This window comes from Trachurus trachurus (genome assembly GCF_905171665.1).
Source record: "Trachurus trachurus genome assembly, chromosome: 8".
Taxonomy (NCBI): domain Eukaryota; kingdom Metazoa; phylum Chordata; class Actinopteri; order Carangiformes; family Carangidae; genus Trachurus; species Trachurus trachurus.
Genome location: NC_139905.1, coordinates 13,361,834 through 13,504,252, shown reverse-complemented (window position 1 = coordinate 13,504,252; position 142,419 = coordinate 13,361,834). Strand labels below are relative to the sequence as shown.

Below are 142,419 nucleotides of genomic sequence, written 5' to 3'. Positions count from 1 at the left end.
ATTTATGTCGGTTATTTGCACTTAAAAAGTTGGGAAACCATTAAAGTTGAAAAAGTAGAGCCCAAATGAACTTTGTAGCAGCCAAGTTGTGGCGCCCCCCATTTTTGCCTGAGCGCCCCCCTCTCAGCCCTCACGCTCCCAGCGCCCCCCACAAAGTTCAGAACGCCCCCCAGGGGGCGGTACCGCCCCCGTTGAGAAACCCTAAATTAGCCGATATCCGAGTAACACTCGAGTACTTGCTCGGTTTGGGCGCCAGCGGGAGAGAGAATGGCGGCCGCCAAAGACTCGTTTATTGATGGGAAACGCTGTAATGTTGTGTGGTGGTTGATAAGTTTCCTTTTTTTACACACACACACACACACACACACACACACACACACACACACACACACACACACACACACACACACACACACACATCTCATACAGTTGTTGTGTTTCTTACATAATTTATACAGTGTTAAGAGATTGCAGCAGAGTTTTGAAGGCTGATTGTAATACATTTTGCACACAGGCTAGCACATGCACACACTATTGTTATTTTAAAAAAGTTTTTGTTATTTGTCCCTGTGTTATTCTGTCATGTTATTCTGTTATTCTAAATTATTCTGAGAGATTTTTTTTTTTTTTTGCATTATTTCATTCATGCATGCCAGAGTAGTAGGAGGCTGGTCCTAAATTTCGTTGGACGTGGTCTTAAAAAGTCTTAAATTAGAGTTGAAAAGTTTTGGGGGTACCCTGGTAATTCTTACACAAATTATGACTCCAAATAACTTGTGTGTAAGAGGGAAAAATTCAGGTGATGACATGTTATATGATTTTAAAGGTCAGCTTCACTCTGACCTCTTGCTGTTGGGTAAAAATATTTTTGGTCATTACTCAATGCTGTCACTCAGGAAGGAGCGATTGTTGCCATATTTCCTGCAACATGGCTGGTTGGCGGAAGCGTACAACTGTAAGGTGCTGATCCTAGTCTTTATTATGACCCACAGTATAGTTTATCATAACAGTTTTTTTTTTTTTTAATCACCAGCACATGCCCACTTGTTCCATTTGATGACAAATGAGCGAGGGGGGAGGTGGGGGGTTAAAATGCAAATATCAACTTTAAGTAAAGTGTTAGATCTTTAGGCGAACGTGTACACCTACCAGGGAAAAAGATCATCCCTCTCCATGCTGAGGATTATGTTTTCATCTGGGATTACAGATGGTAATATTAAGAACGGTGCACTGGCTGGGGTCTTAATGGCAATGGGTTAATACTCAGGACTTAACTCTATTTAAAAGCCTTCCGGCAAGCCATGTCCAGTACACATTTGGACTGGCATCACTTAACACTACAGCTTGCATTGCTTATACAAAATTACACGGATTCTCCACAATTACAGGAGGGAATTCTAAGTAACTTTCTGGGTTTCTATATTTCTGATTTATCTTTTTTCATTTGGGGACATTTTAATAATGGCTGCTGCTGAAGTGGACTCAAAAGCAGAAGCTACCAACACTGTGGAGGTAGGTCCTTTGTAGCATTACATTCATCTTCAGCTTTGATGTTTGGTTTATATTTTTCATTCCTCTCATATAGAATGAAGTGATGTGTATTTCTCTATATTTTTTTGTACAGTATTTTGTCCAGTTTCTAGAGAGTGACCAAAAGAAGACATTTTTTTTATATGCTTCTCCATGTTACACATTTTGTCACAATTCTTTTAATATTGATATATATTTGAATTGGCGTTTTGGTGTTACATTCACAATTGCAATCTAGGCTCAGCAACTTTTGCTGTGAAAAGAAAAGTAAAAAAAAAGAAAAAGAATTCCTCTTAAAATTTGATTTGTTCCAAGGTCAAAACAAAGTATCCATAACCTCTCATAACTAGCATATTATTGTAGTATTTGCTCAGCTTTTGTCAAATGTTCAACAGGAATCTCCTGAACCGGAGCAGATTTTCGACATGTTGACTTTGTCACAGCGTGGGAGAATGGATGAACAGCGTTGCACCTTGAGTCCCATTAAAAGTGCACAAATTAAAACAACAGGTTGGGACAAAAACCCATACGTAGCCTACATAACATCTGCATAATATAGTGTATGTCCGTTTGTAGATTGATAGCTGATCCCTTGTTTCTCACAGGCTCAAACAATGCGTTGTTGTCCCATAACAAGAAGGGAGAGCACCTTGATGACCTGAAGGTTCCATTGCCAGGCTACAAGGTACAGAATCATAATCAGCCTTTATTGTCACTATACAGAAGTACAGAGAAAATACAGCAATCACCCTGTCGGTACATATACAGCATACAGTACAATAAGACAGACATAACAGGATGACTGGGCAGTATAAAAGGGGGGAGGAAAGGGAAGAAACGAAAGGAGAGAGGAGGGGGAAAAAAGCAGCTCTCAGACTATGCTCTGTGTGGGAGTATAAGGCTGTATGTTGTAAAGAGATGTGTGTGTAATAAAATTACTCTACTCCAAATGACTGTACTCACAAATGTGACTTTTTTTCCTTAGGAACCTAGGAGTGATAACCTTCACGGTTCTGCACCTCAGATTTCTGTCACTGAGAGCACCCCAGATAGAAACAGAAAAGTTATCACCCAATTACAGGTTCCCGCTCAGCGTGAGCGCTCCAATTCTATACAGGTCTGCTCTAGTCTATTATGTCATTCTGATCTGTACAGATTCTTCTAACTTGTGCAATTAAATGTTAGTCAGTTACATTTGGTCCACTCACTCTGTTATTGTTCAATAGACAGGATCACCTGAAGAACAACTACAGCTCATCAACATGATCAGTCATGGACAGCGTGGGCGCATGGACGACCAGAGCTGTTCCTTGGATCCTAGCAAGAGTGCTCCTTGCACGCCCAGACACACAGACAGAAAAGTTGCTGCAGGTACATTAAAAGCCATTTTATTGAATTTGCTGACTTTTTCAGAGGTGTTTTGCAATTTTCTGTTGCAGTGTCATTTTTTAGGTTCATCATCTTTACAGTGTCTTTACAGTTTTACCGGTTGTCATGTTTCATCGACATCTTCCCAGGTCCAGATGCTGAAATGCTGTTCAACCTCTTGGCCAACACCAGCCAAAGGCTGGATGACCAGAGAGTTTCTCTTCCAACATTACCAGGATTACAGAAAGAGAGTAACACATCTACTACAGACAGAGATTCAAAAGAGTTGTGTTTCATGGTCTCTAAAGTCCAGGTTGGTACTTTTAAAAGAACACAAAATTTCCCATTTTTCACAGCAGCTGATGAAAGTACCAGAACACTGTAATGATGTTGGTAGTTACTTTAAACTTTGCATAAATATGATGCCACAACTAGCCATATTTATTTATGTGGTGCATGTCGTTTTGATGTATAATGATTTCATATCAAAGCTTATTATCTTAAAAACGTAAGAATCTTATAATCACACTGGGGAATCCCAAATAATTAATTTTTTAGGGTTCCAGAATGGACGACCAGAGGTGCACACTATCTCCAATTCGAACTCCACAGAGCCAGTCACCGAAGAAAGATGGGTCTGGTTCAGGGCCTCCACGCTCAGCCTCATTCACCCCCAGTTCAGACATAGAACGACCAAAGAAAAAAGAGAGCAGCCCAGTTCAGAAACAGGTATGTTGTTCATTCATGCAAATTTTCATTTTTGTTTGAATATAATTTATATAATACCATTTCATACACTGATGTAATCTACCCTTTCTACACATCTAGGCATTGACTGCAGATGACCAGGCAGATTTTTTAAACTTAGTGAGTAATTCCCAACGTGGGCGATTGGATGAACAGCGATGTGTGTTAAATGTTACCCCCAAGTCCACACCAAAGCACAAGCCCAGTCAGGACACCACGGCTAAAGGTTCAAATCCAAACATGTTTGCCCTCCTTTTTTTCTTGCACATAATGTTTTTACAATGACATTTTCATTGAAACTCATTGTTCTCATGCACTGATGTGTCTCCTGCTAGGTCCAGATTCTGAAAAGTTTCTCAACCTGCTAGCCAATTCACAAGGCCGGCGGCTCGATGACCAGCGAGTGTCTCTTGCTTCACTGCCAGGGATCCAGAATGGCGGTGCCACATCCACATCAACTGTGGAAGAGAAGGATGCAAGCTTCCTGTGTTACATGGTCTCCAAAGTCCAGGTTGGCCCCATATGTGGCATGGTGTAAAAACTGTAACTGTAATTTAATTTTTTAATTCTGTCCCAGAACGTCTTTACGTGTTTTTGTCAGATATAGATTGTTTTAACAATATATCCAGCTGCTTTGATTCAAAATTACAACATTGAATCTCATTTCATCCTACAGGGGTCTAGGATGGATGAACAGAGATATTCTGGTCCCCAAATCTTCCACAATTCCAATTCAGACACATCTGACAAAGCTCTCCAGAGATCTGCCTCTTTAACCCGTGCTAAAGCTGGCCAACTTCAGCAGGTGAAATGTTGTGGACTACTGTCATGATGCAGTTAAAATTTGTTCTTTCATTTTCTCCTCTGGATAATTTTGAGTTTGGGTAGCTTCTGTTGTCCGCATTGTTTCCAAATTGTCTTGTTCATTGTTTTTCTTTCTTTAAATTCTTGTCTCTCAGGAGGCATTCCCAGCTGAGCAGGAGGAGTTTTTCAAAATGATAAGTAATGCACAAAGTGGACGTATGGACGAGCAACGATGTTCTTTAGAACCAAGCAGAAGTACACCTACCAGCCCCACACACTGTGGAAATGATATATCAGCAGGTCAGAAAACCACACAAGGCATGAAAAGGTCAAGTATGTGTTTTCTGCCTGTCAAACATCACATAAATAACATTTGACTCTCCATAACAGGTGCAGAAGCTGATGCATTCTTCAAAATCATTGCATCCAGTCAGGGACAACGGCTGGATGATCAGCGTGTTACACTTCCTATCATGCCAGGGATAAAGGGGAATTCTGAACGGAAAGAAAATACAAAGTCTGGAAACCCAGTGAGTAACACAGCATTTAATTATTGGTAGAATGGAGATACATTTATATTGCCAAACCTTGCTGAATGTATTTCCTTGTTATTTGTCAACACTCGTGTGAAGTGAATGGCATACAGATCATGATTTGTGTTGTGTCAGTGTGCTGACACTTTCTTGTGATGACAGTACTATAACTCTTGGCAGAAACATCATACTGCATACCACAAGGCCGCCCCTTTAAAATAACTCTCAAGAATAGACCTTTTCAGAGCACCCTTAAAGCTATAAATTAATATTTGTACTTCAACTCAAGAAGAAAACATCTTGGCAAAATAATCTTAGCATAATAAATATTTGGCTTCTAAACAGCTTTATTCCCACAATAACTATGGAATAGTTATGAACTCAGCTTCCTTTTCTTTTCTTTTTTCTTCTTTAGATCTACCCACCACACATCACTGTGGCTGAAAGTACACCAACCACACCAAGGAGAGACTTTTTCAGGCCTAATGTAGCACCTGGCTCCCCCAGTGGCCTGCCTAAATCTGCTTCATTTACACCTGAAACTGAATATCAGAAGAATCTGAGATCCCCTGCACAGGTAAATATAGTAAAGTAAAATATAACAGTGTTTTAAAAAGTCTGGTTGCTGGGAGAGGAGCCTCTATTGCCTATATGGTTTGTGAATTTATTAGTATTCTATTCTAAGAGTTCAAAATGTGGGGTCTCATTTATAACCGTTGCGTACGCACAAAACAGGGCTGAAAGTGGCATACGTGACTTTTCACGCCAAGGTTGTGATCTATAAAAAACAAACTTGACGGGAGAATGTGCGCAGCCCTAAGCAAACTCTGAGCCATGCGTACGCATGGTTTGGAGGAAAAGGGGAATTGGCGACACAGACGGTGTGGTGGTGAACTGAAGTCAGACTCAGGAAATGATGATTGAGAAGAACGATTATGTTTTTATTATCGGCCGTCACACATTTAATTTCTAATTATTCAAAGTTTTATCGATCAGTCTAATTACTGTAAATGTATGAATACAGCGGTGAGCCCCGTGCGTAATTCTGCACCACGGCACCGCTGGAGGAGAAAGGAGGGAGAGGGAGACCATGATGAATGGTTAATAACTCGTTTCAGATTAGAACTGTTGTCATTGTTGTAACTATGTGCCGAACCAGGTCCAGCATTTGAGAGGCAGCGCACCAAAACAACACAGCGTGCGCTCTGAGCCGCTGACGCCGTTAACAGCTGCGGCAACATGTCACGTCGCCACTTTCACACCTGCAGCTAATTCACAACACAGACAGAACAAGAGCACGTCAGGCTCATTGACATGCAGATCGCATTCATGTGGTGGTTTGCATTGACCATCTAGGGTTAAAACAGGGCGTGTACAGGGCGGAACGTGAAGCTGATTCAGCTGCGCACACTTGTAGGAACTCTGTGATTTATAAAGGGAAGTTTGCTTGCAAGTGTGCGTACGCAGGGTTTTATAAGTCTGAATATTTACTGGCGCACCCAAAACTTACGTACACTTTTAGTAATGATCCCACGCACAGTTTTATAAATGAGACCGGCCTTTTTCTTTGTATGAAACACCTTGTTTGGGGTACAGACTCTATTCACAATTCACCATGCACTAAAGTTAGGCTGTTAGTCTTTCAACTGCCCTTAATAAATGAAAGGCTAAACAGACATCACTGAAACACTGTGTAATAAACTATAGTTGTTTTGTTTTTTACAGGTCACTGTAAGGGTGTCCATGAGTTTCACACCACACCAGGTAAGATGGATAAAAAATACTTTTTCAATCTCCCAACAAAATATATTGAATATATCATCAGGGATGCAAACAGAGCGCCGAAAAGCGAAACTCGCTTTTTTCATGACCAATTAGGTGACTTGTGTGAATCGTTCAGATCCGAAGAGTTTTTGTTTTGAGAGGGGGGGGGGGGGGGGGTCTCAGCGTCTCAGCTGGGGTCAGTAAAATGTTTTTCTAACAGGCTGACAGTGATAATCACGTGAAACTGAGGCGAACTCATTCATGGTTGTCTCTGATTATACTGATAACAGCCGACCTCCAATGTAGACGCGCGACATGCGCTCTGCCCTGTTGCAGAGGTGAAGGAAGCCCTAAGTGGAAAGACGTCGCCTCCGCGATGTAGAATGTGTTCAATTCAAAAAGTGAAACTAACACATTATATAGGCCTATATGTCCATTACACACTGAATGAAACACCCCATGTCTTTATTTATTCAGTTTATTTTAATAGTAATAATTATGACTAACATTCAGTGAAGACCTAAAAATCCTTCTGAAAACTATGTCCATCTATATGCACTCAATACTTGGTTGGGGTTGAACTACTGGGAATTGACTTTTCCGTGATATTGTAATGTACTTATTTGTTAATGGTGAGCACCCCCCCCCCCCGGGGAAATTCCTCTCTTTTTTGGTCCTGACCCGTTTGCATCCCTGATCATATAAACACAAAAATGGCATTTAATTACATTGCATTGAAGTGCAATAAAAACTGCAAAATGACAGTGTAAAATAAATGCAGGAAAACTGTGATACAGAGTAATAGTACAGAAGTGTCTTCACCTGTCATACTGAGATGGGCTGTTGTATAGTGTTATGTAGAACAGTAGGAATTATTTTGTGTGTCGATGTGTGGCTTCATCAATGCTTATGTGACTCTTTTATCTCTTAAAGGGACTGGAGAATGCTGATCAGCACTGTACATTCCCAGAGGTCTTTCTCACTCTAGGAGCCCCAGGAGATAACCTTGTGATTCCTCTGAGCCCAGGACCAGGCAGACCTCTGTCCTTCAACTTAAACCTTGTCCCAAAAGAGGATGGCATGTCCAGACATGGTTCTCCAAGCCATGCAAGTCCCAGGAAAGCCCGATCAAGACCATCATCTCCGAACCTATGTGCAACTATTAGTCCAGATGACGACTGCTTCTCTCTGATAGAGAAGATTCATACAACCCAATTGCAGAAAGGAGGGCAGAAAAATAAAGGAGATCCTGGAAAGGGGAGGGAAAAGGCAGATCCAGGAAAAGGAAAGGGGGGCGGAAAGAAAGATAAGAAGGATGGTGGTAATAAACAATAGTCACTTGTACATCACTGTAAGGTTTCTATTGAGGAAAATTATAGAGATCAAAGGTGTGGTGCCTGTAATTGGCTTGGAAAGTAACTCATGCAACAATGTGTTGTGGTTTTCCTATACCCACACTACAAATTCATGCTGGAGTAAATCAAGTCAAGTTTATTTTTGGTTTTATTATTTATGTTGCTGGGAACATCATTTATTGTATATGTGCACACTCACACATACCAGTATGTAAAATAATACTGCTATAGAATCTGCTTATTCAAATAGAGAAACCCTAGCTTGGGCTGCAATCAAACCCACAACTCTGGCAAACTGTGTAAAAAAAAAAAAGTATGAAAATAAAAAACAGAAATACCTTCAACCTGAATGACATGTTCTTTATTACTTGACTTCCATAAGTGATAAAAGATCTAAAGCCTACTTGTTGCATTTTACTAGGAGAAGGGTGAGGGGGCAGCAACTGCAGGAGAAGGAGGAGAGCAGGCATCACTCTGCAGAGTAAGACTCCTACTTGTTGTTGTATTTTAGTTTTTTTTTTTTTTTTTGTACATTGAAAAAACATGTGAAATTTAATTTTCAGATGTCTTACATGTTTTTGAAGCCAAAATTAAAACGGATAAATCACAGTTTTTCTTGAGAGACTCTCTTTCACAAAAATGCATTTTTCTCAGCTTTCTAGAAAAAAAGTGGTCTTTTTGGTGCAACCAGGCTCTATTCAGCTTACGATAAATCAAGAATGGAACAAGGTACAAACAAATGTTTTTTTTCCCTAGTTAAATAGAGAGTCTCCTCTTTCCTTTGAGCTATTTTGTGTTTTCAGAGTCATAGTACAAAATATTCTCTTGGTCTTAAAATATTACTCAAAATGCCCCGAAACGCTGGCACATGGCACTGACCATTTTATAAAAGGGCTGGCACTCAAAGAGTTAACTGGTATATCAAGTTCATTCAACATTTTGTCTGTTTGGTCTTCAATTTGACACATGCTATTCTAGAGTTTCATCCAAATGTTACCCAAGTAAACTCGGTTTAATATGACAGATGGCAAAGAAGAGGGAACACTTGTGAATTTTATTAATACATTTATTGAAGATTTACAGAATGCATTCTCAGGGGCTCATATTGTATGAGCCTCTTCAGCTGGACCTTGAACTGTACCTCATTCAGCAGATTCACTTCCCTGAAAGTAAAACAGATAATTAGCATTTGTAAATGGTCGTGTTTGCAGTGATGCACAATAGAACGAAGACAGTAACATCCACTTGGTACTGATGGCAACAGCTAAAGCTTGGATATTTTACACAGAGATCTGCTATCTGCTTCTTAAAAAGAATGAAAAAGTTACCTTTCCAGTATCACGGCTCTTTGCTCTCAGCTTGTTGATCTGGGTCTCAGCGATGTCGGCGCGCTCCTGAGCTTCCTCCAGCTCGTGCTGAACCTTTCTATGCCTTGACATGTGAGTGTTGGCCTGCTCCTCCTGTGTGGCGTTTAGAGTTATGTTAAGGTCTTAATGGTGACATCATTTTTGATTTTTTACTATAAATTACTGGTTATTATAACAAAGTAGTCGACTTACAGCCTCCTCTGCCTGTCTCTTGTAAGCCTTGACTTTGAGCTGCAGTTTGTCCACCAGATCCTGAAGTCTGACCACATTCTTCTTGTCCTCCTCAGTCTACACAGATAAAGGATTGTAAGTGAAAGAGAACAGGAATTTGAAAGTTTTATGTGTGTGTTTACTGAGATTCATTACCTGGTAGGTCAGCTCCTTCACTCTCCTCTCATATTTGCGCACTCCCTTGACAGCATCAGCTCCACGTCGCTGCTCAGTCTCAACTTCACACTCCAGCTCACGCACCTAATGATAGTAAATGATCCATCGAAATGATCAGAAAACATTTATGTATTGCATGAGATACAGCAGAATTTATTTTACTCATGGGGGGTCGGATGTACATCACTAAACAAGAACTTATACACAGATCATACCCTGGACTCCAGTTTCTGGAGCTGCTTCTTGCCACCTTTCATGGCGAGGTTCTCAGCTTCATCCAGACGATGCTGCAGGTCCTTGACTGTGACCTCCAGGTTCTTTTTCATCCTCTCTAGGTGAGCACTGGTGTCCTGTTCCTTCTTCAGCTCCTCAGCCATCATGGCAGCCTGAAATTGTTCAATTTTGACTTGTGAATACATTTATAACTTTGATCATATGGAATTAGATTGCAAATGTAAAATTATTTAGCAGTGTTAAGGTTCTAAACTCACATCAGTGATGGCCTTCTTGGCCTTCTCCTCAGCATTTCTTGCTTCCTGAACAGCATCATCCACCTCACTCTGAATCTGCACAAAGTCAGTCTCCAGCTTCTTCTTGGTGTTCAGAAGACTGGTGTTCTAATTGTTAAAGACAAGTCACGATTAACATCATAATGATAGTGTATTTTCTGTAAAGGAAGTTCAATTACATTTTTGGATAAATTAATGTAAACAAACCTGAGAGTGGAGCAGTCCAACACGCTCACTAGCATCAATCAGCTCCTGCTCAGCCACTTTGCGGCCTCTCTCTGTTTGCTCTAGAGCAACTCTCAGCTCCTCAATCTCAGCCACCATCAGGCCATTTCTGCGCTCAACCATGACAACCTGCTCCTTCATGTCTTCTTGTCCTCTGATAGCATCATCAAGGTGCAGTTGGGCATCCTGACAATTAGAGAAAAAGCAATGAGCTATCTGTGGTTTCTGTACTTGTTTGTTTTAATTAGATGATAAAACCTTTACCTTGAGTTGTCCCTGGACATTCCTCAGTTGTTTCTGGGATTCAGCAGCCTGCCTGTTGGCGTGGCTCAGCTGAATCTCCATCTCATTCAGGTCTCCCTCCATCTTCTTCTTGACTCTCAGGGCGTCATTTCTGCTCCTGACTTCACTATCAAGAGTGCTCTGCATGGAGTCGATCACCCTCTGGCTGTTCCTCTTGATCTGCTCCATCTCCTCATCCTTCTCTGCCAGCTTCCTGTCAACCTCACCCTTGATCTGGTTGAGCTCAAGCTGAACACGGAGAATCTTGGATTCCTCGTGCTCCAGTGTGCCCTGCAAAAAAAAGTATAACTAATTTCCATAATGACTATTCTGCAATTATACCAAAACATATTTAAAATTAGTTGAAAGATTAATGCCATAGGGTGCCTTTAGGCCAATGGTAAATTGATTCAAAACCAAAAAGTAAATATAAGATGTACCTCAGCTTCCTCGAGTGCTGTCTGAATTTCAGCTTTCTCACTTTCTACAGTCTTCTTGGCTTTTTCAAGCTCATGGATGCTCTTTCCAGTGTCACCAATCTGTTCAGTCAGATCTGAAATTTCCTCTGTGGAGCAAATATAAGAAAGATAACAACTGTTAGACACTTAACAGCTTGTAATAATTTCCTTTTTTCATTTAATACAGATAACACTTGACATACGCTGCAGGTTCTTGTTCTCTCTCTTCATGGTCTCCAGCTGATCCAGAGCCTCCTCATAAGAGTTCTTCATCTTGAACAGCTCAGTGCTGAGAGAGCGAGCCTCCTTCTGGGCTCCTTCCAGCTCTGCCTGGCCCTCTTCATACTTCTGCTTCCATTCTGCCAGGACCTACGTTTGTATAGGTTATATAATTGATTGGTTACATTTTCAGGTATATGTTTATCTGATAAAATTGGTTTTAATTTCCAGTTTTCATTGTTCACTAAACGATTAACCTTGTCAAAGTTCCTCTGCTTCTTGTCAAGGTTGGCTGCCAGAGAATTAGCCCTCTCCACATCAATCATGAGGTCCTCCACCTCACCCTGCAGCCTCTGCTTGGTCTTCTCCAAGGAGGCACACTTAGAGTTCACAGCCTCAATGGATTCCTCAGCATCCTGCAGACGCTGGGCAAGCTTTTTCCTGAAGTGCAGAAGAATTTGCACATTTATTAATTTGCCCAACAAATTATAGGAAAAGTATTTGATACTAAACAAGTTACATACTTGGCCTCCTCCAGCTCCTCAGTGCGCTGGATAGCATCAGTCTCGTATTTGGTCCTCCATTGAGCCACCTCACTGTTGGCCTTGGACATTGCTCGCTGCAGCTCAGCCTTGGCCTCCTGCTCCTCCTCAAACTGCTCTCTGAGTAGATCACAGTCATGGCGAGCTGACTGAACAGCGTGGGCCAGGGCGTTCTTAGCCTATGAAGTCATTGTAAAATCATGATAGTGTTAACATACTGTTTTACATACCCAACATAGAACAGTGTCTAATGTGTATAATGCAGTTTACAATAAGAAAGTGGCATTCACTTCACTTGTGCCTTCTAACATTAGTTTACACTATATTCATTGGTCCTTTATCCAGCTTTTGCTCAAACTTCAACCAGCCCTGCTTGAGATGTGATATTAACAGAATAATAGCTGGACACCCTCAGTACTTATTGCAGTATAAGTGGACAATACAAAAATAAGGTGTTGTACCTTCACTTCCTCCTCAATGTGTCTCTTAAGCTCTTCAATCTGCTGAGTATAAGCCTGTTTGCCTCTGGTGAGCTGGGAAATAAGTGCTTCCTTCTCCTCAAGCTGACGAGAGAACTCACCTAAGGGAACAGAAGTAGAGTTTTTTCAAAACATAATTTCAGGTGCTTTCAATTATTATACAACATTGTCTGTTTGCTTTAAATAAGAAACAGAGAAACAAAACATTGTAACCTGTAAGGGATTTCATCAGTTAAACATTACTAGAATACCAAGTAAGTATTCTAGTAATTTACAAGTAATTAGCTTACATACAAGTAAATATTATAGTAAAATCCCTTATTAGATGTTTTTTTTTTTTTTGTCTCTACATAGATCAAAGTACACTAATATGAATACGCAAACTACTCATTCATTTGGAGCATTGCAATAATTAATATCTGGACTAATAATAATAATAATAATAAATGTATTATTTTACATTTTGATACATACCGTTCTCTGTTTGCAGTCTTGCCCTCTGTGCACTCATGTCATTGAGCTGACGGACATTTTCGTCATTTTTGGATTTAATTTCACTCAATTGATCTTCGAGGGTTCTGCACATTTTCTCCAAATTAGCCTGTAATTGACATGTGATTCATCCTATCATTATTTGGATATTCTGAAATCTGAAATTCCATGTGATTGTAGCTTCTTTCCCTTGATGTAAACTATTAAAAAAATACAGCATACCTTTGCTTTGGCAACAGCCTCCATGTTGCTTGAGAGGTCATCAATCTCCATCTTGTACTCGCTCTTCTCTTTCTCCAGCTTCTGCTTGACACGCTGCAGGTTGTCAATCTGCTCTCCCAGCTCAGCAACACTGTCAGCCTGCTTCTTGCGAAGAGCTGCTGCAGTAGCTTCATGCTGCAGTGTTGACTCTTCTAGGTCACGACGCAGCTTCTGGAACTCAGCCTCGCGTTTCTTGTTCATCTCAATCTGAGCAGCTGTTGCTCCACCAGCTTCCTCAAGCCTCTCACTGATCTCCTCCAGCTCCCTGGAGAGGTCAGCCCTCTGCTTCTCAACCTTAGCCCGAGCAGCCCTCTCAGCCTCAATCTCCTCCTCCAGCTCCTCAATGCGAGCCTAGATTTTGAAGGTAGTAACATCAGGGAGCGTTATTGACCAGAACATTTATATGTTGATGATCCACTGAGTTATCAATTTATATAAAATAATGTTACCTGGAGTTCCTTGATCTTCTTCTGAAGCTGAGCACCCAGGGACTGTTCATCCTCAATCTTGCTGAGAAGCTGGCTTATCTCAAAGTCTTTCCTTGATGGGCAGACCAAGAAAGCTGTCACTGTAGTTTTTACTTTTTTTTTTTTTTTTTTTTTTACTGTTGTTGCTGTGTAATAATGTGGGTTGCTGAAAAGACAATTGATTAGCTAAATCAGAGAAAAACCTACTTCTTGATTTTCTCATCAGACTGCTGCTTGTCATTCTCCAGATCCATGATGGATTCCTGGGCCAGTTTCAGATCTCCCTCAAGCTTCCTCTTGGCTCTCTCAAGGTCCATGCGGAGCTTCTTCTCTTGCTCCAGTGATCCCTCAAGCTGTGAAATAGTGGCTATTAATCAGTTGTTGATTTGAGATATTTTAGGTTTAGAATATCAAAATGAACAATCCTTCATGTTGTCAGAAGACAGAACCACAAGGTTAAAACCATTGTTTTCTTACATCATCCACTTGCTGTTCCAGCTTTGTCTTGGCCTTGGTCAGAGTGTTGACTTTATCTTCCTCTGCCTGGAGATCATCAAGTGTTTGCTGGTGAGCCTCTTGGAGTGCTTTCTTCTCCTTGGACAACTTGGCAATGGACTCATCTTGAGATGCCATCTCCTCTGTGAGGTTTTTCACCTGAAAATGGTGTGAATGATTTACATGATAGATTAAAAGGCAAGGCATCAACATTCATTTTTTGTCTGTAGGATACTCAAAACAAAGTGAACCTTGTTCTCTGTGGCATGTTTCTCCTTCTCCACTTTAGCCAAGGTGAGCTCCAAGTCATCAATGTCCTTCTTCAGCTCAGAGCACTCATCTTCCAGCTTCCTCTTCTTGGCAGTCAGCTCAGCATTGATTTCCTCTTCATCCTCCAGTCTCTCAGTTGTCTCTTTGAGTTTGGCCTCAAGCTGGATTTTGCTCTTAATCAGGCCTTCACATCTTTCCTCAGCATCAGAGAGGTTCTCACCTTCCTATAGTTTGGCATATATGGTGTATTATTTTTTACTGAAACAACATTCACAAAAAGATTAAACATCAAATGTATTCCTGTTATGTACTTACAGAAGCCACTTGCAGTTGCAGATCATTCTTCTCCTGCAGCAGGGAAACCATCTTCTCCTCCAGTTCCTTCTTCTTGGCCAGGGCAGTATTCAGGTCTGATTGCATTTTCCCATAGTTCTCCTTCATTTGAACCAGCTCCTTCTCAGTCTCAGCACTCTTCAAAAGAGGCTTGATCTTGAAGTAGAGATGCATCCATGGCCAGTTTTTCACATTCATGAATGAACGGATGTTGTACTGGATGGTGAAGATTGCATCTCTGCAAAAATGACATTAAACAGTTGTCATATATATAAAAAATGATTTGTTTCACATCACAGATTAGACTACAAATCCATAGTTTATATAAGCCCACCTCCTCTCCATCATCTTAACAAACTCCTTCCTCATGAGGTATCCTCTGCAGAGAGCCTGAGTCATGGTCACCAACGCAGCCAGTTTCTCATCTCTCATCTCCTCCAGGGTACCCAGCAGACCAGCTTTGAAGAACACCTATGGTGTAAGTGTAAGTATATGTATGTTAATGAAAGAAACATACATACTGGAGAACACAATGATGAATGTCTCAGAATGAACCTTTGTGTGTCCAAACTTGTACTGAGTGTGGTCCACATCAATGGAGCCCAGCAGCTTCTCTGAAGCTTTCTTGTTATCAATGAACTGTCCCTCAGGGATGACGCTGGCATTCAATACTTTGTATCTACAAAAGGAAATTGTTTTATTATTCATATTAATGTTTTGTTAATATTAATTTCACATTTTGCTCTGTGTTTCATGATAACTTTGACAAACTGCTTATACTGAAGTCACCTCTGCTTGAAGTCAGCGTAGAGGATTCTGCTGGGGAAGCCCTTTCTGCAGATTCTGATGCCTTCTAGCACACCATTACACCGTAGCTGGTGGATGACCAAGAAGTTCTCCATAAGACCTGAAAATGTCAAAGTGACATTTATATATATATATGTTACACTGTGTAACATGCAAATCATAAAGCAGGACTTTGGGCTTTTTACCTGGGGTCTTTGTTTCATTGGGAATCAGGCAACGTACAAAGTGAGGATGAGTGCTCCTCAAGTTGGTCATCAGCTTGCCCAAGTTTTCCTGGTGGTAACATTTAGGCAAAGGTTGACTACAAAAGTGAACTATTTACTAGCTGGATCTTGAGCTTTTGTGGATGTTAATCATACCCTGAAAAGAGCAGACACAGTTTGGAAGGATCCACCCTTTTTCTTTCCGCCACCCTTCTTGCCACCACCAGCAGCATCTGTCAAAATAAATGCCATCAAATATTTAAGTCTCTATTTACTGTTCAGGTTTTTTTTCTAAAGGAAAGGAAGGACTGTATTGGTAAGTAAAATTGCCATATTGCTTAAGTATTAGTTTCTTACCGTCAGATGATGCATGAGCTGCATACAGGAGGGCTAGCAGTTTGTTTGAAGACTTTTGATAGAGCTGCACAACTGAGTCATTCAGGGGGTCCTTGTTCTTGTCCAGCCAGCCACTGATATTGTAGTCTACTGTACCAGCATAGTGCACCAGGGAGAAGTGAGCCTCAGCCTTGCCCTTTGCAGGCTTTGGTTTCTCAAAGGCCTTGGTCTTGCCAAGATGCTGATCATGCAGCTTGTTCTTGAAAGAGGTGTCTGTAGCCTTGGGGAACATGCACTCCTCTTCAAGGATGGAGAAGATGCCCATTGGCTGAGAAGAATTTACATTTCTTGGTGAAATTAATCTGGTAGCAGTAGCAACCATTTGTCCATGAAAAAAGCAGTATGGGTGGCCACTTACCTTCTCAATCAGCTCAATGCATGCAGCCAGGTCCATACCAAAGTCAATAAATTCCCAATGAATACCCTCTTTCTTGTACTCCTCTTGCTCCAGGACAAACATGTGGTGGTTGAAAAACTGTTGCAGTTTCTCATTGGTGAAGTTGATGCAGAGTTGCTCCAAGCTGTTGAACTATAATTTTGAAAACATCATCAGTTCCATAGGAAGATACTGTTGACATGTGATGCAACATAACCAGTCTTCATTTTACTCACATCAAAGATCTCAAATCCAGCGATATCCAATACTCCAATGAAGAATGATCTGGCCTGCCTTGTGTCCAGCATCTCATTGATACGAACAACCATCCACAAGAACATTTTCTCATAGACTGACTTGCACAGAGCCGATACGGAATTGTTGACCTTAAAGGGGGGACAAAAAGCAGTATGTCAATTCTTTTGTTGATGCACATTACTTTAGTTTCCAACATTTTAATTTTTGTGTCTCATTTTACCTGTGGAACAGTCTGACCTTTGGTCACAAACTCATTTCCGACCTTGACTCTTGGGTAGCACAGAGCTTTCAGCATATCAGCTGAGTTCAGGCCCAGGAGGTAGGCGATTTTATCAGCCTCTAATTGAAAGAAAAAAATGTTTCCATGATTAGTTGGTTATGGTTTCTCTTTCCACAGTGCGGCATATTGATAATTCTTGTTGTATAGGTTTTAGTAAGGGCAACATATGAAAATCTGGGAACTAAATCCTTACCAAGAAATTTCTTCACAATTGTCTTTAGGAACGTGCGTAGTATCATGTCTTAAAATGTTGAAATTCAACTCCCGTGGGAAACCCCCTAAAAAACGACTCAAAGTTGGGGTACCCGTAACTGGATTTTTGAACATTCCGAAATGTTAAATTTGGCCTTAAATAACTTGTGAGGGGTCAAACTAGGGGTTTTTCATGATTCTGAGTTGATCGCAAACATTAGTTTTACACCCAAAACACTCCTTGGTGGAGAAAAAAACAGCCACACCCACTTTTCTTGTTCATCGGAAACCCTACTACCACCAATAGAATGTTGGTGCAGAGAAGCCATTCCATTCATTATCATTGCAGAGGTTGTGTTACATAATACTACTAAATACTCAATATAATATAACTTTTATTCTACCCTTTTTTCTATAGGACATTATACAGACCCTCCAGGATTTTATGATGTCACGATTGCAACTATTAATGCAAATTCAATCATGAATTCTTTGGCCTTGCCACTGCAACTTTTCAGCAAATTTGCTATCATAGACCGCTGTGGCTAGCTGTTTTCAGCTGTGGCCACAGTGTTTCCATTTTCCATTTCCATTTTATTTGCATGTCTGTTTTTTATTAATTATTATAGATAGATATTATATATTACTAGTTATTGTTTTCATATAACATTACGTTTTATGTGGATCGGGAGCGAGAGAGAAGGAAAGAAATCAGATGCACACCAGATTTCACATACCAGTAAAAACGGAAACATAGCCTGCGCGCGCACACACACACACACACACACACACACACACACACACACACACACACACACACACACACACACACACACACACACACACACACACACACACACACACACACACACACACACACACACACACACCTGCCTATCTCTATAATGCATTATTATCATACTTATAATGACTTATAATGCAGTTATAGCACTGTATAACTATAGTTATAAACACTCATAAATGATCATAATGCTTTATAACAACAATAATCATAACACACTATAAAGCATTTTATCATGACTTATAAGGTCAGGTATTATAATACGTTATAATTGTTAGTAACTCGTTGACAATGACCACATCGATAATGCATTATAAATATAGTTATAATGTGTTACAATTGGCTTATAAACATGTATAACTATCATAATAAACACTCATAAATGATCATAAGGCTTTATAACAATAAGCATAACACTTCATAGAGCATTATAACTCTATTATAATACTTGACCTTAAGCCATTATAAAATGCTCTATAATGTGTTATGCTAAATGTTATAAAGCCTTATGATCATTTATGAGTATTTATAATGATGGTTATACACTTTTATAAGACAATTATAACACATCATAACTATATTTATAATGTATTATCGATATGGGCATTGTCAGCCAGTTACTAACAATTATAACGTATTATACCTCAGTCACAATAAAATGCTTTATAGTGTGTTATGATTATTGTTATAAAGTATTATGATCATTTATGAATGTTTATAATTGTAGTTATACAGTGCTATAACCACATTATAACTCATTATAAGTATGGTTATAATGCATTATAGAGATAGGCATCAAAGTCTTACCAAAATGGTTATTAGTTGGCTAACAGTAATTGATATGGTTAGTAAGCCAACTCCAATGTGCGACTGAATCTGATGACCATCTGACCATTTTATTTTCCTAAATGCTAGCTGACTGCTCCATTAGCTATCAAACTAGGATAACATGGTGTAGGCCTATAGTCTTCACGAGGATTTTTGCAGTTACGTTTAGGCGGTGATCTACTATACTCAATAGAATACATTAGAGATACAGTAAGCTATTCCTGTGCATGACAGAGGTTTTCTTTAATGTCACAAAAAAACTTCGACTATTACTACTGAATACTTAATATAACTATATTCTACCTTTTTCCATTGTTGGACATTAATCTAGCACACACGTCAATCTCATGTCAAAAACCTGGGGGCCAGATCTGTCCTGCGATACACTTTTATATGGCCTTCAAGAAAAATATTATGTTAATAATGGCCCACCAATATAGCATTCACATTACTCACATTACAAATCCCATAATACACTACCAGCTAACAGCTACCATACGGTCATGACCAAGCAATAGGCCCAAGCTGGAATGAACAAGTTTGTGACACACTGCAACATCTTTTTCCATTCTTCAAAAACGACCTCTTAGAGCCTGGATGCCCTATGGAGATTGATGCTCAGTGTGTGTGCAGATTAACATTACCATGTTTGCAATCAATGTAGCACCACTGTGTATTTTTTGTGCTTTTCCTATCTTCATTTCGAACAAACTTGTTTCAGTTGTTGCTGGTATGTGAAATCTGGTGCATGTCCACTCTGTCTTTTCTCTCTCGCCGCTTGCTACCGATCTGCATAATAAATGACAATTATAATAACTTTTTAAATAAATTTAGCAACACCACAAAATCCTGGAGGGTCTGTATAATGTCCTATAGAAAAAAGGGTAGAATAAAAGTTATATTATATTGAGTATTTAGTAGTATTATGTAACACAACCTCTGCAATGATAATGAATGGAATGGCTTCTCTGCACCAACATTCTATTGGTGGTAGTAGGGTTTCCGATGAACAAGAAAAGTGGGTGTGGCTGTTTTTTTCTCCACCAAGGAGTGTTTTGGCCGTAAAACTAATGTTTGCGATCAACTCAGAATCATGAAAAACCCCTAGTTTGACCCCTCACAAGTTATTTAAGGCCAAATTTAACATTTCGGAATGTTCAAAAATCCAGTTACGGGTACCCCAACTTTGAGTCGTTTTTTAGGGGGTTTCCCACGGGAGTTGAATTTCAACATTTTGAGACATGATACTACGCACGTTCCTAAAGACAATTGTGAAGAAATTTCTTGGTAAGGATTTAGTTCCCAGATTGGTCAAATATCTGCTAAAATGCCCTTACTATTTTGTCAGTTTCCTTTTTAATTGATTTTTTTTATGGCAAGGTTTAAAAGGTTGGGTTTGGAGTTTTGTGCCCAAAAATAAACATTAGACTTATATGTTTTGTTATGCACGTGGACAATGAGTGCGAGAGAGTCGGTGTTTTCTCTCCAGTCAATGATGGAGCTCAGGTGAAGCTACGTGCAGCAGAGTCTGGGGGGGGGGGGGGGCACGGCAACGGACACTCGGACTAAAACAACTTTTTTTCAGCGCATCACGGCACTGGAGTCTGTAAACACACAAGCGGTAAGAAGTGCACTGGACCTCTGAAAAACTTTGTGTCACGTAACATTTAAGCCATCACCTAACCTCCCTTCACTGATCAACTACCAGGCTGTGGCAGAGTCACTGGCTGTAACGTTACGCTGCGGTCACAGCGGGTCCCTCTTTTCTTTTTCTTTTATCGCCGACGAGTGTTATTAACCGTCCTCCGCTTCGCGTCGGACGGTTCACGCCTCTGCGTCGTCCATTAATTTCTGATAATGGACACCTCGTCGGGCATTATCCCTTACATATTTTCTTTCCTTTGAGGTCTTGATAACTGCTGCTGTCAGGTGCAGTAGGCTACACAGTTGAGCCCAAGAGGAGGGGCGCAGTTGGAATGTTTTGTTTACAAACTGCAACAAACAAAACTCCAGACTCTACCTTTAAGTTTACCCCTATAATATTATTTGGTGCAATCTGATTAAGTAATATGACATCATTAACACAGTACCCTCATTGCCGTCAGGTTCTGCTTGCTCCTCACGCTGCTTCTGCTTGAATTTCATGTTACCATGATGCATCACAGCACCAGTGAGTTTGTAGATGCCTACTTTCTCCTCCCCAGTGAAGCCCAAGATGTCAATAGCAGTCTGAAATTATACACAGCAAATCATTTTAGAGAATCAGTTATTCTAACATTCATCTGTTTTTACTCCAAAAACCAACTTACATCTGTTGCAATGAACTCATCCACATCATTGATGCTTTTGACAGTGATTTCACCATGACTGATCATTGGATAGTCATAGGGGTTGGTGGTGATCAGAAGAGCCTCTGGATGAAAGGAGAAGAAATGTATAAGCTTGCACTTCCTGACAGTTTTTTGTGTTTTCATATGTGTGTTATGTGTCATGTATACATGACATACCCAGGAGCTCAGGCTTGTGGCCAGTCATCAGCTGATAGAAGATATGGTAGCTCCTCTCAGCAGACAACTGAAAGGTGACACGAGACTTCTCCAGCAGGTCTGTGAGAAATTGTTTGATGACTTTTTTTAAGACTTAATGAGGAATGTGCATCGAGCAATGTAATACACTGCATTTGTATGCTACAAATGTTGCCAAAATGAAAGAAATCAGTACATACATGTTTCAATGTCAGCTGAAGACAACTTTCCAGTAGAGCCAAAGTGAATTCTGATGAATTTACCCTGAGCATATATATATATAAATGTCAGTTTGACTCACAATATTGAAAATACATTATGTGAGGGCTTATAAAAGTACTTACAAAACGAGAAGAGTTGTCATTCCTCACAGTTTTAGCATTACCATAGGCCTCCAGGAGAGGGTTGGCTGCAATGATTTGATCTTCCAGCGAGCCCTACAAATAGTTATCATGAGGCTGTATAAGAAAATTTCACTAAGCAGCAATCACCCGTGGCAACGATTTTTGGAGGACTAACAATTTTACCTGTATTTTGCCAACTTCTGCTTTTTTAGCTCCAGCCACTGCGATTGTTGCAAAGTACTGGATGACACGCTTGGTGTTGACAGTCTTTCCTGCACCAGATTCTCCACTGGGTAACAGAAGGATGAGCCACACTTAGCTATTACGGTTTTTTTTTTCTTAATTGTCTTGATGAGTGTTATACTCACGTGATAAGGACAGACTGGTTCTCACGATCTGGAATACAAACAAGTACACTCAAGTTAAAACTAGTGTTGAGATTCTTTTCATGTCCACTTAAATTCTGTTGTGACTTTGACCTTACCAGTGAGCATGAACTGATAGGCATTATCAGAGATGGAGAAGATGTGGGGTGGAGCTTCAATTCTTTTCTTCCCTCTGTATGCGTTAACAACCTTAGAGTCGTACACTGGAAGCCACTTGTAGGGGTTCACGACAACGCAGAACAGGCCAGAGTAGGTCTGTTTGCACAAAAGAGAGAAACATAATTATGTTTAATTCTCCTGCTTTACAGATTCAACCACATTACATTTTAAGATTGAAGCCTTACGTAGATCATCCATGATGCAAAACGCTCTTTGAGGTTATACAGCACAGCAGGCTCATTGAGGTGGGTCATCATGGCCATATCCTCAATTTTATCGTACTTGGGAGGATTCATGGGATGGATTTCATCCTCCTTTACAGTGAGTGTCTGAATAGGAAGGGCAATAAAGCAAATATAAATGAACAAATTCAGTATTTACAGAAATGGTAATAAATGGATGGTAAATGGACTTGCACTTATATAGCGCTTTTCTAGTCACTCAGACTACTCAAAGCGCTTTACACTGTAATGGTCGCATTCACCCTTTCACACACATTCATACAGCTCTGTTCGCAGACAGGCTTTTTGGGAGCTAATCATTCACACACATTCACACAGGGCAGGTGTGGGTTCAGTGTCTTGCCCAAGGACACTTCGACATGCAGACAGGAGGACCCGGGAATCGAACCACCAATCCCCCGGTTAGTGAACAACCCACTCTACCACCTGAGCCATTTCATTTAAGGCACCTACCTTTCCTGTAAATGTCTCAACTGTGGCTTTGCCCCCCTCCTTTTTGGTGAGTTTACCCTTGAGGTACATCTCTGCAGGTTCAGTTACAAAGTAGGCTGTTTTGGCATCAAAGGGAGTGTTCTGAGCTTCAATCCTCTCCTTCTCAGGCTTGCGGAGGTAAATAGATGCAGGGCCATACTGCTCCATTTCTGCGTCTGTGCTCATGATGGCACCTTAAATGACTGAAAATAAGAAGCGTTTAAACACGTATTTCTCTTGTATTTAGTTTAATAATAATATGTTCTCAGTAGACTTGTTATGTGTTTTATTATCCTGTGGATACCATCAAAAGCAAAGTACCTCCTTTGGTCCACAGAAGATTGAATATTGCCCAGCTCCTCTTTTCACCCTGTTGTAATTTGACAAGATATTAATCAGTAGAGGTTCATACTGATTTCAAATTACATATATCAAATACATAGAAAAGCTACCATGACATTTGTATTTAGATTGCCCTGAACATGAATAAACAATAAGCGTTTAAATTAAAAAACTTTGCAAATTCCTACCAAACCAATGGCAAATGCTACAGTTTTGAAACGTTTGTCCACTTGTCATCACAAATTATGAAATCCATCAGTTTTTTTCAAAAACTGTAACTGTAACTTCATAAACCTATCTCTCCTCCCACAAAATCTTTGCTCAATTGACACCAAACTTGCTAGAGAGCATCTTCAGACTGTCCTTCACAAACAATCCACACAGTTTTTTGATGTATTCAAAATTGAGCCTACAGTGCATGAAAACGTTTGTACGACTGTAAACAGTACTGTTAACATATACCATCCAATTCTTGCTAAATACATGTCCAATCTTCCTGAAAAAAAACTGACAATATTTTGGAGTCGTGGTTGATGACATTTGGCAAATATCAGAATGTTATCTCAAAAACTGAATTTTTGAAAACATTTTGAATTCTGCTCTCATGAGAACAACTGCAGTCGAGTGGCATTTTAAAACATCATATTTTCTCTTATGAAGCAAAACACTTATCGTTAAAAACAAATCACCATCATTTCCATGCTGTCAAGATGCAATTTATGTATTATCAGATTTTTGTATAGATAACAGAGTTTCTGACATTTTGACAATTTTTGAAATTTGCCTGGACAACTACTGCCTGGCTGGTGACTCCAAGTCCATTTGTGAGGCCACCCACCGGTCTCTCTTCCAGCCAATTAGCTAAATGAGTTAGGTGCTGGTTCTTAAGTGTGGATGTGGGTTCAGTACCCAGCAAGGGTGATGATGATGACACATCAAAATGCCAGATGACCTCAACTGGAAACACAAGACAATAGTCCTGATGGTGGCGTCACAGCACGTCTCTACATTTTGAAAATTCATAACAAATCAACAATATGTGCTACAGCTTTGAAACCTTTGCTTTCAAATTGCCAAATTTTTCCTAAAATTGCCCGGCCCCAACCATTGCTGCACAGCAGCTAAAATTATCATTGAGCCACTCACCTGAGTTGGAAGCCTACCAGTTATCACCAGAGTCCTAAGCTGCTTCTTTTATAGAGGAGGGACTGTCTTCTCAGTAGGTGTGCCTTTCTCAATTTGGTCATGTATTCTTGTCATGTTGCCGCTAATCCTGTGACATTGACATTTAGAGTGATTATATTGCCTTGTATGCACAGTTGTAGCTGTAGGTGTTTGTTCCCTGTGGCAAAACTGAGAGCTCTAAAGAAATATTAAAGTTAGGGGAGGGTTGTTAAGATTTTCTTGAAAATTAATTGTGTATTTCCATAAATAATTACCTTAATGTGTAATGTTGTATGCATTCATTGTATATGATCACCACCACTACCGCTGTTATGATACCACTGTTTCTCACATATGGCATAAAGGTTTTTTTTTTTTTTTTTTTGCATTTCACATCTGTTAACACAAGTACAATACATTTATACATTAATTCACAGGAGTAGGATAGATGTTGGAGTTGAAATCCTATAGAGTATTATATTCATAAAGACATTACATTCTCTTTAACTAAAAGGTCTTGTTTATTTTTTAGGATTGTACTAATTATACCTGAACTACTTTATTATTATTATTGGTTTTATGTATTTATTTTTTGTAATATATAGTTTGGATACATTTTTTGAGTCTTTTGTTCCATCAGTTCTGGAGAAGCAAACAAATGTCACTGGTGTACAGTTACAGGGCATTGACACGTGTCACATTTGGTGGTCCAATAAAACAGGGTCAAGTATTTTGTAAAATAGGGTCAGAGCTGTTCCTTTCAAGGGCAGATACAAAAACATTTTAATATCCTAAGATTATATTTGACTCATAATGTTTTGTTCTAAAATGTATGATTATTATTGCATATCATTTGTTTATTGTATTTGTGTTATTTCATAATTTTATAGTATGTGTGTCATGAAATATCACTCATTAATCAGTACAACATTGTTGGGGTGTAGGAGCTCAGATTTTAAGCCTTGTTAGACGAGAAGAAAATGCTTTCATTAACAAATCAATCAGTCAGCAACTAGTTTCAATAACAAAATCATCTTCAGTGTTGGTAATAATACTCGTATTGGAGTATGTCATAGCAGGCACAGGCTGTGGTTTTGGAGGAGCATGTAAATGTCACTGGCAGGACAACCACACATCTCAGATGTCTGAAATAAAATTGAGGCTGAGCGCCATTCCATAAAAGCTGCAGAGGGATTACATTTCTCCTTGGAATGGAGTGGATGAACAGTTGCCATCTAGGCAGGGATAAGACCCAAAATAAGTCCTGCGCAAATAAACAAGATGTTAAAGATGCCAGACCTGTAATAGTACCATAAATGAAAAGCATATCCAGGATTGGTGGATGGTAGAATTAAATGTATAACAAATGTAGGGAAATAGAAATGTCCCCAGTGACTGTGATGTATTTTAAAATCTGGATTATTGAGTGAAATATGTTTTGTCTTCACCTTCTTTCTTAAAAAAGGGAGATGACCTTGAGGAATGTCACCCACATGACCTCAATAGGTAAGTAGGCTATTGTGTAAACATGTGTTGCACATATGCTATTCAAGCAAGGTCAAAGGTCTTCATTTTTTCTGCCAGCCTGAATAGCATGTGTCCAATGTGTTATTCATGCAAGGTCAAAGGCCCTCAGACAACTAGTCAACTTGTTTGAAGGAAGCCTTGGTGGGCTTAGCTTTAAATTAGATGCTATTTTTGCACAACAAAGGAAGAGGATTTGATATCTCAGTCTGCATACGCTTACAAATATGAATCTATACATCCATCTGGAAATTTGCACGTGTATGCTGTGTCACCTTTAACTTCAGAGCTTTTTCTATACACTGTGTTTTTTTGTCCATTATAAGACAAAGTGCACCATCTGATCTGAATTCAATAAACTAACTGTGTCTTAGAAAATGTGTACCATTCCAGACCTAAAATAATATGTATATGTTGTGATCATGTTCTTACAACATGGGTGCTATTGGTTTGGTCTAGTTTGGTGGTTAACTTCACTTAATGGTCTATTCGCAGTTTACTTTCTGGTGATACATAAGCTTGAACATTTTGTGTTATATACGTGCCAAACAGCATTTTATTTTCCAGGTAAGAATTATTGTTTGATTTTTTTTGTCTCATTTCTGTTAGTTTAAACTGTAACTGTAACTCAGTTAGTTTATTAATAGGACTATAGTGCAAGTGAATGGACAAGGATTTCTTTCCAGATGGTGAAAAGGGATACAAGTGAGGACAAGCAATCCTGACAAACGTCAACTTTGTATGTCCTTGACTCTGTAGATACTTATAGATGAGCCACTGCACTAAGCCTGTGAACTGAAATAAAACATACCAAATGTTTCAGGCGAGGAGGGGCCTAGTGAGGTATAAAAGAAAGACAGACTCTTCAGTGACATACTATGTGGTAAATCCGAGAGAAGCAGAGGAGGTGTCAGAATAAGAGGCACAGATAGGTCAGGGGAAGATTTGGTGTGTGCTGACTTTTTAAGGCTGAGTTTTTATCAGTAGTAGTTGATGACCTATCTCAACAGTCTAACGTGAAGTGCAGTTGTGAAGTGATAAGGAAATTCAAGGAGAAACAAAAAAAGTTGGCAGAGGTGAGCCAAACAGTAAACCTTATTGTAAATTCCTCAGCAAAATACTCTATATTACACAAGACCATGAGCACAAATGACTATGCAGTCACCAATTCTTATTGTTGTGAACCGCACAACTGTTCATCATCATCAACATCTCCTAAAGCACCCATAAATCAGATTTTTTTTTTTTTGCTATAAATTGAAGCAGCTTTAGCAAACACCTGTTAATACCTGTGTCATGAGTAAGACATGCAATGTTTAACTGCTGTGATATCCTTTACAGTTTAAGCATATCCCTATCACATGCCGAAACAATCAGTCATTTTGTTAAGGACAGCCTGTTATTTGACAGCTGTGTTCAAAGGGAACACTGTGGCTTCGGTCTGTCATATGATATAATCTTTGCCATTCTAAACAAAGAAAATTGTCTTAACATCACTTGCCTTGGTAGTCACTTCCCTGCAGTTGTCTACGGGCATAACAAAGCCCAAGTTAAGTCCAAAAATACGCAGTATGTGCACATAAATTCACAACCAGTTAGTGTGGAGGGTCCACATAAATGGCATCTGCCCCAGGGTCTTATAACACCTGTGCCTCTGTGAGAGTTTGGTGCCACAAAGGCAACACCACCTTTGAAGGCGGTTAATTAATAGTTCCTGGCTGTAACATCAGTGTATTATATACAGTATATTATTACACCCGTGTCCTTCAAATTTTGATTTTCTTATTACATGGGTCACCTTAGTTTTCCCAAATAAATAAACAACAACCTCCACTAATGCCACATGCCTGCTGTGCTATAATACAGGTTATTTTAATAACCTGTATTTGTTTCAATGATAAATCCTTATAAAGCATTTTTAATGAAATTCTTTTTTCATGAAAACCTTACATTGTGAAAAGAACCCTTAGACCTGGTCCTAATGTTTTTTTTCCTCCTGTATATCTACGTATTCACTGTGTTGTATTATGTATATTATAATATAATATGTGTAATAATTGTGTGTGCATTTTTGGGGAGAGAAAAAAAGGAAAACAGTACAATTTAGAACATCTTATTTAATTTGTATGTCACAGTAGGTTGTTCATATTTCATGAACTTGGGTTATCAAGCAGATGCTTTCTAACTCGGCATTCTCAGACTGAAACAGAAGAAAAGAGACAGAAAATTATTAACACTGTTAGTCACAGATCATTTATAATTCACACTGCAACAGTGAGTTGCTGCTACTGGCTAATGTGACTTTTATTGTGAGCCTGGGTTCTTTTCAAATACGCCAGTCAGCACTGTGTTAATGAATGGGCTGTGTTGGCAACCAGAACTACAATCATAAATTTAGAATGCTATTAGGATTCCCATTCATTTATACTGACTGTCACCTCTCTGAACACTCAAAGAACTGGGCACACTAGCCAGTGCATAGCCACAGGAGAGTTGCCTACGAATTCCTACAATGGTTTTGAGCTTACATTAAAGCCAATTGTCATTCCCTGACTGTGACTGTCTTACTGTGGTAGTGCCACTGGCTCACTGTTAAATCCTAATATAATATCAGACATCAGTTTGTCAGTGGTTTCAGTTTTACAGTCTCTTAATAGATTTATGTTATCTTAATTTATAGCCTCTTTTATACAGGCTTATTCTTGACTTAGGGGTAAAATGACAAACTGTCTATTAGCCTACCACAACCACCATCAATCAACTTCTGTTATAATAGGCTAATACTACTACTACTACCCTGCTAATTGGGTGTTGACAGGAGTTAGTAAGAGAGAACACATCTCTCCTACTTTAGCTTATCTCCATTGGCTTCCTGTAGGATTTAGAATAGACTTCAAAATCCTTCTGCTGACTTATGACAAAGCTACATCCTATCTGAAAGACCTCATCATTCCCTACTGTCCCACCAAAGCACTCAGCTCCCAGACTGCAGGTCTGTTAGTGACTCCCAGTATCTCTAAAAACAGACTGGGAGGTAGAGCCTTCAGTTACCGGGCACCTTGACTGTGGTCGTCCCATATTTGAGCATTAGCTACTGTAAATGGTGTGTCCCATTTTGAATCAATAAGGAACAGGGTTTGTTCCATATTTTCGAATGGTTTTGAATGCAACATCATTCCACTGCATTCTGTGAAGAGCCGTTCCATGGGCTTGTGATCAGGTAAAACTCGCTGGTGGTTTCATCACGGATGAGAGTGTCATTGCACATTGCATTTTTGCTGATATCGTGCAGTCCTCGTTGTAGTTGTATGACACCACAAAACATTCAATCAAATCACTTATGTAGATTATCCATGATGCAAACACTCTTTGAGGTTATATAGCAGAGATGGCTCATTCAGGTGGGTCATCATGGCTATGTCCTCCATCTTATCAAACTTAGGAGGATTCCTGGGATGGATGAGTGAAACAGTAATTGAATCAGGAAGGTAATAATTACCAAGATGTCTTAAATAAAGTTATACAACAAGTAGTTCCGACCAAGCAATCTGATTGGTCAATAAGACATTTAGAACGTGCTCAAATCAGCATTACAGCACGGCTGACTCATCACTGAAAATATTACTTCGCCATTTCATGTTGTTTACACATCTCCATGGCAACATGGATTTTTCCCCCTTTTATTTTAAAAAACGTCATTTATTACTCGTGAAAATAAATCACAAACTACATTGACCTCCTGTAGGGTGTTCCTGTCAGCTGCAAAAGTCACATTTATATTACAATTATTATTATGAATTTTTGTTAATATATTGTACAGCCGAGAGGATTGTCTCCCTCCCATGTGTGTAACGTTACAAAGTCGGAGAGACACTCGTGATCGTGGTGAATATGTTTTTTAAAATATAGCCTGGAGCTGAATATTTCATTAGATAAAACGTAAGTGATTACCTGTATGTTTCTCTCTCTCTCCCTCTCTCTCGCTTGCGCCTTTTGGGCTTTTAAATAATCTGGAGTAATCATTTGGCTTTCTCTATCAGCTGTGTTGGCGACACGGCGCTATAACTTCATTTACATGCAGAGTTTGTGGTTGTAGAAGCTACATCTGTGAAAAGGAAAAAAACGGCATTTTTGTTATAACTTGGGCCGAGACCGCGTTAAAACATGAACGTCAGCTCAGAGTTCACACATCTGGGACTAGAAAAGCATTTCTGTTGCTAGGTCGTTACCTATGGTCGTTACCAAGGTTCGGACTATTTGCTGTAGAGGTGAACTAGGTTCCATTACACATAGGAATCTACTGACGTGACTGATTGTGTTTCAGTTATTAGTCAGACCCCATTTATTTCCATGGAAACGGGAAGCACACCCTCTCGGGTAATATTGCTTAAATAAAGCGTGGGTATTAATAAGAAAATTAAACATATTTTCACTGACATTTCTGCTTCGACTGTGTCTTTGCCACCCTCTTTCTTGATGAGTTTTTCTGGACAGCACTAAGAATGTAACAAATAGAATCTAGAAACCACAATAGCAAAAGCACAATACCAATACTTTTACTGCCCTCAACTGTATCAGATGCTCAGCTCAGCTCAAGTGTGTTAACTCAACTTGGTCAAGTACAGTGTTCTTGTCACCTTATTGCTCGGTGGTAATATGTTCATCACTTGTTCAATGATAACCATGATTATTTTCTTATGATATGGCAAAGTCCAGCAGGTAAAACTTAAAGGGATATTCCGGCGTAAGTTTAACCCATGGTCCAACGCACCGTAACACCGAGTTAGACCCCCCCTGGAGAGATGAAGTCTGCTAACCGCTAGCTTCTCCAGTTGTAGCAACGTTAGCAATAACCGCACTATAACAAACAGCGCAGTATACGGATCCACTATCCACCGATCAAAAAGCCACTTATAGCCACAAATAATGCTCAGAACAGCACCAAACATTATCAACAGTACAAACAGGGTCCCAGCACATAATACGAGGCATCAAACATCTGTTAGCTTAGCCTGGTTTCTATTGAAAAGAGACGAAAACAACTCACTCTGCTCCAGTTTTACGCTATGCAGCAACTTTCCGCGTCCAGCATAGAGTCCAGCACTGACAACACACACCGAGGCCGACTGGCAGCATAAACATCTGGTTTCAGTGGCCACCGACAGGCATTGACCACCACACTGACCACTTGATTCCCCCATATCCTATCTGTGATGTCTGCTTGTAGGCTACAGGTAGTCAGCTGGCATGGAGGCGATTACCGAGTGAAGCAGAGTCCCGCAGTTAGGATGAATGTGTGTGTATTGGGAGAGAGCTGGGGGTGTCTTTGTGCTGGACCTGGGGGAATCAAGTGGTCAGTGTGGTGGTCAATGCCTGTCGGTGGCCGCTGAAACCAGATGTCTGTGCTGCCAGTCGGTGAGTTGTTTTCGTCTCTTTTCAATAGAAACCAGGCTAAGCTAACAGATGTTTGATGCCTCGTATTATGTGCTGGGACCCTGTTTGTACTGTTGATGACGTTTGGTGCTGTTCTGAGCATTATTTGTGGCTGTAAGTGGCTTTTTGATCGGTGGATAGTGGATCCGTATACTGCGCTGCTGTTTGTTATAGTGCGGTCATTGCTAAAGTTGCTACAATTGGAGAAGCTAGCGGTTAGCAGACTTCATCTCTCGAGGGGGGGTCTAACTCGGTGTTACGGTGCGTTGGACCATGGGTTAAACTTACGCCGGAATATCCCTTTAAAGATACTAATCTCATCTGATTATTTACAAAAATGAATGAATGAATTAGTTAGTTAAATTTAAATTTAATGCTAACAGGAAAGACTGCAAAATACATACATATTAGTCCAGCTACACTATGAATGCTTTGAATTACAATTTACTATATATTGTTTAAAAGTGATATAAAATATAGTGTAGGTAATGTTTTCCTAATTTTGTTGTTTCGTTGTAAATGATGGACCTTAAAATGACTCATAAATTAAATATGGCTGTTACGTTCACAGTTTACTTGATAATAAATAGCAAGAGTGCACAGCATGATTTGTGAAGCAATTGTTCCAATAAATACAGTGATTTATTTAAAGATTACCTATCATTTGACACTCTGTTTGATAGACAGTTGTGTCCATCTCAATTAGATATCACAGCCAAGTCCTAATGTTGGAGAAGCGTCAGAATGTCACTGGTGTACAGTTGCAGGATACACGTCTCAGACATCTAATACAAATCACACCACTGCCCTTTCCATTAATGTTAGAGGATTTGCCTTATGCCTCTTGGAAATGTAACATAAGGAGAGATGCACCAACACAGATAAAACCAAAAATAACAACTACACAACTTGTAAAGGGTTTGTTTTTTCACTTAATTCTTGCAATGAAGAATGTTAAAACTGCAGATGCAAAGAATGGGCTGACTCATGATCAAAGCAATTGTTCATGTAAAGTTTGGGGTCATTGCCAGCATCTTGTTGAATGACACACTCGTTGACAGAAGAAGATTATTATTTACCATCTTACCAACAGATCACAAGGTATTGCTGTGGTCAAAAATAAAAAAGCAATGTGAGAGAGTGGTGATTAATGTTTAGCAGAGAGGGAGGATTTGTGTATCAGACACATCCAAATACTGTAATGCTGGCATCATTGGGAATGTATTTAGAAACATATTCCTAATGTACAATATTTTCTCATGAACTTAATTTTCTAATGAAAACAGGCGTGCTTATTAGATTTGTTTTGTGTAAGAGTAAGACTGTCAGGGCTCACATACATTTTCTAGTAGTATGCTTCTCAGGGCAACTTCTTGTTCAGTCGTGTTACAGAACACAATTTGGATTGTTTGAATTTGTTGCAGGGATGTCATGTCACACATAATACTCATATATATATATATATATATATATATATATATATATATATATATATATATATATATATATATATATATATATATATATATATATATACAATTCACTTCAAAATCCCCCAATTTAGGACCAGTGTTCTGTGAAGGCAGTTGCCAGTGACTCACTACTTATACTATTTAAACCAGAGGTCTTCAACAGGGGGTCCGCGGAGGTACTGCAGGGGGGTCGCGAAAGTTTTGGTTGAGGGGAGAAAAAAAATGAAAAAAGATATGGAAGTTATGAAAAAAAGATCCATTGTGAATATAGTAGTGGTGTTCCCTGCTGCTGAATATCAGATTTTTACATACAAGTCCTTTGTTTTTGTGAGCCTTTGTATTGTATCCGATACAAACACTGCGCACCGTCTCTCTCTCACCCCCTCTAAAATCAGCCCGATCGTGGGCGCGCGCACACACACACACGCGCACACACACACACGCACACACACCGCTGTCAGTGGTGCTGTGACACTCGGCCTCTGAACCGTCGGCTACACAACACAACGATGGGACTTCAGTTTTCATTCTCCATACACACTCGTTAATTCACAGCACACACTCATATGACGGTGACTCACTGTGAATTTGCATAAAGTTCGAGAGATTGAACTCTCCTGAACTCTCCTCTCGCGCGGCGCTCCACTCACACACAGTGAGCTTCAGGCCTCTCTCCCAGTTCAACTTCAGCGGGAGCCCCATCCACTGCGCTTCCTGAGCCCCTTCCCCAGCTGACGTCGCCACAAGCGGACCTGTTTGTCTGACTAGTCCAAAACAGTTGGAGCCCTCCACCCGAAGCACCCAGTGAGCTGCAGACCGGTCGACCATGTGCGCTATTCTCCCTCTGCCAGCTGACTTTTAAATACGATAAGCCTACGTCTACATAAGGTTGTTTGGAGCCTAAATCGAAATTACGCTTGCCCCCCCCCCCCCCCAAAAAAAAAAGATAGGGGAAACACTGCAAGCTAAATCGTATTGTTAATGCTGCTAATTAGACCTAGTCCCTAGACCTAACATAACATGAACTGAATGGTGGCTTATTTTATTGACAGAAAGCAAGCTTTTTGAAATCAGCTGCCTCTGTGAAATGTGCCACCTATGCTGGCCACCATCTTGGAGTTGAGTTTATATTTAAAGTCCCACTCCCGCGACCCTTTTCGGTCATTTTAAAACCAGCTCATTAGCAATGCACCTCTGGAGGGTGGGCGGAGACTGCGCTGCTCTGCACCATAGACTGTAAAAAGAATGGACGTAGCGTCCGTGACGTCACCCATTGGTTTTGGGGAGTCGTTTTTGTGACTCAAATATGGCGGCCTGAACAGCGCCATGTTGGATTGGCCGGCCGAGAACCCGCCCACTGGCCTCGAAGCAGCTGTCCACGGAGCTGCTCGGACCTGTCACTCAACGTTTCCGCGCCCTAATTTTTGGAATCTGTGGAGTGTCTGCTATCGTGTGGCTACCATTAGCTCCTGGTCAGAACAAAGAAGGCTGTTTGCTGGCTCGGTTTCTCTGTCTAGCTCGTTTTTCGGTGTTTGTTCGTGTTTTTGCGACAAATTGTTTGATCGCTCGGTGTTGTAACTGTGTTTGTTGGTCCTACGAATGGTTTATATGAGCGTTTAGCAGAGATTCTCAGCTTTCTGTTGATATGTAGCATGTCTGTGTGTGTGCTACGGGCTTGTTGCTCGTGCGGACGTTGTTGTTGTGTTGTCGGATAGCCCCCGGATACGGGGGCTTCAGGGAAGAACATGTTCTTCCCTCTCGGATTATTGGTCAGCGGTCTTCAGAATTCTTTCACAAGCACTATCCTTAAATCTGCAACCTAACGCCTACCCTGCCATCTTCGGTATAGTGCCAGCTGACCAACAGATTGTCAATAAGCATAAGGACATTATGCAGCAGCATTTGCTACTCTGCTTGCCCACCGAAGGATTGTGTTGCACTGGAAATCCCCCAAACCACCCAGCACCTCCTTATGGATGAGTGACCTTATGCTCCATTTAAGTCTTGAAAAGATCAAATGCACACTTAGAGGGTCGAAAGATGTCTTCTATTCCACCTGGAACCCAGTAATGTCTTTCATAAACAAACTTAAAACCCTCCCTGATAACTCATGAATTGTATTGAGTTGTATTATGTGTTCTGTGAAAAATCTAAAAGTATTGTCTTTTTGTCTTATAAATAAAAAAGATAGTTGAAAAAAAAAGGATGTCAGTAATATAGGGACAAAGCTTTAAAATGCACTTGCTTTCTCATCCCAATGTGCAGCTAAATACTTATTGTACTGAACATGGACGATGAAAGAGTGCTTCTGAACTGTACTGTAATTGGGTGGCTATGAAGCCACTTTGTTTTGGACTAGTTAATTTTCCTGAGAAACCAAATTAATTTATCGTAAACAGATGAGAGGATTCAGGATGGTGATGACAGTCATCATTTTATTTGGAAAGTTAAAGAGACCCCAGCCAGTGGTTCATATTTTATGAACTCTTGAAAATGGCATCTGCATGATGACTCTTACTCAGCAGCATCGGACTAAAAAAAAAAAAAAGAGAGAAAAATCAATTAGCAAATTATTCAGTATTTTTATATTGCTTTCTTATATGGCTGTGTTTCAACATGGTACACCAGTGAGTACTAACTTCTGGCATAATAATGTATAAATAACTAGCTACTGGGTACACATATAGTAATATAGTAATGATTACTGACTACTCATAGGTTGGAATGCCAGCAAGATCAGTGGCATCACTGTTGATGCCAATGTTTGTTTATTTCCTTCATTCCCCAAATGTAGAAGGTGCCAGTCAAGAATTTCTTGAACATATGATCACATGACTTACTTTTCCAGCATCACGGCTCTTGACTCTCAGCTTGTTAACTTGGGACTCAGCAATGTCAGCACGCTCCTGAGCTTCTTCCATCTCATGCTGAACCTTTCTCAGTCTGGACAAGTGGGTGTTTGCCTGCTCCTCCTGTGAAAGGTTTAGAGTCACAGTATGTTGCATTGCATTTAATGAACGATGAAAGATCTTGTATATTATTCATTCGTGCAACTTTCCCATATCTAATAGCACAAAATATTTGACTCACAGCCTCTTCAGCCTGTCTCTTGTAACCCTTGACTTTAAGCTGCAGCTTGTCCACCAGATCCTGAAGTCTATGGACATTCTTCTTGTCCTCCTCAGTCTATACAAATTAAGAATTGTCACCAAGGAAGTACAGATACAGAGGAAAGAAATTAAGAACTTACATCTTTAGGTTTCAGACATTACCTGGTAGGTCAGCTCCTTGACTCTCCTCTCATATTTGCGGACTCCTTTCACAGCATCAGCCCCACGTCTCTGTTCACCCTCTACCTCAGTTTCCAGTTCACGGACCTGTAACATGATGGTAAATTATGGGTCAATGAGATGAGCCCTCAAATTCATATGTAATGAACATTTATACCATGTATAGTTCATACCCTGGACTCCAGTTTCTGGAGCTGCTTCTTGCCACCCTTCATGGCAAGGTTCTCAGCTTCATCCAGACGATGCTGCAGGTCCTTGACTGTGACCTCCAGGTTCTTCTTCATCCTCTCCAGATGAGCGCTGGTGTCCTGCTCCTTCTTCAGCTCCTCAGCCATCATGGCAGCCTGAAATTGTTCAAATTTGAATACATTTATAATCATGCGCAAAGAATTACAAATATGAATCACAATCACAAATTATTTACTAGTGGTAGGGTTGTAAACTCACATCAGTGATGGCTTTCTTAGCCTTGTCCTCAGCATTTCTTGCCTCTTGAACAGCATCATCCACCTCACCCTGGACTTGCACAAGGTCAGTCTCCAGCTTCTTCTTGGTGTTCAGAAGACTGGTGTTCTGAATGTGAAAGACAAATCATGTTCAAGATAATATATGCATAATGTGTTTTCAATAACACTAGTTCCTCTTGAATGAATGGAATCAAACCTGAGAGTGCAGCAGTCCAACACGCTCACTAGCATCAACCAGCTCCTGCTCAGCCACTTTGCGGCCTCTCTCTGTCTGGTCCAGAGCAGCTCTCAGCTCCTCAATCTCAGCCACCATCAGGCCATTTCTGCGCTCAACCATGACAACCTGCTCCTTCATGTCTTCCTGTCCTCTGAGAGCATCATCAAGGTGCAGTTGGGCATCCTGACAATTACAAAGAACAATGAGGAATCTGGGATTTTTGCATGTTTATTTTAATTGAAGGATGAAAACACCCTTACCTTGAGCTGTCCCTGGACATTCCTCAGTTGTTTCTGGGATTCAGAAGCCTGCCTGTTGGCATGGCTCAGCTGAATCTCCATCTCATTCAGGTCTCCCTCCATCTTCTTCTTGACTCTCAGGGCGTCATTTCTGCTCCTGACTTCACTATCAAGAGTGCTCTGCATGGAGTCGATCACCCTCTGGCTGTTCCTCTTGATCTGCTCCATCTCCTCATCCTTCTCTGCCAGCTTCCTGTCAACCTCACCCTTGATCTGGTTGAGCTCAAGCTGAACACGGAGAATCTTGGCTTCTTCATGCTCCAGTGTACCCTTTAAAATTCACAGACATACCAGAAGTTGCTTTTTGTAGAGATATAACCAAAATCAAAGAAAGGTTATATACAATAGGGTCCACAAGACAGAACTCACTTTCTTCTTTCAATTTTGTTTTATCAAATTACCTCAGCTTCCTCCAGTGCTGACTGAATTTCAGTCTTCTCAGTCTCCACAGTCTTCTTAGCTTTCTCCAGCTCATGGATGCTCTTTCCAGTCTCACCAATCTGTTCAGTCAGGTCTGAGATCTCCTCTATAGAGCAACCAAGACAAGACACAGTTAGCATCACTCAGACCCCCTGTATGCAGTATACACTGTATCAAAGAAATGTGTGTGCATGTTTGTGAAGGTTTTTATCCCACAAGTAAAAGAAAACAACACACAAAATGAAATAATTATTATGACGGTTCAATTTTGAAATTTAATTTAATTAACATACGCTGCAGGTTCTTGTTCTCTCTCTTTATGGTCTCCAGGTGATCCAAAGCCTCCTCATATGAGTTCTTCATCTTGAACAGCTCAGTGCTGAGAGAGCGAGCCTCCTTCTGGGCTCCTTCCAGCTCTGCCTGGCTCTCCTCATACTTCTGCTTCCATTCTGCCAGGACCTACACAGTTATATAATTGGTTGGTTACTTTTTCATGTATGTGTTCATCTGATAAAATTTGTTTTGATTTCCATTTTTTATTATTTAACCTATTATTTAACTATCAACCTTGTCAAAGTTCCTCTGCTTCTTGTCAAGGTTGGCTGCCAGAGAATTAGCTCTCTCCACATCAATCATGAGGTCCTCCACCTCACCCTGCAGCCTCTGCTTGGTCTTCTCCAAGGAGGCACACTTAGAGTTCACAGCCTCAATGGATTCCTCAGCATCCTGCAGACGCTGGGCAAGCTTTTTCCTGAAGTGCAGAAGAATTTGTTAATTTCAACCATTAGTTTTGAACATACAATTGAAGGAACATATTAAATACTGAATGGGTAATTACATACTTTGCCTCCTCCAGCTCCTCAGTGCGCTGGATAGCATCAGTCTCGTATTTGGTTCTCCATTGAGCCACCTCACTGTTGGCCTTGGACATTCCTCGCTGCAGCTCAGCCTTGGCCTCCTGCTCCTCCTCAAACTGCTCTCTGAGCAGATCACAGTCATGGCGAGCTGATTGAACACCGTGAGCCAGGGCGTTCTTTGCCTGTTAACATGACAAAACAGTCTAACTTACGAATGAAGCAGAAAAATATTGTTTCAACAAGTACTTCACCAATTCAAAATGTGTAAATTAAATTATTTAGATGCATTTCCTTTCCTGGTATCTTCCAAGGGCACTTGTTAAATCATTAATGTTAAGCATTTTATGGAGTGACTGAATATTGTTTTACCTTCACTTCCTCCTCAACGTGTCTCTTGAGCTCCTCAATCTGCTGAGTGAAAGCCTGCTTGCCCCTGGTCAGCTGGGAAACAAGAGCTTCTTTCTCCTCAAGCTGGCGAGAAAACTCACCTGAAGAAAAGCATATGAATTACCTTATATAATCTGATAAATTCACCAACAGACCAGTTTCAAATGAAGGTGACTCACCATTCTCTGTCTGCAGTCTTGCCCTCTGTGCATTCATGTCATTCAGCTGGCGAACATTCTCATCATTTTTGGCTTTGAGTTCACTCAGCTGGTCCTCAAGAGTTCTGCACAATTTCTCCAAGTTGCCCTACAACAACAAAACATTGATGCTGTCCACTTCTCCCACAGGACATATTATGAAGCCTGTAAACAAAACACTCACCTTTGATTTGGCAACAGCCTCCATGTTGCTGGAGAGGTCATCAATTTCCATCTTGTACTCGCTCTTCTCCTTCTCCAGCTTCTGCTTGACACGCTGCAGGTTGTCAATCTGCTCTCCCAGCTCAGCAACACTGTCAGCCTGCTTCTTGCGAAGAGCTGCTGCAGTAGCCTCATGCTGCAGTGTTGACTCTTCTAGGTCACGACGCAGCTTCTGGAACTCAGCCTCACGCTTCTTGTTCATCTCAATCTGAGCAGCTGTTGCTCCACCAGCTTCCTCAAGCCTCTCACTGATCTCCTCCAGCTCCCTGGAGAGGTCAGCCCTCTGCTTCTCAACCTTAGCCCGAGCAGCCCTCTCAGCCTCAATCTCCTCCTCCAGCTCCTCAATGCGAGCCTAGATTTTGATTGTAGTAACATGAGGGAGTCTTATTGACCAGAACAACTTGTTGATGATCCACTGAGTTGACAGTTCATGGAAAATAATGTTACCTGGAGTTCCTTGATCTTCTTCTGAAGCTGAGCACCCAGGGATTGTTCATCCTCAATCTTGCTGAGAAGCTGGCTTATCTCAAAGTCTTTCCTTGATGAGGAGACCAAGAAAGTTGTCACTATCATAGTTTTTACTGTTGCAGTGTAATGTATGAGATACTGAAAAGATAATTGATAAGCTGAAATAGAGAAAACCTACTTCTTGATTTTCTCATCAGACTGCTGCTTGTCATTCTCCAGATCCATGATGGATTCCTGGGCCAGTTTCAGATCTCCCTCAAGCTTCCTCTTGGCTCTCTCAAGGTCCATGCGGAGCTTCTTCTCTTGCTCCAGTGATCCCTCGAGCTGTGAAATTATGGTTTTTAATCAGCTGTTGATTTGAGATATTTTAGGTTTAGAATAGAAGGAAGGAAGAACCACAAGGTTAAAGCCACTGTTTTCTTACATCATCCACTTGCTGTTCCAGCTTTGTCTTGGCCTTGGTCAGAGTGTTGACTTTGTCTTCCTCTGCCTGGAGATCATCAAGTGTTTGCTGGTGAGCCTCTTGGAGTGCTTTCTTCTCCTTGGTCAACTTGGCAACAGCCTCATCTTGAGATGCCATCTCCTCTGTGAGGTTTTTCACCTGAAAATGGTGTGAAAGATTAAACATATAATAAATTAAAAGGCATAGGGCATCATCATCAAATCCATTTTAGGTATGTATAGGATACTCAAAACAAAGTGAACCTTGTTCTCTGTGGCATGTTTCTCCTTTTCCACTTTAGCCAAGGTGAGCTCCAAGTCATCAATGTCCTTCTTCAGCTCAGAGCATTCATCCTCCAGCTTCCTCTTCTTGCCAGTCAGCTCAGCATTGATTTCCTCTTCATCCTCCAGTCTTTCAGTTGTCTCTTTGAGTTTGGCCTCAAGCTGGATTTTGCTCTTAATGAGGCCTTCACACCTTTCCTCAGCATCCCCCAAGTTCTCTGATTCCTATATTTTGGACATAAAATAGGATAATTTACTTGTTTGTTTTTATGCTAGAAACTTTGGTATTAATTGTTTTTTGCTATTTATTCACAGATTTCTCACAGTTAATGTATATTTTCAGAATGTAAGGACTGTTTTATCTACTGTCCGTATCTCCATAGATCTATATCTATGTATATATTCCTGGCATGTCACTTACAGAAGCTACTTGCAGTTGCAGATCATTCTTCTCCTGCAGCAGGGAAACCATCTTCTCCTCCAGTTCCTTCTTCTTGGCCAGGGCAGTAGCCAGGTCTACCTTCATCTTCTCATAGTTGTCCTTCATATTCATCAACTCCTTCTCAGTCTCAGCACTCTTCAAAAGAGGCTTGATCTTGAAGTACAGATTCATCCATGGCCAATTTTTCACATTCATGAATGAACGGATATTGTACTGGATTGAGAAGATGGATTCCCTGGAAAAAATATTTACAGTTAATGTGTGATTGCAACTGCAGTGGGGTCAGTGTAATTGCTGAGTATGACACCTTTAAGAAACAAGCCATATAACTGAACAGTACAATCTTCAATATTGCTTACCTCCTCTCCATCATTTTAACAAACTCCTTCCTCATGAGGTACCCTCTGGCAAGAGCCTGGGTCATGGTCACCAGCGTAGCCAGTTTGTCATCTCTCATCTCCTCCAGGGTACCCAGTAGACCAGCTTTGAAAAACACCTATCATGCCAAATCAAGGAAATACGTGATAAACATACATGGATACAATAAGATAGCTCCATAAGCAAAACTGTGGATATTTTCTGAATGTACCTTTGTGTGTCCAAACTTGTATTGAGTGTGGTCCACATCAATGGAGCCCAGCAGCTTCTCTGAAGCTTTCTTGTTATCAATGAACTGTCCCTCAGGGATGACGCTGGCATTCAATACTTTGTATCTACAATACAAAATTGTGTTGTTATTCATATTTACTATGCATTGTGGCTTGGTGTTTCTAACTCGTACTTGACTTTTTCAAATTACTTATACCAAAAAGTCACCTCTGCTTGAAGTCACCGTAGAGGATTCTGCTGGGGAAGCCCTTTCTGCAGATTCTGATGCCTTCCAGTACACCATTACACCTCAGCTGGTGGATGACCAAGTGGTTCTCCATAAGACCTGGAAGTTTCAAATTAATAGGATTTGAAATCCCTTTGTGACACTTTGTAATATTAAATTCACAAAGCAGGTCTTTGAGCTTCTTACCTGGGGTCTTTGTTTCATTGGGAATCAGGCAACGCACAAAGTGAGGGTGAGTGCTCCTCAAGTTGGTCATCAGCTTGCCCAAGTTCTCCTGTGGGTGACCATTTTGAAAAAGTATATCAAATGTGATATAAATATTAGGTTTTGAATTGAGATCTAAAACCATGAAAGAGTACATACTCTGAAAAGGGCAGACACAGTCTGGAAGGAACCACCCTTCTTCTTACCACCTTTCTTGGCACCAGCAGCCTCTGTTTTTCAAAACATTGCATTTTCATAAAGATATTAAACAAATGTTATGTATATCTTAAGTTGTCTTATTATTATTATTATTATTATTATTATTATTATTATTATTATTATTATTATTATTATTATTATTATTATTATTATTATTATTATTAAAATCCATTCTTACCTTCACCTCCTGCATGAGCTGCATACAGGAGGGCCAGCAGTTTGTTGGAAGACTTCTGGTAGAGCTGCACAACTGAGTCATTCAGGGGGTCCTTGTTCTTGTCCAGCCAGCCACTGATATTGTAGTCCACTGTACCAGCATAGTGCACCAGGGAGAAGTGAGCCTCGGCCTTGCCCTTTGCAGGTTTGGGCTTCTCAAAGGCTTTGGTCTTGCCAAGATGCTGATCATGCAGCTTGTTCTTGAAAGTTGTATCAGAAGCCTTGGGGAACATGCACTCCTCTTCAAGGATGGAGAAGATGCCCATTGGCTGAGAACAATTTACATTTTATGTAAACAATTAACCTGTGGAAGCACTCATCATTTCCATGTGGAAAAAATGAATCATGTTTAACTAGGTGGCCAATTACCTTCTCAATCAGCTCAATGCAGGCAGCCAAGTCCATACCAAAGTCAATGAACTCCCAATCAATGCCTTCCTTCTTGTACTCCTCTTGCTCCAGAACAAACATGTGGTGGTTGAAAAACTGTTGCAGTTTCTCATTGGTGAAGTTGATGCAGAGCTGCTCCAAGCTGTTGAACTGCAATTACAGCAAGGAATTTCATTCCACTGAAAAACTGTGTAAGACTTTCAGATTGCTCACTGTGTAAGACTTTCAGATTGTTCACTTACATCAAAGATCTCAAATCCAGCAATATCAAGCACTCCAATAAAGTATGATCTGGCCTGCTTTGTGTCCAGCATCTCATTGATACGGACAACCATCCACAAGAACATTTTCTCATAGATAGACTTGCACAAAGCCGATACGGAGTTGCTGACCTAGAAGTAGAGAATCTAGTATTTAAATGTTCCATTGAATGATTCAACAACATACAAAATTTTAATCATTGTCATCAACTCACAAACAATTTCTTTTTTCATTACCTGTGGAACAGTCTGACCCTTGGTCACCATCTCATTTCCGACCTTGACTCTTGGGTAGCACAGAGCTTTCAGCATATCAGCTGAGTTCAGGCCCAGGAGGTAGCCGATTTTATCAGCAACTGATGGAAAGAAAGACAAAGACTGCTAAGTACACATGGACTTAGGAAGGAATTCCACATTAGAAAACTTACATGGGAGTGATATCATTTTGATAATTACTTTCAGTGCCATCAGGTTCTGCCTGCTCCTCACGCTGCTTCTGCTTAAATTTCATGTTACCATGATGCATCACAGCACCAGTGAGCTTGTAGATGCCCAGTTTCTCCTCAGCATTGAAGCCCAAGATGTCAATAGCTGTCTGCAAGGGAAAATAAGGGAATCAATATTTGCAACATTCCCTCAGTATACTGACTTTTCAACTAATGCTATGTCTTACATCAGTTGCAATGAACTCCTCTATATCGTCGATGCTTTTGACGGTGATTTCACCCTGACTGATCATTGGATAGTCATAGGGGTTGGTGGTGATCAAAAGAGCCTCTGAATGAAAGTAGAAGAAATGTATATGCTTGCACTTACTTATACACGTGTTTTCATATGTGTGTAATGTATCTGTCATGTATACATTACATACCCAAGAGCTCAGGCTTGTGGCCAGTCATCAGCTGATAGAAGATATGGTAGCTCCTCTCAGCAGACAACTGGAAGGTGACACGAGACTTCTCCAACAAATCTATGTTCAACAAATTAATAGTAGACAACACAATGTTTGATGTATTACATCATTCAACAAATGTCTTTAAAATCTTCCAAATTATTATATAATTATATTAATGCAAAATGTGGAAAAAATGACTCACATGTTTCAATATCAGCTGAGGCCAGTTTGCCACTCCCTCCGAAGTGAATTCTGATGAATTTACCCTAAATGTATTAGATTTTGGTTAGCATCATTCTCTATGCAACTAAAAAGTAATGTTGTCTATTCATTTACTGTATCTTGACTCACAAAACGAGAGGAGTTGTCATTCCTAATGGTCTTGGCATTACCATAAGCCTCTAGCAGAGGGTTTGCTGCAATGATTTGATCTTCCAGAGAGCCCTACAAAAAGATAATAGAATAAAGCTTGCATATTGTTTATTGGATATCAACAGACAAGTTTCTGACCATTTCTCCAGCAAACTATTTTACCTGAATCTTGCCTGGTGCTGGGTCCTTCTTGCCTCCAACCACTGCAATTGTTGCAAAGTACTGGATGACACGCTTGGTGTTGACAGTCTTTCCTGCACCGGATTCTCCACTGGGGATAGAGAGAGATATCTTAATTTCTTATGACTTTTTTTCTCTCTTTTTTGTGTCTCTAACATAATGTCATTGTGTGATTTTTTTTTATTACTCACGTGATAAGGATAGACTGGTTCTCACGATCTGAAATGAAGAAAATGTATTAGATAATATTTTATACATTTATACTATCATATACCATGTATGGTTGTAATGTAGACATGTCATGTCATATCTGCATCATATCTTTGAGTGTTTTGTGTCCTCCTTAAATAAAACATCAATAAAACATGAAATTGGTTCTCATGATCTGAAATTAAAACAAACCTCATGAGTTCCTCTGAAGTTAAATTTGATCCTCTATACATACACATTTAAACATTTTAAACTTTGGCCTTACCAGTGAGCATGGCCTGATAGGCATTGTCAGAGATAGAGAAGATGTGGGGTGGTGCCTCAATCCTCTTCTTGCCTCTGTATGCATTCACAACAAAAGAATCATACACTGGAAGCCATTTGTATGGATTCACGACAACGCAGAACAACCCAGAGTAGGTCTGTAAAAATGCATAGAAATAGAGCATAGAAACCGTATTAGGTACACACACGCACACACATAAGTAAATAATACGTAAGTCGGTACATACAGTAAGTAAGTTGGCTTACAATTTTACACACATAGTGATTGATGTGAATTTGAAAAAGTACAAAACTTCCACCATGGAAAGAGGAGAATAACAAGCAATAGAATGAAATGAAGCAGATATTCAGACAAGCTAATGAAAACCCTGTCAGTAGGAAAATGTTTTTAGCTGCTTGGTGAAAATGTCCCATGAGATTAGGGATCACAGCAAAAAGGAGACAGCATTGAAAAATTTGGTAGAAATATCTTGAAAAGTGTAGTATCATGCAAACTCACGTAGAGCATCCATGATGCATAACGGTCTTTGAGGTTATACAGAACACAGGGCTCATTGAGGTGGGTCATCATGGCCATGTCCTCAATCTTGTCAAACTTTGGAGGATTCCTGGGATGGATGTCATCCTCTTTTACAGTGACAGTCTGAAATTGGAATACAGAATTATATTTTAAATGTTAATGATATGGATGCAATTGCATTTGACTGGAATTTAAATACACAGAGGTGAAAAAGATCCTACAGCTTTACTAAGCTCTTGTTTCAAATGAATGAAAATAAGGACTCGGATGGAAGTAATAATAATAATAATACATTTATTTATAGAGCACTTTCCGTCAAAGTGCTTTACAGGAGTTAAAAACATCAATATGCTTCAGATAATAAAGTCACTTACCTTTCCCCCCTCTGTGTCAACTGTGGCTTTGCCACCCTCCCTTTTGGTGAGTTTCCCCTTGACATACATTTCATCAGTATCAATTACAAAGAAGGCTGTTTTGGCATCAAAAGGAGTGGTTTGTGCCTCAATCCTCTCCCTCTCTGGCTTCCGGAGGTAAATGGCCGCCGGGCCATACTGCTCCATCTCCGCGTCTGTGCTCATGGTTGCGTTTTAGGTGAGCCTGGAAGGGTGAAAGCACGAGAGACCACAATATTTATGATTGATTTTGGTAGCATTTGTCCATTATGGAGGTTGTTCTGCACACATGACTTACCTCGCTATCTCAACTGTGGCTCAGATCTGTTGTTGCCCAAGGATGCTTTTAAAGATAGACTGAGATGGTCATTGAACAGTACACAAATTTAAGTCACTACTTAAACATCAATACAGTTATGGAAGATTGTACAGTTCAATAAGCCTTTGCAGTTAACTCACTTATACAAGATAAGATAAGAATAGATAAGATAAGAAGTGTGTTTTTTTTAATAATCATTCATAGAATATACAACTACACATTGAGAAGAAAGCTTTCCTACAGTAACTATTAAGAGTAATTGCCACATATATTTACTTTTCATCTTTGTGAATAACATCGACTATTTGATGATTTTTTTTTTGTATTAATGATGTATTACTTGACATTAAACACGTATTAGATCACTTAGAGTCATGTGACATTAATGAAATTATAAGTAAAAGGAGATTATGTAAGGGTAAACATACACAAAGCACTAACCTGTGTGGGATGCCTTTCAGTTCTCAGAGAAGTCTGAGACTCCTTCTTATATAGGCGTTGGAACTGCCTGGTCAGCAGCAGCCTGCCTCTCAATTTGGTCAAGCATTCCCTGCCATCTCCAGACTCATCCTTTGACATTGCAGGCCTTTTCTATTTCTATTAAAATATAAGATTGCTTAACGTTTAGCTACTTTAAAGTAGCAATAAAAAAAGAAGAAGAAAAAATGTTAACTGACTGCAGCAAGCTCGTTCAGAAATTTTAGTCCAATTTTTATAAGACCAAAAGTTAGAATGTTGAAACAGCTCCAGATTTAATTATGCATGAGGCATAAACTTGTTGCTCTAGTAAGATACATTTAAATGTCACTGGTATTGAATGTCAGAGTGTCAGCTTATCCACATTTCAGAAGTTTGAAATATAGTAAAACTAAGAACCATGGATATTTTTATTATTATTATTAAGTTATTATCAGTATAATAACACTTACGATTGTTTTTGTGAATACTATGTATCATTATCATGTAGTGAGTTTTATAGAGAAGGATTGCAGTTAACTGCTCACAAAAAGAAAGAGGGATGTCCAAAATTAATCTCCATGCAATATATGACCAACACTCTTTTCTCCAATAAATAATTTGATCATGTAAAGTTAGATTCTGGCTAATTTGGGAGGACTTTCATCATTTCATAATGCAATGTTGTCTCTATTTACCCTTGCAATTAAACATGCTCATAGATATGGTTGGAACTTAATTTTGGAGAAGCACGCAAGTGGTGCTGGTATTCAGTTGCAGACCATTGGCACATCTCCTCTAATAAAACTGAATGTAACTTTCAATAAAGTTCAAGCTGTATTACACCTTGCCCTAAAAGGACAAGAATGTTTTCCACCAGGCTGAGATAAGACCTATATTAAGTCCTACTTGAATATCAAAGCTCTTTATCCTCATGCCACATAAGGATGTTGTTTCTGTTATGGAAACTCAGTGCCTGACTCTGGTTTTCAGACATTGCTGACACTGGCTCTAAAAACAAATTAGCTGACAACTGTTCAAATGCCCTTGGACTATTGACACCATAACAGTCATAGACTGAATAGAACTTTAAAGCAGAAGTAAGCGGAATGTTTGTGTTAATATAAGTCTTAAATAATTATATCCTCCGACGGCAATCACTAATATATTGTGTTTGGTCCGAAACACGGGTCTGTCAGTCACTCTGCTCTGCTGTAAGCCGAGGAGAAAACTTTCCTTGTATCCTACAACCTTTATCCAATGAGGAGAGTGAACGGCATGAAGGGGCTGTCCTCTCTGTGTGTGCAGCCAAGGGATGCGCCTGAATGTGGTGACGTAGGGACGAGGACGGGGACTGCTAACTCCATCGGCTGACAAGAAGTTAGCCAAAACGACCGGATCGCTTACTTCTGCTTTAACTGTTAACAATAACAAAAACAACAATAACAATAATAATTAAAGCCGCAAGCGGCTATGACGGGCCCTCGCTCCACGCCACTCGGCGTCCCCGCTACCCCCGGGCCGCTCTTCGAAACCCCCGCGCGCAACCGGACGTGGGCGGCTGCGTTGAGGGCGGTCCCCTCGTCGAACACGTGAAGTTTCGAGCAAATCGGACAACGTACGATGGAGTTACGGCAGGTTTACGGTTCGTCCACCAGGGGGCGGTAACGGGATGTGGGCCGTTGTGTTTGGGGTCGTGACCTCATCACACATGTGAAGTTTCGAGCTGATCGGACAATGTCGATGCAAAACACGACATTTCCTGTGTCCACAAGGGGGCGTCTTGAGCGAGCTAGCGTACGATGAAACGGAGGTGTAGAGGGCGGGCCTCTGATCATGTACTGAAATTTTGAAGTGACTACGATCAAGTATGTGGGCGTGGAAGGCAAACGTAATAGCATGGCGACTAAACGAGCAGTTGACCAACTTTGTCGCCCCCTAGCAGCCACGCCGTTTGACGTAGAGAAAAGCTTTTAATAGTGTTTGACCAGCTTGGTCTCCTGATGACTTGTAGCGAATATGAAGTCAATCGGGCAAAATCCGTGGGAGGTGGCAGTTCACGATGGAGCGCTATTCCTGTCGCCTCCACAAGGGGGCCATTAGCCGTAGCGTCATAGCGTTCATGAAATACTTTCACCAACTTGTTCGGCATGTTTTAGAAGCGGAATGAAGTTGATGGGGTCAACGATGTATTTTTAATGAATTTTGGCGCACTTCCTGTTACCACCGGGGGGCGCTATGAGTGACGTAGGAAAATAATATGTCGGATCGTTCAGGGTCACGCCCTCATCATGTGCACCAAGTTTGAAGCCGCTGCGATCAAATCTGTGGGCGTGATAGCATTGCAAACTTCTTAGCTGAATTCGGCAACTTGGCTATGCCCTAGCAGCCACGCCCTTTGACCTACACACCTGCGGAGCACAAGCCGTAATCAGCTTGGTCTGGAGATGTTCTGTACCCAATTTGAAGTCAATCGGGCGAACTCCCTCGGAGGAGTTCGTTTTGCGTCAAAGAAATGCTAACCAAAATGGCCGACTTCCTGTTGGGTTGAGGGCGTGGCTCCAATTCAATTTTTTGTATGTTTGGGTATGATACATGTGTGTGTCGAGTTTCGTATGTGTACGACAAAGTAAGCGAAATTTGTCTATGGAGAATTTTGGAAAAACCTCAAGGGGGCGCTATAGAGGCATTTAGCCACGCCCATGGGAAACGACTCTATCCACTGAAAGAGCTCGCCATTCTTGACCTGTGTATGAAATTTCGTGAGGACACGACTTCGTTAAAGCCACGAAAAAGGCAAACGTAATTGTACGATAAAAAATCGACAGTCGCCGCGGCGGCACACGGACGCCGTTCGTCGTATCTTCACAGCGTTCATAATGTAGCTTCAGCAACTGGTTGTGCATGTATTAGAAGTGGAATGAAGTTGATGGGGTGAAGTATGGATTTTTAATGAATTTTTGCGTACTTCCTGTTACCACCGGGGGGCGCTATGAGCCAGGCAGGAAGTCGATACATCAAAACGTTCAGGGAGGAGCCAACGTCATGTCCTTTGAATCTCAAGTGGCTACGACGAAGTATGTGCGCGTATTTGGCAAACGTAATTTAAATTGGGAAGATACACATTCGCCGCGGCGGCACACGGACGCCGTTGCTCGTAGGGTCAAAGCGTTCATGATGTAGCTTCACCATCCGGGTCTGCATGTACTAGAAGTGGAACGAAGTCGATTTGGTCAACTACGTATTTTTAACGAATTTTTGTACGTTTCCTGTTACCACCGGGGGGCGCTATGAGCGACGTAGGCAAATAATATGTCGGATCGTTCAGGGTCTCGCCATAGATTTTTGCACCAAGTTTGAAGCGTCTACGATCAAGTATGTGGGCATGAGAGCCTTTCGTATTTACATGGCGAGCACCGAAACAGTCGCCAAATTTCGGGGCACGCCAGAGGCCAACCCCTTTGAGCTACAAACCTGCGGAGCACAAGTTAAGCTCAGCTAGGTCTGACGATGTTCTGGACCCAATTTGGAGCCGATCGGGCGTAATCCCTATGAGGAGTTCGTTTTGCGTAAAATAAATGCTAACCAAAATGTCCGACTTCCTGTTGGTTTTTGGGCTTCGCACGAAACAAATTTTTTTCATGTCTGGGTATGATACATATATGTACCAAGTTTGGGCAGCCTGCGGGAAAAAAAATTTTGGTCCCTATGGCCGGGGGTCAAAAGTTCTAGGGGGCGCTGTTGTGCCATTTCGCCCCGCCCACAAACGGCAAAGCCAAATTATCGAATTTTTCGCAAGACCGAACGTGAGTGCCAAATTTGGTGAGTTTTTGAGCATGGGAAAGGGGTCAAATCTGCGATCTCGGAGCCGGAAAAATAATAATAATAATTAAAGCCGCAAGCGGCTATGACGGGCCCTCGTTCCACGCCACTCGGCGTCTCGCTCACACGACCCCCCGGTCCCCGCCACCCCCGGGGCGCTCTTCGAAACCCCCGCGCGCCACCGGACGTTGGCAGCTAGTATAGGGTTGTTCCCTCATCAAACACGTGAAATTTCGAGAAAATCGGACAATGTACGATGGAGTTGCGGCAAGTTTACAGTTCGTCCACCAGGGGGCAGTAACGGGATGTGGGTCGTTGCGTTCAGGGTCGTGACCTCATCACACATGTGAAGTTTCGAGCAAATCGGACAATGTCGATGTAAAATATGGCATTTCCTGTGTCCACAAGGGGGCGACTTGAGCGAGGTTGCGTACGATCAAATGGAGGTGTAGAGGGCGGGTGTCTGATCACGTACATAAATTTTGAAGCAGTTCGGACGAAGTACATGGGAGTTAGAGCAGCCCGTGTATGCATGGCGAGGCATCAGAAATGGCGGCGGCCACAGTGGCCACGCCCTTTGACCTACCGACCTGCAGAGCACAAGCTGTAATCAGGGCGGTCTGAGGATGACGTGTAGCGAATATGAAGCCGATCGGGCGAAACCCCTAGGAGGAGTTCGTTTCTGATGGACCGCAATACGTGGCGCCGCCACACGGGGGCAATTAGCCGTAGCCTCAAAGCGTACGTAATGTAGCTTCACGGATTTGTTTCACATGTATCAGAAGTGGAACGAAGTTGCTGGGGTGAACTATGTACGATTAATTCATGTTAGCGTAATCTGTGTAGACTTCCTGTTACCACCGGGGGGCGCTATGAGTAACGTGGGAAGTTAATATGTCAGATTGTTCAGGAAGGACCCATCATCATGTCCACCAAGTTTGAAGCGGCTACGATCAAGTATGTCGGCGTGAGAGCCGTTCGAAGTGAAACGGCGCCGAACACGAACAGTCGCCAAAATGTGTCGCATCATAGCAGCCACGCCCTTTGACCTACAGACATGTAGTTCACAAGATAAGTTCAGCATGGCGTCTCGATGGTCCATAGCCAATTTGAAGTCAATCGGACGAAATCTGTAGGAGGGGTTCGGTCAAATAGGTCAAAATTTCAATCCAAAATGGCCGACTTCCGGTTGGGTATAGGGCGTGGCTATAAGAGGAATTTTTGTGTGTCTTCCCATGTTCTATAACCCCACCAAATTTCATGCATGTAAGTGCAACGGTGTGGCGGGGCTGATCAAATCAAAATTTCAAGGGGGCGCTGTTGCGCCATTACACTGCGCGCACACTGAAGGTGTTGAAATTATCAAATTTTTTGCCAGACTGAACGCGTATGCCAAATTTCATCCGTTTCTCGCATTGGATAGGGGGTCTTATTGGCGAAAACATGTTCGGAAGAATAATAATAATAATAATAATAATAAACAGTACGATATCTGGCATATTTTGCGCCAGGTCTATGCAGTACTTGGTTACTTGCTTGCTTACTTGTTGTTACTCGCCGGCTGGCACGTTGACTAATGTGCATGTCGAATTACAATAGGGTCCTCCCTGGGACGTTGTCACAGGCTCGGGCCCTAATAATAAACATTACAATATCTGGGGTTTTTGCTGCCAGGTCTATGCAGTACTTGGTTACTTGCTTGCTTACTTGTTGTTACTCGTCGGCTGGCACGTTGATGTATGTGCATGTCGAATTACAATAGGGTCCTCCCTGTGACGTTGTCACTGGCTCGGGCCCTAATAATAATTTCACCCTAGTGAACATTGTGAGACAATTAATTAGGGAACAGTATTTCAATAATTAAAACAAACGTTTTGCAGTCTTTTGTGTGTTCAAAGGGTAAGAAATGAATGGTCAAAATTGTTTTGTATTAGTTCATGTTCATGTGAAGAAATATAGCTATAGGCTATATCCATAGGCTGTGTATATTGTATATAAAATACGGTGGCAATTTGAAATATAATATCTTGCTGTTGAACTATCACTTCTAATGTGCAGTGAGAAAAGCAGTCATCAGCTGAGTTTACCATAATAAAGCCATATCTTAATTCTCAATACAATAGCCTACAGTTGTGAAATAATGCTACTTTCTGTATCAGTAAAAACTGTAGGCTATTCATTATCAGTTAATCATGTTTTATATTTAACACATATTTCATAGACATTTTTATTAATATTAATATAATATTTTTTTGTTTTACATTCAGTAGGCCTATGCCTGCAGTGTATCTTTAACATTATGTCCCAACATCAGTTATTACATTAACATATAAATGAATACATTTGCAGTTGCGAAAGAACATATTGCATGCACTGTGCACATATATAAATTACAGATAGATATGATGTCGACTCGTCGGTCAGTAAACACGGCCTGCTTTCGGAAATGTAGGATAACTAACGGTGTTTTGTCTGAGGGTGGCAGCAGCTACGATTTAGTGCACATTCTGCCGGAAATGCACTAGAAGAAGAACTCCGTGACGAAGCCGGAAGTGCCGCGACACGCTCTGAAAGGTCCACAGCTTAGTGTTAGCTAAAGTTAGCACTACTTTGTATCTATAAGGCCATTCTTTTCTACCATTCACCTATTAGGAAGAAATGCCATCGTTAAACGGAAAAACGGATGTTCTGTTTGTAAGTCATGCATACACGCTATTACTACATATCAGCGTTTGTTGGGAACTGTGAAGTGTTAACGTTAACGTTAGCTCGCTAATGTGGTTGACTCCAACTGCCGAAGTTGTGGTGAACTAACAAGGAATCGGAGAAATATGTGGTTAGGCTGGTTGATGCTTCGGATCTAGGCGGCCAATGTAGTTAAAAAAAAAAAAAAACTTTTGTTTTCGTAGTTAACTTTGTTCACAATGAACAGTAGTCAACGTTGCTGTAACGTTACGTTATCGCGCTCTTGTTAGCGTTAGCGGGCGCAACTAGTCACGCTGGCTGGCTTGGGTTGTGTTTGATGTATTTTGTGTTTGCTCGGTTCTGTTAGGAGGACGATGATTTGCCCTATGAAGAGGAGATCATTAGGAACCCATACTCAGTCAAGTGCTGGATGCGCTACATCGAATTCAAACAGAATGGACCCAAATCCACCCTGAACATGATCTATGAGCGGGCACTGAGGGAGCTGCCCGGAAGGTAACTAACCCATTCAGTTATTTGATTGTTGTTGACAGTGATATCATATGAGAATTTCAGTGTTAAATTTTTTTTTAGCCATTTTCAAGCTTTGTCATGTGACTACCATGTCTCCATCCACACGTTTTTATTCCCATTAAGCATTATCGAATTAAAAATGCCTTATCTGGAAACAGTAAATTTCAATTAAATGTAATGAATATCGATTTGGTCTTGATCGATACAAAGTTAATGCGACAAATGCTGATGGAAACAGTTTGCCGGATAAATGTGAGTTGCAATCGTGTTTTTATGTCAATTCTACCAGTATTCCCAGCTGTTCAATGACACGGCGGCGCTGCTGTTCACATACCACCGGTGACAGGTCTCCGGTGTCTGTTAACAAGGGTGCATCTGCATAAAAACGGTGTTTACGCGCCACGATGACAGGCATGTGGCATTATAGTACCAGCCTATTAGCCTATAGCTTGTGCAACAGCCTACTGACCAACTTAACTTGGCTGGTGGTACTGTATACCTATGGCTCAGTGGTTTCAGGCAATGACTCCAGCAGCTTGGCCTGTGCTTGCAGCCAGACCTCGGATAATCAGTTCAAGACAAACAATAATCCCGATTAATCAATAATCGATTTTTTTCACCACCCCTACAAAGTCATTTTAGTTCAGAGGCCACATACAGCGCAATCTGATCCCATGTTGGCCGGACCAGTAAAATAACAGTGTAATAACCTATAAACACAGAGAAGTCTAAAAAAAATGTCTAAATAGTACATTAAGATGCTTACAGTTAATGAACCATCTTTTTACAAAACATTATGAACAACCTGAATTTCTTAAGAGAAATACGTCCAATTTCAACAATATTATGCCTCTTCTGTCTTCTATGTAATTTTCACACTTGGCAAATTTATCCCGTGGGCTGGATTGGACCCTCTGGCGGGCTGGTTTTGGCCCGCAGGCCGCACATTTGATCCCCTGGCCTAATACTTTTTAATAATAATTGCCCCTTTTATTCGCAGCTACAAGTTGTGGTACAGCTATCTGAGAGAGAGACGGAAACAAGTCAAAGGAAGATGCATTACTGAATCAGCCTATGAAGAGGTTAATAATTGCCATGAAAGGGCACTGGTGTTCATGCACAAGGTAATCCTCTTGATGGTAAAGAAAATACTATGGTACGATGGTGTGATTGAAACTGAAATTGAAATAATCTGTTTTCCCTTTATCTAGATGCCTAGAATATGGCTCGATTACTGCCAGTTCCTTGTATCTCAGTGCAAGATTACAAGAAGTCGGCGAACATTTGACCGAGCACTCAGAGCTCTGCCTGTCACTCAGCACCCACGCATCTGGCCTCTGTATCTCCGCTTTGTCAGGAACCTGACCCTGCCTGAGACAGCCATACGCGTCTATCGACGGTACCTTAAGGTGAGACCATAGAGCATAAATCAGTTTTCACACATTGACGTCTGATTTACATTTTCTGTATGAGTCAGAGACTACTGGATTAGCTGTACTTGTTGCGAAGAAAAATAAAACTGAAGGTTGCAACATCGTGAAATTGCTGTTTCAAGTAAAGATTCCTTGTAAAAGAATTTGTACATGAATTAAAATGTCCTGAAACTCTGCTGTTTGTGCTTTGCGCCATGCAGCTTTCTCCGGAGAATACAGAGGAATACATAGACTACTTACGGTCTGTTGGCCGCCTGGATGAAGCAGCTGTGCGACTAGGAGCTGTTGTCAATGACGAAAGTTTTGTGTCAAAAGAGGGCAAGTCTAACTATCAAGTAAGATTTTATTCTCATAGCACCCTCCCATCATGCCTTGTTTTTGTTTTTCAAGCTATGCAGCAAAGTTGATACTAAGCTAACATTTTTTCTTTTTTCTCTTTTCTTTTTTTTGTTGGACAGCTGTGGCATGAACTGTGTGACCTAATCTCCCAGAACCCTGATAAGGTGACCTCTCTGAATGTGGGCGCCATCATCCGAGGAGGCCTCACTCGCTTCACCGACCAACTTGGAAAACTTTGGTGTTCTTTAGCTGACTATTACATCAGGAGCGGCCACTTCGAGAAAGTGTGTTTCCTATCAATAGCTTCTACTGTATTTTTATTCATAATACAAAGCACTTAAACATATTGGAAGTTGTTTATCTAAAAGCACTGCCCTGCTTTATATTTTACATGTAAGCTTGGTTGACTTGTGTAAACATACATTTTCTGCATGCTGCTTTGACTCACTGACTTTTTTATGGTACTTTATCAGGCCCGTGATGTGTATGAGGAGGCCATCCTTACAGTGGTAACTGTAAGGGATTTCACACAAGTGTTTGACAGTTATGCCCAGTTTGAGGAGAGCATGATTGCTGCCAAGATGGAGACCACTTCTGAGATGGGACAGGATGAAGATGGTGTGCTTGCTTGCTTCATTAATATCAGTATACATACAATATGTTTAGACTCTCTGTTTTCACCCCTCTTATGCATTCTATACTTTGTCCTTCTCCTCCCAGATGACGTAGACCTGGAGCTTAGATTGGCCCGGTTTGAGCAGCTCATAGCACGACGGCCCCTCCTCTTGAACAGTGTGCTACTCAGACAGAACCCCCATAATGTCCATGAGTGGCACAAGCGGGTAAAATTGTATGAAGGCAATCCACGGCAGGTAAGAGTTGTGTTTCTTTGTACTTTTATACAGGAAGTGTGCCTACACAGTTCAGTGGTAACAAAACGCCACATAGGAGACTGCTTTTCTTTAGTACATAACTAATTATTGCTAACCATTCTCCTGGCAGATTATCAACACCTATACTGAAGCAGTACAGACTGTGGATGCAATGAAGGCCACAGGGAAGCCTCACTCTCTCTGGGTTTCCTTTGCGAAATTCTACGAGGAAAACGAGCAGCTGGATGATGTAAGTCATGGAGGTCCTTTGCACTTGACTTGTCGTATAGTCATATTTTCATTTATATGCATGTTCATTCATATATCTATATATTCACTCAGGCCAGGACAATATTTGAGAAGGCTACCAAGGTAAACTACAAGCAGGTGGATGACCTTGCTGCAGTTTGGTGTGAATATGGAGAGATGGAGCTTCGCCACGAGAACTATGAACAGGCGCTGCGCATACTGAGGGTGAGATGATTGTGTCACAGTTGCCGTCACATTATGTCCAGTGTTTCCCCTACAGTGTATTCACGGATGCATGTGTCTTTCAGAATAAAATCCCACTCTAGGATTCCATTATTCCATTATTCCATTATTCCATTATATACATTATATACGTTTGTTTGGAGCCTAAATCGAAATCACGGTTACAACTGCCCCCTCCTCACCCCCCTGACCACACTCATCCAAACCCCCCTCCCAAGAAAAGCTAGGGGAAACACTGCTTTCATTATCTGCAGTCAGTGAAATGGTAGCATATTTATGCAAGGTGCTTGCTGACATCTAGTGGCTGAGCTAAGAAACTACAATGATATTAGAAAAACAAAATTTGACAACAGCTTTTAAACTAAACACCTGTTTACTATTACAGTTGATGACAAATATAGCCCGATGCGGCATATTGTAATAATCTTAAATCCATAAATATGCCATGGTAGTTGCTTTGTCTTTAGCTCTCTTCAACTCTGATACATTTCACAAATCCTCACTTGGCTTTTGGGTGAAACAAATTAAGACCTCCACAACATTTTTGAACCCTTTTAAATGTAAGAATGCATTCAGTTTATGTATATGTGTGTGCTTTGTTGAAATAATTCTAAGATTTGTCTCATTAATGACATTGAATACAGAAAGCTACTGCCATCCCATCCAAGAAAGCGGAGTACTTCGATGCATCCGAGCCGGTCCAGAACAGAGTGTACAAATCTTTGAAGGTCTGGTCTATGCTGGCAGACTTGGAGGAGAGTCTTGGTACCTTCCAGGTATGTTTACCACACATCTTAGTTTCCAGTTTCCAGTTAGTTTCCAGTTATACAAGCCAACAAAGTGTGGTAGGCTTAAACCATATGGCAGATAAACTGTAACATAATAAGTCAGTGGTCTTAGTATCTCAATTGCTGTCTAATTTTGTCAATTTTCCATTCTTTTTCTTCTCAGTCCACGAAAGCAGTGTATGACCGCATTATTGACCTCCGCATCGCAACACCACAGATCGTTATCAATTATGCCATGTTCCTTGAGGAGCACAACTACTTTGAAGACAGCTTCAAAGTAATTATATGCCAGATAATATTTTTTATTGTGTATTCTTGCCAGATTCCATTTTATGGTTTCTAAAATGTCTTTGTTGACACGATTTTAGGCATACGAGCGTGGTATCGCACTCTTCAGGTGGCCAAATGTTTATGACATCTGGAACACTTACCTCACCAAGTTCATCGATCGTTATGGAGGAAAGAAGCTGGAGAGAGCGAGAGACTTATTTGAACAAGCACTAGATGGCTGCCCCGCCAAATTTGCCAAGAGTAAGTTGCTTTTGACAACTCTTGTATATTCAGATCATTTTGATTTTAAATAAAATACACTGATTCCAAATGTATCCTTGCTTTTCAGCCATTTACCTGTTGTATGCCAAACTGGAAGAGGAGTATGGATTGGCACGACACGCCATGGCTGTTTATGAGAGAGCAACACAGGCAGTTGAAACTGATGAGAGACATCACATGTTCAATATCTACATCAAGAGAGCAGCTGAAATTTATGGAGTAACCTATACCAGAGCAATTTACCAGAAAGCTATTGAGGTATGGTGGCATTGTTTTTGCTCTGCATGATCAAAATCCATATGCTGCCTTCTTTAATAACCCTCTTTTTCCCCTTGAAATTTGAAAACATACATACATTGTTTTAATACATGCTCTGCATTTATCTAGGTCCTTCCAGATGAGCATTCAAGGGACATGTGTCAGCGATTTGCTGACATGGAGAGTAAACTGGGTGAGATTGATCGGGCCAGAGCAATTTACTCCTACTGTTCACAGATCTGTGACCCAAGAGTAAGTTAAACCACCTCCAATCATTGCATGTGTCTGAATAAAATGTCACGCTTGCATCATCTATCCATCCATTTGCTATTACTGCTTGTCCTTAGACATATCCACCAATGATGTGTAAATATTTCATAATTTCTTTTGACTTATTTATCAACTTTCAGGTGACGGCTAATTTCTGGCAGGCCTGGAAAGAATTTGAGATCCGCCATGGTAATGAGGACACCATTAGAGAAATGCTGAGGATCAAACGCAGTGTCCAGGCTACATACAACACCCAGGTCAACTTCATGTCCTCTCAGATGCTGAAGGCCACAACAAGCGCTACAGGCACTGGTGAGTAAGCTTGCACTCGCTTGTTAGTCTCTGACAAGCATTTTCTGTACTGAGCTGTGTTTGTCCAACCCTTTTTTGATCATGTGACCATGTTTTGATTATGTGTTCAGTGTCAGATCTTGCTCCAGGCCAGATGGGAATTGATGACATGAAGATGTTGGAGCAGAAAGCACAACAGCTTGCTGCAGAAGCTGAGCAGGATAAACCCAAACCCAAAGAGAAGATTCTCTTCGTCAGGTTTGTTCTGATCTTTTTACTCAATGAAATAAAAAAAGAGTTTGCTCTTTATAAAAAAAGAAAGAAAAAAGATTACATTGTCCAAGAGAGTCACATTCTCCTCATCTGCTTCTGCAGGAGCGACACTTCTCGCAGTGAGTTGGCTGAGCTGGCCAAACAAGCCAATCCTGACGAGATCGACATTGATGATGATGACGATGAGGATGAAGATGAAGGCCAGGGACCAGAGGGTGAGTGATAGGCGGACCATGACTCTGACAGTAAAACTAAAAAAAACTGTGCACTTGTTTAAACATTTATGCATATGTACGTGTTTTACTTGTGATTCAGTTTCTAATTGTACTCCCTTCTTGGCCTTTGCAGAGGTGCAGCTCGAACAGAAGAGTGTCCCCACCGCTGTCTTTGGAGGGCTGAAAGAAGACTGAAATATACACCAAATCACTCGCTGAATTTTGCAAAGATGCAGTTTTCTGAGTTGTCATTGAATGGTGTCATTTCTTTTAAAAAAAATGTGTAAATGTCTACTCTATTTTAGTAGAATGTGATGGGTGACAGAAGGGTAGTGTTTTCCTTGTGCCTTTCTGTAGCTCAGTATAGAAAGGTGTGAATCTGCTCATTTTGACCACATGGTGTCAGACTTTTTCAAGTATAAGGCTCAAGTGAATTAAACAATTGAGTTGTTTTCTGTAATGAAATATTTCACATGGTTTCACAATAACTGTAAGTGGTCTTGAGTGTATCGTTTGACCTTGTTTCCAAATTATATTTTGTAAAAGAATTAACAGTGAAAGCTCGTTTGTACATTTAACAAATGCAGAGGTCTTTCTGACAGGAAGCTCTGCCCTAGAAAACATGTGGGAGGAGCATAGTTTCTTCAACAGGGAGCGTTCATTTGAAAGTGAAGCTGAGCATTCAAGCCTCACATTGTTGGCTCGAGGATCACTATACTTCTAAAGCCCAGTGTTTCTAAAAACCTTTCATAATGTGCATATAAATATCACAATCCAGTAATTAAAAATGATGCTGTAGTTATACATTTATTGTGTATTACTTGAGGAACCATTTGAAAATAACTCATGATTAACTGAACTTGCAGTAAAACTAATTTAGTTGCTGTTTAGTTAGCTGTTTTTTTCTGCTATGGTTGCGGGACTTTACTGAATCATTGGTTGGTTTCACGGTTATAGGTAATATGTTTTGGGAACGTCTTTTTGCTGAGGCTGTATGTTACCCAATAAAATATAGTAGTTTTTGGTATATAATAAGATTTTAGATTTTTTTTCCTTTGCCACACTGTATAGTAGTCTCACCTTGTTGATGCAACATTGGCTGTATAGTCTCGCAAATGTAGTTTTGATTCAACAATAAGCGTGCAACCCATTTATGCTGGAAGATTTACTTAAAAGGTTTATATGGTGTAGATCTTCTTCACTGTTTGATGGAAAAGGCCTTATGCTTTTAATTGTTTCCAACCTATCATAAGAGTTACATTGACAGAAGAAGTACAAACTCGGGAGAAATTGTTTCTTTCATTATTAGATTAACATAGCTGAGAGGTAATCCTCTTACCAAGTTACTGCAGTGGGGCGCATGGAGAGCTCTTGGAACTTTGAGCAACATCATGTGATGAGTCACTTCTTGAGATTTCTGTTTTCCAGCGTGTACGGTGCTACTGGAAATAATACTTCAAAAACAATCGGAAAGAAACTGTTGAGAATCTGAAATTTGGAAGCCATCAACCAAACTATTTTCCAAATTTAATCTTCCCTTTTTTCTCAGTACATCCGTAATTACCTCTGCTTTTGTTGTGTATACTGCAGACAGTTTACACGGGTATATAAATGTAAAGAATAGTAGTATTGCTTGAATTAATAATGCCACGCCTCGGTGATCTCAGGTCTGAACCTCTGTGTTTTTCAACTGCAAGAGGTCAGTGGTGAGGGTCACCCATAGAGCAAAACTGTGAGACAGGTTTTCCTATACAGCAGGGCTGAGGTGTTGTGCTGTTGATTGAACGAGGGTCATTAGTAACCAGTTAGACAAAAGCTTCACTTTCCACAGTGCAGGACAGGACTGATATTTAATGAATGAGAGACTGTAAAAGTACTTACATTTGTGTCGCTTAAACATTAGCGAAAATTCTCACTTAAATGGTGACAATGCAAACAATGCAGGAACTACAGGTAAATTCAGTGTCAGTGGTGGAAAATAACTCAAGTCCTACTTTCATAGGAATGTTTTTGCACTTTGAAGGTGTAGGCCTACTTCACCAGGGTATTTCTGCCTAATGCTGAATTGTACTTCTCCATTGAAGTTCAAAAGATGGAAAAGATCAATTCATAAAATATAGATTAAGGGCCGAACATACTTGTAAGCTATCATGGCAATTACATGAGGTCACAAAACTCCATGTAGCTTCTACTCAGCAAGATAGTCTGACACTCTCACATGAATTTTAGAGTCAGTCAAGCCCAGAATGTAGGCCTAATCAAGTTAATTAAGCACGTTTGGGGGCCACTTTCTTTATTGTTATTTTTAATATATATATTTTATAGGCCTATATCACTATATTTTAGTGGCCTATATAGCCTATATTTAAAATAGCCTGACGTTGTTTATGTTGACTACAACTTTGCAGCTTGAAGGATCTGCACAGTTCATCCACTGGAAACTGTTGTGTCGCTGTTTGACCTTCCCATTGGAAAAGCTGGGCCTCCAGGCGCTCACCTGTGTAGCAGCCAGATGCACCTGTAGCAAAAAAAAAAAAAAAAGTCAGACCACACCGTTGCTCCGCGTTCACACAGGGAAATCCCGCCCTCGTCGCTCACAGCTCAACTCCTATTGGACGACGGGACGAGTGAGCGGTGCCAGTGTGGAGCACCTGGTAGTCAGTCATCGGCGGGGTCTCAGTGGAGCTCCGTACAGCGGACTGGGTAGACAGCAATGCGGACGAGGAAGGGCAGAAACGAGGGGAATAGTCCGGTTTTCTCTTGTATCCCGGCGGCTCGGGGCTTCGCTAGGTCGTAAGGCGTAATTTAGCAGGGATAACGTTTCCGAAACCAAACAGAAAAGGACATTACCAAGCTTGGGAGCAGCTCCGGGACGGATATTTTCCCGAGAAAACCCACATCCGTAATCCAAGCTCCGGTTGTGTGGAATAGTCTACTAAAAGAATGATTGCTTGATTATTTTTATACTGTCTTGTAGCCCCCTTTTTTTTGCCAGCACCGCTTCCCATTTTTCACAGACTCGCCATGGTGGACTCTCCTACCATGAAGAAGACTTTTGTGCTCCCAGACATAAAGCCATTGGATTTGTATGACTGTACTAAAGCAAAAATATGCGCAAGTGTCGGGTGGTTACTGGCAAAGTCCTACGGCAGTGCAGGTAGGTGTAATAGTCTCGGCTGCAGCAGGCCTGCTGAGTTACAGTGTCATTCAGCGAGCTCCTGTTAACACCATAATCCTTTTGTTGTCCTGAAATATGTTTATACTCAGTGCAGTGTGGTGTCGCGAAAAGCACATGCGTGTAGGGGAACTGCAGTGTCTGTGTGTGTATAGCTCAGCGATTTTCAGCACAAAGAGCAGCATATGAAAGGGGGGACCATGCGCTGTTTGCATTTTTGTGACTCTGACACATGTCATTTGTTCTCAGTCAATGGGTGGTCACATTTTATAGGTATGTATGTGTCAGAGAAACGGGCCTCCTCCCTAGGCCTTATCACGTCAAACCATTTTGTCGTATTTCTAGCCGCCAGGCTTCAGTCAGACATCGCAGGCTTCTAGCCATGTTTTTAATCGTGCAGTTAAAAAAAAATGGGACATGGGGCGTTGATGATTTCAAGACCATCCTTTTCTCTCAGATGACAACCCCAGTGTGAGCGTCAGTTTTCAGGAATTCATAATTAGGATCAGAGCAGGGAGCAATACTGTGCACTGAGTGAATAAACAGCACTGTTTTTGTACCTTTTGCAATTTTTTAGGCTACAGCTTCTCAGTCAACAAACCCCCCCAAGAGGAGCTTGTGTTAAGCTTGTGCCAGACCCCATGATGCAAAATGCACCCACCTGAGAAAATCATTTTGTTGCATAGAGCAAACGTATCACAAGACAGTGTTGGTGGTTTCTTGAGAAAGGACTTTGGGAACAGCGTCAGCTCTGACCCTGAGGTGATAACAAGTCTCTTTGTTTTAGAGCCATATACAGATGAGAGCTCTCACAGAAGACACTTTATAAAAATAAAAAACAGGCTAGATGACTTACTCCTTTCCATTTGATTTGAACTTCACTCTCCATCCAAAATAGAAAACAATACAGGAAACACATTCATGTTCCTGGGAAGTCCATGTAAATAAATACACTAGCTGGAAGTTAATGTTCCAGTCTTTTGTCTTTTCTTTTTTTTTTTGACTGGAAAGCGTGTGAGTTGAACTCTATTTTACTTTAACAACATGACTTGCATGTTACACAATCCCAGGCAAGCCCCAGGCTCAGGCTGCTGCTGCTCCTGCTGCCTGTGTGTGTGTGTACTCTGTTTAGCACCTCAACCACGCCCTCTGGTCAAAGTCATCCTCCATGCCAAGCTACAGGAATATAAATACCAAGTCTCTGTTGATGTGCAGTATTTTTCTTAATCAACTCAATGGCCTCACTGATAGCTTCCTGCAAAGTCAAGATGAGATCATCAAGTCCCTTCCCAGAAACTCAGCTGCAGAACAACAGATATCACAGCAGGAGCTAGAGCAGGTCCCCAGCTCTGCAGATCAGTTAACTAATGATGACAATAGGTGACATTTTATCTCTGTCTCTGGGTCTTTGCAATACAAAAATAACTTTCACGTGGACGATGCACTGGATCCACCTATATTTTGGATATAGGAATGTTAAAAGGCTAGATATTAGATATTAGCTGTAAAGGGAGTTGGCAAGGGCCTACTGATATCAAAAAACGATAATAAACAACATTTATAGTCTTATATAGGCCGGCCTAAAATGAATCCATGTGCAATCATGATAATCTGAAAGCTGCTTATGGGCTTGGACTGAAATACTGATGTTAGCCTAGAATACAGAAAGACATCCCCCTGATTGTTACCCTCATCTTCAACACAATCAAACTCATAGTGTCAAATTAACCAACTCTGATTATTGCCTAATGATAACATTGTGGAGCATAATGGTGAGGACTTGTCAAAACACTCTAAATGCTATCAACTTGCAACACTTAATCCCCGTCTCCTTCAGACATGGAAACAGATCCTTCCTCTTTGAATGGAAGGTGGATCATGCCATCCCCACAGTTCCTCGCTGAAGCAATAGGCTGCACACATAGTAGGTGTTCCCTGTAGACTCTGATCCACCCAGTGACACGTTGTTTGGAGTTTCATAATAACATTGTCAACATGCAGCATGTTATCTTGTTGTTACTTGAGACAGTAAATGTTCTCTTATACTAGAGTTAGCTAGTGCTGGTGAATATGTGTCATAAAGGTGTCTTCAAGTATTGTCTAATTGCCTTGACATATATTTGTAGTGGTGTTTTTCATATAGGTCGAGGAGGAAGTGGTTAGACAAGGATCTAATTTATGACCTGTCCTAGTATTTGCTATGACAGATGATATGAGGGTGAGTCAAACTGGGTTGTGCTTTTCCACTGCAATGAGACCAGAGATTATAGAGATTCACCAGTTTGTAGACTTGGGATAAATCGTACACTCATTTAGGTTTTGCACTTTTGTCTTTGAGTCCTTGCTGCTAATGTAATTGGCGTGTCTCGCAATCCACCTGTAAACAAAAATATTTTTTAGGTTAGCTGGAACATTCAATATTTTGGTAATCATTGTGTCACTGTGTTTGGTGTCAAAAATCTTCTTTTTTGAGGTGCAAATCCAAATCCTTACAGCAGTTTGAAAAAGAGCATTGTTTTGCTCGAAACGTCACGCTATTAAATTTTTCTGAAGGGAGCTCATGGTGTGCGGATTTTTTCTCTTTTTGCATTTACTCCTCGTTGATCCAGCACCCATCCCAATTGGGCCTACGATGTGCGTGTCTTTCTCTCTTTAAGGTGCAAATCCAAACCACGTTGTACCTGCATGTTTCAAACCTTGCCTTTAGCATGTTAGCCTACCTCACCTAGCTACAAAGCTGCTCCCTAATGAAATCCTATTGGAGTGATTACTCATTCTTTCCCAATCATCGTTACTATGGTGAGTCAGCAAGGGACAAGGAGCTGAGGAGGATGTATTCTTGCTATTCGTGTTTACTCAAGAGGTAGGATATCATAGTGGTGTGTATTATATGAAACTGTTCAGGTTTCTGACATAGGTCTACTGAGTTGCAATGTGCATTTCAAGATAATGTGATACATTATTGTATGAAAAGACACTTGCAACACCACATTGGGAGTCCAAAGATTAGACTAAGCCACAGAACAGTACACAGATCTATTTGGAGCTGGAGTATAACTTGTGGACGCTTTGGCTTGGCGAATGCATCATGCTCACTTTGTCACGCCACAGACCTGTGTTGCCCTGTTAGAATGTGATTGCATTAAATATGACTTAGAGGCCTGTCTATAGGATGTGCTTCCATGTACACTGACCCTTTAATGTAATTTAAGGTGACTGTGATTCTGTCATACAAGAGTGCTGCCTGCGGTGATGTGTTGCAGGATACACAGCGCTGTTAGTAATGGCTTATTTATGGTAAGTGGACCTGTGAACATGCAGGGAGATTGAACATCTAATTTTCCTTCCAAGAGTGCACAATCAGATATTTGCTCAAACACGTTGTTCAAATACAAAGGCATTGCTTCTGTGCATGCAGGTATGTTTCTCAGTTTAAGCGTAGTATCATAAAAATGAATTCATCATTGGATGTTTTTTCCTCAGCTGGCTTGTAGAATGTGATGAAGTCCATAGTATAACACACTCTTAACATGTAGACAGGTCAAATGGCAATCTCCCACAGTCCCCTCCAAGATGTCTAAGCTGTAGTTCAATGTTTATGTTGGCATCAGCATTTCTCTCAGAGCTAGTGGTCACATGTGGGGTAGCCGCTTTTACCACTGCTAGATTTCGGGGGCAACAAAACAGTATCTGCTTTGTTCTAAAAATGAGAGCAGATAACCATCTGTGTTTGATCCTTTTTCCATCACATGATGAAGATGTTTATACCTTAGATATTATGTGAGGATTTTTAAATTAGCACCATTAGCTCTACCAAATCACAAGGAATACTTGGTTATTAATTTTTCAAAGATGTTCACTGGAAGTGGCAAGATCACCAAAGGTCATCGGGCAGGCACGGGCTGATGCCTTAATGTGACATGGGGTGGAAACGGTGTCCTGCTCTTATGCTTACCTTGCACATGTCTGCATATTTGAGCGTTCATGAATGATTTAATTTGTGCCACGGACGGTTCCTAAAGCGTTCCAGGAAGCAACCTCACAGTTTAGATTGTCTAATCCAGCAGGTTTTGCAGACTGCGGTGCCGTCTTTTTAATAGAGAGAGCTACTTAATAATTATCTCCGTTACTGTGACAACCCTCTTGAAATCCAACGATGACTGTTTCGCTCAAATGGAGAATGAGAAAGGTTGGGAGGTCCCAAAGGAGCCGGTTCGGTGGCTGACTCTGACTAATTTCCAATTTTCGTTTGCATGTGTTTGTCTTGCTCTGTGTCCGTTGATTACTGTCGGACACGTGTGGTAATGTGTCGGCGACACAGCCAGCATGCTAGCCCAATCAGTCAATGAGGTAGAAGGACACATGGCTGCTGTTATCAGCAGGATAAGCAATGCAGGTCAGTACAGACAGAAGCTTACACAGCTGAACTGGCAACAGCTATGATGACAGCCAGGCTGTATCAGATCCACTGTATGTTTTAGGAGTTTAGCTCATTTTTTCATAACGAAGAGAAATTAAGAAGTAGTGTATTTCTCTGTTGTCCTCTGTTATGACATTAATAATGTTTCACTGATGTAAAAAAACAAACAATGTTTTCTTTCCCCCTACACAAACAGGTGAGAGGTCAGGGTCAGCTGCAGCACAGAGCTCATGCAGATGGTAGGGATTATGTCAGAATCTCCTCAGTATATGGCAAATGCTCGCTTGAATCTTTTTGCTTGAGAAGTGAGTTACCTGCTCACCATCTATGAATATGTGGTCACATGTTAATCATCATTCCACTCATTTGACTTTTGCCTTTCTACTCAGTCTAGTAGATAAGCACTGACCCCATGACCTACGAAAGTGACACAGAGGCTGTTGCTTTAGTTTATGCAAACACTAGCTGGTGTTTTAAGTAGTATTGTCATATTGGCAGCATGATGGCACTTTTTGTTTGGGCTTATATTAGTTGGTCATTATTTTTATTGCCTCCTATTTCTTCTTAGTTGTGTTTTCACGTTAGAGTAATGGTTTATACTTATGTTAGTATTTATGTTGTGCAGGTGCATGATTTAGAAATAAAAAGTGTGTTTGTTCCAAGTTTTCTTTGTAATATAGTGTATGTCACACACAAAGTCATTATTCAAGCCCAGACTGTCTCATATGGAAATCATGCATATATCGACTTCTCTCATCTCATTGAGTTGAGGTATTTGCATCCTACTTTGCCTTCTGGTGAAGTTTTTCTTTTTCTTTTTCTCTTTTTCTTTTGTATCATGTGAGTACCTGGTTGCTTACAGCACTACAGTGAGCATTGTAGTTTTGGCACGCAGGCGCATATTTAATACGGAATGGATCATGTGTCAATGTCAATATTGTGTAACATCTATAGTCATCATGGAGCAACAGTGGGAGACAGAGAACAGGGTATTGTCTCACCTCTGAAGCTGGGCATTTAGTTTTGTTGTCTGATCGATGACACAACTTAAAATGATACGTCATGACACCTCCCTGTTAATAACACCTTTGTTGTTCTAGTAGGTACAGTCTCAAACGCACGTTATTGTAAAGTTTGTTCCGTGTCTTCTGCTAGTGTTTCAGCTTGTCAACTTTTCCCCCAAAGGCCTTTTAAAACAGTGAGATGCTCATTCCAGTATGTTTACACAGTGACACAGGCTATTCAGTTTGCTGCCGCTTTGGTGAATGCAGAGAGACCAGTTTTAGAGAGGGTGTGTTAAGTGTGTGTTTTTTAAGGATAATTTTATTTGTCTTATCTACAGAAAGGCTGAAAAGATCGTTTCACTGTGTTGATCTAGCCACACTACTTTACTACACTTCCTCTAAGGCGAGACAGACTCACACACTTATTTGCTTTTGATTTGAGTTTTTATGTTGTAGATCGTAATCAAGTTGTCGATTTTAGCTTCTACGATTTACACATGTTTTTGAAGATCTGAAAGAGCGATTTTCCCAGAAGCTTAGTGCGGGAGTGAAGCAAGAGGTTTAAAAGAAGAGGAAAGAAACAAGTGGCAGAGCATCTTGTAATCTGCAGATGCCAACATCTGAGCTCATCATGCCCCACTGACCTTGATGCTTGCTCTGCCCTACTCACCCATATAATTATATAGTATACACCAGCTGTCTTAATCTGCCACTGAACCCAGCAGAGAGCAGGTTTCCAAGCCAGCAGCAATAAATGTTCATCATGATCTTTAACTGTCCCTCAGCACATTGTGTGTTCAGTTCTAATCTGCACCCAGTTTTCTAAAGACTATCTGTATGTTTTTTCTCTCGGTAGAAAATGTTCCTGCAGAGCTACGCGATCCCTTCTACTGTGACCAGTATGAGCAGGAGCACCTTAAACCTCCAGTCACGCGCCTTCTGCAGTCCTCGGAGCTCTACTGCCGGACCTACAGCCTGATGCTGGGGGGCCCCGGAGCCGAGGCACAGCCCAAAGACAATGCTGCCCTACTGGAGCTTCTCACTCAGAAAGGCATCGTCTCCAAAGACAAGGACACACCGGTGACCGACGCAGACCTCCGGCATAAACCCATCAAAATGGTAAAGTTATGTGAACAGTAAACACACACAGTTGATCGGGCAGTCTTGTGGGATAGTGGGAGTGGGAGGAGGTGCCAGAACTGTTGCTTTGCTAGAAACTGTGTGTCACCTCCCGTGGAACCAGCTGCTCTGCTATCCAGGAACCTGCCGAAAAGCAGAAGTGGTTGAGTGGTCTAGGTTGTTGATATTGGGGCTTGTTTATGCTTTGATTCTAGGGATTAAAGGACATCAAAAAGACCCCGACTCACTCTCCCCCACCCCCATCCGCCTATGCTGCCCCCAGCTGATCCAAGAGGATGAGTGGATCCAGCTGCTAGGACTAGGGCAGTCACAGTGACACAAGGGATGACTACTTTAATTCCAGGTTGTGAGAGGGAGGGAGAGTCTAGATTCAATAGATGGTCCGGACCAGAACAATAGCTGAACAGTTGTGGTGAAACTTTAGATTCTGTGCTGAGTGAATACTCTGTGCTGGCTTAGTGAGTTAAATCAAGAGAAACTGGTTTGTCCTCTTAGTCCTTGACAATGTAGCTTTCTCTTCCTACCCCTCCCACTTGTATAATATAGTCACAAGTTCTTCAGCCTGAAAACCCACTGATAACTAAGTTAGCTTTCTAAAGAATCATAATAGTCTTGAAGAGGATGGAAGCTTTTATGTCTGATGGAACATAAACTGCGTGTCCACTTCGGCTGACACAACAATTACACATTGTAACTCAATTTTTAAGTATTCTAACAAACCCTCCCTTTAAGCAGATTATCTTCCTCAAAAAATGGCATGGAATTGCATTTTCCCAGCCATCTTGGTTCATGGATGTACAGGCTATTGTATGGATGCTATGTGGGGAATGTATAGGGATCTGTATGTATTGTGCTTTTAGTAGAAAGCTGTTTGCTCCACTGCTGTTGTCTAATGCACTCTGCAGCAAGTCTGGCTGTTGTGATGATACACTTAGAATTGATACGGTCTGTGTGCATCTGTGACATTATGGAAGTAGTACAGAAGTATTAGCAATGGGGCTTGTTGATGTGAGACTTTGAATGTTGATATTGGTTGGCCATGCCTAACGTGACAAAATTAATCTAAGTGTAAATGTCAGCATGTGACATGCAGCCTTCACTGAATGTGATGTCTTGGAGTGTTTTGTGGAGGAGCTTTTAAACCCTGCAGCTGCTTGCTCTTGTAGTATTTCTGACACAAACAAGACTTAAATATAATAATTGTATGTATATATACATATATAAACATAAACAAAATACAACAATGAAACATCAAAAACTGTAGTATAGTAACAGTTAAAACACTTTTGCCGTGATCGTTATCAGTATAACAAGATTAGTTATTACCTAAGGACACAGGAGACTTATTTCGTGCTTAATGTTGCTGTAATTTGTGTGCATGAAGCAGTCTACTGTGGGTGTTGCTTCCTGGTCAGACTTTGGACTCATCTTTAAGTCCAAATTGTGACACTCTTATTTTGGCTGTGACTGTTGCTGTTGCTGCATGTGCGGTTGGTGAAACTGAATCAGCCTTCCTTCCAGCTGCCGCTTGGCCATAGGCTGCTCTCAGAGCCTTTCTGCCACTGCCTGGCACTGTACCTACAGTGTGGCAGGCAAGGAAAGTGGGTCATGCTGCAGCAGCATTAGAAGGATGGAGCATCAATGTGGGTCTTGGCCAGTAAACGGCTTTGGAGCTGCAGCAATCTGCTGCAGCACTGCCGCATATCACAGCTTCACAAACAAGAGGATAACATATAGTGCATTTACATAAAAGTATGTTGAGTCATGCTTGTTGCTGACATGTAAACACGACTGCCAGCTTATCTGCCCAGGCGATGTTACTGACTTCTTAATTTGTTCTCAATCAATACATCACACATCTTGCATGACTGCAGTAAAATTGGGGAATTTGGCTCTTGTATAAATCCAAGGATGTAGGTTTATCCTAACCCCATAAAGTTGCTACTAGCACTGGCTGGGGTTGCTGCGCCAGCTAGTGACCTGATCTCTATAAGGCGAATCTGTCGGTGGGATGATCAAAGTAGGGCAAAAACAGATACATCATAGCCCACCTAAATATTACAGTAATCAGACTGTAAGCTGCTGCTACAGGATGAAGGATCATTTATTGTTTATCCTCACATCTAGTTCATGAAATTCCTTAGTTAATAGTAAAGATATTCAGGAGAGGAGGGAAATAAATGGTGCAAAACATGATCTTGGACAAATGTTAAGGGAGATTGATTTTCCTCTTAATTGCTTGTTACTAGTCTAAAATGAAACATTTTCACCAAATCATCTCAGATGTGACGGTATATTTGTGTACATGGCCCTGATGACATTACAATCAATGTAAATTTATGCTCCTCCCGAAACTCAAGCTGAGAAAGCTTTACATCCTTGGGCCCCTTTAAGTGGGAAATGGCAATGGCACCTCCAGCTGCCTCTACCCTTTTCTAGTCGAAGCCCAGCCCCCATCACTCCTGAGATTGAGGATAAAGATCTGTTAAGATTAGAGATAATCTGCCGACTGAACGTCATCATCCACTACTGGATGACACACCAGAGATGACCAATGACTCCCCATGCACCTAATATTTCTCACAATATCAAAATTGAAACATTTTTTTTTTTTTCGTCTACAGTTGGTTGAGATAGTAGGAAATCATCATGCATGACGCGGCAAACTCGCTGACACTGATTGCACTGGAGACGGGGTAGACATTTGTTCCCACAGTGACAAAGTAAGTCATGTAGCCATAATGCAGCTAACCCTCTTCTGGTCCTCTGTTGGTTTTGCATAGGCACTGACACTTTGTCTTAAATCATACTGCTGTGTTGGCAAGTTTCTGCTCAAGCGAGCATCAGTCAGGAGCTTAGTTGAAAATAGAAGTGGCAGACTATCAGAAACACTAACCATCATCTTACACTATTTGTTCTGCTTTGAGCCTTCGCTAATGGGAAACTAACAGGGAATAGCAATTGAACTTACTCCCCCGTATGCAGAACAAGTTTGGCGTAAAGCTGTTCTGGAATATCTTTCCTTGTTTAAGCATACAGTTGATGTTCATATGAGTGTTCATATAACCATATATCCTCCTGTCTAAAATCCCCTGCTGGGCCCCAGACCTGCCTGATCCCCCTGTTTGTCTACCCTCTGTAGGCACCAGGCAGGGAAGGGGGGGGTGGGGTTAAGTCATATTTCAGGCATAATCAGATTTTGCCCTCATAATTTCACTCACTGATCCACTAGCTACCTTTGCAGCCTTTGTTTGGCACATTGTTGACATGATTATGTAAGCAGATTTGCCAAACAGGGCCCCAAAGATTTCACGTCGCTGGCTTTAATTGATGAGGTATTAATTTTTCCCCTCTGTCACGTCGGTTTGAGGAGCGCTAACTGTTCGCTGGCTGGATGTTTCCGAGCACAGAGCCGGTGCTAAGCCAAAAGCACGGAGCAGTGCTGCGGTCAGGCTTGTGTTGAGATGCATTGTGGGTCAGCTGGTTGGTTGTTATGGTGATCTGGCAGGCTCTGCGCTGTGTGTTCATGAGTTGCTCCTCTTTCCCCTCTCATTAGGCAGACTTGTGATTTAGCTTAGCGAGCTCTCCTGGGTCTGCGAGGGAAAATCCACCAGCAGCGCCCCCCCCCCCCCCCCCTCCCTTCTTCTCCTTTCATTCTGCACTTTAGTCATGAATTACTCTCCACTCTCTCCTCTGAATAATTACTGTACACTATGACAACAGGGTTGGCCACTTGCACTAAGTCTGTCTTTGTCTCATGTTGATTTCTTGTTTTTTCTCTCAGTCATCCTGTCTCCCTTCACACAGTGACAGCGGCTCCAACCTGTGATTACACTTTGTGGCTGAATGCAAAAATATGTTCCTACCTTAAATCATTTTTTTGTTTTGATCCTGAGAGTTACAAACATAGTTACAGGCAGAATTTAGCCTGTTTTAGACCTCAGAGATCGTGGGTGACTTTATTTAATCAGGGAGTCTCATTAATCTGTCTGTTCTCTTTGTTGCTGTTTGTTAACTTGGTCTGTTTACTGCAGACAGGACTCCTAGTCCTTGCACACAATTTTATGAAAAGATAATACAGCATAGTATAATAAGAAATGATGATATAACATTGTTATATCTGTATAATATATGATTCGGGTTAAATTCAACCATGTTTGATGTGTCGCTGCCTGCTAGTGATAGTAGTGTAGTAGTAGTAGTAGTAGTAGTAGTGATAGTAATGGTGTTCTGAATCAGTCAGATTGCAGATAGCTCACAGAAGCCCTAGTTCATGTATCACATCATTTGTCCCCTTCTGCACTCAAGACATTTCCACTTAGCATACAGCATATAAGCAGCAGCTCTGGCCTTGGCAACAGAGTTGGAAGGGCAGGCCTGCCAGGCCCACACAGCTCCCAGTGACTGACTGCAGCACATCCACAGAGCTTGGCCCAATACTATCTGACAAGCCTTTGCTGGCGTAGCCCGCCCTGCACGCCCCAGCACCGGGTCTGTCCAGGTCAGCACTTTACATCAGGGTTGAGTAGGCAGACATGCAGACAGGGCTCATGCACGCAGCTGGACTGCCACCAGCCACCATCAGGGGCAACATAAGAGGTTAGAGTAAGAATGCCTGGCCCCTAAAGTGGAATTTGTAAGTAGTAAAAAGGGAACAGGCACTGATTTGCACAGATTAAGCTCAAAACGGAAAAGTGGAGATTGTAGGAGTGCACCCACGACAGGAATGTGTTGTTTGCGACTTGCCTGTCCCCTCCATTGACCAGAATTAATTATTATAACAAGGAGATTGTTTCAGTTTGCAGTGGTGTGGAGAGAGGGGCCCCAGAGCTGCTGTTGTATAGCAACTAAAAGTGATCCAGAGATAGAAAGGTCATTTGGTAAATACACTGATAAGGATAAAGAGGGCAAAGGACAGGAGTGCTGTCATGACGAATCCAAAGAGTAAAATTGTTATTTGTCTGTATGAATTACATGCACATGCAAATGGTTTAATATCTGAATCTTTAAGTACATTTGGTTTTAGCTCCATGGCACGAACAGAGCACAACTTCTAATGAGCTAACAGGTTTATAGAGTTAAGCCATTCTCTCTCTGACTGAGCTGATAATGTTGTTGGTGTGTTTTAATGGGCTCTGGCCATTAGAGAGCACAGTAATGGTCTCGAAACTATGAGGAAATGTCTGTAGGATACCAATACTTGAGAGAAAGGAAAATATATGTCAGCAAGATTGTTTTTGTTTGGTTGAACATGTCTGGGAAGAAGTGCACATGTTGTAAATAGCCTTTATAGTCGTAGTTTTCTGTCTAACAAAAAACACACTCATGCACCGTAAATGCAGAAAGGATATGGAACACCTGTTTCTTACAGAGAATGCTATTCTTTGTTGTGCTTCCTGGTGATCTAGTTTCACCTCATTTTATCCTGCGGTCCCTTCCACATGAGTCATACAGCGATATTTCACTGCGCAAAAGAGAAGGGAAGTGCACTGGAGAGAAGGCAAATAAAGGGAAAGCAGCTGAGGAATGACAGTCCGGGAACACACGTGTTATCATATTACAGGTTCATTGCCTCTTTAATGATTTAACTGTTGTACAAACATGGGTCCAGAGTTCACCCACATCCACTGATGTTTGTGTTTGCTTGCTGAGAGCTCCTGTCAGTGTTTCTGCTGACTCACAGCTGGCTTGTGGTGACCTCTAGAGGATACTGCCTGTAAATAATGAAACTTCTGCAGGAAGCTGCTCGAGCAGTAGAAACGTCTGCATCCAGCATTATTGTGTTAGCTGTAATTGATTAATGCTGTCGGGCTCTCCGGCCTCCGACCGTGACTGGTCCCACCGCTGACGCTCCATCTTCTTTCTCCCATGCGATCGGCGCAGAGTGCTCACCTGGCAGTGATAGATGCACTGATGGCCGTGGGAGCCATGGAGACGGTGACTGCGGTGAAGACGTGTGGTTCAGCTGAGCGGCTGGGTGGAGCCTCCCGCTGGGAAGATGCTGTGCTTCACTGGGTGAACGGGGTAAGGACCAAACCGAAGAAACACTGATCACTGAGTGTCTCATCAAAGACTTGATTTTTCTCGTCAGTGTCTGTTCACTTTCAGAAATTAGGATGTTGAACTTCGGTTCTTCAGTCAAATATGTTTTATGAATATGACAACAACTAGAGAGTCCCAGTATGACCTCAGGGGGACCTGCATTTTAAGCAAACCTAAAGCAAGGACAAATACCAAAGCCAAGTGCATTTCTGTTATTAGTAAAATTATGGAATAGCCTTGACAATTAATTAAAATCATGCACAACTATTACCCAATTTAAAAGGATGTTTAAAATCAATGTATTGAATAAATATTTAACACTAGCATAAAGTAAGAAAATTATTATTACTAAATGGTGGTTCCGTTTGTTTCGTTTTGATACTATTCACTTTACTTACTCTCTTCGAGTGTAATTTTCCTACAAATTTTGTTTTGTTTTGTTATTGTAATTTTTCTTCCTGTAAACAGGGTAGGCATTAATAAGCTTTGCTTCTGCCTTCGCCCTTTCGCCCATATAAATTTTGACTTGTTTGTGTATGTTAATGTTTTGTGGAATGGACGAATAAACCAATCAATCAATCAATCAATCAATCAATCAATCCTTAATTAATGCCTGTTAACTAATTAATCTGTTTGCCCTGTTCTCAGTTAAATCAGAAGCTGAGAGAACTAAATGAAGGATCCAAGACTGACTCGTCTCAGGCCATTACAGAGCCCCAACCTGTTCAACCCTCTGTGAGTATTGCATTGGACATCCAGTGTATTTCTATCTCTTGCCACACACTGTATCCAAACACATAATCTGTCCTGGATTATGTACTTATGGCTATAAAAAAAAGTACCCGCCTGTTAAGCTCATATTGTTGCTTTGCTGCGCTGGCAGTGCCTTTACCTACTCTTGCTCTACAAGCATAACAAGTACTGGTTGACACAATAAGTCGAGGGCAGCGTCACTGCTTTGTCAACAAGGTTGTCTTGTCGCGTCAAGAAATTGCCGTCATCACAACCCTTTCTCTTCTTTGTCTAGTTCGTCCACTGTAGGCTTAATACCTGTCCTTGTGCTCCTGTTCTCCACTTCCTCGTCTTTCTCTTTCCTATCCCTCCTTTCTGACAGTGTCCTACTCGCTGGTACTGGAAACTTGTTCCTGTAAGTTCTCTCCTTTCCTCTGCTCCTCCCCCCTGTCCCTCCATCCCTCCAGTGTCTTCATCAAATTTATCAGCAAATATCTGATGGTCAGAAGGTTTGTTTTCTGTTTTTGTTTTTTTTCCTCCATATGCTGCTGTGAAAAAAACTCATGTGCATCACGTACTAGTCTGCACGTCAAAGTATTCATGTGACAGGGCGGGGCATCGCAGGGGTGTGGAAGGCACTGTTTGTTGTTGACACACAAGTGCTTGAATCACAATAGGTGCTCCAACAGGCCTTGTGTACGATGTACAACCGGTTCTTCTGGTTGTGTGTGTGTGTGTAACAGAAGGGTATTTTCTGTGTGAAAGGCTGCAGGAGTTAACAGAGATTGGCTTCTTGTCAGCTGGGTCCCTGCTGATGGTGTTCTGTTTTCCTATATACTGAAACTATTTTTTCTCGCTTTCCCTCTCTGCCTCATGAGACCCTCACTCGTCCCACTTTTTCCTGACAAAAACCTCCCCTCTTTCTGCTCTGATTAAGTCACTCCACTCCCTTTTGCATCTGCCATTTGTTCAACTAAGCCATCGTCTCACACACTGGCATGACCTTCATTTGTCCTCTTTATCACATTCATGCACAGCTTTATTTTTAACATTCTGTGATATTTCACTATGTATGTACACCTTTTAAAGCCTGATTTTGATGGTGATTTTTAACCGTTACTCATTATCTACCAAATATTTTATATATAAACATTTTTTTAAATCACACAACAGTATTTGATTGTGATTTGTTGTTGTTGTGTGTTTTTTCTAGCTCCGCTACAGGAAGGATAAAATCCAGTCCAAACAAAAGCCCATCTTCCCAGTGGTGAATGAAGTCAAAGATTTGTCCAGTGGCTGTGCGGTTGCTGCTGTCATACATTTCTATTGCCCTGGTTTGCTAAGACTTGAAGGTATCAAGGACACTGTGCTCACTGACCTCAACAGGCCTTTTATTCTTCAGCTTTTTATTATTTTAACGCTCGTTTCCTTCTCTGTCTAAGACGTGTGTATGAAGGACTCCATGTCGGTAGCAGACAGCCTGTACAACCTGCAGTTCATCCGTGAATTCTGTGACAGCTGTCTGAAGGGCTGCTGTCACTTGGCACTTGAGGACATGCTCTACACACCACAGGAGCTTCAGGTTTGTACATTCACACCCCTGATAGTTAACCGACTGCATGAAAGAATAACACGCAAAAAAAAGAGTTTAATAAATAACTGGTTTATTCTGTGTGGTTTGTTTAGGTCAACTTGCTGAGTTTCCTTGCAGAGCTGCTGAGCTGGTTTGAAGTACGAAGGCCAGAATTTGTTCAGCCAATAGACACATTGGGTGGGTGTCGCTAATGTTGGATTGCTTTGTAAACACAGGTCATGAGATCGAATACCTGTTATCTGAATATGTCTTACCAAGGGTTTTCCTTTTTTTTTGTTAGATGGATCCACACCGTTATCACAGAGTTGCAACAGGTACAGAAGCTCTTTGAATATTATTTTGCTTTTGTAGTAGTCGAGCATATCCCTGGGATGCACCAGTTTGTACTGACAGGCTGTTTCTCTGCCTTACAGTACCTCCCCTTCTATCTTCAAGAAGCCTTTCCTCCCCATCTCCTCCCCTGCGTCAGGTAAGATTAGGGCATTCCTCTCCTCATCACTTCAAGCTAGTGTTGTGTATATGTTCGTATCATTTTACAGTCTGACTCACCTATTTCTCTCAATCCTTGTTTTTGTTTTAGTTGTTTGGTGTTTTATGGTACTCTCGTTTTCTTACTTTGACTAATATGTGAAATGTGTTGTGCAAAACTGCATTTTTTTTGGTTTATATTGGTGTATTGTTTGCCTGGTATATGCATCCTGTGTGTTGTGCATCCCTGTGCGGTGTGCATGCTTTTACATGTCTGTGTGTCCCCCATTGTACTCAGGATCTTTGACTCAGTCTACCTCAATGTCTCATATAGAAGGAGTGGGAAAGACATGGAGCAAGAAACCTCTCAGGTAGAGCCTACAAGTGGAATAAGGTTTAAACACTGTCTCTTATACTTGTTTTTATTGTACTTATACACAACTTTTTTTTACTTCTTCTTCTTCGTAGCCGCCCCTTGTCAGCTGTATCCTTCAGCATTCCTTTTGGCCTGGACAGTGATGTGGATATTGTAATGGGCAACCCTGTGATAACCCGCTCTGTGAGCTCAGACCAACTCGGCCCAGCAGGCCAAAACATAACCCGGGGCTACACCCCTCCTGAAGACCTCAGCCATTTGCTCAGCAAGCCCCCCGGCCCCAACGGCCCACAGAGAGCCTCCTGGTCCACCCAGACTCCCGGTATTCCAAGGGTATCGGAGGAGAACGGCCTTGCAGAGAGCGAAACAGGAGAGCTGCCCACCATTGAGGAAGCCCTCCAAATTATTCACAACGAGAGCAAGATGGAGCCACGTTTACACCCGGATGGTGCTCCTGATGGCTTCTACCTCCACTCTCCTGATGACCCTGCTAGTTCTAGACATAACAACAATTTAGCACCCATCAGCAGCTCTGCCCCGACACGCTCAGGAATTATGTACCGGCCCACAGGAGAGTCCAGGGAGCCCGCTCGCACCAGGAACACCTCTGAATGTTCACGTGATGATGACTCAGTCCTGAGAGATGGCAGCGTGGACTCTGATGCATCAGAGGACATGCCCAAGGCTCAGTCCACTCCAACCACGCCTGCTGGCGCACACTCTGCAAGGGGCAGAGGCGAGTCCGACAGCGGTGTGAAGATGACCAGCTTTGCCGAACGCAAAAAGAAACAAGTTTTGGATTCTCCTAAAGCCAGCGACTCCTCTTCTCCTCCGTTGACCACGTGGGCACAAAAGTCTGAAGAAAGTCCCAGCAAGAGCCCACAACTCAATAATGAGATGTCTGAGCTGGGAGCTCGGCTCGAAGAAAAGCGCAAAGCCATCGAAGCCCAGAAGAAGCGCATTGAGGCCATTTTTGCAAAGCACCGGCAAAGACTGGGCAAGAGTGCCTTTATGCAGCTAAAGAGGGAGCAGCGCGATGACGAAGGCGAGGAGGAAGGAGCGAACGGCCAGGTCAGCACCTCATCCACAGAGGAGGAACTCTCTCGGTTGACATTGGAAGAAAGACTTGCACGCATGGAGGCAGAAGAGCAGGAAGACGAACAGCGCCCCTCAGTGGAGAATGAGGGTAATGCCAAAGGGGGACTCAACAAGAAAGCCAGTCACTCCACAGAAAAGGCAGGAATGCCAGGAGAGAAGGGTTCTGGGACACCAGGTGAGAAAGCGGTAGCTCCACTAGGGGACTATAACAATGCTGTATCGAAGCTGACTGCGGCTCTCAGCTCCCTGCAAAGTGACATGCAGCGGCTGACTGACCAGCAGAACCAGCTAATCAAGACGAAAGCTTCAACTCCCAATAACAAATCCTGGGTTATTCCAGCCAGCCCTAAAACCCCCACCCCAGCCCCTGCACGCATGTCTCGAGAATCCACCCGAGATTTAAATTCAGCCTCCTCCTCTCCGTCTCCATCGCGCAGAATCGCAAACCACGCCACTCCTCCGAAATCTCCCCAAGTCCATCGCAGAACCCAATCGGTGCCGCCTAAGAGCCCCAAACACCACCAACACAGTCGTCCCTTAGACATTAAGGTCCCCACCATATCAAGGGTTCTCAACACACCTCAAAATGTGGACAGCATCTCCCACCGTCGTCGTGTAAATCCCTGGCAGTCCCAAGTCCAGACTTCATCATCATTCTCCATTGGTGACTCTGGCAGCCTGGATGAGCTGTACTCACCTGGACCAACTCCTGTTCCCACGCCAACAGCGACCCCTCTACCAACACCTCTACCAACACCAACGCCTACTCCAACTCCCCGTCCTCCCGCAGACGATGCTCTGTCGGAGGTCGGCTCCAACGACGATCATAGTATATTTAGCATGGATCTGGAGGCTGGGTCCTTGCATAGTTATGCATCTAAGAAGGACGGACTTGCAGGTGGGGGCTGCAGCTCTGGTGCCCCGTCAGAGTGTTCCTTCGAGAGTGATGCCCCTGCAGGGATGTTGAATGGCAAACGCAGTAGTTTGGTGGAGATCTCACTGTCTGCTCTGCAAGATGGGGAGGACAATGAGCAATTACCCGATGCTTTCTCTGACTCGATGAGTGATCGGACAGAACCAGAGATGAAATCAGGCGTCGGTTTCTTTTTCAAGGTAAGTGACCACTCAATATTACTGTATACGTCGTCCTAAAAATGTATTTAGTTCAGCGCATGCATGCTTTTTCTTTTCTTTTTAATACATACATGCGTTTTCATTTGGGCCTTTGTAATTAGGATGACAAAGAGAGGCCGGAGGATGAGATGGCTCAGCGAAAAGCAGCTCTGCTGGAGAAACAACAGAAGAGAGCAGAAGAGATGAAAAGACGCAAACTTGAGCAGGAAAAAGAAAAAGAAGCAAAGTAAGATCCTTTTTATTCAAACACCTGCATTCACAACCAAATGTAGCCTTTCTAGTCTTACATTAAATTCAATGAAACATTTTTTTTATGTTACAGTTGTAGTTTTGCAGCATGTGATGGTTAGGATTCACTTATTGTCCTAAGTTTAGTAAATGCAAGCAAATGTGGCTATTACTGGTGATACATTTCCATGTATTCTGGTTTTGCAATGTCATTGTCAGATTTTATACCTCATCATGTCCTTCTGTATTTACAGCAAGCCTCAGTGGATGATCATCGAGGGCTGGGGGAATAAGAGTGAGGACAGACCTCAGACCCCAGGCACCCCTCCAGCATCGCGCACCCCACCAGTAGAGGGGACTCCCCAGCGCAGAGGAGACTTCACCAGGCAGGAGTATGAACGGAGGCACCAGCTGAAGATCATGGAGGACTTGGACAAAGTACTCAGACAGAAACCCACCACAGTTCGAGGTGTCAAGAAGCAGAGACCTAAGACTGTGTTCAGAGATGACTCCGTCCTCTCTCATAGCCCCGTCAAAGGTTTCATGGGTAAATACTTTAAATATAACACGCATTAACACACTGCTCTTCATATGTTCTCGTCCTACATTCACATGCAGTTGCTTTATCAATGTAGTTTCTTATAATTTCCTTTTTGCTCCTCTTTTCCTCCATCCAGGCTCCAGACTGAACAAAGTGTACTCCCACTCAACCATGAACCTGTCCTCCATGGCTAATGACCCTAGTGGTCTGTCTCTTAGGAAATCTCCTAGGTAACCTGCCTTATTAGTACATTTTAATATAATGAATCATTAATTACATCATTCTAATTTATAAAATTAGGTAGACTTGATTTTTCAAAGTGTATATATGTAAAATCTGTAAATATCGTCTGCCAGAACAATTGCCTGCAATTTCAAATACTGTCAGTATATTGAGATTGGTCCGATCAATGTGTGTGAGGGTGTTCCCGTCCGATTGTATACATGTCCTATGGTATAGTCGCCCTTATCAGTAGTCTAGAGGCCAAAGGCACATGTATACACAGACTCAAGGTCTTTTAATGACTTTCTTTCTTTCTTTCCTCCCCCTAGCCGTTCACACTCTCCCTCGCGGCTGATGTCACCAGGACGAGCAAGCTCTCATAACGGAGACAAGGACTGGGAGAACGGTTCCACTATTTCCTCCCCTGCCTCCATCCCAGAATACACAGGTATGAGATTTGTGCCAGAATATCAGACTTTGTGTGGAACTATAAAAAATGAATCTCGTCAATGTTGTTCTGTTGGATGTATTATTACATTTGGAAACGCTGTATCTTACAGGACCAAAGCTGTACAAGGAGCCTAGCTTTAAGTCCAACAAGTTCATCATCCATAATGCTATCACTCGCTGCTGCCTGGCTGGCAAGGTCAATGAACCACAGAAAAACAAGATTGTTGAGGTAAGCCATCATGCTGTGCCAGAGTCCAACGAGGAGTTCTATCACGACTAAACTGTAAGTGGCTGTGATTTATGTTTTCAGTTTTACTCAGTCATTGTTTTTTTTCCTGTGTCTCTATCTCTTCAGGAAATGGAGAAGAGCAACGGCAATCACTTCCTCATCCTCTTCAGAGATACCAGCTGCCAATTTAGAGCAGTTTACACCATGATCCCCGAAACCGAGGAGATGGTACGGATCACTGGCATCGGCCCCCGCACCATCACACCAGAGATGGTAGAGTCCATTTACAAGTACAGCTCTGACCGCAAGCAGTTCACGGTCATCCCGTCCAAAACCATGTCCATGAGTGTTGACGCCTTCACCATCCCTGGTCACTTTTGGCAAAAGCGACCAGGAACTCCCAAAAAGCTCGGCACCCCCAAATAAAAGACACACACGAGATGGGTAGAGATGTTACCATTCAGGGAACCTACTCCCGACTTGACTCCTGTTGTCTTGTTGTTTTGGCCAGTGAGGCACTTGAGATTGTTCATTACCCAGATAGACTAGCAGTGGACAGCATGACTGAGCTACCAACCTGGACCCCAGAACAATCCAGTTAACTCTACATGCCAAGAGAACGGGCCAATCAGTCCCTCATTCAGCCAATGTAGTTCCACTAGTTTCAAGAGCTTCTGATTGGCCCTAGATTGTAAAATGTAATGCAACTGATTCTGTTGGGATGAAGAATCCTCTTTCCCTTGCACCCTGCCCCCTCATGCATTGCCTTACCCTGCCCCCCGGAGTCATTTTTTGCGACTCTTAGGTAAGAAAAAGAGGAGACAACCATACTGCCTTTGCCCGCACAACAGTATTCTGGGCCAGAGTAGTTCCTGCCCCTCTCGATTCTGCTTGCTTTTTCCTTTTGCTGCCTTTTCTTCTTCTTCTTCTTCTTCTTCTACTTCTACTTCTATTTCTTCTTCTTCCAGGGCTCACTCTCTCTCCAGTCTACTGAAAAAGTGGCTCAACTCTCAGTTCTGATAGGAGATCTCAGCTGAAAATTAACAGCAGGTAATACTGCTCTCATATGAATGTAGGGCACACACTAACCACTCATTCCATTCAGGGGTGTTTTCACTGGTTGGTCAGGACCAGAAAATACCACAGTGGGTGGTTCCTCTGTGGGCTGCGCTGGTGGTGACTACTGTGGTTGTCGGTGGACTCGCACACCTAGAAACTGCCTGTGCCCCCATAGCTTGTGCACTCCACTCTCCTTCTATTCAGCTGTAGACATCTGGATGTTTTTTTTATACAGTTTTGACATGTTTTTGCTGGACAAATCGCTTCAGCCTTTGAGAGCTGAGAGAAGAATGACATTCATGTGACTTTTCATCTGAAACTGCTTTCTCATTTTCAACATGTGATGAATTGAAATGTTACCTGAGCTTATCTTGAAAAATAATACTGGAAACATGAAGGAGGGCTTTATCATGTTTATCATTACTTGGATACGGCTCTGTGTGAAGATGATAATCAATGCTAATTTAATATATACTGAATGATGATTACTTTGATTTTTTTTTTTTGACAATGATTTGTAAAAAGTAAGTTGACCTTTGTAAGCTATGAATAAGCTAGCCTGCTGCTTGAGCATTAGTGAGATGTATGTTTGGGATGAGAATGAGTGAATGAGAATGAAAAGAAATTGTCAAAACGGATGAAAATTGCTGAAACCTTTTGTCTAGGGATTAATAAATCCTTTAGGTCACTAGGAGTCTGTTTCTTATTACGATTCCCTGTTTGTGTGTCTCTGCATATAAACAGTGGTTTTCTTTCTAAAGGGTAGTTCCAGACTATAATAACCCTCATTTTCTCCACACTGTCTAGACACCTTCATGTACAAGTGGAGGACTGTAAATGCCAAACTTTTTTTTTTCTTTTTCTACCAGTCCATGCTATCAGAAAAAAACACTACCCTGCATTTCCTTGTGATTAGGTCAATCTAATCACAATGTGTGGGAAATTGGCCCTTCTCTCTTCCTTTAGCACTACAGCAGCTGTCAGGTGCAGCTGTCTTCTCTCAAATCACTGACTGCCTCCAACAGTTATATTGTTTGAATGAGATTCCACTTCAGATGTGAAAAAAAAAAACATGTTGAGGGGGAGCATTTAGAAAAAGTAAAAAAAGATGATTGATTCAAAGTGTGAGTGGAGGAGTGTATATTGGAATAACTGGATGTTTGTATTTATGTGTTTGTAAAGAGTAGTATGTGGTAGTTTAACACTATATTTTGATTCTGTGCAATTCTCCCCTAGAAATCCCTGCATCACCCAGAGGTGTATTTATTTGGTTTGCATTAGATGCATTTGATGTTTAGTTTCAGTTTCTACTTATGTCTTTTCTGTTTTTTTGGTTAAGGTGGTGAGTCACTCATTCATGTCATAGAATATGTCATAACATTTATATTTTCTTTTTCTTCTGTTCTGTCGAATCTGTGCCAGCACATTATGTATGTTCATTTCATAAATTGACTATCTTTGGAAACTGGACCAGACAAATAAAACTCATTTTTAAATCATCGTCATCTATGTTTTTTCATTCCCATGTTTATTTCTCTACTTGCACTACCATTGTTTGTTATTAGAATAAAAAAAAAAACAACACGCATAGGAAAATGCAAAACCAAATTTCTTTATTCAATGATGTTTTCGTGTTGGAACACAAGTTCTTCCTGGTTTCTAAAAACATCATGGCAGTGCTTGAATCTAAATACTGACCATATCAAAAAAAAAAAAAAAACATGACTTGGCTCTGCGCCTGTGCTAATACTGTTTATAATGGGAACTTGGCAAAAGTATGGCACAGGTTAACAAAATATTCCCCCTCAACCAGAGCATGCCCATTAACTGTTTGCAAAAAGAACAGGTATATCTGGAAAGCAGAAAAGGAGGTGCAAGACTTCACAGCATCTCCTTCTCAGTTGTGTTTGGTGTGCAGCATCTCGGCGAGCAGAGAGTTGCAGGGCAAGTCTCCCAGAAGGTGGCGCTGGTACAGATACTCTTCAACTTGCAAGCTGATGCTGCGTACCTCTGGCAGCCGCAGCAGCAGCTGGCCGAATTTGTCTGACTGTCCTGGATGAGACCGCTGGGTGTGCTCCATCAGGGCCCTGTTCACCCTCTCTTGAGTTTGCTCCACCTGCCTGCGGCTTTGCACAGACTTCACATCTAGAAGAACACAAAGAAGATAAATGTATTTGTCATCACCATATTATACACACAGTCCATGTAAACAGAAGCTTGTCATTATCATGGCCAGAAAAATGAATGAAGGTTGCAAATGTAATCAATGTTAAAACTAATTATGTTACTTCTGTAGAGATGCTACTGTTTAGTCACTGAAAAGGAAAAGCTCACCGGGGTTGAACAGCACCAAATACTTGAGACAGACAAACTCATGCTTGTCTAACTGAAGGGACTTCAGTTTGGACACCAGGTCTTGGGTCCTTGATACCAGGCTATTCAGCATCACTCCGGCCTGAGTGACGATGTTTGCCACCTCAATCTGCGCCAGAATGAGCGGTATTAATTACAAATATTACAATCCAAAGACATTTTGAATCCCTTGTGCAGAATGTGTTCAACTTTACCTGTTGTCCTGTGACCAGATATATGCAGCCCTCTTTACCATAGGTCACCTGTCTGCAGAGGTGATCCAGGACCAGCAACTCACTCCAGCAGCTCTGCAGCAGCACCATCTGATCCTCCACCTATGCAAATTATAAAAGGTTGGTCTGATGAAGCAGCAAATTAGAGGATACAACCTTTAACCCCAGTAAACATCCAACACAGAAAAGTGTAAATGGTATAGGTGTGTCCATATAGCTGTTTGCAAAAAGGATCAGATAGATAACACTGGACTCCATGACTACATGGTTCATTACCTTGAGCTCCTTGAAAAGCGCTGTGTTCCTGGCCCACTCCACCAGCCCAAACAGAGTCTGGTCAGCCATTTTGCACATGATGCTGAATGTATTTAGGCGATCGTGCTTTCCCCGGCTGGCCTGTTCTCTCTGCAGGCTGGCAAGGACCTTGGCGCACAGCTGGCTCTCATCCTGCTCCCCCTCCAGGAGTTGGCTTAGAAAATTGGCACCACCAGTGGCCGTTGGGGGAGTGTCTGAGGACTGGATGAGAGCTTGGTAGAGCGGGGTGGTTGCACTTGGTGTTGGGCAAGGGGATGATGCTGGTGTGCTTCTTGGTGTGACTGAATTGCTTGGGACTGGGTGCATTTGGTAGCTGGTAGCAGGGGCTGGACTGTAGCTAAAATCCATTTCTCCTTTGTCATGGACAAATCCGGGAAATGTGCAGTGATAATGTCCAGGGCAGGGCAAAGATGGAGAAGTGAGCATCCTGTCTGACTGCCCCATGCCGGGGGAATACATGTGGAGCTGATGAAAAGCGTCAGAGGAAAGTGAAGCACTTGCGTCACTGCTCATTAGGTGAAGATCACTTGAAAGTGTTGGCTGGTTTGTTTGTGTGGTTTCCATCTTGATCCTGTAGGGAGCAGTGTTAGCCTGGTGATACACCTTTTGCTGTTTCATCTGCCTGTCCCGGCGATACAGAGGGCCAAATTTATTCCTGCCACCTCTCATGCGATCTGCTCTTACAGCTGTTGACAGGACATGAGACAAATTGTTAAGACTTCACAACATGATTTCAGATGAAGGCATAGATAATTTCAATCATAAAGGTCTGTGTCCATTCAACTTTGACAAACTGATAATATCTGGGTCATAGCAGGCAGTCCTACACTGGTTTATAACACCTTAGATAAGTCATATGGGAGAGAAGACCATACATGTCAGTGGAACGCCAGGCATGTCGCAATGAAGCACAATTATGTGTCCAAATGCGTGAGTGTATTTGTGTATGTGTCTGTGTGGATGAGCAGGATGGGTGGGGGTACCTTCTTTTTTCATGCCCACCGCCAAACACTTCTGAAAGCGGCAGAAAGGACAGCGTTTCCTCTGGGAGAGGTTCACGGGGCAGTTCTGCTGTTCTGCACAGGTGTAATTCTTGTTATTCTGCACTGAGCGTTTAAAGAAGCCCTGCAGGGAGAGAGAGAAAAAATAAGATGTAATTTACTGAGCATTACAAGACAATATGAATAATTAATCATACAGAGAGAAAAATAAATCTTAATTCTCAAGATGACTATGGCCATTTGGTGTATACAACAACACCAATGGGCTGTATGGTGCAGTTAGTAAATACATGAGGTGTGCAAATCCTGTCTCTTACCTTGCAGCTTTCACAGGTGAGCAGGCCATAGTGATATCCTGACACTTTGTCTCCACAGACAGGACAGCTCTCTTCTGACTCTGGTCTACCATCCAGCTCTGGCTTTGACTCCTGAGCTGCAGGTTGACACCACAGTCATCATTAAATCAAATGTACAGTATGACACAACCAATGAAGCAGATCAATGTAGCAACGGACGGACTACTGTGTGTTACTGCTTTTGTTGGGAACAAAGACTATATACAAACAAAAAAATCCAACACCATACTTCAGTTTTGCACCAGCACAGATCATATTTCACATCAGCCATGAGAGGGAAAGTTCAATATAGCTGAACTGGTTGAGGAGATTGGACTGACATGTAAGTGTGTCATCTAATGAAGTTTATTGCTCAGCTGCCGAGAGAATGAGAGAATGAAACACCTTATCACTCTTCTTGATTTGCTTGACGTTCGCGGATATGACCCTTACATAATTCACCAGATTTCACTGGTTATGACTCTCACAGGTACTAGTCTCCCAAATGGAAAACCATAGCACAGCATGGTAAATCATCTTAATTCTTGCTTCCTCTTCTTCTCTATTTTCATGCGAAGGGGACAAATGTCTTCTACTAGCCCTGAGTGGGCTTCAAATATGTGTTATGTAAATGTGATACTTAACACATATTTGATTTACATTTCCATATACTGTTCTACTTGACATGACATTTAAAATATAGACACATTTATAACACTGTACAAGTACAAACAATATCTTCTTATGCCTAACCTTAAAAGATATTATCAAACAGTTGTGCACGTCCATCGAGCACTCACATGTCGAGGACCCCTCCAAACTCAACAGATCGTCTTGATAGCTGGCAGGGTGGTGGACAAGAGGTTGGGGCAGCTGTGGGTGATAACCAGGTATGTCCATTCTGGTTGGTGGGGGACCTCAACTCCACAGTCAGTCCAGCCTGATCTTCATTGTCGCAGAGATCAGGAGACCAGACAGGCAGACACCGCAGGCAGGCCCAACAGCCCCAACAGCCCCAACAGCCCCGGTGGACTGATGGTTGTTTGAGGCCCACAGATGGACTTTGATCAATAGTGGGTGTCATAAAACCTCTCCTGACTGGCACTCCTACCCAGCCAGTCAGTCAGCAAGCCAGCCAACCAACCAACCAGCCCCTCCATTGCAGACAGTCAGATAGCCACCTGCTGGATTCCTACTGTAGTGAAATCACTTCGCTATCATTGGGCCATCCTGGAGCACAACTGATAAGATAAGAGTCCACTGAAGATTAATCCCTGTCAAAACTAAAGCCAATCAAATTCCATGTTAGTTTATGCATTGTCATGATGTACTATGTGTCTCTGCAGTGTAAAAAAAAAAACTCCACTATGAAGATTTTCATTCATCCAGATCCTATTATCTCATGAGAGCAAGAAGGACATGGAGGGAACTGATCTTTCTTGAGGTCTTGATGTTTCCCCTCAAATTCAGGAGGCTACTCCAATGAGAAGTAGTCTAATGTTGATAGATTCTAAGTTTTTATGTGACACATAAAAATGAACATTATGAAATAGATTTACAAAAAAATAAACACACAGACTCCAGGATTCAATACTGGTGCTTTCATACTCCAAATGCAATACTGCAACGACTGCATTATAAACTAGAATTTTTTTCCTTCCAGAAATTTTGAGAGAACCATGATAAACACCACTAACATCCTAGATGTTCCTTATAACCTGATTTAAAACACCTGTGTGTCAGTCTGCCTTCAGAGGTTGCCATGGGGATTTCCCCTAACGTCTTTACTGGGTGAGACTTTACTTCCCAAACTCAGGCTTACAATTTATATATCCTAACTGCAATCACATAAAGTTATCTATGTGTGTGGTTGTCTGACTTTAGTTGGGTTGGTTTTCTAGAGTAAATTTGGAAACCCTCACGAGCTAAAAAGAAAGAGGTACTTCTGCTTTTCTCCTGAAATCGGCTCAAAATGTTGTGTTGGAGTAACAGGGAAGCTGGATGGGACTGACCTTACTCAGAGGCTCAGAATTCGGTAAGTCCCTTGGCTTTGTTGAGCACATTGTGAGAAAAACAGTAAGTTTGTCTACAACATTTTCCACTGAAATAGAGCAGTGGAAGTATAAAAGGTAAAAGAGATGTTGAGTATCACTACCTGTATTCTCAAGTAAAATATAACTAACTTGGTAAATATATCAAGCAAAGGGCAATGAAACCCCAAAACATTGCGTTAGTGCACTACAATATTAGTGTGAGCATATTGTGTCATAACCTACTGGCAGTGCTTGGTGTGATAAGGTGCAATTCAAGAGCCCAATTGGCACAGGTAGCTCTAATGAAGCTCAAGGTGACGTCAAAGCGCAGTTCAAGGGTGGATGGTTATGGCACCTGCACATTAGCTTGTAAAAGGACTATGACACTCATCAATAAAATAGTCCTCTCTCTATTTTCAGCATCCTTTTTAGCTCCTGTAACATTCGCCCAAGCTTTAATATCCTGTTTACACAAATAAATAAATGACCCTGTGCTGTTTGGAGGTACAGTTTAGAGTTGACCCCCCTCAACAAAAATGGTTTGAGTTCATGCTTTGATGTTACTTGTGCTTAGTGTGACATCTACTGGCCAGAGTGAAAATTTGAGAAGTGTCAGATGAAGTACACAGTTGCGTTTTATATTAAGTATACCTTTTATGTAATTACCTTTAAAGCAATCTAGATATTCTTCCTGACTTTACACTCAAAAACTAATGGGACAAAGGCGAAGGTATATTTTGTCTTGAGAATCTTTTAGACCACACACAAGGATAGGGAACTTAAATGATATATGTAATTGAGTGGATGACTGAAATTTGCTTTAAAGTTTTGTTTATAATTTAATGGGCTGCATTGAAGATGTATAAAATGTATGTTTAAGAATGCATACAGTACAGAGTAAGCCAACCAAGGATTTACTCACTGTTAATGATCACTCACTGATTCATACTGGACAAAACACGTCCTTCCCTGAAAACCCTTTTTTGTGTCAAATAAATAAATAAAAGACTTTAAAACTTAAATCACTCACAAATCACAAATGAGACAAACAATGCATGCAATTCTTAATTGTGACCAGTAGATGACAGCAAACACATGTGATTCATGAGCCGGTGCATATTCTCATTTGTCCAGGTCATAGTATTTCAAAGGAGGTTAAATCGAAAGCAACTGGACTTAGTTATTTGTCTAGGAAGACGTTTCACCTCTCATCCAAGAGGCTTCATCAGTTCATGTACGCAGCTGACCAGGCTGGGTACATGAACTGATGAAGCCTCTTGGATGAGAGGTGAAACGTCTTCCTAGACAAATAACTAAGTCCAGTTGCTTTCGATTTAACCTCCTTTGAAAAAAAAAAACATGTGATTCATGTTAGACTAAACCTGTTTTTACACCAGTAGGTGTAAAAGCACCACAGGTCCGTTGCTATGATAGTTGTGGATTATCATACAGCTCACTCAACTTCTGTGAAAAGTCTCGCCCTCATGACTGAAAGGCAAAGATGTGTGCTTTCAGTGGTAGATATGATATTTGGACAACTGCAGTTGCTAAGAGAACCTACTCAGGATGGAACAATGTAGGCTGGTGTGGGTGTGAACACTAGTAGGACTGAGTGCAGAAAAACCCACAGAAGTCGGTGCACAAAACAGTGTCAAAACAGAAAGCCATAGCAACCCTGTCCGCAGCACACCGTGTGAAAGGGAAGGAAATTAAGCTCAAACTTATAGGCTATGGGGAGATACAGTAAAAATGAAAAGTAAAACTAAGTTCTGGTGTCAACTTAGGTGCAGACATTTGAATGTTGCAGGTTTGATTCACATCATTTACCTCAGTATTTTACTTCTACTTCACTACAGGTTTACATTTAACAGTTGCTATTTAGTTACTTTTCAATGATTTTCCTGTATAATGAATGAATCATTATGAATTAAGCAGTATTTGGAAAAAAATTACATAAACTTCACACTCATGTTATAGGCCTCATTGCTTTAGGCAATCTAAATGTGATATAGGCCTTGTTCACACTGCCATTCCAAATCGGATTTTTAGCATTTTAGCATATCCAGAGAGTTTGATTTTTTTGACAGTCTGAACAGCCAAAAACCACATGAGATCCGATTTTTATTGGTCTCAATAAACAGATCTGTTTCAATGTGAACGAGCTGTTTCTCAAATAGGATTTTGCAGTGTCCTATGTGTCACAAGAACCAAAACAACAATAACGATGGCGCGTTTAACGACCAACACCAACAAATCATGTGGAGCGTCTGCTTTATCTCCCAGGAAATGTGAGTGACACAATGTTCGTCAAACTTCCACAGCACATGACTCATCAGTTGCTGTTGCTTCCTTGCAGTTGACAGACTATTTTGCGCTGTGGCTCCACATAGCTTGGAACAGAAACAAACCCACTGTTGGTTTATTTCTTGGCGTAGCCTGTTACCATAGAAATCATTGTGGATAACACACGCAACATGGACACATGCAGACCTGATTACTTGCAGTAGCCAGTAATGTGGACTGTCAGTCAGTAAAATCGGATTCTGATCAGATTTGCAAAAGAATCACAGCAGGCTGCAGTCTGAACAAAGCCATGTGGCAGGAGAGGTTGCGGGCAAAGGGAGGAGACATAGGCTACTGTGACCCCTGCACTGAGCACCCTGATAAACACCAGGGAGGCGGTGCCATTTGGATGGTTTGTAATTAGTTGTCTCTCCCAGTCCCCTCACAGATCCTGGAGCAGAATTCCCAGAGAGTAGGTCTAGCTACTGAAAAAAAACCCTGGATGTTCTTCTGTTTATCCTAAATGTTAATTTGTGATCCAAATATTTCTCCACACTGATGACCTCTCATTTGGAATAAGCGACTTATATAGGCTATGTGACTTGATCTAAGAACATGTGATTTTTAAAATGTGTCAGGATTGATTTTACATTCGTGGGTCCTGGGAGCTGATGCTACACTTTGGAGGAGAGCAAAGAGCTTAAACACCTTTCAGCTGACACAGTAAGTAGGCTACAAAATATTATTTTTCAGTATACTCTACAGTACTTTAGTTGCACTGGTTATAACTTCCAAGTCAGATCTAAATGATACTTACAGTATATATTTTCAAATAGACACTGAACAACAGGCCACTGATTTGTTTTAGAAAAAAAGAGTTTGACATGGATTACTATTGTTACTGTCAGTGATGAAAGTTAAGCAGGAGATTTTTGTGAAAGACGGCAATGTTGACTTATTTGGGTTCATTCATTTATAGTATTGACCATGGTTATTGTGGTAGTGTGTGGAGCTGACCCGTCTGTTGACCGTGAGATGGAGGTGTGTTGATTCTGGCTGGTTTGTGTTGACTGTTGTCTCATCAGTGTTGACCTGCTAATAAATTCCAGCCAGGGGGAAATGTGTGTACTTTCACTTTGCAAGGAAACATCTGGCAAGCAGTCAAGGCCCACAACGCATTTTTCCATTTCCTATGAATGCAAAGTTTATATCTTTAAGTCAATGTTTCTGAATGACAACCGCAAAGTCAAAGTTTATCAGGTGATATAGTATGATGTTATTGCTGTGGTATTTCTGATCATGTCCTCTCCTCCACCACCAGCGTGTCCTGAGAAGTTGAACAGATTAATGGAGAAGAGACTGACAATAGGTCTGACTCTGTTCCTAACACTTTGTCTGGACATACCAGAGGCTGCAGCGCGGAAGGAAGGATCCAATGGAGAAAACACTCAGAAACGTTCATCCCGATCTTCAGACACAAAAGGAGGTCGTTGTTCCTACACCTTCATCGTTCCTCAGCAAAAGCTGACAGGCGCATTGTGTCTCAACACGCAGTCTGCCACTACCAACCACTCTGAGGTGGCAGTGCTGCGAGCAGAGCTAAAAAAACAGCAGGAACAGTTGGAGAGGCTCCGGGGCCAGCTGGATCAGGAGGGGGCCCTTGCCCTAGAGATAAGAGCCCTCCGCAAAGAGAGTAATGGTATGAATTCTCGCATTGCACAGCTCTATGCCCAGCTGCTACATGAAGTCATACACAAAAAAGACCAAGCTTTGGAGCAGCAAAGGGTGGAAAACCTCCTGCTAAACGCTACAACACAGGTGAGAAGAGAACTGTAGTCATTGTTGTTGTTTCATCATGTCACTGCAAAGCTTGATCTTATGCTAATCATCATCATCAAACTCATCCTGTGTCTTCTATGGGTTGAACACCCCAGGCATTGCAGGTGTCTAATAATTACAGAGAGCTGGAAAAGAAATATGGAGCCCTCACATCCATGATGAGCTCCCAGAACCAGTTTATCGCTCGCCTGGAGAAGCAGTGCCAGTGCAAGGACTCCACCCACCAGTCCTCTCTGGTAGGGAACAAAAACCATGGTCTGCACGTTACAATTTTCTGCTGTATTTGTACAAAGGAACTGAGAAGGGTGTGCTGTTTTTGTGTTGGTCCACACAGGTGATGACTGAACCAGCAAAAAACCACTCTAACGTGCATCCTAATTACAGCTCAGAAGCCAACCAAATGACCAATGATGTTCAAAGGGACCAAAGTGCTTCTCCACACCAGCAGGAAAAAACAGGGGGAGTTCGTTCCCTCCCCGTCACTACAGCTCACACTCCTACAGAGCCTCCTTTCATTAGTTTGCCTGTCACAAAGGCTCCAGGTACATCTATGCCAAACACGTCATTTAGCAGAAGTACTTGATCAGACTAACATGTGTGTGTATATGTGTGCCAATCTTCTGTCAGGGTTATTTAATAGCTTAGATAAGCAGCAGAAGCTGAGGGAGTCAGTGACCTGATGGTGGGAGCTCTGTCTCTCTGGGAATGCCTAAACAATGTCAAAACCAGCTAACAGCTCTTATCAGAACAGAGAGGACTTTATAATGAACCCCAGTATTTGTGGGTATTTTAAACGAAACTGCTGCTTCAAACCTGCACAGCTGGGATGTCTGACGTGACCAAGTAGAGGATTTTAAGAGTCCCTTCAACAAGTCAGCAGAAAAAGAGTGTGACTCAACATTCCCCAAAGCTTTGATGAAAGACCACATTGCATGGCTCTTTCACACTTACGACATCGTGTTTATGTGAATGTGTACTACTGGGCGTTATCACTTAAGAGCTTCCTCTATGTATACATTTTCTATGTGCAGATTCCTGTGCTCGTCTTATCACTGTGACATGAGACACTGAACATGCGTTGGGAAAAAATGCCCTCCGTTATAAACAGATAAGTTGAAGCTGCAGTGATGATGAAATCTTCCTTCCCATAAAACAAGGGTTAAAAACAAGGGCTAAAAAAAAATCCTCTTGCACTTTTAGACACTTTTTTTTTTAAAGCAGAAGTGAGTGATATATTTATACATACAAAGACTATGGCTGTTTTGCGGCACCCCCTAGGGCATAGAATAGAAGAGAGATGAGCATTTCAATTTCAGTTTAATCACCACACAGTCTTGACTTAATGAAATAACATTAAAGCAGAAGTGAGTGATATATTTGTGTTAATATAAGGCTTAAATAGTTATATCTTCCGACAGCAATCACTTACATAGAGTGTTTGGACTGAAACACGGGTCTCTCAGTCCCTCTGCTCTGCTCTGAGCCGAAGAGAAAACATTTATCGTATCCTACAGTTTTTATCCAATGAGGAGAGAGAACGGCATGCAGGGCTGTGTGTGCAGCCAAGGAACGCCGTGAATGTGGTGACGTAGCGACGAGGACTGTTATGGTGCGTTCAAGGAAACTCGTATTTTTCCGACCATGAAGTGGTACCAGTTCGATCTGGTACGAGTTCACCGGTCGGAAGTTACGAGTGGCCGTTATAGTGACTTTCACCGGTAAAACAGGTCGGAAAAACACGAGTGGGTTGCCTGGAACGCTACAAAGTTGTAAGTTGTGACTTGAAACTGTAATTTACGATTTCAAAAGCCTGCCTGGAACGCAGCATTAGCGAAAACGACCGGATCACTCACTTCTGCTTTAACCCAAATTACCACAACTGGGTTAAAATGTGTAACAATTTTGGCACAAAATAGATTGTCAGAAAGAAAAATGACAGTTTAACAACAATATATTCAATACTATTAAACACATAATACTATGACTTGATAGTAGATAATAATATTATATTATCTCTATGTTTCCATGTTTCTATGTTTCTCACTCATATTTTCCAAGGCCCATGGCGGGACTGTCAGCATGTGTTGGAATCAGGTGAGACCGCCAGTGGGATCTACCTGCTCCGCCCACAGAGTGCTAACCGCCTAATGCAGGCTTGGTGTGAGCAGACTAATGCTCATGGGGGCTGGACGGTCATCCAGAGAAGACAGGATGGGTCAGTCAACTTCTTCAGGACTTGGGAACAGTATAAGGTGATTTCATGCAGATTAATTTCACAGCAGTCTCATAGATATTTCAGTCTTGAGGGAAGACTGGTACAGAAACATCACAAACCTTATAAAAAATAGAACTATTAATGCAAATGAGCCAACTCTCACACCAAATGAATATTTTTTTTGTTTGCTTGTTGATCTCTTACAGCATGGCTTTGGGAATCTAGATGGAGAGTATTGGCTAGGCTTGGAGCATCTCTACTGGCTGACCAAACAGGCCCAATACAAGCTTCGGGTTGTCCTTGAGGACTGGCAGGGCCGACAGGCATTTGCTGAGTATGACAGCTTCCACCTGGAACCAGAGACTGACTGGTACCGACTGCGATTAGGACAATACCAAGGTACTGCAGGGGACTCCCTCTCTTGGCACAACAACAAGGCCTTCACCACTCTTGATCGAGACAAGGACAGCTACACAGGTTTGCTCTCCACACACAGCTCCCTGTTGACATAGTGACTTTTGCTCATAGTAACCTCTTCCATTCCTCTGTTGTGTCGTCAGGTAATTGTGCTCATTACCAGAAAGGAGGCTGGTGGTACCACATGTGTGCCCACTCCAATCTGAATGGCGTGTGGTATCGGGGTGGACACTATCGCAGCCGCTACCAAGATGGCGTCTACTGGGCAGAGTTCCACGGAGGGTCTTACTCTCTCAAACGAGTTTCCATGATGATCAAAACTACATAATATTTGCATAGTGGACACGTAAGGAAACATGATATGGATGATTCTCAATGTGTGTGGAAGATGGAAAACAATGTGTATTTACATGTGTAATAGTTGGAATTGTATGCGATTCCACTCGCTTTAATTGTCAAAGTAGATGACTGCCACTGGCAGCTTTGAGTTCATGACAAATGTGCTAAAGGTGAGCTGCCAAGTGTAGCATTGTTTTAAAAAATTGTGTATTAATATCCCTATATGTGACATTACTGTATGGACATATACTGCACTGTGATTTGTGATTTATGTAAATGTAAATGAGAAGAGTTTTGAGTGGGTTTCTGTACATTTTACATGCTAAAATGTTGAAATAATGGCGTTTCGCATTCTTTCATCTACGGCTAAAGTGCTTAAGCAACTTCCTGTTCTTTTGTAGTGTACTGTGAGAGAGAGCGAGACACACCTGCAACAAGCCAACTGTCTAGCTGACCCATGAATATTCTGTTCCTGTTCAGACAATAAATGCCAACATACAAAGAAAAACAAGCCTCCCGCCCTTCATTGCGCCCACATGATGCAGAGTTTAAGGATTGCCTGGACCTGCCAGTTCAGGTGCAGCTTCATTTAACATGTGTTTACTGCAGGTAATTTCAGGATGGATGATGAACAGGAATGGGGTTGGTAATGTGTTTGCTTTTCCAAAACGCTTCTGAATAAATTTGTGTTGTGTGAAAGTTGAATGGCACATACAGTACAGTTTATGGGAGGGCCAACTAACGGTTTCAGCATCAGACTTGTGGTTGTGGTGTTTCCGTTTCCGTTCCTGTCAATAGGGCGTCGAACTTCCCCCTTACGTGTCACACCACAATCTTCCTACATTCTTGTGCAACTGTCAGCAGTAAGTCATCATCACCATCACCAGGGTCAGCTCTGCACCAAAATTGATCTCATCCAGGTCCTGGAGCTGGATATCCTTTGGACCATCCTGAAACACATCTCCCCTCATCCAACCACGTCCTTCCTCTCCAATGCTGATCTAGCATGATGTCTCTCAGGATGTTGGGCCTCCTCATGCTCATGCTTTTACAGTGTGGTAAGTGATGCTCTACAATACCTCTGTGTGTTTCTTAAATGTTATATATGTTCAGGAGAGTGTTAAACATGTTAGAGATTAAACACGTTAAAATCCTGGGGCAATAACTTCTTGCTTGCTTATACTTTCAGTAGTGCAAATTGTTAGCAACATTATTACTGAGAACATTTTCAATCTCTTATCAGGGAGAGGCGGGTGTGGTATTATTTGTGGTCAAAAACATCCGCTGTATTTGTGATACTATTGTAAACTATGCTAACTGCACAGAGCAGATTTGGTGGATCGACTTTTTTCTTCTGCATCTTCTTTCCACGTGTCTTTTTTGTTAACTAACACCAGGATATCAGTCACGACTCCTGAACATACATGTCTATCTCAACAGACTATCCCACTACATTGATTCTTATCCCAAATGTTAATCTCATATATACAGTTTATTATTTATCATTATTATTAGATAGGAGCATTATATTATGACTGGTTGAAACATACCTCCATGTAAATTGGGTCAATATTGTTCTTTTCATTGAAAAGTGGTGATGACATGAGCCACCAGAGTGCAGCAAAGTCAACCTTTAAAATTGTATCCATCAACAGATGCAGACGGCCCATGTGTCCTTAATGTGACTTCTTCTGAGGTTATAGCCGAATTTGGAAGTCCCATCTTCCTAAACTGCAGCAAGAAAGATAACGAACATGATGTGATATCTTGGACCGCTGGCAACATAACTAAGAAGTCGGAAGATGCTTTTGTGGAATTGGATTTGAATCTGTTGGACTGGAATGTAAGACCCCAGTGCAAAGTAGTGGATGGACTTCACATCTGCACGGAAGACCTTGAAATCACTGTATACAGTAAGTGAAATTTCAGATAAGTAATATGGAGTGGTAAAGCTTAATCAAATAGTAGCCTAACTAAATTATCTAATTTTGTTTTTGACAGAAAATCCAGATTCCGTCATTATGTATGCGATAAATGATAATGCAGTTGACATGGGGGAAGGCACACAGTACCAACTGCAGTGTGATATCACTGATGTTGCTCCAGTTCAGAACCTCAAGGTCAGGTGGTACAAAGACGATGAAATGATCCACGAAAAGCGTTTCACCAATACCACCAAAACACCTGTGAGCGAGTCACATATTTTGACTGTCAACATCAGCAGAAAAGATAATGGAGCTAAGTTTAATTGCACGGCTCAGCTGGACTTTGGGCCAGGTGGACCAAAACTTCCTGCTTTATTTGAGACACGCCATGTTTCTGTGAGATGTGAGTAAACGCTGTGTTGTTTAAAGATTATTTTTTCATTTTTAAATTTGCAATTTATATTCAAAAACCCAACTCAATGTGGTTCTCTGTTATGTAAAAATATTTGATTAAAAAGACTACATTTGCCTCTTCAGATCCCCCTGCTCTCAACAGTGAACCTCTTCAAGTCCTCTATATGAAACAGGATGACAATGTCACCCTGAATTGTGATGCTGACGGTAACCCCAATCCTACATTTCATTGGGTCCATGATGGGGTGAATATGACGGAGGACACAAAAGTTTTGTCTGTTAATCTAGAGAACGCCGACTCAATTTACACCTGCACAGCGATCAATGGTCTGGGAAGAATAACTAAAGAATTCCATGTTAATGTGACAAATGCCAGGGCACCTGCTGAGGTTGCAGCCATGCCTGGGAAATCACTACCACAGGCACAGGGTACACTTCTGTCCTTTACATTTTTTTCTATATGAAGCAGCATGTATTAATTATATAATTTTTCAATGTGTGGATTACTAATAGGCTATTAATTGTGCTCTAAAAGTTAAACTCTGATGAAATATCTTTACTTTTGACAGGTTGCCCCCTGACATTGACTCCTGCTGTACTCGTGGTTAAACTAGGAGAGCCAGCTTCAGTTAATTGCAGCACATCAGCCGCAAATCCTCCAAAACTGGGCTGGGAGGCACCAAAGGGAGGCACAGGGTCTGGAAACATTACTATTACCACGTGGACAGTTGAAAAAGTAGAATTATGGGATACCGCACCAGTGTGCTTCTTTACAAAAAGCAATAATGACCAGTGTGAAGTGTCACTTGACATGACTGTTTACAGTGAGTATCCTGTTTGTCTACCACACATTATCTTCTGTCTTTATCCTGCAAAATGTTTGATGATGTTTAAGTAGTAATGGTGATATTTTTTTATGTGGCAACAACATGAGTTTGACTGTAAAACAGCAAACTTTTTTAATACAAATTGTAAGCATACTTATTCAAATTTAGTTGTAATGTTGGGAAAGATTGTTAAGTCTTTTAATTTTCCCAATTATTTTAATTTGCTTAATTTACAGACACTCCAGAGATCATCACTGAGTTTCCCTCTGGTGTAGTGGAGGAAGGCGAAGAGAGGCTGCTCAAGTGTGACTTCATCAATGTGGTTCCAGTGCAGAATCTCAAAGTGAAGTGGTACCAGGGCAATGACAGTATAAAGACAGATGAGTTTGATGTCGTGAGTGTGAAACCAGTTAATGTGTCCTCTAACTTAACTTTGGTTCATGAAAGAGGTGTCAATGGGAAAAAAATCAGCTGCAGAGCTGAGCTGCACCTTGGACCAAATGGACCTAATCCTGTCCCTACCGTTACTTCAGAACCTTACATTCCCGATGTGAACTGTGAGTTTTCCATTCATTTCATTGTCAAAAATGATCAAGTATTATCCCTAATGTGGTTCTTCATCAGTTTTAATCCTCTTGGTGTTTATTTGTAGATAAACCACAGGTGAAAAGTTGTCCAACTCATTACCCTGATGTTAATTAAAATTTTAAATATTACATTTGCCTCTTCAGATCCCCCTGCTCTCAACAGTGAACCTCTTCAATTCCTCCATAAGGAACAGGATGGCAATGTCACCCTGAATTGTGATGCTGAGGGTAACCCCAATCCTACATTTCATTGGGTCCATGATGGGGTGAATATGACGGAGGACACAAACAGTTTGTCTGTTAATCCAGAGAACGCCAACTCAATTTACACCTGCACAGCGACCAATGGTCTGGGAAGAATAACTAAAGAATTCCATGTTAATGTGACAAATGCCATGGCACCTGCTGAGGTTACAACCAAGCCTGAGGAATCACTACCACAGGCACAGGGTACACTTCTGTCCTTTACATTTGTTTCTATATGAAGCATGTATTAATTATATAATTTTTCAATATCAACGTGTGGATTACTAATAGGCTATTAATTGTGCTCTAAAAGTTAAGCTCTGATGAAATATCTTTACTTTTGACAGGTTGCCCCCTGACATTGACTCCTGCTGTACTCGTGGTTAAACTAGGAGAGCCAGCTTCAGTTAATTGCAGCACATCAGTCGCAAATCCTGCAAGACTGGGCTGGGAGGCACCAAACGGAGGCACAGGGTCTGGAAACATTACTATTACCACGTGGACAGTTGAAAAAGTAGAATTATGGGATACCGCACCAGTGTGCTTCATTACAAAAAGCAATAATGACCAGTGTGAAGTGTCACTTGACATGACTGTTTACAGTGAGTATCCTGTTTGTCTACCACACATTATCTTCCGTCTTTATCCTGCAAAATGTTTGATGATGTTTAAGTAGTAATGGTGATATTTTTTTTTGAGTTTGACTGTAAAACAGCAAACTTTTTTAATACAAATTGTAAGCATACTTATTCAAATTTAGTTGTAATGTTGGGAAAGATTGTTAAGTCTTTTAATTTTCCCAATTATTTTAATTTGCTTAATTTACAGACACTCCAGAGATCATCACTGAGTTTCCCTCTGGTGTAGTGGAGGAAGGCGAAGAGAGGCTGCTCAAGTGTGACTTCATCAATGTGGTTCCAGTGCAGAATCTCAAAGTGAAGTGGTACCAGGGCAATGACAGTATAAAGACAGATGTGTTTGATGTCGTGAGTGTGAAACCAGTTAGTGTGTCCTCTAACTTAACTTTGGTTCATGGAAGAGGTGACAATGGAAAAAAAATCAGCTGCAGAGCTGAGCTGAACCTTGGACCAAATGGACCTAATCCTGTCCCTACTGTTACTTCAGAACCTTACATTCTCGATGTGAACTGTGAGTTTTCCATTAATTTCATTGTTAAAAATGATCAATTATTATCCCTAATGTGGTTCTTCGTCAGTTTTAATCCTCTTGGTGTTTATTTGTAGATAAACCACAGGTGAAAAGTTGTCCAACGCATTACCCTGGTGTGGAGTACAACTTCACATTGGACATGTTAACTTGCGAAGTCGATGGGAACCCTCCACCCAAGGTTCAGTGGTACCATCAGGGAGAACTGGTCAACTTGTCTCAGCCTCTCACCAGGAGCCACTCAGGAAGATACAAAGTGGAATTTTCCAATCATCTTGGAAATGCCAGTGCCGATGTTGATATAACAATTGAATGTGAGTTCATAAGGTCTTAGCTATTTCATTACAACACAGATAAACACAATCTTGGTAGGCTATTATTTATCCTGAAAACTATTTTTTTATTCACAGATGAACCTTCATTTGCATGTGATGGTTTCTATAAAGTAAAAGAGAATGATAAGTTTGAGACAAGTTGTAAACCAGAAGGAAATCCAGTACCCACCATCACCTGGTTTAAAGATGGAAAAGAGGTTTACCAACAACACTGGACAAAGCATGATAGTGGAAAATACCTTCTTATAGCAAACAACAAATATGGAACAGCCAGCCACGAAGTTGAAGTTGATGTCATGTGTAAGTTTCAATCTTTGGATTTAAAAAATGTTGTTTTGTAACTAGTGAATATAAGTGATTTTGGATTATAAATCAATCATGCAACATAGTTCACATTGCTGATGTGAACTGTGAGTTTTCCATTCATTTATTTGTGAAAAATTATCAATTATTATCACTGATGTGATTTTTGGTCACTTTTAATCCTCTTGGTGTTTATTTGTAGATAAACCAGTGGTGAGTTGTCCAACTCGTTACCCTGTTGTGGAGCACAACTTCACGTTGGACATGTTAACTTGTAAAGCGGATGGGAACCCTCTACCCAAGGTTCAGTGGTACCATCAGGGAGAACTGGTCAACTTGTCTCAGCCTCTCACCAGGAGCCACTCAGGAAGCTACAAAGTGGAATTTTCCAATAATTTTGGAAAGACCAGTGCCGATGTTGATATCACAGTCGAATGTGAGTTCATCAGATCTTGACTGTCTATTTCATTACAACACAGATAAACACAATCTTGGCATTTTATCCTGAAAACTATTTTTATTCACAGATGAACCTTCATTCGCATGTGATGGTTTTTATGAAGTTAAAGAGAAAGATAAGTTCCAGACTAGTTGTGAACCAGTAGGAAATCCAGTACCCACCGTCACCTGGTTTAAAGATGGAAAAGAGGTTTACCAACAACAATGGACAAAGAATGATACTGGAAAATACGTACTTATAGCAAACAATAAATATGGAACAGCCCGCCATGAAGTTGAAGTTGATGTCATGTGTAAGTTTCAATCTTTGGATTTAAAAAATAGCCTTTCATGTTGTTTTGTAACTGAATATAAGTGATTTTGGATTATAATTCAGTCCTGCAATATTGTTACTTCCCCTGGTCAAATCACAGTCTTCTTCTCCACAGATCCCCCTGAGATAAAACATACATACATGATAGATTCCACCAGTCAGGAGGTGATCCCAGGAGAGAACAGGACTTTTCAATGCAGTGCTGAAGGAAAACCTGCACCCAAGATCCACTGGGATTACGCCCATGCTGATAATGTAGAAATTGCCACAAGGGGGGGCACTGGGACTGTCAGTATCACAAGAGCAACGTCTGTCAATGCTGGTGTTTACATCTGTGTTGCCACGAATAAATTTGGAACAGTGTCAATAGAAGTAAATCTGAGGATGAGAGGTTAGTTTTACCAACTCTACAGAGAAGTGGTGACTGATATTGATGTTGCAATGTATAGAGAAAAGAAAAATATTTATGCATGGATAATTGAGAGGTGCATATTCATATTATGTTTTTTCTTCTTTGTCTTATAGATGACAGCAATGGAATTCCTGCATTCATATGGTGGTTGATAATTGTCCTCATCGTCTTAATCATCATCTTTCTCATCTGGCTCTATTTCAACCGTCAGAAAAAACATGGACAGTATAACTTTGTTCCTACTGACACAGGCAAGGAGGATATCCATATCCCTATGACTACCACCGCATCCAATGGGATGAATGCTGCTTAGGATATTTATTACATTACTTTTATATCTGAATGTGGGGTCTCAACAATTCTGTTCAAGTTATCTTGCATTCAAAGAATTACATATAAATATTTTCCATTAATCTCTACTTTTGTACAGTATGGCACTGTCCTAGGTTTACACCACTACCAAAAATGCCTGTTGTATAAAAGGGGTGTGAGGAAGTGGTTCTAGGGCGGCGTCTTGTTTTGCTGACTGAAGGCAGGTGCATTGTAATGTTGCTTTTACCCTGTTAGGCTTTTTAAAGTTAAACCTTGCTTTGATCTTTTTTTTTTTTTTTAAATAAAGTCACGCTGTACACCGTGTCAACTAATGTTTTTTTTCTATTGGGTCCTCTTCATTCATTGCATAGCTACTGCATATACTTTACAATGTGAGTCAAACCTGTTATTCAACATTCGTCATCTTTATGGTTTCAATTCTTTTATTTTTCTTTCACAGTGAAGCCTTAATTGTGTTTCAGAGTTTTACATTCTAATCCTGTTCAAATACTGGATGTGCAAAAAAAAAAAAAAAGAAGCAGACAAGTAGCCTAAAGAAAAACAAACAAAACCAAAACCAAACAAAAATATATTTTTGTCAGACTGAGAACTTATGGGGTAAATAAGTTGTCTTGGTTTCAGATAAATCCTACTGTAATCAGCAGATGAAACAAAACAAACAAAAACAAGTCATTCATGCTCATGACTTGAATAACTCAGTGTGAATTGGTAAATCTGCCAACATCAGTCAGCTTGTTATAGCATGAATTAATCCATGCTGGGGAATTTATAAGATGCTCTGTCAGTAGCTTGGTGTAGTAGCAGTGTGACTGTGACTGTGAAAAAAAAAACCCTAACAAAACAAACAAAAATGTAATTTGAAGCAGCAGGGAGATTCAGGATGTGGCCCACTATTTCACTTGTGAGGCCTGTGTCGTGTGCGGTTCAGTGCACTGCCCCTTTAAGATTTAGGATTTGGGAGTGACGCGGATATGAAAGCTAGTTTATCCCTCTTTGCTTCGCTATGAAAAATATTTGGACAAACTAGACAAACGACTGCCAGACCGGGTTAATTGGTTAATGATGATGCTGGTTTATATTAATTGTTGAATGAAACAAAACCGGAGGCCGTAGTGGTTACGACTGATTTATCACCCCGGGATTATAAACTCATCGCCAGGGCCGTCCTCCGGGCTGCCGCTGGGATAACTTTGGAGAAGTTCTTTGTATTCGGGGGTGGTCAGGCGGCTTGGCCAACAAGCTGAACATGGACTGGGGAACAGAGCTCTGGGTGAGTCCAACATCTTCGATAATAGTGTTGTGACAATGCATTTCTCCGAGCAGTGTTCGCTCAAAAAGCAGACAGCGCCTAAATCCCCATATGAGTGGGATAACTAAGTGTTCCCGAAAAGAGCGGTGAAACTTCGGCTCCGCTCGGCTGTTGTGGTTGCAAAACGTTGCATTCACGAACACGGTTCCATTTTCGGACAGTTTTCTTGTCCTTGAAGTAGTCCAAACAAAGACTGGGTTAGTGGAGACTCCTTTTGCCAACATGTTGCATCTGAGGAGAGTTGAGCGCATTATCAACTTAATGTGGCTATAGGATCATTGTCGCTAGTTTGGTTTTACTGTGTTACTCCAAAGTTTTTTTTTCTTCCCCCTCACAGGAAAGATGTAACGTCATGTAGTGGGTTGTCTGCAGTGCCCGAGGCAAAGCTGGAGAGTTACTTAAATTCAGATATCTTTGTAAAGGGATGAGTTTTTCTGCCTTATTTAGCCAATTGCATCACGTGCAAAAATAAACATAAACAAAAAGTTTAATGTATCAAGTGTTTCGAGATTTAAGTAGCCTACAGTAGCCTAATAAGCCCAATACAGTGGCAAAGATACAATTTGTTGCAGGCGCTATGAGTGTGCTGAGGTGTGCTGCATACCGAGTGGGCTCTTCGATTGTTTACAGTCTGGCACACCTTGCTGCCATAGAGATGAAATCAGATGCTGTCATTTGCCTTGACAACAGGCTTCATCGCTGCTGAAGTGCCGCCTCTGTCCACCTGAGTGGCCTGATTATTCATTCAACAAACAGTGCACAGATTTCATGAGTTAGTGATTTCCCAATTTAGTGTGAAAGGGTCAAGTGTTGGATTGACTGCTGCCTTAGGATCTGTGCTCTCTTTTATTAGGCTCATTTGACCCAGTAATTAAAGTAAACTAGTACAGTGGGTCATTTGGACACTGTTTACCAGGTCAAAACAAACCACAGCGGTGAGTTTGTTAACATCTAGCAAAAGTAAGGACATAGTCCAGAACTGAAAGTAATTCTATAATACTCCACCATGTAACATACTTCCTTGACGACTGTCCATGCACTGTATGGCAGAGATGAAGTCACACATTTGCAAACGGATGCATTTTTTTCAGGGAACCTCAATATGTAAAATGGAGCATTGCAAAGATGAGGATAGGGAGGTTGTGACCTCATTACAGAGGCTCCCCCTAGGCCTCTTCCCCTGTCCCTTTTCCATTCGTATGTGCTGGTGCAACAGCCTAATTAGTTTTGCCCTACTTTGATTGAGTCATAGAAACATCCGTATACCCCAGTATTAATCAGAGGCTTTATCATTGTATAGCAGTCTTTCCTGTTCATTACATGAAGTTGTTTCACTCTTTTAAGAGGAAGCTCCAAAAGCCAATATTCAATCTTCAGACTTCGAAATATAGATGATGAAGTCAAAATTGTTTAGTTTTTTTCCCATACTGTATCGTCACCTGTCTGGTCAGACAAAGCCCTGTAGGCATAATTGGTTCTGTTAATGTTTGGCCGAGAGTCATCCTGTCAGCCAAATCAGCTCTATGGCATCTGTCCCCTGATTGTCGTTAATCCAGTGGCTATTTTAAGGCACAAGTTTGCCGAGTGGAAGATCAGTGTCTAAGCATTAGCTGCGATAGTGAGTACTACCAGGCCGACCCTGAGAACTACTGTGGCAGGTCCTGCAATGCCAGGCCCTTTATTTTCTTGAGGACAGGGTGACTCAGGGCTGAAACATCCACCTAAGTCTTGTAGCTCCATGACTTTCAGCGTGACTACAAGTTGTGGCAGTGGCATGTGGTTGAAGCCAGTTTTCTCCATGGTATTTATTGAAGTACAAGATATTCCATTTTATAGCTGTCAGGAGTAATTTCATATATAACCATTTCTGATTTATGAAAATTATTCCAGTACAAACCCAGTCTACAGGGACATATAAAGATGATTTTGACTGTGGCTTTGGATGGTGATAAATTGCAGCGGTCTGACAACTACTGGTGTTTGACTAGACACTGACTACTGTATGTCCTTGAAAGCTATTTTGATGTATTTTAAGACAGTTTTAATGAAGTTGGATTTTCTAATTGGGGCACTCTTGTTTGGAATGAAGCAGTCACAGTTAATTTATAGAGATTATCAGACTTTATCAGACCTATTATCAGTTTTGTGCCGTTTAAAGGAGCTCACACTGAAAGTTCATCCAAGGGTCGTCCTCTAATTCTGCATTTAACCCTAAAAAACATGACATATTTTACCTACCTAGAGAGAACAGACTCAGAATGATAATTTTGATGGCTGATTCTTGAAACATCAGTATCGGCATATGTGTTGTGCGATAAAAACTCTTTTTTGTGCCTTCAAAGTGAACTACTACTTCTATTATTGGTTGTCTACTAGATAAACATCATCTTAATGTTATGTTGTTCAGTTTTTGGTTTGCCCACAACACTGTTGGACTGACAGGGACTTTTGTTTAGGTAAACATGAGGAATAATTGGCCGATTCAACGGTTACCTTAATTTTTTTACTTCCTTATATTGTTCCGAAAAGTCCCATATCATTTGAACAGATAGCCACTGTCAGAATAAGAGGAAATATACAACCCAGGGTATTTTTTGAGGTTTTACATTTGAATGTACCACATGACACAAGTTATTACTTAGAAGTTTTATTTATCACTATCAGTGTTGATTCTGCTTCAGCCATTTCTTATATTTTTAAAGAGTGAGAGAATCTGTGTCTTTGAGTGTCGTAGGCTGTTGTGCGAGCTGCTGTTCAGGTCATCCATCACATAATACATAAACACATATATGACATGTATTTACATAACATTACACAACGGGTATGGATGTTTTGGGTAAAATATAGTGGTCTCTTTTATAGAGATGATCTGTGTAACAGATACAGTAAAGTCGAGCGTGATCATCTTAAAGAACATCTTGGAAATCAACTTATCTAGTTTAGTATGAGATAAGTCACAAAGGAGTGTTATCATAAGGAGGTAGATTGATCAACAAAGCCACTTCCTTTGAATTATTTTCAAAATGCAATTTTACCATTGGAAGAAAAGCCAGTAAGAAAGAGACACTGTGTGTTGACATCACAGTGGGATTTTATTAACTCATGTAATGTTATGAAAGATATGACTAATGAAGTTAAAAAGAAAGGTGGCAGGACATTGACCTTTTAAAAAAAAAACTACTTATTACAGTTAATAAAGACAGAGCACGAGTATCCTGCACAGCTGTTTCGCAGGATATTTTAATTTAATACAGACAAATTATCAAGCATATCACACTTGAGTCTGATAAAGCTTGTCAACATCAAGTCTGCATATTGAAGTTGTGCTGTGTAGGGCTGTGCAAATACTAGATTGGGACTCAGTGTTTGTACACTACACACTTACTGAGTTGCTTTGAGTGGGAGACAAAGTACTGGTTTGGAGATCCACTGCTCAACTTACACAGAGACTACACCTAACAACTCCTCATCAATCTCCACAATAGTTGACCTGTTTTGCACACTGCACAGGCCAGAACCTGAATATGCAAATACAGAACTTATCTATGCAAACTGACTGTATCAAGAGTTGAGAAAGTATATAACTTTCCTTCTCTGCTATCATGGTCTTTTCATAATAGGAAAGGTCATCATAAAATAATTGAAAGCCTACAATATATAATAATTCAGACACGTCAGTCCTCCCCATTGCCCTGATGCAGCGTTTGACCATTAATCTGTAACTGTGGCTAAAAGTTGATGGCACTGTATTTCCACATTGACTGTCCAGTGCTGTGTAACCATGAACATTATTATTAGCGCATATAAATGTCCTTCTAACATTCCTCATCCACTGTATCCTTCCATGTTACACTGGGATGTATAGTGAACTGCACCACAGTCACTGCTTGGGTTTCAGTCGTTAAAGAAAACGAAAACGAAAATCAGTTGTTAACACAAGCACCTTTGCAAAATTGGAAAATCTGTAGCTTTAAGTTGGCTGTATCGACTATCGTCGCGTCTGCTCCATAATTAATGGAACTGAATTAAAGCCCCAGTCTGCCTATTGGTTGGGTATTATTGTGGTGATGGATTGCAGGCCTCTCTCTTAACCTTTTAACTGTGTTCTGTAATTAGGCTAAACTCTGTCTCATTCATTTGGGTTTTGTCTCTTTTGTTTTACCTGAAGGGCAGGAGGGGTACGGAAGAACATGGCCCAGCTTGTCAGAAATCCCCCTTTTCAACCCCCCCTAACTTTAGTTAAGGCAGCAGCAAAGAACACTTAAGGGAATTGTTCTGAGTGCAGAACGACTGAAGAAAGATCAGTGCAGATTTCATCTTTCACTATTAACAGACTTGTTTGAGCTTGTAGGTGTCGCAAAGTGCAAGACAGAGCAAGAGATGGTGAAAGAGGAAGAGAAACACAATATACCTCCTTCATACCGAGGAATCTGAAAAGGAAAACTCAGCAAAATCAGCTGTGAATGAAACAGACATGAACTGGGTCAAAGATCCACGTTAATAAGGGCTCTCTAACGCTCACTTGAAGTCATTTAAAACTTGACACAGAACAATGTATCAGGAGAGCACCACCTTCTTCCTGCGAAGAGGGTTGTGACCCCTGGTGACCCTTTGTCCTTCTTCTGTCTTCTTTCTGGGACAACAGAGGTGCCTCATGAGTTAAAGCTGAGCGGAAGTCAAGAGACCGTCGCCAAGATTTTCTGCACATGTGGAGAGCATTTGTGGAATCCAACATGCAGGAACAAACCTTGACGTGTTTAGTTTATTGCCCTCCATTCATGATTCTTCTAGATGACCTCAAACCCAGAGCAGAAGAACGTAGTTATTCTGCAGAAACCAACACATGTTTCATATACCGCCACGTGATACCTTGATATCTTTACCTTATTTGTCTCTCATGCTTCTTTCCCCAGGACCAATATGACATCATTGAGAGGCACACACAGTCTGGCCTGGAGCTTGTGGAGAAGTATGTGAAATTTGTGAAGGAGAGGACAGAGATTGAGCAAAACTATGCTAAACAACTGAGGTAGGCCTCGCTCTTGTTGTTGTTCTCCCGTGCATATCTGCCTCCAATGCCTCTCTGCGAGTGTGTTGCTCAAAGCAGCCCTGGTCAGTGGGTGTTTGCTTGTGTTTGCATGGGTGCATGTTAAAAGGCTGTGTATGAAATGTTTGTGGGGTCTTATGACTACTTTGGGACAGAATCTAACTTGTCTGTGAAACACTGGCCTCATTCTCCAGCTGCAGTGTGCTCACTCTCTCGCTCTTTCCCTCCTCGTCCTCGGTGCTCCGTCTCCCAGTTGTCTTCCCAGTCTGCACGGCTCACATCTGTTGTAGCGCTGGGCTTTGGCGGAGAGGAGAGGAAGTGGGAGCAGACTGGCGCATGACAGACAGGATGTGGTCAGAGGGAGAGAGAAAGAAGGAAGAACAGCTATTGTAATATGTTCCTAAGTGGACTTTTGTTTTAAAATTCTATTTTATGAAAACAGTTAGTGGACAGAAAAAGAAGAAGAAGAACAGTTTTGTTATATAATGAGCTTTCTTCAGCTGTCATCCATCTTTTCACCCATTCCCCAGTGAGAATTTGTGAAGCATTTGTTCACCACTTGCTTGATGCACTGTCACTGCCCACAGGAACCTTTCCAAGAAATTTAACATAAAACGAACCAGCAAAGATGAACCAGAGTGCAGGTGAGACATTATTGTTTTTTTTTATGAAAACAGATTCATGAATTAAACTGTTACTATAACTAAGTGTGATATATACAGTGTATATATATATATATATATTTTTTTTTTTTAAGTATACAACATGAAAGGTGTCACATGTAGTGATGAACCTACAAAGAATTACCATCCAAATCTCTGTCTCCCCTTGACTTCAACTCATTGTTTAGCTAATTTCCCTGCAGTTATACAGTACTGTTTGGCACAGAGTAGTTCTCAGAGTAGTTTCAACAGGCAGTATATTGATAAATATGATCAGTTGTGAAACAGTGTCAGGTAGAATTGAGCTAACTGGGTCTAATCTGAATTGCCACTTGCCCTAAATAGCTTTTTGTGCAGTGCTCACTGAGGGACACAAACAAAACTCATAACTCATAAACTCATAAAAAATAATATCATGCTTCAAACTGATAGGAATCATTGTGTTATTAGCGTGATCTATGCTGTAGTGTGGTGCTGCTGTTGGAGCCATTTAAATGACCCTAGAAGGAAGCAGGAATCAGGCAGCTTCTTATCTCAACTTGGCCCAGTGTTGACTTCTTTTTGGAGCCTGCCTATTTATCACGTTATCAGTGCCTCTATCGCTTTGTCCTTATCTCTCCACCCTTCCCTCTGCCTTCCTTTGAATGGTAGGTTATCCAGCTACCAGTCTTTTTTGGACATCTTAAATGAGATGAACGACTACGCCGGGCAGAGAGAGCTGATTGCTGAGAACATGATGATGAACATTTGCATTGATCTCACCAAGTACCTGCAGGAGCTCAAGCAGGAGCGAAAGACGGTGAGTTTGATGTGAAAAGGTACAGGAGTGTCCTGGGTTGGGTTGTGTAAGATCCCATCTCTGCAGCAACCAGTACACTCCAAATCAATTGAATGTGGTGAATTTCTACAGATAAAATGGCATTCAAGGCCAAATATTTAGCATACTACAGCGTCCAGGCACATTAGATGAACTTTTTCCACAGCCTTGTCGTCAGCCCTTTAATACAGTTTCAACTGTAGCTTGTCAATCATGTTGTGTTGCGGAGATTTGGGTCATTTTTAATTTCCTTCTTTATTTTGAGCTGCGTTCAATCTGTGGTATGAATGAAATACACAGACACACTTATATTTGAACTGTGCGTACACACTAGCATGCTGGTATGCGCCTGCTGTATCATATTCAACACCCGTCTGACAACAGGCCAGATGGGATTTTCATTTGGAGTCCACAGCACACACCAGTGAGCTGGAGTGTGAAGGGTGGGAGGGGAAAAGTTGGAGATTTAAAGGAGTGGAGATCTCACTGTTGCGGCAGGAAGGAAGCCTTACTGTGTCTCCTGGGAGAAGCGTGGTTCGAGCGCTGGTGTGCCATTTCTCTATGAGGAATGCTTTGGCTCAGTCCCACTGGATTGCAGAACACTGCAGCCGTGTACAGGCTTGTGCTGCAGACGTGATGTCTCAAGCAGACACACTGGTGTTTGTTGTCTTGTCTGTTGTGTTGTATGACTTTAGGAGGTCATTGTTTATTCTCTGTCTGACCCTACACATGGCTGTCCCACCCTCTGCCATCTGAGTCGTGTCTCACTCTGTCTATTTTTATGAATGTTTGCAGTATCTCATGGAGGCCAAGAAGTCCCAGCAGAGTTTGGAGAGCACCTACAAGCAGCTCGACAGTGTAAGTCCAATGTTAGGATTTTGAAAGATTGAAAGGTTTTCTAAATTACATTTTCCCTATAAGCTTGATGTGCCACAACATTTTGAATTATAATAAGCACGACTTGTTTCTGTAGTCTTTTTTTCTGTATGTTGGGTTAATTAGGGAAAGTAGTAATCTTTGGAAGAGAAGGATTGCATAAGCAGTGTGGTCAGTCAGATGACTATATTTGTCTGTAGTAAAAACACTTGGATAGAATGGAAAGCAGGTCTCAGTTTTGGACTTGTATCATCAATCCAGGACCTATTTAGTGATGGAAATCTTCTGATCCCGAAGCCTAAAACCTCCCCGATCCATCTTTTCAAAAAAGGCAGTAAAAATAAATCTTTTGCCCAAAATAGTAGAACCTTCTCATATTTCATTCAGGCAGTGACCCTACTTTACTGGATGAAATGAACATGGTCTCTCTATTTTTCTCTTTCATTTCTTTCTCCATGCCAGAGTAAAAAGCGCTTTGAGAGGGAGTGGAGAGAAGCAGAGCGTGCAGCACAGTACGCAGAGAAGACCGATCAAGACATCAATGCAACAAAAGCAGATGTTGAAAAAGTAATAAGGGAGGGAGGGGTAAATGTCCATGATAAGGGCTATTTCACACAATCAAAGTAGATTCAGATGAAACTGGCTAACCTGTCGTGTGTGTATATACATGTCTGTGTGTGTGTTTGTGTGTGTCTGTGTGTGGTTGCAGGCCAAACAGCAGGCTCACATGAGAGCCCATGTAGCAGAGGAGTGTAAGAACGACTATGCTGCTCAGCTTCAGAAGTATAACAAGGAACAGAACCAGTTCTATTTTAATGATATGCCACTCATCTTCAATGTAAGTGAACTGAATACTGCAACATGATTATATTCTTACAATCATCATTTATTGGAGTTGTTAATATGTGATAGAGTGATAACTGATGCCGTTAGTCATTTAGGTAGCTAGGTTTGTGTGTGTGTCTGTGTTATAAATGATTTATTATTAACCATGTTGGTAACAGTTCGGATCATATTTATATTGATGCCAACATTTGAGTTTTTGTTTACTTTGTGTTGATAGTTTGGTTCACATATGCATGCGTCATGTTTTAAGTTTTCAGATTCATAATCAAAAACAGCTTAACTTCAGTCCTTAACTGCAGTGTTATATTTGTCCCAAAGGAAGTCCTGTGCCATAGAAATATCATATTATCTACTTTATATTGAGAGACACGTTGTATTGTGGGATATGTATGAAACTACTAATGACTTAATCTGAGCAGCTGTTGTTATGTGTTCACTAGAAACTACAGGATCTGGAAGAGAGGCGAGTACAGAAGTTGGCGCAAGGCTACATCTTGTTCTCAGACACAGAGAAGCATGTGATGCCTATCATTGGCAAGTGCCTGGAAGGCATTACTAAAGCTGGCACTAATGTTAATGAGAAGAATGTGAGTCGGCCTCAACATATACTAAATGGATTTCAAAGTGCAGCATGGCTTTTTGCAGCCCATTTGTTTTATTTGTGCATCTGTTTGATAATAACTCTCAATTGCTCTTATCCAAAATTGCATCTAATGCAGGACTCCATGGTTGTAATAGAGCAGAACAAATCAGGCTTTGAACGACCAGGAGATTTGGAGTTTGAGGACTACAGTCAGGGCATCAACCGTGCCTCGTCTGACAGCAGCCTGGGTACACCCAAAGGCCCCATGGACCTTCTGGGAAAGAACAAGGGCAAAAACTTTTGGCTTTTCAGCAAAAGGAGTAAGGTAGGACATTTCACGCAAGCGTATAGGTCAAATTAGCATAATGATATGGTCTCATATTTTGTGTTATGAAACGTGTGAAATGAATGAGTTGGCATCGATGATCAATGACGGCAGGTTTGGAAATCTGCAGGTTGGCAGCCAATCAGATTAGTGGGACTGTTTGAGCCACAGAACCAGTAGGCAGAGGCAGGAAATCCCCTCCACAGAGAGCACTCCTGACGGACCCGTGGTTGTGGCTACATGCAAACACACCACCCTCTCATCTCTAAAGTTCAGGATAATAATGCATGAACCTCTTTTATTATATTACACATGAACTGACGCACACCCCAGCACTTCTAGAAAAGGTCCTTTGCATGACTCTGTCCCTGGCTGCGAGTGAATAAACCTTGCCCCCTCCCACACCCTCCCTCTCTCTGCAACGTGGTTTCCAATAGGTCAACTGGCAGTCAGCATTCTGCTGTGCTTGTGCTTTCATCAGCACAGGGCCCAAACAATATTGAATTTTCCTCTACAGGGATACACAAACACACTGCTTCCATTATATTGGCCAGAACCTAGCATTATGTCTCTCACCACAATAAAATCTTTGTAGCAACACTGGGATGACACCAGGTTTACCAGGTCAGAAAAACTAGATCAGGGCCAACCACACATCCATGCTAAAATGTCAACACTGACATTTTTCTATTACGCTCTTGAGTATCTTCTTGGATCAAGAGGCGCCTCACTGCAATGTAAACGACGGAGCACGCTTGCCGACGTCCAAAATTAAAATGGTGATTTGAGAGGCTGACCACTAACCAGCTAATGGTCCCCCCTCCTCCAGTCCCAGCACTAAACGATCCCTTCTTTCCTCCCTGCAGTGTTTGCTTGTTCAGCGCCTCTCTTCTCTCTGCATGTCTCAATGGCCGTGCTCTGCTGTGCACTCTTCCTGTTCTGTGTATGTGTGTGGCACACTGCTCTGTGTCATCAGTCATGCTCTCCCAATTAGGCCTGTAGCAGTATGAATAGGAGGCTGACTATATCGGCTTGAGTGAGCTTTTGGTTTATGCCTGGTCCTGAAACATTTCCATTCTTAACAGCTCTGTATTTAGAACCCCATAACTCTCAAGAAAACTAGCACCTAGCCAGTAGATGTTCACATAATAATAGTGTTGTACTTGCAGCACTCAGTATTTACACAGGGGACCTTGTTGTGGGGCTGTTTTAGACATTCACTGTTGGAGGCTACAGGGTATCAGCCTCCTATATACTTAAACTAATGGAGCCCACCCCCACCTTCCCACATAGACATATAGCTGAAACAGAGGTTTTACAGTAGTTCCCTCTGCCATGTTTGCAAGTTGACCTCTTTCAAAGAGTCACATCCCAAAAAAATATATAAGAACTCTTCCTCTATGCTAATTAAGCAGGCTATTAATAAGAACTGCACTGATATATGAATTAATATTTCATCTATAAAGATCAGACTGGGAGATAGCACAGATTTCAAACTGAATTCTAATGATTAACTTTGCAAATTTAGCTAAGGGAAAGTTTTTTTTTTCTTTTATAACAGGGGTCTAATTTTCACTGTTTGATTCATTATACATGTCATTTATACTTTTACTGCAACCCTGCTCGAATGTGTAACGGCTTAAACTCTGGAAAATTTGCAATTATATTTTTATGACACCCCAGCAGTGATATTGAAAGAAGCCCACTTTTACCCATCATACTGGGCCACTTATTTGGGAGTGAAATCCAGATGAATGTGTCCATTGTAGTCTCCATCATAGTCATCATTATCTGTGTGTACATCCTGGCCTCACGTTGGTCAAACCTGTACCAAAATGCATCTCATAAATACGGCTTATATTTACAGTGTATAGTTTGGGAGACACTTCTTCAACTTTCATCTTCATTTTCACTTCCAAGTCAGTGACGTCCTATTAGTCATAAAGTTGTGTCTTTGCAGAGTCTCTGCAATGAGGCTGGGGAGTGAAAAACAACCTATGATGAGTAAAACTACATGTAAGAGCCAGTGTGTAAAAAGTTTGATTTTTTCAAAAAAGAAGTTCAGGTTTGGTTTAGCTCTGTTGACCTACCCCAGTTCCTCATTGTGGCTCACTCTGCCCTTCAACCTGGAGTAAGTGTGACTGCAGGTGTTGGGCTGCTGTGCTGCTGGTTGAGAGGTGTGGTTGGTTGCTTGCAGTGTGGTTTTTGTGTTTTTTTGTTTTAACAAGAGCCACAGAGACAGATGTGTGTTTGGGCTTTCTTGCTCTCTGGGCTCGTGTGCTGGGTTTGCTCCAGTGTTGTCTTCCTGGCTTTGTGGTGTGCTTTAAGGTGTTGACGGTGTCTTTTTCTTTCCCTTGTCACCTTGTTTGTTTTTGTCTTCCCTCTTTTTTTCCCATCCTTCCATCTCCCCCTCCCCTATCCTCCCCCCGTACATCACCCTACGCCTGCATATCTCATGCCTCGGGTGCTGGTACTTTGGTCTCATTCCCAACCCAGCTCTCTCCCTCCACGCTCCCACCTTTCTCCACACCCCCTGCCCCCTCACCTGCTAACGGACCCCCTTCCCCCAAGTTTGGCCGGGACCCCCTGTCGTACTGTTTGAAGGAGATCAATAAGACAGTCAAACCCAGAATCTCTTCGTTCCGGACGCTCAGGAGATCGGTGAGTCACCAGAGGAGAGGGTTCGCGTGCCCGGCGGGGACCTCCACCCATCGGGGCTCGCACATCCTCCTGTGCTCCTGCCTCTGCGACACTCACTGAATTCCTCAGACGATTCACATTTTCAGGACTTAGATAATGTGACATAGCTCTCACTGCTCACAATGAATCAACATCTCTGTGTTAGTAACTTGTAGTCAGCAACCTTTTGGGGATGAGGAACCACTGTTAAGGATATGGTGAGATTTTTCTATACACACACTGTTTCTTTTCTCCTCAGAAATTTACTCCAGAGAGGATTACGGTAATATGGACAACACATGTGGTGTGGGGGTCTCAGCTGTGTGACACTTAAAAATGGCCACCTTTCCATTACAACAACTCATCATTATTATACTAATTGTCCCCTCACAAAACTCTGCTGCTGGGGTTTCTGTGTTCAGATGACTGTAGTCCGACATCATGTCATGTGGCAAGACTTGTTTGTTTTGAAGAGGTGGCCACCTGGTGGTGGAGCAAGGGAGGAATGGTTGGATGGTAGCACATAGGGAAAAATGATCAATTCATAATCCAGTCTTAATTTGATGTCCTTTTAAAGTCTGTATTTTCTGTGCACTTTGTTGTGTTGTATTTTCCAACCGTGACTTTATTTATTGGAGTTCAAATATAACATAATGGGGCGTGTTAAGAGTGTGCTATATTTGTTGGTCCATGGGTGGTGGTTTTGGGTTCAGCTCACTGTTGCAAGCCATTGGATTTACATTCATGCATAACTATGATATGTAAAGTAGTGTTTTTAAAACCATCAGTCAAATCATGTTGTTCCTTGAGCTGAACACAAACTACATGCTTGATTTCCTGAGACATGTCTGTTATCGTGGTTACTGTTGATGTGAAACTGCTGCTTTTAGAGTAAGAGTAAGCTCAGTGTTAATCCACCCTTCCTGTGACCTTTTGCAGCCCACAGTGACGGAGGACTTCGCACATCTTCCTCCTGAGCAGCGCAGGAAGAGGTTGCAACAGAAACTGGAGGAAATTTGCAAGGAATTGCAAAAGGAAGTAGATCAGAGGTGTGTGTTTGTGTGTATATGTGGGAATTCTTCTGCGTATTAATAACCATCCCTGTCAGAACCTCTCTGGTGGGGAGGGCGGGTGGAGGGGTTGTTGGATATAACATTCATGCAGTGCACACCAGTGTGTACAAGTCTGTGGTGCCTCTGTGAGCGTTTGAATTGTTTACCCAGCCCTGAGCTCTGCAGGGAACCGGTTCTCTACTGAAAGTCACTTTCCCTCTTCCTCTCTTGTTCCTTTCTTCTCTCGTTCTCACTCTCTCTCGCCGCTCTTCAGTGAGGCCCTGGGGAAGATGAAAGATGTTTATGAGAAAAATCCTCAAATGGGAGACCCTGCCAGTCTGGCTTCTCAAATCAGCCAGACATCCCAGAATATAGAGCGGCTCAGAGGAGATGTGAACAAGTATGAGGTAATTATGACGTCTCTGATGAGGTCATCTATCATTATGAGCCCCTCATTTGTTCATGTGATGTCATAAGACTCAGCCGTTTATTCTTATAATTAATATAAAATCGTTAGGTGTTTATATAATATATTATATCATGAGGTAATTAGGCCATCGGTTATTAATATGTACACATGTCCTCTTTTTTCAGTTACTATTTGGACATTTTTGCTTTTATCTGGCAACTGTAGTGTAGATAGACAGGACACAGGGAGAGACAGAATAGGGCGACATGCATTAAGCTGTTTGGCCAGCTAGAGGTCAAACCAGCGACATGCTGCTTTGGGCTTTTCACGACACAATAGCTGCTCAGCTATGGGGTCAGTCCATATTTGTTCTTTGTTTCAGTAACTTCCTTTCTGTTTGTTTAGACTTTTTGTTTAGCAGAGCTTAGGCAAGGATAAAACATGATGTGAAGGAGACAATGGTTAAGGCTGCTGCTCGAATAATAAGAGCACGCACCTGATTTCTTCAGTCTGCATCAGTAATGGCATTCCTCTTCATAACATGACTAGGCGTATCTATTAGTAAATGAACTGCCTCATTCTCCTTATCATTGTATATCTATCTTCTCTTGTGTAGACTTGGCTGGCTGAAGCAGGAGGTCGAGGGGACACGTTGCGTTATAAAAGTCACGCATTCAACAATAATGGAGCTCATGATGTACAAAGGTAACACAATAATCTACTAACAGACATGATGATTGACACACTGAGATGTTGTTGATGCTGCGCAGAAAACCTATGTTGTTTCTCTCTCTCTCTCTCTCTTTCTCTCTCTGAAGCCCTCATGGAGCTCACTCTGATGAAAGCACTCCTGATTCCTCCCAAGCCATTTATGCAGAGTTTGATGATGACTTTGAAGATGATGAATTAACCGCTCCTATTGGGAACTGCACAGCAATGTACAACTTCCCTGGTATGTGATCCACATGAGTATTAGAACAATGTATGGGCAGAAACCAGGCTTCTGTAGTCTTGCATAACATAAAGTAGCAGAGGGATATTTGCCTCCACTGACTTTGTCTTTTCCCATTTCAGGTGCCAGTGAAGGGACCATTTCTATGCAGGAGGGGGAGGTGCTGTCTGTGGTTGAGGAGGACAAGGGCGACGGCTGGACCCGTGTCCGTAGAAGCAATGGAGATGAAGGCTACATACCTACATCTTATGTCACTATCACTCTAAACAAATGACAGTCACACGTCTGAGAAACAGCTGAGGAAGTGATTAACACATCAGAAAACTGTGTGCAGTTCTTCCCGTGGGACCAGTCGCAAAGAAGCCACAGCACTCTGGGCGAGACCACTGGTGTATCCAGGAAGGGATCAAATAAGATGCTTTGATTTCTTGAGATAAGTGCCCCATATTAGAAGAGGAATGGCGATAATGGTTTGTTTCTTATCACTCACATTACATTATTGTAATCCCAGCTACCTAAGCCGCCTAAACCACAGGGTTAGTTTCATTTTGATTGCATGTCACAGTAATTTTTTTGATTTTGGTTAATAAGTGTCGCATGGATCTTAGGTACCATCATGATACAAGTGCTTGGCTCTTTCACAGGCTGAAAAGGCTTAGCTTTTGAATGTGAGAGGAATAAGTAGAGAGGGGGGAAGAAGAGGAGTGCTGCTGCCATTTTTTACACTGAGTGTTAATACCAGGAATACTTAGGAGGAAGTTACCTCACCTGTTTACCTAGATATTCAGACAAAAACTGACCTGCTCTGACCCATGATAGCCCGCTCCGCCGCTGAACGTAGAATATAATCTGTTGCATTTTCATTTCCGTCTCATGTGTGCCACTTTCTAGCTTTAATAGCACTTGTGAAGATGTGCAGCACCGTCACTTTGCCTGCGGCTGGACACGATATCCTGAGGTTTTCGGGGGGGAATATGTCACTTATGGTTTTCAGCCATTTGTGTGATCAAAGGTGTGAACGGCTCTCCTGTCATGGTAAATCACATGCACACAACAGTACAAAACACTTTTAACGTTGAGACAATCACAGCCATATCATCATTATCTTTGGTCTATAGCAGTAACAAGGAAATACAGTAGCTGTTGTTTTCTAATAATTACAACCTGGAAATTGTACTAAAAATAATTTATTACAAATGTGTATGTTCTATAAATAATATTTTTCTTGTTGTACTTTGTATTAAGGATGTTCTCACATTTTTCTTATCCCCTTGCACACATAGTGGACAGTTTGTAGCCACAAAAGGGAGTAAATAATGCACACATAAAATGTGCTACATTAAGACTATTGTATTTATGTAATAAATAATATATATTTTAGCTATCACAACACCACTATTGTCTTATTAGCTTTTTAACCATTCAAATAAAGATAGTTACATTGTGAGAGAAAACTAAAGATCTCTTACTACCTTGGTGATGATGTATTTGCTTTGTTTGGATTTACTTCACATCTTTTCAAGTTGATCCACGTCTTGTTTTTACTTGTTACTGAGCCAGCAAGAAGCAGTAACTGCTTGTGTGTCTTTGGTGCCTTTCTGGTTAAAAGCATTGTGTATATACCATTTTTGCATAAGATATTTCTTTTTTTTCAAGACTTAATAAATGCAAAGCACATTTCAAAGTTAGAAGTGGGTATGTCATTTCTGGCCTTGGAAAATAAATATTTGAAACAAACATGGTGTCTGATTGTTCTGTGAATTTTGTGTGATTTCTTGAATTATTTTTATTTATCTCCATACAGACCATTGAAGTATAAATTTCATATTCAAAACCTGTGTTTTCTTCTTCATGTCCATGTAACACCAAATATTTGATTTAGTTGTGTTGTGCACAAAAATGATCATGTTTTATCACAGGATAATTACGTTCAGTCAACTCACAGTATTTTTTTTTTTGCAATTACCTTGTGTTCATTCATTGAACGGAAAATGAGGAACAGAGCATATCTGCATACCTGTCTTCATTACCACATATCTAATCAACAGATCAAAGTGCATGCATCTCATTCTCAGTAGGTGGCACTGTTGCATCATTTCTTCAGGAAATGGCATCTGCCATCTACTCTCCCCTCTGCATAATTATGTTTTTAATATAGGCCATGCATTTGCATACCTGATTAAATTGTACTGGCTTCAAAACCATACTGTTTATAATGACTAATTAAATAACCTCAAATTGGCATGCGCCCCACTTTCACAGTCACCTTACTCACAACAGCAGACAAAGACAAAGATGATGAACATGAACTTGGTCAGAAACAGGATTTTCAGTGAATTGTTTTGTCATATTTGTGCAAATTAAAAGTCACTGCAGGGAGAAATGATGGAAGTCTCTTGAGCTATAGAGCATCCAACAGTGGCATGCTGTGGCATTGAATGACTGGTCCGATGACTGAGGAATTGGATCATCATTTGTATGCAAAGCCTTTAGTCTCAAGATGCTTTAAAGGTCAGCTTTTCAATAAGGCAACTGGATCCAGCCAACATCCTGTGCCTGCCTACAGCTGGGAGACAGCACTGCATCCTGGCACCTCAGCCCAGCCTGGTGGGGACATTAAAGAGGAAATTCACACTTAATTGCATATAGCAGATAATAAAACACCTGCTGTGGTACCTGCCATGTTCATGCATTAACCATGTTGCACTCCTGGCCACTCCCCAATCATCTGCAACTGCACTTTCTCTGAAAGAACGATGGAAAAGCAACATACTTGAAGGGTTGAACCCACACAAAGAGGTGCACCGGCAGTTTCTTATCTCCTGTGAATTGTTAAAGCTTTACCCTTTTAAAAGAGACAACAGAGACAGACCAATTTCACCCTGGCAGTCACTATTAACCACAACTGTTAACAACATCTACTATCTCTCACCCAGTGACAGAGATCGGACTGCAGCTGTTACAGTGGTTTGGAACATACATCCTGCAGATAGACCAGGGGAAATGCTTTGGCAAGAAGATATAGAAAGCATAGCTAGTCAAGATAACACTTACAAGGTCTCTTTCATGTACCTCATACAGATTCTCCACCTATTACAAGGGTTAAGGATGTAAAACATGGTGTCAGTTAATCTGGGTTGCACTAATTCATTTGACTAATCCATTTAAAACATTTATTTATTTATTTTTACCGTGTAAGAAGAAGATAAAGGATATACATTTAGGTGATTGTGGCTTTGTGTAATTAGCATGAAAACCCATTAGCGGAATAGTGAGGTGACGAAAGCTGATTTCCTTTAACTTAAGATAATATAAGTTAAAATGTATACATATTTCAAATAGTAATGGGTTTTTTTTTGAGTCAAAAAATATTACCTGTCACTTTGCATCACAGGGTTACATGGCATACCACTACAGAGTGTAGCGTTTTTCCCAGAGTGAATGGTGCTCTCCTCCCACTTCATTGATCTAATTTATAGGCTGACTTCAACTTGTCACTGTAGCTGATTTACTAATGAGCATTAACCTGATGATCATTAGGAATCCTTTAAGGTCAACAAATATTATGGTAATTCTGACAAAGCTGTGTTGTAAACAGTCCTTTTTGTTGTTGTTGTAAAAACACAGTGTCTGTATTCTGTGTCGGTCCCCACAAAAGTGTAAGTGATGTATCATATTCCTTTTATTATAGTGGGTGCTGTTACAAAATAAGCAATTATTTCCCTGCCTACTGCACCACAGGTGATTAAAGATTTAAGGAGTCGATCTTCCCGCAGTTTCTGCAGCAAAGCAGACAGAGAAGAGGGGGAAACCTTTAAGCTCCTCTGTGGCTCTGTGTGGTCCACAGCATACTATCTCACTATCAGTAAGCCATTCGAAGAGACAGTTTACAAGATCAGTAGGACAATCACTGAATAATTAATATTTCAGGTTCAGAGTTTGTGTAGCACCTACTCAACTGCTTTGTGGTATGTATAATGAAGTTCATGAATAAACAACTAACTTTTGCAGCTGCTTTGTGAAGGCTTTTATTGTAACTTTGCCGTAGATTTATAAATAAAAGTCCCTCAGATTAATCACTGCTTCATGTTCATTCCTGCGGCACAGCTTAAGGCCAATTTTCTCTGTTTACTACTTCTGTCTCCTCACAGCCATCCTGCTGCAGCTTTTTCCCACCACATCGTTGACATTCTGCATATGAGAATCCAAAGAGCCTGTAATAAGCTCCACCATCATTTTAAAGTATTTTCCATCAAGCCTGTATTAAGCACCAATAGAGCCAGTAGTAATGCAAAGCTTTCTCGGACTCAGTATCATCTTCATAAATCAGACATAAGTCATTATCGGAGGGGTAAATCCTTTATAACCACTAAATGATGATCAGTGTATCAAGTCATCTAAATCTTGATACACAAAATAACAAACTGAAATGAAAATTCATATTGCAGTCAAATCTACAAAAATCCAAGATGATGCAATTAGATCACTTTTCAAGATTAAATTTACAACAGTGTGCTGCAGATATTTACAGCTGCAAATCCGTCGGTTGATATTTGGCTCTACTTTCCCTTTCCCCCTTTTGTGAAACAGAAGATTGCAAGAAAGCATGTTTCTTTTCAAATCAGTGTTTTCAGATATCTTTTGAAAACTGGATGTGCACAAAGAGCCTGAAAATGTGTTCAGGGTTAAGGGTAAAGAGAAATAAAGACACAAGTAGGTTTTTCCATTTTCTTGTAACAAACAAAGGAATCAAACATGTTTGTGTTGTTAAACAGAAAAGACTGGATGATGAAACTGGCAGAAGATGATTTTTGTTTTATTTACAAGAACAAAAATATCTATATTCAGGGGTTTTATGTGACAGTTGGATCATTAAAACAATCATAGCTACTTTAACTGAATGTAGGTTGTATTGTTGGCCTTATTTATGCGTTAAGAATAGGTATTGTGCTGTGCTCCTTGTGAATCTGTGCAACATACACTATTTGGAGTTTTGACGATTTTGGTAAAACTATCTTTAAAGTTTTGATGTCTAATCAAATGTTGATCGAGGTGTACCACAGGGAGTAGCGCTGGGACCCCTGCTAGTAATTACTGCTATGTTTTGTCATGCTCTTATGATGAAAAAGATGATGATGATGATGATGATGATGATGATGATGATGATGATGTTGTCCCATCTAGCCTATAAATAAGCTGTTGCCTATTTGAATGCATCTTGTAATTTACTGCCCCCATGTGGTGGAAGCAGGTTATAATTACGAGGACACTATAGTTGCCATCAGTTATTGTCAGTCCTTTTAGTCATTTTTATGGGCGTGAACACATCCCATTGACAAACACTAGAGTTTGTCAAGTGGGGAGGACAGCAGCCTATTTGGGATCATAATGATATTGCATTATACACAGAGGAGAGTAGAGACTAAACACATTAGAGGCAGTTGCACGTAAAAGAAGCAATTAGTCTGATTTATTATCTCGATGGAAGATTTGCAGTAAATTTGAGAAGTTTGAGACAAAATGTTGAAGTATAAGTGCAACACTTCTCAGGAACAGGCCTATTTGTGTGGTGGGCAAAGGAGTTTGAGAAAGAGAGACAGGGTCTTTTATTTTAACTTAAAACTCCATAGCTGCACTAATCATAGCTGTTCAGTTTGCTGTTATACTCTGTAATTTTAATGTCAATGACTATTATTATAAAAATGCTATGATTTATTTGATGTGACATTTGTCAACAGAAGGTGTTTATAGCTCACGGCCACCATAGTTTCACTCCACATTTGCACATTAGTTAATGGGGTGCTGTTTACCTAAATGAGAACTGGGAGAAGATAAACAGCAGCTACAGCACAGAAGATTTACGGACTGAGTGTTTTTATTAAAGTTAAATTAAATAGCTACAGGGGAAGCCACTGCAGCCCCTGAGCTGGGCCACTGACTGAAACAGGCATTAATATTCCTCCAGGCCTCCCAACACACCACTTCCTTTTTCTTTTTCTTCTTCCGCTTTCTTCAGCGTCCTCTTCTGATTGGTCGAACAATACAGGTGTGCGGGTTTTCAAAGTGAGCTCGTATCATTGACCGGATATGTCAACTTTTTGCGGTCCTCTGCACATGCTTGTGCCTAAAGCCGACATCTGCAGCAGTAAACATTCCAGGAAGCCATCTCTCACAAGGTGAATAATATGTGTCTATCACCTGCTTTTTGTGCTATGAATTCTGCCGTAGCCAAACAACTAGCTAGGCTACTCTGCACCGCAGCCTATTTGTATGCTAGGGAACAGCTTGATAACTAGGCTATTTGGTTGCAAAAGATCCTGTAGGTTACCTTTAGGCCCAACTAGCATATAATATTGCTGTTGTCATTTGATATGTCTTGTTTGCATAGGCTACATCGTTTTTATTGTTTATTTTAGTCCTGCACGAGGACACTGTAGGTTGCAAGTTAAGTTAAGTTCTATGCTTAAGTTAAAAAAAAAATAAAGTGCTGCACTGCCTTGTTTTTGTTCCACCCTTGATCACATGCAGCCAGCAAGGTATGTTTTGTTTATTTGCTTAATGTGGTGTTGTATTTGTGATTATTTATGTATGCGATAGTAGGTAGTTAGACTGTTGTGTGGATGGCGCAGTAAACTCTGCAGCATATCACCGATGGTGTCATCTATTTCCTGGAGGAAGTGCATGCTGCAAGTAGCCTACTATAGATTGTAGCTATGTAGCTACTAGAGTGCCATAGCTATGACTATAGGCCTATGATTTTTTCCCCATTTGTTTGCAAACAAGTTGCACAGAAAAAAAAAGTTGATTGCTGGATATAGATGAAAATATGAAAGTTCCTCTAAAATGATTGAGGTTATACACTAATTGCAGTTCAGGGACTGTTTCATTCAGACCAAAAGAGAAAAGTTGAATGACTAAATTACAAATTCAATCCAAATCATTCAAATTCATTCTGTGAAAAGCAAATCCCCACCAATGCTGGTTCATCAGAGGATTTTTCCTCAACTGGATGCATTTCACTATTATCATGAGATGTTACACAACTCTGGCAATATTTTTCAACGGCACCAATTATCTCTCAAAAGTAGAAACCTGTGAGTAATGCAAAATTTAATTAATGGCTGACAGTGCTTTTTTTTTTCCAGATGCTTTGCTGATGAAAAGCAGAACTCAAAACAACATTATTGTCGGGAGGTTTACGTTTTAATCACCATGTTACTCAGCATCAGGAAATGAAGGACATTTCACCATTGCTGTCATAATTTCTGAAAAATCAAATTGAGCATCACTTAAGTTTCAAGAAGCTTTCGATTTTCAAGAGGCTCTTTATTCCTGTTTCAATAACAGTAAATCACGTCACTCTTCTTTCATTGAGTTGAACAAACAAGGTCGTCTGATTTCACATTTGTAATAGAGGTGATTAAGTTTCATAGTTCCTTAGTCAGGTGAGTGTTTGGTTCACTTTCAAATAGGAGTCATTAATTACCTGAGACTCTTTTGCTGCCTTGCCACTTGCACTCTGTAAATAGCATAGATCAAAAGTTAAAGTGGGAGACCAATTTAAAAGCACAGTTTAGATCATTTTTTATTTGGTTTGTGTTTCTGCTATTTGCCATCATTAAAACAGATTATGTTTTCTCTGTCAAATATCATGAGTCCAATGCAAATACAGCATTTGGGACTGACATTTACTGAAAGCTGACTTCACATTTATATTTGTCTCCTTGTGAAAAATGCAGCGCTTCTTATTCATTTGAATAGAGGATTTTCTTGAGAACAAGGAAGAATTTGCTTGAGATATGATAAGTATGGGGCTTGTTTATTGGTGGACTGTTTGCACCTTTTGTTATTAGTGTGATTGCACATGTGTTGCGGATGTGTTTTGACATGATGTTTCTTCTGTTTTGCATATGATCTGTAGAGATGACAACACTGAGACAACACTCGTTGTCAGTTCAAGACTGAAGAAGGATATCTACTGCTAATTGGACTTCAGGTATGTCAAATCAAGCCTGTTTAGACAGAGTGATAAAGGGTAGAGAAAGCAGTGGATTTTTTTTTACACTCCTTTTTTTGTTGGCATATTAAATAATGCTTTTCCTCCTGTCCCTTCCCACAGCAGTACAATGATCAACTCCTCTGCTGGACCAGTACGCCTTGGATGCTTCTCCAAATTTGTGAGCACACTGACCTGGATCTACAGTATAGCAGGTAACACACTCACTGTTGATTGATGCTTTGTGCAACACCATGCAAAATAACCTGGGCTCTTACGTTGACATGTTTTCACCCTGGAACATGGCCACTGTTTTTGTGAATTGTAGCTTTGTGCTAGAAAGTCATCATTACCATAATGACCTTTCCTGAGTTATACAACGTTGCCATCAAGAAATACAAAGGCATAGATTGTTGTGCAGTTGCTCGGCATTCTCTCAGTCTTCAGGTTGGAATTTCTGGATGATATTTTGGTGGCAGCGTGGTTCGTAGATAACCAAAACACTCAGGAGGCTTCTTTGCATTGTCAAATTTGCCATTGTGTGGTAGCAGCCTCTCTGGCACACCCTCAGCAACACAGACCTCAGGATGATTTGCTGCACTCAGTGTGTGTGAGTTTGTGTGAAGATAAAAATAAAGGGAAGAAACATTTTAATTTAGAGCCAATGTTTCTGTGCTGAATTGATCCCCTGAGGTAACATGTCTCTGGGCCAGGCAGCGCCCTCAGAAAAGTTCACCTAATTAACTGGCTTTATGTGATATAGGTTTGAGATGGCCAGGGTTGTGGCCATGTTAGGGTTTGGATGTCCCAATCCTGGAAAAAGGAGGTGATATTTGTATTCAGCTTGAGAGGAAACTCTGTCTGGGAGGCTCAATTGAGGGCAAGAGAAGCTAATGAGCTCTTTTCACATAGAGAAAATGCAAACTGCCAAAATGTGTTCCCTCCTTCTATGTTCCAAGAAGTTTTTTTTGTTTTTTTGACTATGATGAAATGCTTTTGTGTGCTCGGGGGAAACAGATTCTGAGAGAGATACCATATTTTGCATGACAGCAGTCAGTCCTGTACATGGATGGAAGGGGTCATGCATGCATACATTCATAACATCCCATGATATCTTTACTTTAGTACAAGCAATTTGACCTTTTCTTCCGTTCATAATGCATGAATCACATGGTAGTTGACAAGAGAACAGTATAGACATTTTCAATAAAAAGACATGAATAAATAAAGAAAAGGATATTTCTAGGCAGCAAAGTCTTTTTTAGCAACCAATGATGGTGTATTCTTTTTTTAATATGAATAGAAATTATGAAACTGCAAAAGGTTTTTGAAATATCATAGAGAAGATATATGATGAAACATGACAACAAGACATTCCTCTACATGTAATTAATAAACCAGCTGTTTCACAGTTTGTTTCAGGAAAAAAAGGCTTTTTTTTTTTTTTACAAGCAGTTCACAGTTTATTTAACATTATTTGAGTTGTGAAATATCAACTAAGTGACAGAAAATATATAGGTCAGGGAAAATGTATGTTCCTTGGCAGTCAGATCCAGTTGTGCTCCATGCTTTAATTGTCTGACAGCTGTTTACCATAGCTGTAGAGGGAAAGCAGCAATGCCATAGGGCAGCTTGGAGAAAAGGTAAAACCGGGGCGAAGATGAGCAGCTTATCTTCTTTCTCGTCAGTGTGCCTCCCGCCATTGGGGATGAATGGGCTTCTTTAAATAGCTGTGATTAATTAGAGGTTTTAATTGGGAGGGTGTTGGTGGCAGCCGCTGTCTCTCTCCTCTCCACCAGTCATTTAGGGGAGTGGTGCCCGTGTCAAAGGGACACCTGGCAGTGGCTGACTCAATGCCATCAGCCGCTGTGCTCAGCCTCTGCTACGTCGCCGTGACAGAAGCCTCAGCCACCGCTGCACCCTCTTTGTGTAGATGTCGCTGACATGCAGCACTGTTTGCTGTGGGTGCCTGCACACTGTCTCTCAAACACCAGCTTTGCCTTTCTTCCCTTTTCACCCCGTTTTTTCCCTCTCTTTGCTCTTTCTCCTCTGTTGCATCACCATCCCTTTCTTCTATAGAGTGAGTGATTAACGCCCCCCCCCCCTCATATTCTTCCCTCTTCCCTTGGGTCTGTCTCATTGTTTCTTGCATTGTTTTGCGTCACTGTGGGCGCTGCGTACAGTTCCTCAATTCACACAGTTTATCAAAGATTTCTTGTTCCCTCCATTAATAATATTGTCAGGTGGCGATGTGCGATTTGCAAACCACTTGTATATTTTAGTACACTTTCTGGGGAACTGAAAGAGAGTTGTAAGAGTAACAGTTTGCTTCTGTGAAAGCACTGGTCTTTTTTCAGCCAAGGCTCAGAGGCAGACACACTGTGCATCCTACCTGAGCCGACATGCACTCGCTGTCACAAACCTCTTGTCTGTAAGCTGTGATTGCAGTCTACTATTTACTGATACAAATGAGTAAAATAACACAACAACAAACACATAGTGGAAAATCCTGTGAGATTTTGGACATGTATAGGAATGCCATGTCATAAAGGAAAAAGTTTTTTTTAGCTTAAGATTCCAGATTCATATATTGTATTTTCTAAAATAAAACAAAGTTACATTGTTTTTTCACTGAGTAGTACGCACTCGGCCAAGTGAGTGACATTCCTTGGCCTTTCCCACCTTCTGTAGCCTGCTTAGGTATTCACAGTAGCCCCTAGTGATTGATGAGTGGGCTAGGGGAGAGGGAATCTATCCCCAGGTTCCTGCGTGGTCCCGGTGATGGATGGCCCCTTGGAGGTCTTACCAGAACTGATGGGTCATGGGCCTCGGAGAGCCCAGAGCTGGGAGTAAGAAGACAGATCGGGGGGGGAAGAGGAGGATGCAGAGACAGAGGTGGAAGTATGGGGGGTAAAAGCAAAATGTATGAGTATTTTTGTACCCGAATGCAGTGAAATAAGCAATTTTTTAAATATATTTTCCCCCTCTTTTAGATGAGCTGTATGAGAGTCATTATCAGGCTTATGGCTTGCTCCACATACAGTAGTAAGAGATGCCAGAAATAGCTGTTTATTATGCTCAGGTGGCTTAATTTCTCCAAGTTGTGTCTTCCAGAAGAAACTTTCTTTTAAGCTTTAAACAAATGTTCTACCTCTACAAGGATTAGCCGAACATAACCCCTAACCACGTTCAGCTTCAACCAATCGTTGGTGGAGATAAGTGAATGTAGTTCACTGATCGAGAAGGAGTCTTACTTGAAAATATCTAACATCAAGATATTACAGTGAAACTTGAACGAAGATCTTTTTCCGTGTGGAGGAGAATCAAGTCGCATATCGCCATGTGACGGTGGCAAAGTGAAGATGAATGCCGCTCAAATGCTGGCAGCTAGGTCTGGCTCCCACTTTTATCCCTCCTCGTTGTTTTGCATTCTCTCCAGGTGCCCTCACATCATTGAGAATAAAGTCAATGTGTTTTTTCTCCACTGTTTGACAGCTTGAATGTCAACATCACCCTAAACAAGGTTTTGTATGGGAGACAGACTGCCGCTCTTGTAATCTGTTGGTGTACCACCTTCCTGGGACACATATTTGATTATCCTCCTGGAGTGAATTAACTGGAGATCAATCAAGATGATGCACAAGGACTGCTGAGAAACTGACGGAAAATAATATAATCTGTGTTTTTTATTATCACAGGAGATGCAGGAGACGCTCCTGAGGGCTGGCAGTGATTTGGGGAAAATATCATGTCTGACAGGTTTAGCCCTGCGTACATAGAAGCCGAGCTCATATTAAGCCCGGTTTCTTGATGTGGACAAGTTTTCTAAACAAGTAATGAATACTTCTACATTGGCCTTGTGCATTTAAAGGTAAAGTGATCATCAACTATTCTCTCAATGCAGCGAATATGGTAATGAATCTCTCAAGAAACTTTGTAATGCTCTTTCGCTCCCCAGGCTATTGAAGAGATTCATTACTATATCACTGCACAACAGCAAACTTGGCCAGCTTCCATGCAGCCATAAAAGGTGCAAACAATGGCTTCCTTTATGACTACCCACTATTTTTTTCATGTAAATATGAACAAGGCCATCTCGCTAGTCGCTACCCTTTGCTCCACATTCATCCCCCACCCGTGTACGTACACACACATCCACACTCAAAGAAGTAAAGCAAAAGAAAACACCTGCTATTGGCTCCGTCTGTGCCAGAGGTCCACTCTGAGGCAATATGCCACCCAGTAGTATGCACCAGGGTGGGCTGCAGTAAATTGGCATGGATTAAATGTCAGCTTTAGAGCAGATTCATCCTCACTGCAGCTTCAGTCGCTTTATATGAGGACAAGTCAGATAACTCGGCACATAATCTTTATGAATGTGAAGACAATTGGACCGATAAAAGTACACAGACGGACATAAAAGGCGACACTGGATTAATGCAGTAGCTTTATTTGTTTAAAAACTCTCTGCTGCTGGTGCTGTAGACCGTTTCAGGCAGTTTCAATGTGTACAGAATATTGTGGAAATATCACCACCTAATGAGACCCTTAAAATAGACAGATCAAGATAGTTCATGGCAAACTTGCCGATTACCAGCACAATCCCGGTTGGGAATCAGACTGTTTCAGCTGTATGAGACTTGAAGTAACGGTCTGAATTCAAGCACAACAGTGTAGTAAATACTATTTAGACCTCTGCTGTCAGCCGTCTGTTTTCACTTAATCCAGGCCTGCTCTTGGACTTCATTCTGCAGATGCAGTGGCCCAGATCTTTGCCTTTGGCTAAATGTATTTTTCACATCATGTCCAATGCTGCCACCTCTCTCAGCTCCCATAATATCTCCATCGTGACCACAGACTAGCATGGACTGCAGTGCAGTAATAGTGGCATTCAGAAAATAAAGGCACAATTAGATTAAACACTGTTTGGATTACAAGGATGCGTTTCCTCCCGGGCTATGTTTCAACCAAATCAGAAAGCGGAGCCAGAGCTTGATAGCTCACCAGCAGGAGAGCATGAGGATGTGAATATGTGTGTATGCATGTGTGCAGAATTTTGAGAGCGTTGTTCTCGTTCGTTCGCCAAAGGGCTGAACGATTTTCCCACGTGAACAGCAATTAAACAAGTCTCTATAGTGAAGGAATCAGATGAAATCCCACGATGCAAGATCCTAAATCGTGCTGTATTTTTATAGCCTCAGGCTGGCACTGTAGGTGTCTCTTGAGGAAGACTTGGTATTCCCCTCCTTTTTATAAAACTTTGTAAATGTTTCTCTGTACCTTGTCTTCTATGCCATTGCTTAAAGTGGCTATGATCTGATTTACAAGCACCCTGGCTCCCTTCTGGTACGTTTGCCTTTGTATTTTAATTTAACAGAGACCTCTGTGCTGTGTCGGTTCAACAAGCAACTGCTGAAATGGCTAATTGGCGTCTCTGTTAGTATATTCTGTGCTCTCCCACCTCTAGTCAGACCCCCAGACATGCTGCTATTCCATTATGATGCTCATACATGGGTATGCAGGGACGCATGATACATACAGAATGAAAAAGATGTGTGGTTGCCCAGAGGCCCAAAGAACCATTACTGCCCCGTTCAAAAAAACATTAAAACCAACTTAGCATAAATGTGTGAGCAGTCGGCCATCAATCATTTACCTCCCTACACAGCTCCAACAGCCTCATACATTTCAGATTTTTAATATCTCCAACCTCTGTTTTTTTTTTTCTTGCCCAGCTTGGACTCCATCAGAGAGTGTGGCAATTACAAAAATGTCCTCATGCAGATGTTGGTTTGGTTGCAGTCATGATGACATGGAAAACAGGGTGCAGACTTTTTCCTCCTTTTTTTTAATCGCTGAAGAGGACAGAGCAACGTGTGTCTTGGGATTGCCGGGATGGCTGGCAGGCAACCAGGCAAGAGATGAGGGCTTGGGATGTAGCAAGCTGGACAAAATGGTTGTACTTGTGCTCCCTCTCGCTCCCTCTCTGTGCATGGACGCTGATGGACGACTGCCCAGAACTAAGTTGTTTGCTGGGAATGGGGGGTTTGGAGTAAGAGCACAACACTTGTTCAAAGCAAGGGGGATGGTGGGGCTATTTTTTTTTTCTTTTTTTTTTGTAATGAACACGGAGAACAATCATAAAACACAAACTGCCTGGCAAGCTGGATGCTGAAATGCCTCAAAACCTAATCATTACTTTTAGAAGGCAGAATTTGAAATTACTGAGTGTGTCACACTCTGGTTCACAGACTTTAGTCAGCTCTCTCTCTCTCTCTCTCCCACTACTTGAGATGCCACCGGCACCTGTCAGCAGCCACTTAGTTCCTCTAGATGGGCAGCAGATTTATAATACACCTGCCTTCTCAGTAGTGCCTGCTTGACTTCTATGATGTGAACTACGCGCCGCACACATTTGGCAGTAAACCAGAAAAGGTACTGCAGTGGCAGGGATGTTCCATTGAGGTGGCTGGTAATTGATGTATGGCTTCAGCCATGTTAGGGCTGTGTAGTGGAGAAGAGGGAAGCAATTTGTGTCTCGGCTAGGGGCCCTCTCAGCAGCTTCAGCAAGCTCTCCAATTTCCCTTTCATTCTGCCCAGGCTTTTGTCTGAGGATAAACGGCAAGCTGTGAATTTCCACTGATCACATGCGCTCTCTGTTTCTCACACACACTCGTGGATGGATAGAGCTTTTTGGCCCCTTCACAATGTTGTTTTCAAGGCGCAAAGCGGAATCCTTAGTTGTGATGCGCGAACAGGACATACGATGTACACACAGTGGAGGAAGAAAAGGGTGTGTTTGTGGGTGTTGTTTGTGGCAAATTTGATTGAGGGGATGTTTGGGCTGACAGAAGAAGGGAGGAGAGTGAGTTGGTTGCATTTTTGGCTTTCAGCTGCATACTGAAGTGTTCCCATGTGTGCCTCTATATAAATATTCATCTTTCTCAGTGTTGTGCATCAGCGGCTGAAACACTTTCATCTATCTACATTTGCAGTTTCAGAAAATAGATCACTCTTGTTGTGAACAGCATAACAGTGTAAGCAGAAGGATTAACTTTGTTAGGATCAAGTCTGAGGCGTTTTTTATTTATAGAGTCGTTAAGACACATGCCGTGATTAACTACTGGGAAATCCAGGGAGGTGAACGAAATGGACAAGAGGTTCAACCATATGATTCAATCATATTTGTCTTTGCTGTGAATGTTTACAAGCTAGAAACAATTCTCAGTATCACTCAACAGGCCATGGATGGAGATTTTTCAAATGAAAATACAGTTAAATGTAATGGCTAATTTTTTTGTATCTTTATTTTAAATGCAGCCAATCGCAGCCAATAAGAGATTGAAAGTTCCCCCTGATGCTTCTGGCTGTTTATGTTGCAGCCAGGGCCTCTGCTGGAGGTTAATGCAATGGGACCTGTTTTGCCTTGAGGTGACAAATTAGTGAGGCGGGGATGGCGGAGGAATACTTTAAAGCCTCCCTGCAGGAGAGTGGGTTTTTGACATGTTGGAATAGTGCTCGGTGGTAAGTGACCGACTTAGCACCACACGTCAGAAATGAACCGATCAAGAAAAATACGTAAAACACGATACATTTTTATTTATATATTTATGATTATATAACCGCTGCTTGGTTATAGAAAGTACAGAAGTGATTGATTGATTGATCATATTTATTTCAAACCAAACAAAAATTATATCTCACATACAACAACAAAAACATCCACGGGACACCATACTGTATAACCAAATATCGGACAGGACAAACAACAACAACAATAACAACAACAACAGACACTAACAACAACTAACACTGTTTGAAATAGGGATGGAAGAAGCAGAGCTTATCAGTTTCCAACCCCATATTGAATTATGGCTTGACCTATGGCTTTTTTAAAAATATTTAAATCAATACAATCACAAACATTTTTGTCTTTGATTCAGCTGTAATTTTGGTAGAAATGGTAAAATCTTTTCACACTCCAAGTTGAAATTATTAGATTTGATTTCTTTGCATCCATTTGAAAAAAATAGTGAACTGTATTCTATACTTTGAATTAATTGAATATATACAGTAATGGTGTTTTTTCCAACAGTGCATACAGTATGGGGTAATGATTTCGCAGCATGGGATGCTTCATCATAAGCACTTACCACTGATGAAAAGCCTTGTCGTGTTTATCTAGCCTACTACCTTCAATTTTCAGTTATTGCAAGGAAATTAAACGTGCCTGTCAGATTCTGTTTCCACTGAGGTCCATCATATTATAACAAACAGGACTGGACATTTTTCTCTCCCATACTATTTATCTCGCACACAAACATCCACACATGCACACATTATAGTTTCTGCTGCTTTGCTACCTACCTCACTAATTTAATTGTAAAACGATATAAGTGATCTTTTTTCTTTTTTTAAACGATGACTGAAATACTCAGAGTACTCATCTAAACTTTAATTTCTGCAGTTTCTTCAATCTACTGCTGTTTTGCATAATTATGTCGTTTTCTGCTCCTGTGGTACAGTAATATGTGGCTTCTTGTGGTTTCTCTGGTGATACTGCTCCTGCCTGTGCTTACTGAGAAATACACCAGCTCATGTTCAGTTCAGTGGAGCCCTGGGTATTGGGACCACTGTCTAAATAGTCCAGCTGAAATTAGGTGAATTATTGTAGCACGTCTGAAAAACCTCTTGACATTAATTAAACAACCCTCTAGTGGAAGTAACTCCTGATTATCCCATAAATTAATCCATAAACCCATATGCAAATTTGTCTTGTCGTGCCTTAATTTTCTTAACTGGCACTGCTTTTGCAGATGGTTTGGAGAACCACTCACCCTCCTCTATTCATCCATAATGCATGAGCCGGATCATATCGGTTGGTGATCAAAATTCCTATTTTTCTGCTCCCTTCCTTCAAGGTCCAGATTTTCTTCTATTATATTCATCTATTCTCCAAATGGACACACAAATGCACACGCAGAGAGACACACGAAGATTAAATATAGCATTATGTTTTTAAATTTTTTAGTACAGGAAGTTATCAGCAATTTTGTCAGCGAGCATGCCCTTGTCATACTCTGTTATTGTGCCAATCTTCTATTGAATAGGATGTTCACCGACAGGATATGTAATGTATGACTCAAAAAGCAACCATAGTTAAAATAAACAGAATACACTTTTTTCATTAAAAGCTGCAATTTTCTGAGAAACCAATTGTCTATGCCTGGAAATAACTTGCTAATATTCAATGTAAATGGTTGTAATAGTGAATGGATATTACTGTAATTATGCTTCAGTTATGTGCTAGTGCACTTACTTTGAATATTATCTTAATTAATTCAGTCAAATCTAATGTAATTTCACATAGAGTGATGAGTTAAGATAAAGTCTGCAGGATATTATGTGCAGACTTCAAATCAGTCTTGTAACACTTGATAAAAATAAATGAAGACAAGACAGTGGTTAAACTGAATTACTTATCTCAACCGGTAAATGAATGGAAACCAATGGTTAGGATGATAAAACTTTGGCCTTTCGAAAAAATGGACAAAAAAACTCTAAAACTGTGTTGTTGTGTTGGCGTTTGGATTATTTTTTCATGATGTGAGTCTGTTATCAGAGACTGAGAACAACCATTTCCTCCGTGTCTGGAGTTCAGGAGTCACTGAGTTGTGCGGAGGTGTTGATGTCAGATTTCTCCACCTGCTGCCTGACTGCTCTTGCCCCTCCTTCATTATAGGTCTTCTGAATATGCAGGGGCTGTTAAGAAGACTTGTACCTCTTGTAACCACAGAGCCCAAGAGCTGCTCAGGGAGTCATAAAGGACCGAGCGAGTGGAGACACTGAATAGCAATGGATGAGCAAGTGCAGCAAAGGGACCTCTGAGCTTGTGAATATGGTGTGTGCTCGTGTGTGTGTGTGACTGTGATGTGAATAATAACTCTTTTCGTTCACCAGCGGCCCTGAGTGTCGGAGAAGTCACCGCAAATCCTCATTTTTGCAGACAAAGCACAATGCCAAGGGGGGAAGAAATGAGTTTTCTTTTAAAGCTTTGTCTCATTCAACAGATTACATTCCTCTCCATCTTAGGTGACTGCACACAGCTTGGCTATCTAGCCGCATTGACAATATGTGGAGACTGTCTCCCAATTTTTACAGCCTGACTTATAATACAGTGTTGTTACGACGGCAATTTGTACACCAAGTCAGAGTTTACGCTCAGGGTTATTGTGTACATATCGTCTGGACCGAAGTGGCTCCATATTATATCCACATTTTTATCCAGTCAACCCTAAACTTTCAAATAGCGTTTCCTCAGTGCACGCTCTTATTTTGACAGAACTTAATCCCACTATTTCTCGCTTCATGTTCTCCTCTAAAAGCCAGTTGTGTGTTGCTTGGAGCTGTTGCTAATTGAGATTTCAAACCATTTCAAACATGCCAGAAATTTATACTGTATATATTTAGATGCATGCCGTTAGAGTACGATCATAGAAGGAAACTTTTGCATATTTTTGCTCCTGGTTTGAACAGTAATTTCTTTCCTGCTCTTGCTCTGTAGAGAACATCTTAGTCCTTCCTTTTCTGCAATAAATGAATTCTATCACATCTCAGCACAGGTCTCTAAATTAATTGATTTTTATGAGAGGGAAGGAAGTCTCAGGATGAAATAAAGCAAGTGCATAAATCCAAAAACGTTCAGTGGAAAAATAACATGTCTACACAGCAAAGGCTACTTTGTTTGAAATGATAAGAATTGGGCTTCACAGTGCAACATGTTGGTGTGTCTGTACCTGCAGTAGCTGCTTTGGAAACAAGGACATTAAGAATCCTCAAAATAACAAATTGCTATGAAAAGCATCAACAGCAGCTCAATCACAGGAGGGTTGGGACTGGGAGGCTTTTCTGGGATGCTATTTGGTGCCGCACATGAGTCAGCAATTTACCTGACTCTCGCTGTTAACAATGTAAAGTAATTCCTCTCTGCTGGCTTTTCCCTCTTCTCTCACCACCTATTTCTCCCCGCACATATATGAAAATCATACCTACTACCAGATCCATACTCACATACAGTGCATACCCAGGAAAATACTCCATACTCATTTCCAATTTGGATGCAAGGGGTGGGGGTGGGGGGGAATTGTCAGGCCATTTTTGTATGACTCATTTCTCTTGATCATCTTTAAGATGTTTCTACACTGTGATTAGAGTCCATCTGTGGTAAATGGATGTTATTTGGAAAGCCATACACTGTAAGATCTCATGACTGACAAAACTGGAGCAAAAACCAGGAGGGAGCTGTCTGCAGAGCTTATAGACAGGACTGTGTTGATCTCTGAAAGGCTACAAAACATTTCTACTGTATTGAAGCTTCTGGAGAGCAAAGTGACCTGTATATTGAACAACGAGGAGAGCTTTGGTTTGAGAGGTTACCAAAACCTCCCACTGAATGAAGAAAGTGAGTGAGCTCCAATGTGGAGAATTGGAAAATCTTTCCAAAGGACAACAATCAATCCACTGGTCTGTGCTAAAGGACTCTCAGACTGTGATAAACAAGACTCTCTGGTCTGATGAAAGTGAGATTGAACAGTTTGGCCTCAATTCTAAGCGTCATGTCTGGAGAAAACCAGGCACACAGCCAAAATAATGTGAGACAAGACTTTGCGATCCACTCCTGAGTGTCTGTGAGCGGCCCCAGCCAGAGCTTTGACTCGAACCTAGTCCAACAACCAGAAAATGCCTGTCCACCAACAATCCTCTTCCAACCTGACAAGGCCTGAGAGGATCTGCACAGAAGAAAATCCCCAAATCCAGGTGTGAAAAGCTCTTTGCGTCATACCCAAAAAGACTGGAGGCTGCAATCGCTGCCAAAGGTGCTTCAAATAAATACTGAGTAAAGAGTCTGAATGCTTATGTGGTATTTCAGTTTTCCCTTTTTGATATATTTGCAAAAAGAATCCAAAATTCAGTTTTAGCTTTGTCATCGTAAGATATTAAGTGTAGATGGGTGGAGGCGTCGGAACACTTCCTGAATGCAGTGTATGTGTTATTTCATTCTCACATCTACAAACCCACCTTTATAGCACAGGCTTACAGGACCTCTTATAATTCTGCACATTTTCATTGTTCTTTCTGTCGCCAGCCTCCATAACGGTGTGACTCACTTCTGAGGGGAATAAATAAACCCTCCCTTATTCTCCTCATCCTTCAGGACAAACCTTGTAGCAGTAGAGCTTTGCCAGCTCCAGGGAGCCCAAATCCTTTTTGTTCCTTTCTTCATCCTGTGTTTACCTGATATTTGTTCACATTATGCTCACTACAGACTGAAAGGACAGAAGCAGATTTTTCAGGCTTTGTAACTTTGACAGTAAAATGGGTCTTTTTTTTTTTTTTGACATGACCGCTTGTCACACGCTGCCATTTCAGTGCTACATGGTCTGTGATGCAATCTTGCCTGGTGCGACACAGTTGAGCTGTCAGAGACTAGAAGAAAAGCAGTGTCTTTTGTGGTTGCTTACTGTCATGGAACCAGTTGGATTTTACCACAATGTAAATGCAAATAGTAGCTTTGCATACTTACAGCATAGTATGAGAATTTAGCTTTGCATATGAGGTGGTAGATCATTCGTCCTTTAGGTATGCATTTTCCCTTGCAGAGGTTTTTCAGAGCAACACTTTATCCGTTGTTTGTTGTGTTGATGTGATGTAAAGCAAAATGAATCGATACTTGCTCTGCTTCAGAGCAAACAGTTAAAGAATAATTGAATGAGTGCCCCTCAGACTGAGACAAATGACTCTCATCTATGAGTGATTGGACTTGTTGCCGCCTTGCCCTGTGCTACCTTACATTTCCCCCACGCGCTTATCTTCTTATTGCCTTCCTCCACGCCAAATTGAAATTCAAATGAGCCTCAGTAGCCCAACAACAAACAATATTTGTTTGCCAAATCATCTTGTAGGCACTTCTGGAACAAACACTCTAAAAGTTAAGATGCGATAAAAATGAAAGTTTAACATCACATATCCATATTGGTTGCCGGAGGTTCCTGTTTGAACATTCAGGTGTATTCCTGCTTCATTATAAGTCTATTCCCCCGTTGACATCACAGCTGATGTCGGCACAAATTGCTGCGGTGAGAGTCTGGCAGTCCAGTATTTTAGAACAGAGAGAAAAATGGAAACAGAGCCCAATTATAGATATAGATGTCTGGTTTTATTTTTAACAATATACCTTGAGAACTGGATAAGTGGTCTTTGCACTGTTCCATTGCCAATGATATCCTGTATAGCAGAAATAGGACACCTTTTTTATTTCTGTTTTATCCATGTACTGTATGGTCCAGTGTTGAAGTGAGAAACCATGCAAACGGAGGATTGGCTGCTTCTTCAGTCTTGTTCCTCAACTCAAACAAATCAAATAAAGACAGAATTTCAAAGTTCAATTTAATCTACATAACTGCATTTAATTAAAGTTTACTTGAGTGTTTTTGTTATGGTGTGACCTTGTACTTGCCGTGCCTAATTACGAGTGCCTCTGCTTTTTTTTTTTGTTCTTCTGCTTTTATTATTTTAGCTACAAACTCATTTGGATTCATGACAGAGAACAAAGTTTATGAAAAGATACAGGATATTATCATACCACAGTCCTGTAATTCCTCTTGGCGTGCATCCATGGAAAATCTTAGGACGGATTGGATGTGCATGAGTGAGACGAGGCATGTGGGAAGGTAATTAAATCTATGCAGTGCTATGGGGCACAGATGCACAGATTACATTTACAGTAGACCCTGTCTCATCTGGAAGTGTGTGTGTATGTGTATGTGCTTTCCCTGCATACTTAAGAAACTGTATATTACATGTACAGAAAGTGGGACAAAAGCTATTTAAAGAGGGCATGTTAATGATAAGCAAGGTCTATAATTAGAGATCAGAGTTTACAGTGTTGCGCTCACGTAGCCTCTGTTGGATGGTGTGGGGGATTGTTATGTGTGATGGAGCGCAGCTTTCAGCACCAGCACCGCCCAGGATTCGTGAATTAAATAAATCTCTGCAAAAATCAAAGGGAAAAGGTGCATGTTCTCTTCAGCCTCTTTCTGCCCCTCAAAATGAGTTCACAGCTGTGACTCTGAAAGTTAGTAAGAAGCCACACTCTCATTACCAGCTCAGTCCATATGCTGTCCAGTTTTCACTGTTATTGGAAATGGGGTTCACATGCAATTTGTTAGCAAGCTTCCTCCATTAATGTTGAATCATGATTTCCTGAGATCAAAAACCAAGATTTTTTTCCCACCTCATTGTTCTTTTTGGGATTATTCAAGAGGCTCTTTCTTTTCAGTGATGTCTGTCCCAATAATGTCACCTCTGTGAGAAGAGAGCCGGGTGATTAAATAGTGAGCTTCACTTTATGAAGTGGCAGCCTTTGCAAAAGACCTCTCCCATCACCAACAAAGATCAGGATGCAGGATGACCTCAATCTCTCACTCATTATGAGCGCTCCCCAATCACTCTCCACATCGCTCAGACGTACGCTTGCACACCATATGTGATGCATTCTGCCATATACATAAAGCGGGGCAGATGTAAAACTTTGATAGCTCTCACGTCTCTTGTG

The 142,419-nt window shown here is 41.3% G+C and overlaps 7 protein-coding genes and 1 pseudogene across 13 annotated transcripts; 5 read left to right on the top strand and 3 right to left on the bottom strand.

Annotated features, from left to right (window-relative positions):
* Window positions 1–9,439: 9,439 nt before the first annotated feature.
* Window positions 9,440–23,342, bottom strand: LOC310990407 (myosin heavy chain, fast skeletal muscle-like; annotated as a pseudogene). Its single transcript, XR_014596497.1, has 38 exons — window positions 23,139–23,342; window positions 22,629–22,772; window positions 22,383–22,539; window positions 22,267–22,294; window positions 22,082–22,187; window positions 21,899–21,991; window positions 21,755–21,818; window positions 21,537–21,635; window positions 21,339–21,442; window positions 21,120–21,258; window positions 17,148–17,266; window positions 16,906–17,055; window positions 16,652–16,822; window positions 16,255–16,561; window positions 16,054–16,130; window positions 15,880–15,967; window positions 15,677–15,794; window positions 15,443–15,566; window positions 15,222–15,358; window positions 14,870–15,125; window positions 14,536–14,778; window positions 14,267–14,443; window positions 13,997–14,142; window positions 13,772–13,862; window positions 13,284–13,673; window positions 13,044–13,170; window positions 12,552–12,670; window positions 12,073–12,269; window positions 11,806–11,989; window positions 11,533–11,698; window positions 11,312–11,436; window positions 10,854–11,162; window positions 10,572–10,775; window positions 10,347–10,472; window positions 10,071–10,241; window positions 9,835–9,939; window positions 9,657–9,756; window positions 9,440–9,561 (listed from the first exon to the last, which is right to left on the bottom strand). The product of XR_014596497.1 is annotated as a myosin heavy chain, fast skeletal muscle-like (transcript).
* A 12,553-nt stretch (window positions 23,343–35,895) lies between these two features.
* LOC310989848 (myosin heavy chain, fast skeletal muscle-like) lies at window positions 35,896–46,834 on the bottom strand (the record flags this gene model as incomplete). Its single annotated transcript, XM_083977000.1, has 40 exons — window positions 46,819–46,834; window positions 46,357–46,415; window positions 46,041–46,263; window positions 45,646–45,789; window positions 45,127–45,283; window positions 44,843–44,870; window positions 44,634–44,742; window positions 44,451–44,543; window positions 44,302–44,365; window positions 44,076–44,174; window positions 43,878–43,981; window positions 43,661–43,799; window positions 43,442–43,560; window positions 43,187–43,336; window positions 42,924–43,094; window positions 42,517–42,823; window positions 42,279–42,349; window positions 42,102–42,189; window positions 41,897–42,014; window positions 41,670–41,793; window positions 41,440–41,576; window positions 41,060–41,315; window positions 40,621–40,863; window positions 40,340–40,516; window positions 40,094–40,239; window positions 39,895–39,985; window positions 39,410–39,799; window positions 39,208–39,334; window positions 39,011–39,129; window positions 38,627–38,823; window positions 38,352–38,535; window positions 38,078–38,243; window positions 37,766–37,890; window positions 37,326–37,634; window positions 37,045–37,248; window positions 36,829–36,954; window positions 36,555–36,725; window positions 36,364–36,468; window positions 36,182–36,277; window positions 35,896–36,063 (listed from the first exon to the last, which is right to left on the bottom strand). The coding sequence occupies exons 3-40, from the start codon at window positions 46,242–46,244 to the stop codon at window positions 35,896–35,898; spliced, it is 5,826 nt and encodes a 1,941-aa protein (XP_083833126.1). The 5' UTR covers window positions 46,245–46,263; window positions 46,357–46,415; window positions 46,819–46,834.
* Window positions 46,835–53,190: 6,356 nt separating this feature from the next.
* xab2 (XPA binding protein 2) lies at window positions 53,191–60,652 on the top strand. Of its 2 annotated transcripts, XM_083977415.1 has the most exons (19): window positions 53,191–53,349; window positions 53,708–53,856; window positions 54,875–54,998; window positions 55,086–55,283; window positions 55,508–55,642; window positions 55,766–55,930; window positions 56,120–56,264; window positions 56,367–56,518; window positions 56,649–56,768; window positions 56,861–56,992; window positions 57,655–57,786; window positions 57,962–58,075; window positions 58,167–58,329; window positions 58,418–58,608; window positions 58,738–58,860; window positions 59,019–59,190; window positions 59,301–59,427; window positions 59,545–59,657; window positions 59,791–60,652. In XM_083977415.1, the coding sequence occupies exons 1-19, from the start codon at window positions 53,314–53,316 to the stop codon at window positions 59,850–59,852; spliced, it is 2,553 nt and encodes an 850-aa protein (XP_083833541.1). In that variant the 5' UTR covers window positions 53,191–53,313; the 3' UTR covers window positions 59,853–60,652. The 2 variants fall into 2 exon arrangements, with proteins under 2 accessions (XP_083833541.1, XP_083833542.1); XM_083977416.1 differs by lacking the exons at window positions 53,191–53,349; window positions 53,708–53,856 and having other exon boundaries at window positions 54,918–54,956; window positions 55,232–55,283.
* Window positions 60,653–62,335: 1,683 nt separating this feature from the next.
* Window positions 62,336–85,069, top strand: camsap3 (calmodulin regulated spectrin-associated protein family, member 3). Of its 2 annotated transcripts, none has more exons than XM_083977806.1 (17): window positions 62,336–62,814; window positions 69,113–69,375; window positions 75,280–75,420; window positions 76,087–76,173; window positions 77,384–77,522; window positions 77,613–77,752; window positions 77,857–77,941; window positions 78,045–78,078; window positions 78,178–78,233; window positions 78,567–78,603; window positions 78,701–80,819; window positions 80,942–81,066; window positions 81,323–81,615; window positions 81,746–81,839; window positions 82,161–82,279; window positions 82,392–82,510; window positions 82,637–85,069. In XM_083977806.1, exons 1-17 carry the CDS (start codon window positions 62,682–62,684, stop codon window positions 82,934–82,936), a joined length of 4,284 nt encoding a protein of 1,427 aa, XP_083833932.1. In that variant the 5' UTR covers window positions 62,336–62,681; the 3' UTR covers window positions 82,937–85,069. The 2 variants fall into 2 exon arrangements, with proteins under 2 accessions (XP_083833932.1, XP_083833931.1); XM_083977805.1 differs by having other exon boundaries at window positions 78,531–78,603.
* Window positions 85,070–85,174: 105 nt separating this feature from the next.
* Window positions 85,175–88,848, bottom strand: nr5a5 (nuclear receptor subfamily 5, group A, member 5). Its single transcript, XM_083977198.1, has 7 exons — window positions 88,606–88,848; window positions 87,788–87,903; window positions 87,453–87,594; window positions 86,431–87,155; window positions 86,137–86,256; window positions 85,904–86,051; window positions 85,175–85,714 (listed from the first exon to the last, which is right to left on the bottom strand). Exons 1-7 carry the CDS (start codon window positions 88,703–88,705, stop codon window positions 85,467–85,469), a joined length of 1,599 nt encoding a protein of 532 aa, XP_083833324.1. The 5' UTR covers window positions 88,706–88,848; the 3' UTR covers window positions 85,175–85,466.
* Window positions 88,849–92,593: 3,745 nt separating this feature from the next.
* angptl6 (angiopoietin-like 6) lies at window positions 92,594–97,400 on the top strand. Its single transcript, XM_083977841.1, has 7 exons — window positions 92,594–92,844; window positions 93,443–93,939; window positions 94,056–94,196; window positions 94,295–94,502; window positions 96,019–96,212; window positions 96,382–96,652; window positions 96,736–97,400. The coding sequence occupies exons 2-7, from the start codon at window positions 93,469–93,471 to the stop codon at window positions 96,918–96,920; spliced, it is 1,470 nt and encodes a 489-aa protein (XP_083833967.1). The 5' UTR covers window positions 92,594–92,844; window positions 93,443–93,468; the 3' UTR covers window positions 96,921–97,400.
* Window positions 97,401–98,607: 1,207 nt separating this feature from the next.
* On the top strand, window positions 98,608–104,509 carry LOC310989847 (vascular cell adhesion protein 1-like). The gene is made up of 15 exons (XM_083976999.1): window positions 98,608–98,844; window positions 98,933–99,259; window positions 99,394–99,699; window positions 99,840–100,094; window positions 100,334–100,654; window positions 100,750–100,785; window positions 100,829–101,134; window positions 101,278–101,532; window positions 101,759–102,079; window positions 102,175–102,411; window positions 102,508–102,732; window positions 102,938–103,171; window positions 103,263–103,487; window positions 103,623–103,898; window positions 104,033–104,509. Exons 2-15 carry the CDS (start codon window positions 98,953–98,955, stop codon window positions 104,230–104,232), a joined length of 3,504 nt encoding a protein of 1,167 aa, XP_083833125.1. The 5' UTR covers window positions 98,608–98,844; window positions 98,933–98,952; the 3' UTR covers window positions 104,233–104,509.
* A 715-nt stretch (window positions 104,510–105,224) lies between these two features.
* On the top strand, window positions 105,225–121,431 carry trip10a (thyroid hormone receptor interactor 10a). Of its 4 annotated transcripts, XM_083977222.1 has the most exons (16): window positions 105,237–105,522; window positions 110,207–110,379; window positions 110,475–110,590; window positions 111,196–111,252; window positions 111,922–112,069; window positions 112,883–112,945; window positions 113,426–113,530; window positions 113,673–113,801; window positions 114,250–114,396; window positions 114,529–114,717; window positions 117,214–117,378; window positions 118,336–118,445; window positions 118,723–118,855; window positions 119,474–119,562; window positions 119,676–119,809; window positions 119,932–121,431. In XM_083977222.1, exons 2-16 carry the CDS (start codon window positions 110,353–110,355, stop codon window positions 120,081–120,083), a joined length of 1,764 nt encoding a protein of 587 aa, XP_083833348.1. In that variant the 5' UTR covers window positions 105,237–105,522; window positions 110,207–110,352; the 3' UTR covers window positions 120,084–121,431. The 4 variants fall into 4 exon arrangements, with proteins under 4 accessions (XP_083833349.1, XP_083833351.1, XP_083833348.1 ...); XM_083977223.1 differs by lacking the exon at window positions 110,207–110,379 and having other exon boundaries at window positions 105,225–105,522; XM_083977224.1 differs by lacking the exon at window positions 117,214–117,378.
* Window positions 121,432–142,419: the final 20,988 nt, after the last annotated feature.

Bases quoted from the DNA above. Each gene is read 5' to 3' on its own strand.
- xab2 (XM_083977415.1), top strand. From the start codon at position 53,314: ATGCCATCGTTAAACGGAAAAACGGATGTTCTGTTT. The intron at 53,857-54,874 runs GTAACTAACCCA...TTTTATTCGCAG, and splicing joins CTGAGGGAGCTGCCCGGAAG to CTACAAGTTGTGGTACAGCT. The intron at 57,787-57,961 runs GTATGTTTACCA...TTTTCTTCTCAG, and splicing joins AGAGTCTTGGTACCTTCCAG to TCCACGAAAGCAGTGTATGA.
- trip10a (XM_083977222.1), top strand. From the start codon at position 110,353: ATGACCTCAAACCCAGAGCAGAAGAAC. The intron at 118,446-118,722 runs GTGTGTGTTTGT...GCCGCTCTTCAG, and splicing joins CAAAAGGAAGTAGATCAGAG to TGAGGCCCTGGGGAAGATGA. The intron at 119,810-119,931 runs GTATGTGATCCA...TTCCCATTTCAG, and splicing joins AGCAATGTACAACTTCCCTG to GTGCCAGTGAAGGGACCATT.
- camsap3 (XM_083977805.1), top strand. From the start codon at position 62,682: ATGGTGGACTCTCCTACCATGAAGAAGACTTTTGTGCTCCCAGACATA. The intron at 78,234-78,530 runs GTAAGATTAGGG...CATTGTACTCAG, and splicing joins CATCTCCTCCCCTGCGTCAG to GATCTTTGACTCAGTCTACC. The intron at 81,616-81,745 runs GTAAATACTTTA...TCCTCCATCCAG, and splicing joins CCCCGTCAAAGGTTTCATGG to GCTCCAGACTGAACAAAGTG.
- nr5a5 (XM_083977198.1), bottom strand. From the start codon at position 88,705: ATGGACATACCTGGTTATCACCCACAGCTGCCCCAACCTCTTGTCCAC. The intron at 87,904-88,605 runs GTGAGTGCTCGA...GTCAACCTGCAG, and splicing joins TTTGGAGGGGTCCTCGACAT to CTCAGGAGTCAAAGCCAGAG. The intron at 87,156-87,452 runs GTACCCCCACCC...TCCTGTCAACAG, and splicing joins GGTGGGCATGAAAAAAGAAG to CTGTAAGAGCAGATCGCATG.
- angptl6 (XM_083977841.1), top strand. From the start codon at position 93,469: ATGGAGAAGAGACTGACAATAGGTCTGACTCTGTTCCTAACACTTTGT. The intron at 93,940-94,055 runs GTGAGAAGAGAA...TGAACACCCCAG, and splicing joins TGCTAAACGCTACAACACAG to GCATTGCAGGTGTCTAATAA. The intron at 94,503-96,018 runs GTACATCTATGC...ATATTTTCCAAG, and splicing joins GCCTGTCACAAAGGCTCCAG to GCCCATGGCGGGACTGTCAG.
- LOC310989847 (XM_083976999.1), top strand. From the start codon at position 98,953: ATGTATGCGATAAATGATAATGCAGTTGACATGGGGGAAGGCACACAG. The intron at 100,095-100,333 runs GTGAGTATCCTG...CTTAATTTACAG, and splicing joins ACTTGACATGACTGTTTACA to ACACTCCAGAGATCATCACT. The intron at 103,899-104,032 runs GTTAGTTTTACC...TTTGTCTTATAG, and splicing joins AGTAAATCTGAGGATGAGAG to ATGACAGCAATGGAATTCCT.